A 111,692-nucleotide genomic window follows, 5' to 3' on the forward strand; every position below is an offset into this window, starting at 1 on the left:
CCGCAGCAGGATCTGCATGAGGTCAAAGGTGGTGAAGCTGATGCCCACAGCGATGGGACCCTTGAGCCAGTTCATGCTCAGCCTTTGTAGAGGCCGCGCACCACGCCCTCTCCGCATGATGGTGTGCATCGTGCGCGCGATGGAGGTGCGCTGGTGGCCCGTGACGCCGGCCGTCTGCATGCGCCGCCGCACCACGTACCAGCGGGTAGGAGGCGACTGCCCGGTGAGGCCCGCGCAGGCCCCGAAGATCATGCGCTCAAAGGGGTAGGGCTGCAGGCGGCCACTGTACTCTGCAGGGGAGGGGGGGAGGGGCTGTGAGGGCGATGGGAGGGGGCGCACACCCGTGCCCCCTCGCCCGAGCGCTCACGTGCGCCGGCAGTGTCACAGCTGCATTCAGGACCTGACCGGCTCTCCTGGGCCTCCCACCCAGGCCATAGTTTCCCTACTTCCTCACCTACTGGTCCTCGTTTTCAATCAAATTTGAGAGAAAAAGATTTTTACAAGACAGAAAAGCACAAAGAATCATATAACCAAGTCCTAAGACCAAAAACGAGCTCACACCCAGTCACTCTTGTTCTCATCTAGTAAAGAAAAAAACATCACTCAGTGGGAAGCAGCCACATAGCACAGGGAGATCAGCTCGGTGCTGTGTGTCCACCTAGAGGGGTGGGATAGGGAGGGTGGGAGGGAGACGCGAGAGGGAGGGATATGGGGATGTGTGTATACTTATCGCTGATTCACTTTGTATACAGCAGAAACTAAACACACCATTGTAAAGCAATTATACCCAATAAAGATGTTTAAAAAAAAAAAAAAAAGGTTCCCTGGTGGTGCAGTGGTCGAGCGTCCGCCTGCCGATGCAGGGGACGCGGGTTCGTGCCCCGGTCCAGGAAGATCCCACATGCCTTGGAGCGGCTGGGCCCCTGAGCCATGGCCGCTGAGCCTGTGCGTCAGGAGCCTGTGCTCCGCAACAGGAGAAGCAAACAGTGAGAGGCCCGCGTACTGCAAAAAAAAAAAAAAAAACTGGAAAAAAAGAAAACATCACTCATGTCTGGAACCCTCTCCACAGCCCAGCTGCCTGACAGGCACCCTCCCCTGTGTGCTGTGAGGGCAGGTGGGCTGGAGGGAGGAAGGGGCAGCAAGGGATCACAGGGGTTCTTTAAAAATGTGTTGTAAATTGGAAACTAGGAATTAAAAACAGGGAGATGTTCTACTCACTCAGCAGATGGCAAAACATTAAAGAACCTGCCAGCACACCAGGGGTGAGAAGGGGCAGGGCGCCAGGGCAAGAGCAGTTATGGAAGAGCAGAGGATGGAGAGTAAAACCAAAAAAACGGGGTCTCACACCCACACAAGGAGAGGAGCTCTTGATGTCAGCTGACACAGAAAAACCCAAAATGGCCTCACGGCGCCCCAATGGGGACTTCCCCCCTCCACTGCTAAAAGGATGGGTCAGAGCTGCACTACCCAGAAGTGTACGAGGTGACTGCTCACTTGCTTCCCATAACCAGGAAACAGCACAAGGCTTGTTCCCGCTACACAAAAGCGCAGGTAGAAGGGTTTCCAACAGAGTTGAGGGGTGGAGCCCCACCCTAATAAGGAGGCTCAGGGGAGTGGGGCTGGGGGTTCTGGACAAGGGATCTCAGCTTTACCTGGACCGTTTTCCTTCTTTAACAAAAAACATCCTGGAGCAAATAAGGCAGTTTGTTAATGACGGATCGGACCAGGAGGGGGAAGGATGGGTGGGGTTACAATGTTCTTTGTACTTTTATAGTTTCTCAAATTACCAAAACACACGAGGGCACTTCCCCTCCGTCTAGGTTTCACCCGTAGGCTTGTGTGCGCACCAGGGGCCTCCAGCCCTCTGGGTGACACTCTGGACTTCACAAGGTGCTCTCAAAATGAGGCATTAAAGGTCAGGAGTCCAGCTTCCCGGGGCTGGCCTGATATGTGTCTTCTCATCCAGACCCTGGGCCCCCGGCCTGCCCCTCCCAGGGGACTCTAGTGCCCTCTGCCTCCACCCGCCTCCAGCTCTGGTGTGACCCGCGGAGGTGCTGCCCGGGCTCCACACTGCTGACCTCTGTGCAGGCTCTTGAGTGTCTCGTAGGTGAAGAAGCTCAGCCGGCGTAGGGAATGACCCCCAGCACGGTGGGAATGAATCCGTGGTAGAGGTCTTCAGCCCCTCTTCTCGGGAGATACGGATGAAGACGTGAAAGATGTTGCTATACTGCAGGACAGAGCAGGGGGCGGGGGGAGGCCTCAGTTCGCTAATCTCGCCTCTTCCCACGTCAGCGGGGACAGGCCTGGATGCTGACCGACAGAAACCTCACAGAAGTTCTGGCATTCGAGGGGGCCATGCACGCCCAAGGCCATAGCCACCTTCACCACTGGGATCACGCCGCTGTGCTCAGCGCTTGGCTGGGTCTGCCTCCACATGAACACTGCGGGTTGGATGGGAGCAGAAAATGATCCCCAAGCTAAGAGACCCAATTACGGCCTTTCTGGAACAGCTGTGGAGCCGCACACCTGGCCCGCCCTGCGGTACCGGGGGAGGGGGAGGTAGCAGAGCCTCAGCCCAGCTCTGTCTGCAGCTGGATGTGGAGGCCCAGACCCAAACCCCAGGGGCCCAAGGGAGGGAGCAACCCGGGGACCCACTAGACACAGAGCCCCCGTGCTGGTGAAACGTCGCTGTGCGTGTAGGACTCACATTTCCTTTGGGGTCACGGCCATCCGTGCCCTGACCAGGTCCAGGGGGTAGGTCAGCGAAGCGGCGTCGTTCCAGCCAGTGCACCAGCGAGGAGGGGGGCCAAGGGGGCAGGGCTCTGAAAGAGGGTCGGTGTGAGAAGGTCAGAGGCCAACGCCCCGGGTGCCTACAGGTCTGGGGGCGGGGAGGGATGGAGGAACGGCACTGGCTGCAAGGAAGCCAGACGAGTTGAAGCGGGCGGCGCGGGGGAGAGTCTCTGGTGGATGCCATTTTGAAGTTGCCCTGGCTGCCTCGCCTTTCTCCTCCTCGTACGAATGAATGAACAACGAGCACCTTCCCTACCCGCTCTGGGGCACAGGTAGGATCAGTGGCCGTCTGGGACTTAGGTTCTGAGGGGAGACCGGATAAACAAGAGAAGTTCTGAAACGCTGAGCAGGTGGAAGACAGGATAACAGGGTGATGTAATCGCGCTGAGAGGGTTTTTTTTTTTGGGGGGGGGGGCGGGAGGGAGGGCTCACTCTCACGCGGAAGCCGTAGTAGCTGCCCAGTAGGCGTTTACTCCTCGTGCGCGCTGAACTGGATGGCGGCGTAGGGCACCACGCGCACCATGGTGCCGAGTTTCCGCGCCACAGGCTGAGGAAGCCTTCGTTGAGGTAGGTGAAGTAGAGGACCGGAAGGCCTCCTGGGGGGAGGGCAGGGGAAAGGGGCAATGTCAGTGCCTCCGGCTCTGCCTGAGCAGTGCCTTTGCTGGCAGAGCGCTGGACCTCCCTGCCCACCTTACGTGGCCCAGCCCTGCGCCTGGGGGGGAGCCATCGTCCCCCTCCCCCGCATTCTCTGGGCTCTGCGCTAGGACCCCCGCACGCCAGCCCCAGTCCTCCGGCCTGGGAACTGGAAAGCGAGCCAGAGGGACCCAGGCTTGCAGAGCAGGCTCAGAGCCCCACAGAGGGTGTTTGTTGGCGTCTGGTAGTCTAGCTTTTTAAAATATTCTTCTTTTCCTTTATTAAGAAGGTAGCACCTGCTCCGTGTTTAAAAATAAATCAAATATGACAACTGTGACTTTAGACTGTCAAGTCCTCTCACACTACCCCAAGGATGCAGGGGGGGGGGTCTCCCGTCAATTCCCAGGGTGGGCTGTGTCCAGGCAGAGCTCAGGGTGCAGATGGGTGGCCTTGCCCTGGTGCCTGGCAAGGGAGGCCTGGTCACCCGGCGGCCCTGGAGCTGGCCTGGGGGCGGGGGTGGGGGAGAAACCAATGGGAAAAAGCACCTTGAAAAACGCTTCCCAACTCTACCGCCCTCCTCCTCTGCTGCTGCCAGCCCAGCAGGGTGGAGCTGAAGGCCTAGAGCAGGGGCTCCTTGACCTAGTGGCTCACCTTGGCAGAAAATCTTTTTGAGGACACTGGAAAAAAAACAAAACAAAACACAACAGAGAGTGTGAGATATGAAGGATGGGACCCTCCCCCAGTCTGCATGACCCACTCCGCAGGGGTCTGGTCTGAGCATGGGGAGTGAGAGCCCTCCCCTGGGAATGCCTCCCCCCCACCCCTACAAGGCTGAGGTGGGGGCGCCCACAGCAGAGTCAGCCTCCCCCAGGAGCCTCGTCACCGCCCCGGCCCACGTCCAGGCCCCTCTGCACACCGGCTTCTCCCCAGGAAGGGGAGCCAGCTGCCACCTGACCCCGAGGACAGTGAGGATCTCTGTAGGGGCCTGTGGGAGGACGCACCCCTCCGGGGTTGACACCCAGCAGTCCCTACCCATGTGGACCCATTCTGCCAGACCCCTTTGGGGGAGGCATCCCAGCCACCAGCCATGTGGGGTCAGCAAGGGGCTCTGGCTCCTGCAGGACAAGGCCACGGGGGTGTCTGACATCTGCGGCCTGCCCTCTCTTCTCCACAGCCTGGCCCAGGCAGCCCTAGTGCCACTCTCCCGCTCTCCAGGGCTGCTGGCTCACGCCCCCCCCCCATCCTCCGCTTCCCAAGCGTCGGCTGTGTTCCCAGGATAGCCTTGCGCTCCCGTCTGTGTGGACGTATGCACACCACCTGCCTCGGAGTTAAACCCAAGCTCCCTGTAGGGCGCTACGCTGAGCATCTGTTCCAGGAACAACACAGCTGCCTGGGTATGCGTGTGTGTGTGTGTGTGTGTGCGTGTATGTGTGTGTATGTGTGTGTGTGTGGTGGGGAAGGGACGTGTGCTCAGCTGCATGCCCGTCCTTTCCCACGTCAGCTCACTCCTCCACCCCCTCCTCCTCAGGGAGGAGGTTGATATCAATGCTCCTGTTATATGGATGAGGAAACTGAGGCCAGCAGTCCTCTCTCCAAACAGCTGAGGGGTGGGGGTCCCAGGTTGTGAACCGTCCTCCTTCCCAGCAACCCTCAGGCACTGGCCACCGTTTGCAGGACAGAAAGGCCTCATCTTCAGGGGACCCTGTGCCTGCTCAACCCTAAGAAGGGAGGGAGATGGATTCTTGAACTGTGTCCTCCCAGCGATATAGCCATGTCCTCACCCCCGCACCTGGAACACGACCTTAACTGGAAACAGAGTCTTTGCAGATATAATTAAACTGAGGTCACACTAGAGGAGGGTGGGCCCTAATCCAGTGACATGGGTCCTTATAAGAGGAGAGGACCCAGGCACAGAGGGAAGGCAGAGACTGGGGGGAAGCGGCCACAAGCCAAGGATGCCTGGAGCCACCAGAAGCTGGAAGAGGCAAGAAAGGTCCACCCTCAGGGCCCCAGCAGGAAACCAATCCTAGAGACACCTTGAATTTGGACTTTTGGCCTCCAGAAAGTGGGAGAATAAATTCCTGTTCTTCTAAGCTGCCTGGTTGTGGTACTTTGTGACGTCAGTCCTAACACACTAACAGACTTTCTAAGTGGATTCTACAGAGGCGTTTTAAAAACCGCTTTGCAGAGCGGTCTCTGGGGGGCCGTGGAGGGGGAGGAGGGTTGCTTGGCAGCTTCTCTATCGCAGGGGATAGATGGACAGGCAGCGTTTACCTTGGAAGATTATTTTGGTTCGTCCAGGGGAGCTACCGCCGTTTTGGCAAGAGCGCCAGCCAGGGCCCCTGACAGGAGGGAGCTAAGAACTTGCCTGTGATCACTCTGCAAGAAAACACCACGAACACGCAGCTGTCATCAGAGAGGGAGAGGAGGCGTTGTTCTGCTCGGGAAAGTTCCTGAGCGTCTACCTTCTCCCCCTGGTCCAGGGCTGACAGACACACAGTGGCCAGAGTGACACAGCCCTGCTAGGCCCTAAGCATGCTGGCACGGGCTGAGCCATGGTGGGTCCAGCAGCCACAAAGCCTGGTGGGGACACAGTGAAAACCTCCTGGGCCACAGGGACCAACCACATGAGAGGTCATGCACTGGCTGGGCTGTCCCGTGAGGTTCCAAGTTCTCGGAGATGGCCTACGACGGGACGAACTCCAAACATAAGCGTCACCCCTGACCTGTCCTACCTTCAAGCCTTGGTTCCACCCACCACCTGTGTGTGAGGGATTCTCCCACTGCAGTGTTTCAGGGGAAAGGTTCCTGGTGGTCTGGGGAGTGGGTGGGGCATATTAGGCAAGCAGACCCTGACTGTTCAGGTGTCTCCTTTCCACAACTTTCTATCAGGACTTCAGGGGCTGGCTGGCATCTGTGGCTCTTCATCCAGCCAAGGCAAGGGCGATGGTGACAGATGTGGCTGACCAGCACTGTGCACTCCTGTGGCCAGCTCAGAGCCAGTGCTTTCCCAAGTCTTCCTGTGGCTCCCCGAGCCCCGGCTCCAACAGCCCTCCTTCCCTAGAGGCCCAGGGAGACCTGAGTTGTCACACAGGAAGCCACCTGCTCATCGGGTTGGAGTCTCCAATCCCCGCTGCTGACTCAGCCACAGAACTTTCTGGAAGTGCTCTTCTGGACACGCCCCACATGTCCTCACTCTGCAGCGCGCAAGGCTGGTGAGGAGCAGGTAGCTCAGTGATCCCGGGAATCTGTGAAGTCCGCTCGGACCAGGCGCCCTCAGGGGACTAGAGACACGTGGAGCGGGGCTGGGGCATGTACAAGCCTTCCCACTCCCCTCACGGGGCTGCCAGTCCACGGGGGGAGCCAGACATGAACTAACCCTTCAGACAAATGTGTGAGCAATCACCAATCTGGGAGCGGCTATGAGGAGGGGGCTCGGGGCTCCAGGAGAATGCGGGGTGAGGGGTAAGGAACCGAGGTGGAAGGATGAGTTACACCTAACTGCAGGGCTTGTGTGTATGTGTGTGTGCGCATGTGTGTGTGACACTCTTAGAGGGGGAGGAACGCAACGCTCAGAGGCCAGTGAGAAGGAGTGCGGGGCCCTGGGGGACCACAAGGAGGGTAGGGTGGCTGACACAGGGAAAGGGACGGGCACAGGGAAGAGAGAAGAGACGAAAGGTGGGTGGGGCTGGACCCCACAGAGTGTGGAGGCCTGACAAGGAGGCTGGTCTTTGCCTAAAGAGAAATGGAGAAGTGTGGAAGGTGAACAGGCTATTTTAACTGAAACCAGAGAAGAGGCAGCTCCTGTGAAACCCAGGATGGAGATGGCAGAGGATGGGACCAGGGGAGGCTGCGAGAGGGGCGGGATGAAGGGGCATTGGGGGTACAACTGGTAGCCTGGGTCCGAGTGGGCATGGTGGAGTCCAGGGCTACCCCCAAGTTGCTCAGCTCAGCAGGTGGCTCAGGGGGAAGGGCTGGGTCTGTCCACACTCCTGGCCTGAGTCTGGGCTCGGTGCTCCCTTCACCAGCCCAGCTGACTCTCCCTAAAAGAACAGAGTCCCGCAGCAGTGTTTTCCCCTCTCAGTTTCTGAGGCCAAGCTTCACCAGGGGGTTCCATCTTCTTGCTTCACAGAGGCCTGTCACGGGGGACCCTGCCTTTTGTGGGGTCACACAGCAAGGTTCTCGTCCTTGGTCCTATTGCTTTGAGGGTTGTGGACACTGATGCCAGAAGGCTCAGCGGTGTTCCTGGCACCAGCTCGAGGCCCTGTGCCTCAGTTTCCTCTCTGTGAATCAATGTGGGACAGCTGACTCGAGCCACCGTGAGCAAAGGGAATGCCCTAAGGGGAGTCTACGTGCTTTGTGGGCACCAGAAGTGGAGCCGATGTGTACCTTCCATCTCCTTCACCAGGTTACTTCCTGCGCCAACCTGTGGTGCTTACAATCACCAAAGCGAGCTCTGCACATGGGGAACACACATCTTAAACCCTAGCTCTCAGTGTGGCGCTCCAGGGACATGCTGTGAGCCCACTTCACATGCTTAGTGGAGGAGGCTGCTGCTGCCTTCGGCAGACGCTTCCCACTGACTTCTTTTTTTTTTTAAAGAGGCATCGGGGCAGCACATAGCTTATTTATTTATTTATTTATGGCTGCGTTGGGTCTTCACTGCTGTGCGCGCGGCATTTCTTAGTTGATGACAGTGGGGCTACTTGTCATTGTGGTGTGCGTGCTTCTCACTGTGGTGGCTTCTTTATTGTGGAGCACGGGCCCCAGAGCGCGCAGGCTCAGTAGCTGTGGCACGGGGCTCAGTAGTTGTGGAGCACGGGCTTAGTTGCTCTGCAACATGTGGGATCTTCCCGGATCAGGGCTCGAACCTGTGTCCCCTGCATTGGCAGGTGGATCCTTAACCACTGCGCCACCGGGGAAGTTCCCACTGACCTTTTTTTTTAAAAAAAATTTTAATTTTTTTGGCTATGTTGGTCTTTGTTGCTGCACATGGGCTTTCTCTCATTGCAGCGAGTGGGGGCTACTCTTCATTGCAGTGCGCGGGCTTCTCACTGCGGTGGCTTCTCTTGTTGCAGAGCACGGGCTCTAGGTATGTGGGCTCAGCAGTTGTGGCACACAGGCTTAGTTGATCTGCGCATGTGAGATCTTCCTGGCCCAGGGCTCGAACCCGTGTCACCTGCGCTGGCAGGCGGGATTCTTAACCACTGCGCCACCAGGGAAGCCCCCCCAACTGATTCTTAAATGACCACAGCTGGCTTATTCTTTAAGAGCTTGGCCGGCATAGCATCACTGAATGGTCAAAGTCTCCATACCCGTCATATGGAGAGATCCTGCAAATGAAAAAGGAGGCAGGCAGCCCGACGGAGAGGAAACAGGTGATCCACAGAGTGGATCCACACCAGTGGGAACATCACAAGAAGATGCCTGGCTCCTTAACTAAAGAAATGGGACTTTGCAGAGGGAGCTCCCTGCACTGGGCTGGCCAAGCAGGCCAAGACTGAGTGGGTTGTGCCAGCCAGCGCAGAGGAAAACCGGCGCTGTGCGTGTCCCAGTGCACGTCAGGCACGGGGGCCTTTGCTGGGCGTGTCCGCTTGGCGGGATCCATCGGGCCAGTGGAGGGAAAGCCACAATCTCCCTCACACTCTGACGCGAAGTTCACTCAACTGTGAGGGATGGGGCCTGCTCTGGGGCTTGCCCCCGCCCCCGCCCCCAGCATGGTGACGGTGGCCCCGAGAACCAGTCCTCCTGCCCACCTGGCGTTCCACAGGGAGACCTGGAATTTGGGGAAAGGTCAGGAGGGCCAGAGGATGATGCGCTTCAGGCTTTGAGCCCATGGACTTTGAGAACTGCCTGCGGGTGCCTGAGCCAGCCTGGCAGTGAAGGTGGGTTGGTTAGTCATGTTCTAGGTTCAGCTGGAGAACTTCTACTGGCTTCTATGGTGAACAAGCACAGGGCTGATCCAATTTCTTCTCTTTTTTCTTTTCTTAAATATTACTTATTTATTTATTTGGTCACGCCGGGTCTTAGTTGCAGCGGGTAGGCTCCTGCAGGTGCAGCTTACGGGCTACTTAGTTGCAGCACATGGCTCCTTAGTTGTGGCATGTGAACTCTTAGTTGCAGCATGCATGTGGGACCTAGTCCCCTGAACAGAGATCGAACCTGGGTCCCCTGCATTGGGAGCGCACAGAGTCTTCACCACCATGCCACCAGGGAAGTCCCTGATCCAATTTCTTTATGAGGGAATAAGGCTTTTGTCTTCAGTTGAAGGGGTAATCGGAGATGAATTTCAGAGCTGAGGGTAAACTCCTCCCTGGAGCGAGGAGTTCCCCTGCAGCCAACCCCACCTTTGGCTAATTCTTCTGCGTTGGCAAATCTGAGTGAGAAAGGGGCTCAAGGACACCTTCGACATCCTAGCCAAATTTGAGCGAGGTTTTGGCTTCTTGCCAAGTGGTAGGGCAGCTGGATCCACAGCACAAATGGGGCTATAAAAATGGAATAGGAGGCGGCCTGCATCACCCCGGCCTCGCCCTCAGCGTGTTCAGGGGTGATTTGTAATGGGGTACGAGTACAGGAGAGGGACTGGGTGAGAATGCCCAATGGGGGGGGCCAGGGTACTTGCCTTTGAAGACACATGAGCGGGCAGGATGGGCTCGCATCCTCACGCAAACGCACCACGCCTTCCTTCACACCATTACCCATTCCAGGCCTGCTCAGGACGGCGGGAGACTCAGTCCTGGGGAGCAAGAAGGGACGAGGTGAGAATCTGGCCTCCTCCACCAGCTGGGGCCTCTGATTCATCCTCAAGTGGCCCGATGCCAGCATTGCCCAGTGGCACGCTTCTCCTAACCTGGCTTCTGTCTCTCTGCAGGATAAAGACACCCGAACCTACATCTGGATGTCAGTCCCCTGACCTGACTGCTTAATCATTTACAAAAGCTCTTCTCATCAGCTCTTTTATTTCATCCTCACAAATGGGCCTCTGAGTCCTCTGTTTTTACCCTAGTACCAACTGCCCAGATTGGCTCAGAGAGGTTAAGCTGGCAGCAAGGTCACACAGCAGGAGGCAGGGGCGTGGCAGGGTGTAGGGTGTGGAGGCTGGAGGGCTCCACCTGCCCTGGAGCCCAATGCCCTCTGGGCTTATGCCAGCTTGGACCTGAGACTCCGTCCACAGAAATACTTTTAGAAAATTAATCTTTGTCCTACTGTGTGGCTGCCTGCCCTTTGCGGGCAAGTTATAGTAAAGTGTCCTAATACTTAAGGATTCCTCCCTGGAAACCTGTAAGCAGATAAGTTAGGGGGTCCCCGGAGAAAGAGAACCAGGAATGGCTCTCTTGACATAAGAGAAGCCATTTTGGCCCAAGCCATTTTGTGAGCTAAGCCTGGCAGCAATGCTTGCCTTTGAACAGGTCTCGGTAATTAATGATCTAAAGCGAACAAAGGAATGCAGGAACAGAGAAAAGGCAGTTAGACAGTAGTGCAGAGTCCTAGTTCCTCCTCAAGGGATAGACATAAAATAAACATATCTTTGAGTTCTCTGGGAACTAAGGCCCCCACCCAGGTGGAGGGTGGAATGATGTTGACCCTCTTGACTTCAATCAACTAAAGCTTGGACTCTGTGGACCTTTGCCCCAATTCTATGCTGAATTCTCCTCTGTTCAAGCCCCTTCATGAATATGCATGTACCCTGAGCTTAAAACTTCCCAATTTTGCTGTTTGGGGAGACACTGCTTTGGGAAAGGTCCCCGGTGTTCCCCTTACTTGCTGAAAGTCATAATAAATCCTTCCTTTCCCCTCCCCATCTTTGGCTTGGTTGTCTCTATTGGCTTGACACACCAAGAGATGAACCCAGTTTTCAGGTAACACAGGCTCGTGTCCAAATTTCCTCTTATGAAAGAATGTCTTTTCCTCTTGTAAGGACACCAGTCCTATTGGATCGGGGTCCACCCTAACAACCTCAAGTAATACATCTTCCTTCTCCCCATCTTTGACTTAGTTGTGTCTATTTGCTTGACACCCACCACGACGTGAACCCAGTTTTCGGATAACAAACCTACCTTTAACCTCCTAGTGCAGGCACACTCAAAGCTCAGCCAACCACACGGAGGGACCAGGAGGAAAAAAAGGATGAAGGACTGGTGTCACGGAGATGCCACTGGGCACCGGTATGCTTGGAGGTATCCCTTGCTTTAAAATCACCCAATGAATCAACATGCTTTCCTGTAAAATGATGCAAACGAGGCAGATGCCCCCTGAGCCAGCTCTGGAAGCCCCTCCTGCCCTCCAGGTCCTCCCAGGCACCCGCTGGTACGAAACATCCTAGGAAGCACAAGCAGGATTCTGTTCCAGGTGGCCTCTGCCGCTGTTTCCTACCTAAAATGGTCCCTGGCTCGGGGATGAACAGCTGCTTCTAAGACGGGGCCAGAAACTCAACGATGAGCCTGGACCACCCTGAGGTGTCAGGCAGGAACCAAAGTCAATGGGACTGTGAAAATGGGACACAAAGGCAAACAAAGAGCTCCTCGTGCCAAAGCAGGAATGCTGAGCAACAAAATCAATAAAGCAGTGTTGGGTTTTTTTGTTGGTTTTTTGTTTTTGCTGCACCAAGGCATGAGGGATCTCAGTTCCCCAACCAGGGATCGAACCCGTGCCCCCTGCAGTGGAAGCACGTAGTCTTAACCACTGGACCACCAGGGAAGTCCCAGAAGTGTTGGATTATAACCCGAAGTGTAAGATAAATAGCCGAGAGTCCACATGGATATAAATAAATGATTGAATAAATAAATAAATGAGGGAGAAGAGACAAATCTCCCAGGCAGAAGAATCCCAAATAAATTACGCAGATGCTCAGTGCTGGAGGAAGGGAAGCGTAAGCACGACCCCTTAGGTGTGGGCCACGTGGCAACTTCCTTCCAAAGGGCACAGCACAGAAAGGGGGGAAGGGAGTAACCTTACAGTGAGGATACCTGACAGACGCCACCTCAGCCACGTGATCAAGGTCAACACCACAGTGATAAGTCACACTGATGGCGCGTGCCAGGACACGGTGGGTGTGTGTGTGTGTGTGTGTGTGTGTGTGTGTGTGTGTGACGAGAAAGGCACTTCCCCTCTGTGGTCCTCTGCTCCAAAGCCCAGTCCAACCATGAGAAAAACACCAGACAAATCCCAACCAAGGGCCAAGGGCCATAGAACACCTGACCAGTTCTCATCAAAAACCGTCAAGGTCGTCGAAACCAAGAAAGTCTGAGAAACTATCTTAGCCCAGAGAAGCCTAAAGAGATGTGACGACTAAAGGTAATGTGAGGATCCTGGGACAGAAAAAGCACATTAGGGAAACACTAAGGAAATGTGAATAAACAATGGACTTCAGTTAATAATAATGGATCAGTATTTGTACATCAGTTGTGACAAATGTACCATACCAAAGGAAGATGTATTAATACGGGAAACTGGGTGTGTGCGGTGGAGGGGAACTCTGTATTACTTTTGCAATTTTTCTATAAACCTAAACACTGCTCACAGACAAACAAACAAATAAAGAGAAACTAGGCCTTAGGGATCTTTTCCAGCCAGTGGCTGGGGTGTCAGTCTGTGGAGGACACCGTGACTCTATCACCCTCCATGCGTCTAGCTGCTGCTCAGTGGCACCCCCCAACACTCTGGACCCCAGGGGACTGTCCTCACACCTGGGCACCTGGATGCAGACGGTGCAGTCTTTGTTTCTTCTGGCTGCGCTTCGCAGCATGTGGGATCTTAGTTCCCCGACCAGGGACCGAACCCGTGCCCCCTGCAGTGGAAGTGCGGAGTCCTAACCACTGGACCGCTGGGGAATTCCCAGTGCGGCCTTTCTTAGGGCTGGGTCAGGCGTGGTGAATGTGGACACGTTCTGCAAACTGCCCTCCTGAGAAAGGATCCAGCCCTTTAGTCCCGGCCTCATACAGTCTAGAGTCTGAGCACTTGCCTGCCTCCCTCCCTCCCCTGGCCCGGCCCAGGGCCTGCCCTGGGAGCTCTGCAGAGGGCTCAGACAGAGCCTCGGTGTGGTGGATGCAAACAGAAACAAAGGCACCACACAAACCAGTGCAGACCTACAAAAGCGTGTCACTGCAGGTGACACAGCGCCAAGGCTGAGTCCCGGGAAGGCACCTGCAGGGGGCTGAATGGTGCCCCCCCCCACCCCGCCCCAAGACATGTCTCCCTGGAATCTGTGAATGTGGCATTATTTGAAAAAAGCCTTCACAGATGTAATTAAGGTAAAGATCTAGAGATCCTTACCCTGGATGAGGGTAGGTCATAACAACATGACAAGTGATCTGATAAGAGACAGGAGAACAGATACAGGCAGGGAGGCCGTGTTTAGACAGTGGCAGAAATTGGAATGATACACACAAGCCACAAGCCAAGGAACACACAAAGCATAAAAGCTGGAAGAGACAAGGAGGAATCTTCCCCTAGAGCCTTAGAAGGCTCTACAGGAGGATTAATTTGGGATTTCTGACCTCCACAACTGTGAGAGAATAAACTTCTGTTGTCTCAAGACAGTTGGTGGCGAAAGGAATCTAAGATCCTTTCTGGAGGAGAAGCTGGGGTGCCTCAGGCCCCCCAACCCCAAGCAGAAGGGGCAGCCAGAGTCTGCAAGCTGCTTCCCTCGGGGCCGGTGCCTCCAGGAAGCTCTCCAGGATTGCAGGGCGGAGAGAAGGAGATTCCTGTCCTGGGGCAGTGGTGGGGTTGGGGGTGGGGGAGGTCTCAAGTTTTGCCTCTTAGGCCAAAGGCTATTTTCCTAGGAAGTAAAGAGCTCTTGCCCTTTCATAAACAAAAACAAAAAAACTCAAGACAAAGGCAAAGAAACAGCCGGGTCACTGGGAAGGAAAAAAAAATAACTTAAAAACATGACAGGTACCAGACTGCATCATAATGAGAAAAGTGCGTTTAACCTTTGGTGGGGGGCTGTTGGCATGTGTGGGGACGGTAATGCAACTGGTAGATGAGACTGAGGCAGATTGCGGGGAGCATCTCTCTGCAGGTGATTTAGCAGACGCCTTGGAACGTGTGCTGTGCCCCAGACAGGTGAGCATGAAGCCTCATGGGCAGTAAGGCCACAGCCAGGTGCTGGTCCCAGTGAAGGTATGAAGGCTGGATGGGAAGCTATGGGGGAGCGAGGAGAGGGGGGACAGGGAGAGTGTGTGACCTAAGCCCTCACAGGAGGATGCCACCCAGCTGTCACTAATGAGTGAACCTACCTGAACCCAGGTGGGAGGCTGTCCCGATGCAAAGACTGGAAGCAGACCAGGTGTTTATAGAGTGCTGTCAACAGTGATGGGGGCTTCCCTGGTGGCTCAGTGGTTAAGAATCTGCCTGCCAGTGCAGGGGACACGGGTTCGAGCCCTGGTCGGGAAGATCCCACATGCCGCAGAGCAACTAAGCCCTGCGCCACAACTACTGAGCCTGCACTCTAGAGCCATGAGCCACAACTACTGAGCCCGTGAGCCACAACTAATGAGCCCGTGAGCTGCAACTACTGAAGCCCGTGTGCCTAGAGCCCGTGATCCGCAACAAAGAGAAACCACCGCAATGAGAAGCCCGCGCACCGCAACAAAGAGTAGCCCTCGCTCGCCGCAACTAGAGAAAGCCCGCAAGCAGCAATGAAGACCCAACGCAGCCCAAAAATAAATAAATAAAATAAATTTATTAAAAAAACCCCAAAAAACAGTGATGGGGACTCTCCATACAGGGGAGGAGATAAGGGCACGGAGGGAGCCTGACTGTGGATGTACGTACTTTCCAGCAGTTGGCATTTTGCCTCCCGCCACTCACCTCTTCAAGAATAACAGAGGACACAACCCACGTGTGGCTGACCCAACCCCCGCTGTGCCCTTCCCAGGTCAGAGCCCCTCCCCCTGCACTCAGGCACCCCTGCCATGCCCCCTACTGGCTTCCTTCCCCCAAACTGCCACAAGGTTCTGAATTTACCCCCCAACCTGCCCCGAGGCCTCCCTCACTGAAATGGGGTGTTCCCACTGCCCACACAGCAGTGGACACAAACTGTCCATACTCAGGACAGTTGCCAGGCTCCCTCCTGCCACCAGCGTGGGGTCACTGTGCCTGGGACTTCTCCGCGCCCAGCCCCCAGGTCGGGCCCCTTATCTGTGCCAAGAACATGGCTCTTTTGAGTGTTGTCTGGAGTCCATCATTGGTCAGATGGTGACCAACAGCCCACGTGGCTGAGGGTGAGGCCCAGAGTATATGGAGGGTGGCCTCAGCTGGCGATTGAAACTCTGAGGCCGGAGCCCCCTCCCTCCCGACTTCCTCCAGCCCCTGCGGCCCCTGCTGCCTCCCTCTCTCCAGGGCAAGAGGCCGGCTCTGCACCAAGGCAGGCAACTGGGCCAGATGGTTTTCCACATTCTTTTGTTTCTATTGTACCTTGTCCCTTCTGTGTTGCCAGTAATACCGAAATTTTTTAAATTATATTTATTTATTATTATATTTTTGGCTGCGTTGGGTCTTCGTTGCGGCGTGGGCTTTCTCTAGTTGAGGTGAGCGGGGGCTGCTTTTCGCTGCAGTGTGCAGGCTTCTCATTGCGGTGACTTCTCTTGTTGCAAAGCACAGGCTCTAGGCGTGTGGGCTTCAGTAGTTGTGGCACGAGGGCTCAGTAGTTGTGGCTCGCGGGCTGTAGCGCACAGGCTCAGTAGTTGTGGTGCACGGGCTTGGTTGCTCCGCGGCATGGGGGATCTTCCTGGACCGGAGCTCGAACCTGTGTCCCCTGCATTGGCAGGCGGATTCTTAACCACTGCGCCACTGGGGAAGTCCCTCTTGTTCTGTTTTTGTTTTTTACCCGGCTCTGCCCCGACCCTGCTGGCCTTGTCTTGTCTGAAATAGCAGAGGCTGCTGGATAAGCACCTTCTTCAATAACGCCCTGCCAAGAATTCTGGCTTCACAGCTGTAGGGGTTACGTGAGGTCTTCCGAAGTTCATGTCCACCCAGGACCTCAGGAAGTGACTTTATTTGGAATAGGGTCTTTCAGTATTATTAGTTAAGGATATCAAGATGAGGTCACCTTGGGGACTTCCTAGTGGTCCAGTGGCTAAGACTCCATGCTCCCAATGCAGGAGGCCCGCGTTCAATCCCTGGTCAGGGAATTAGATCCCACAAATAATCCCACAAATAGCCACAACTAAAAGACCCTGCATGCTTCAACAAAGATCCCATGTGCTGCAACTAAGACCCTGTGCAGCCAAAATAAACAAACAAACAAACAAACAAAATTAATTAATTAAAAAGATGAGATCAGGGCTTCCCTAGTGGCGCAGTGGCCGATGCAGGGGACGTGGGTTCATGCCCTGGTCCGGAAGATCCCACATGCCACGGAGCAGCTAGGCCTGTAAGCCATGGCCGCTGAGCCTGCGCGTCCGGAGCCTGTGCTCCGCAACGGGAGAGGCCACAACAGTGAGAGGCCCGTGTACCGCAAAATAAATAAATAAATAAAAAAAGATGAGATCATCTTGGATTTGGTGGACCCTAAATCCAATGATGGGTGTCCTTATAAGAGGTCTCACACACACACACACACAGGGAAGAAGTCCATGTGAAGATGGAGGTGGAGATGAGGGTGATGTGGCCAACAAGCCAAGGAACTCAAGGACTGCCTCTGTCAGCCACCAGAGATGGGGAAAGATTCCCAGTAGGAACCAACCCTGCTGTCTTAGTCAGTTCTGGCTGCTGTGACAAAACACCACAGGCTGGGTGGCTTATAAACAAACAGAAATGTATTTCTCACGGTTCCAGAGGCTGGGAAGTCTAAGGTCAAGGTGCCAGCAGCTTTGGTGTCTGTTCAGAATGCTCTTCCTGATTCACAGATGGTGGCCTCTCTGTGTCCTCACATAGCACAAGGAGCAAGGGGGTTCTCTTGGGCCTCCTTTATAAAGCCATAATCCCATCATGAGGGCTACACCCTCATAACCGAATCATCTCCCAAAACCCCACCTCCTAACACCATCAACCGGGGATTAAGTTTCAAACATATGAATTTTAGGGGAGATGCAAGCATTGAGTCTTATAGCACCGGCCGACACCTTGATTTTGGACTTCTGAACTCCACAACAGGGACAGAATAAACTTCTGCTGTTTAAGCCACCAGCCTGAGGTTATTTGTTGGAAGCCCCAGGAAACTAATACAGCAAGAGTCTGAGACCAAGGCCCCCCAAGTGTGTACTGTCCCTCGGCTAGTGACCTGCCCATGACCCGAGGTCACTGCACCTCTCTCTGGACCTCACAGGTTGCCCAGCTGGCAGAACTTCAACAGAAAACCTGGCTTCTCCTGATCTTTGTTGAGACCCTGGAACCCAAGCACTCAGCTGCAGCAAAAGGTATTCAGTGAAGAAAACAAATGTTGACAAGCATATTTTAAAATAGCACAGGACCAGGGAGGGGCCCCTGGGGGAACATTCTACTTCTTAAATGGGTGGTGGTTTCGTTATTCTTTCTACCGTTTCTTTTCATGCACACATTACATACTTGTATTATTAAGAAGTATTTCACACTTAAAATAAAAAATACAATGCATTTTTAAAAGAGCTGGTTGCAAAACCCAAACAAGCTAATAGCTCTGATCATCTCAATATTCCTCTAATGTCTAACTGTCAAAATAGAAGAACCAAAAACGGGATGACACATGGGAAAAGGCCTGCCTCAGTCGGATGACGCCCTCCACCTGGCACCAATAGTGGGAAATCACTGACAACTCAAGAAAATCTCAAGACAACTTCTCAAATAGATTTAACATCTGACTTGTCTCAATCTCATCTGACACCTTCCTTCTTTTGCCGGATCCCGGTGCTTAAAAAAAAAACAAAAAACAGAGCAACAGCCCAACTTCTCAGACCTCCCCTCCTGGGACTCCAGGTGACACCTGCATCTCCTTCTCTAGAAGGACCGCCTTCCCTCCACCCCAACCCCCAAGGTTCCTCAGAGCTCTGCAGAGGAGGGACTCAAATATTCTTGGACTGAGCTTTAGACTCTGGAAGAGAACCAGAAATCTAATGTTTAATCACCACTCCCATGGGCCAGAACACCTCAGAGACAAGATAAGAAGACTGGAGAGAGCAGAACACTTGATAATAACCGTCTGGCTGCTGGGGGAGGAAACAGGCATTCCAACTTCACAGCTGAGAGAATACTGATGACAGCACAGCTCCACAGAGGAACATTAACCATTTAAATGGACATGCGCTTTGGTCTGGCCACTCCTAGGAAGTTGCTGCAGTTGGATGTCAAACTCCATGAAGACAGAGAGGTTCACGCGTCTGGCCACTGCTGGAGCCCCACACACGTTTACTACATATTTGATCATGCAAAATTCTATCTATCCATTGCAGCTCGGTTTGTAAAAGCGAAACACCAGCAACAACTTAAACAGCCATCAGTAAGGGACTTGTTTTAAAATCACTTACCATTTTGGTAAAATTGATAGAAATTTACCAGTGGTTTAAAAGGGGTGGTGAGGGGGGAATATGCACATCTTCCCACAAACATAGACTATCTCTGGAGGGAACATTATCATACAGGAAAACTATTAACAATGAGGGCCTCCAGAGGGGGATGGGGAACCAGCATGGGGAGACTGCCTGTTTTTTACTGTTATGCCCTTTTGTACTGTTTGATTTATTTATTTTTTTACCATGTACATCAATGACCTTGTCAAGGTTTATTCATATATCCGCAGTGTGTGTAATATATAAATATATGCACGTACATACGTATATATAAAATGTGTGCATGTGTATATATGTACATCTATATATGCATATAACTACACATACACACACATTTTAAACGACTCCTTTTGAATTTGGACAGAAAACCCAATGGCTTCAGTTTCCACTGAAGCCGAAGGTGACAAGGACCCTCCAGAACATTCCAGCACCATCTTTGCCAGGGAGAGACAGGAGAGGGATAAGAAGTACTATGCAAGCGTTACAGGAAACAGCATGTTATTGCTTTTTAACAGTAAAGCCACCAGCCTCTTTCCATACTGCACACTTGCAAATCACCTCCAGGGAACTTGAAAAGTTCCAGAAAAATCTTTATCCCCAGCACCATGCCAGGCTCCAGTTTGCAGTTTGGGTCTAAGCAGCTGAAACATTAGCTCTCTCACTCTGAAGAGTGTTGCCTTACTCTTCTCGGTTATCAGCTTTAAGTCCCCAGGAGCTCTCCCGGGTCAGTGAGGGGCCTCAGTCTGTAAGAGCTGGGCCAGAGGGTGGAAGCCCAGCAAACCCCACCACCCCAGGCGACCCTACCAGCTGGGCCTGCGGCACCCTAGGTGTTGAAGCCCAGCGCCACAGGGCCCCCGTCTCCACCAGCCCCAGGGCTCTGAGGACACGTGTTCAGAAAGCGACCAGGGGCCGCCCCTTCCAGCTCAGCCTTTCCCGACCCAGTCAAAGACAGGACTCCCGAGGAACAGCTGCAGGGAGGGGTCCCTCCCCTCCCTCCTCTCCCCTGCCAACCCCTCAGAGATAAACACAACAGATGGGCAAAAAGTGGAGGAGGTCCGACAGAGAAGGGTCAGCAGCAATGCTCAGGAAGGGGTGGGCAATGCCACCCAATTCAAATCGCTTTAGGTTTATTGCTGGTAAAATGGAGATAATTCCGGTTTGTCTGGCCCATGGGATTATTCTAAGCCGGAAATCACTTTAGAGACTGTGATAAGTGAAAAAGATAACACTCTGTGCGCTTTTCCTTGGGGGTGGGGGTGGAGGTTGTAATGATTCTGAGATAGCAAGGCTTGGGTGAATGTTGGAAAACCTGGATTCGGAGGGGGCACAAACACAGGTGAATGTGGAAAAAAGTACGGGTGGTTGCACAGACTGGGGATGTTCGAGTCAGAGGGGTTTCCAAGGGGTACGGGCAGGCATGTGCATGTGTGGAGGGAGTACCTGAGGGCACGACCAGGACTTAAGGTGGGGGCAGTGAGAGGGGCCCAGACTTGCTGTGAGAAAAGCCAGCGAGGGGATAGGAACAAAGCACAGATGTGAGTGGGGGACGGGGAGTCTGGGTCACAGGCTCAGGGCGTTGAGTGTGGAGGTGCAGGCCCAGGTGTGTGGGCGGGGACCGGGTGTGTGTGTGTGAGGATGCCCTGTGGTTGGGGCTGTCATCGTGGGAGTCTCAAGCGACGTGTCGGTGGTGTTCATGAGCGGGGGCGCGGTGCGCCAGGTGTGTGAAGGGGAATGTAAGTGCGGGGCACAGAGTCAGATGCGTGTAGGGGTGCCAGAGTTAACGTGCGAGGCGCCTGGGGGCGCGGCCCCAGGGGGGTGGGGGATGTCAGCGAGGCGGACAGTCTCCGGTGTATGAGGGGGAGGGATGTCAAAGAGAAAGGATGTGGTGTCAGGTATGTGTGGGCTGACGGAGAGAGGCTCCGACCGGGCTGTTGGAGCCCAAGGGGGCACACACACGACTAGCGGGTGGGGGCGGGGGGGTGGTTGGTGGTTAGATCTGGGGGGGGGGTGGAGGCTGACGGGATCGGTTCGTGGCGGGGTGATGAAAGTTATGAAAAGTATTAAACACCACGCGGGAAATCAATCCCGGCCTCCCCCGCCCTTTCCCCTCCCTCGGAGGGTGCCCTCCTGCCCCCGCGCCCTGGAGGCGGCCTCCCTGGGCGGCGGAGGCGGCACGTCCCCTTCGGTCTCTCGCTCCCCTCGCGTTCCGGCGCGGGCTCGCGGGGCCATTTATCCTCGAGCCCGCGCCCCTCGGGCACACCCCCGAGGCCCATTGCTGTCATGGGCCCGGGGCGGGGGCGGACGAGGCGGGGCGTGACAGCAGCATCGCGGGGACTGGGAGAGGTTAAAGCCTCCCCCCCCCCCGCCCCCAACACCGCTAGTCTGGTGCCCCCTTGGGGCTCCCACAGCCGGATCGGAGCCTCTCTCCGTCAGCCCACACATACCTGACACCACATCCTTTCTCTTTGACATCTCCCCTCATACACCTGAGACTGTCCGCCTCGCTGACATCCCCCACACCCCTGGGGCCGCGCCCCCAGGCGCCTCGCACAGTTAACTCTGCACCCCTACACGCATCTGACTCTGTGCCCGCACTTACATTCCCCTTCACACACCTGACACCGCGCCCCCGCTCATGAACACCCACCGACACGTCGCTTGAGACTTCCCCACGATGACAGCCCCACACCACAGGGCATCCTCACACACACACACCCGGTCCCCGCGCCACCACACCTGGGCCTGCACCTCCACACTCAACCCCTGAGCCTGTGACCCCAGACTCACCGTCCCCCACTCACATCTGTGCTTGTTCCTATCCCCTCGCTGGCTTTTCTCACAGCCAAGTCTGGGCCCCTCTCACTGCCCCCCACCTTAAGTAATCTGGGTCAGTGCCCTCAGGTACTCCCTCCACACATGCACATGCCTGCCCAGTACCCCTGGCAACCCCCTCTGACTCGAACATCCCCAGTCTGTGCACCCACCCGTACTTTTTTCCACATTCACCTGTGTTTGTGCCCCCTCCGTAATCCAGGTTTTCCAACATTCACCCAAGCCTTGCTATCTCAGAATCATTACAACCTCCACCCCCACCCCCAAGGAAAAGCGCACCCAGATGTTATCTTTTCACTTATCACAGTCTCTAAAGTGATTTCCGGGCTTAGAATAATCCCATGGGCCAGACAAAACCGGAATTATCTCCATTTTACCAGCAATAAACCTAAAGCGATTTGAATTGGGGTGGCATTGCCCACCCCTTCCTGAGCATTGCTGCTGACCCTTCTCTGCGGACCTCCTCCACTTTTGCCCATCTGTTGTGTTTATCTCTGAGGGGTTGGCAGGGGAGAGGAGGGGAGGGGAGGGGACCCCTCCCTGCAGCTGTTCCTCGGGAGTCCTGTCTTTGACTGGGTCGGGAAAGGCTGAGCTGGAAGGGGCGGCCCCTGGTCGCTTTCTGAACACGTGTCTCAGAGCCCTGGGGCTGGTGGAGACGGGGGCCCTGTGGCAGCTGGGCTTCAACACCTAGGGTGCCGCAGGCCCAGCTGGTAGGGTCGCCTGGGGTGGTGGGGTTTGCTGGGCTTCCACCCTCTGGCCCAGCTCTTACAGACTGAGGCCCCTCACTGACCCGGGAGAGCTCCTGGGGACTTAAAGCTGATAAACCGAGAGAGTAAGGCAACACTCTTCAGAGTGAGAGAGCTAATGTTTCAGCTGCTTAGACACAAACTGCAAAACTGGAGCCTGGCATGGTGCTGGGGATAAAGATTTTTCTGGAACTTTTCAAGTTCCCTGGAGGGTGATTTGCAAGTGTGCAGTATGGAAAGAGGCTGGTGGCTTTACTGTTAAAAAAGCAATAACATGCTGTTTCCTGTAACGCTTGCATAGTACTTCTTATCCCTCTCCTGTCTCTCCCTGCAAAGATGGTGCTGGAATGTTCTGGAGGGTCTTGTCACCTTCGGCTTCAGTGGAAACTGAAGCCATTGGGGTTTTCTGTCCAAATTCAAAAGGAGTCGTTTAAAATGTGTGTGTATGTGTAGGTATATGCATATATATATGTACATATATACACATGCACACATTTTATATATACGTATGTACGTGCATATATTATATATATACACACACACGTGCGGATATATGAATAAACCTTGACAAGGTCATTGATGTACATGGTAAAAAAATAAATAAAATCAAACAGTACAAAAGGGCATAACAGTAAAAAACAGGCAGGTCTCCCCATGCTGGTTCCCCATCCCCCTCTGGAGGCCCTCATTGTTAATAGTTTCTCCTGTATGATAATGTTCCCTTCCAGAGATAGTCTATGGTTGTGGGGAAGATGTGCATATTCCCCCTCACCACCCCTTTTAAACCACTGGTAAATTTCTATCAAATTTTACCAAAAGGGTAAGTGATTTTAAAACAAGTCCCTTACTGATGGCTGTTTAAGTTGTTGCTGGTGTTTCGCTTTTACAAACCGAGCTGCAATGGATAGATAGAATTTTGCATGAGCAAATATGTAGTAAACGTGTGTGGGGCTCCAGCAGTGCACAGACGCGTGGAAACCTCTCTGTCTTCATGGAGTTTGACATCCAACTGCAGCAACTTCCTAGGAGTGGCCAGACCAAAGCGCATGTCCATTTAAATGGTTAATGTTCCTCTGTGGAGGCTGTGCTGTCATCAGTATTCTCTCAGCTGTGAAGTTGGAATGCCTGTTTCCTCCCCCAGCAGCCAGGACGGTTATTATCAAGTGTTCTGCTCTCTCCAGTCTTCTTATCTTGTCTCTGAGGTGTTCTGGCCCATGGGAGTGGTGATTAAACATTAGATTTCTGTTTCTCTTCCAGAGTCTAAAGCTCAGTCCAAGAAATATTTGAGTCCCTCCTCTGCAGAGCTCTGAAGGAAACCTTGGGGGTTGGGGTGGAGGGAAGGCGGTCCTTCTAGAGAAGGAGATGCAGGTGTCACCTGGAGTCCCAGGAGGGGAGGTCTGAGAAGTTGGCTGTTGCTCTGTTTTTTGTTTTTTTTTTAAGCACCGGGATCCGGCAAAAGAAGGAAGGTGTCAGATGAGATTGAGACAAGTCAGATGTTAAATCTATTTGAGAAGTTGTCTTGAGATTTTCTTGAGTTGTCAGTGATTTCCCACTATTGGTGCCAGGTGGAGGGCGTCATCCGACTGAGGGCAGGCCTTTTCCCATGTGTCATCCCGTTTTTTGGTTCTTCTATTTTGACAGTTAGACATTAGAGGAATATTGAGATGATCAGAGCTATTAGCTTGTTTGGGTTTTGCAAGCCAGCTCTTTTAAAAATGCATTGTATTTTTTATTTTAAGTGTGAAATACTTCTTAATAATACAAGTATGTAATGTGTGCATGAAAAGAAAGACGGTAGAAAGAATAACGAAACCACCACCCAGTTTAAGAAGTAGAATGTTCCCCCAGGGGCCCCTCCCTGGTCCCTGTGCTATTTTTAAAATATGCTTGTCAACATTTGTTTTCTTCACTGAATACCTTTTGCTGCAGCTGAGTGCTTGGGTTCCAGGGTCTCAACAAAGATCAGGAGAAGCCAGGTTTTCTGTTGAAGTTCTGCCAGCTGGGCAACCTGTGAGGTCCAGAGAGAGGTGCAGTGACCTCGGGGTCATGGGCAGGTCACTAGCCGAGGGACAGTACACACTTGGGGGGCCTTGGTCTCAGACTCTTGCTGTATTAGTTTCCTGGGGCTTCCATAACAAATAACCTCAGGCTGGTGGCTTAAAACAGCAGAAGTTTATTCTGTCCCTGTTGTGGAGTTCAGAAGTCCAAAATCAAGGTGTCGGCCGGTGCTATAGACTCAATGCTTGCATCTCCCCTAAAATTCATATGTTGAAACTTAATCCCCAGTGTGATGGTGTTAGGAGGTGGGGTTTTGGGAGATGATTCGGTTATGAGGGTGTAGCCCTCATGAATGGGATTAATGGCTTTATAAAGGAGGCCCAAGAGAACCCCCTTGCTCCTTGTGCTATGTGAGGACACAGAGAGGCCACCATCTGTGAATCAGGAAGAGCATTCTGAACAGACACCAAAGCTGCTGGCACCTTGACCTTAGACTTCCCAGCCTCTGGAACCGTGAGAAATACATTTCTGTTGTTTATAAGCCACCCAGCCTGTGGTGTTTTGTCACAGCAGCCAGAACTGACTAAGACAGCAGGGTTGGTTCCTACTGGGAATCTTTCCCCATCTCTGGTGGCTGACAGAGGCAGTCCTTGAGTTCCTTGGCTTGTTGGCCACATCACCCTCATCTCCACCTCCATCTTCACATGGACTTCTTCCCTGTGTGTGTGTGTGTGTGAGACCTCTTATAAGGACACCCATCATTGGATTTAGGGTCCACCAAATCCAAGATGATCTCATCTTTTTTTATTTATTTATTTATTTTGCGGTACACGGGCCTCTCACTGTTGTGGCCTCTCCCGTTGCGGAGCACAGGCTCCGGACGCGCAGGCTCAGCGGCCATGGCTTACAGGCCTAGCTGCTCCGTGGCATGTGGGATCTTCCCGGACCAGGGCATGAACCCACGTCCCCTGCATCGGCCACTGCGCCACTAGGGAAGCCCTGATCTCATCTTTTTAATTAATTAATTTGTTTGTTTGTTTGTTTGTTTATTTTGGCTGCACAGGGTCTTAGTTGCAGCACATGGGATCTTTGTTGAAGCATGCAGGGTCTTTTAGTTGTGGCTATTTGTGGGATTAGTTGTGGGATCTAATTCCCTGACCAGGGATTGAACGCGGGCCTCCTGCATTGGGAGCATGGAGTCTTAGCCACTGGACCACTAGGGAAGTCCCCAAGGTGACCTCATCTTGATATCCTTAACTAATAATACCTGAAAGACCCTATTCCAAATAAAGTCACTTCCTGAGGTCCTGGGTGGACATGAACTTCGGAAGACCTCACGTAACCCCTACAGCTGTGAAGCCAGAATTCTTGGCAGGGCGTTATTGAAGAAGGTGCTTATCCAGCAGCCTCTGCTATTTCAGACAAGACAAGGCCAGCAGGGTCGGGGCAGAGCCGGGTAAAAAAACAAAAACAGAACAAGAGGGACTTCCCCAGTGGCGCAGTGGTTAAGAATCCGCCTGCCAATGCAGGGGACACAGGTTCGAGCTCCGGTCCAGGAAGATCCCACATGCCGCGGAGCAACCAAGCCCGTGCACCACAACTACTGAGCCTGTGCGCTACAGCCCGCGAGCCACAACTACTGAGCCCTCGTGCCACAACTACTGAAGCCCACACGCCTAGAGCCTGTGCTTTGCAACAAGAGAAGTCACCGCAATGAGAAGCCTGCACACTGCAGCGAAAAGCAGCCCCCGCTCACCTCAACTAGAGAAAGCCCACGCCGCAACGAAGACCCAACGCAGCCAAAAAATAATAATAATAAATAAATATAATTTAAAAAAAATTTCGGTATTACTGGCAACAACAGAAGGGACAAGGTACAATAGAAACAAAAGAATGTGGAGAAACCATCTGGCCCAGTTGCCTGCCTTGGTGCAGAGCCCAGGCCTCTTGCCCTGGAGAGAGGGAGGCAGCAGGGGCCGCAGGGGCTGGAGGAAGTCGGGAGGGAGGGGGCTCCGGCCTCAGAGTTTCAATCGCCAGCTGAGGCCACCCTCCATATACTCTGGGCCTCACCCTCAGCCACGTGGGCTGTTGGTCACCATCTGACCAATGATGGACTCCAGACAACACTCAAAAGAGCCCATGTTCTTGGGCACAGATAAGGGGGCCCGACCTGGGGGGCTGGGCGCGGAGAAGTCCCAGGCACAGTGACCCCACGCTGGTGGCAGAGGGAGCCTGGCAACTGTCCTGAGTATGGACAGTTGTGTCCACTGCTGTGTGGGCAGTGGGAACCCCATTTCAGTGAGGGAGGCCTCGGGGCAGGTTGGGGGGTAAATTCAGAACCTTGTGGCAGTTTGGGGGAAGGAAGCCAGTAGGGGGCATGGCAGGGGTGCCTGAGTGCAGGGGGAGGGGCTCTGACCTGGGAAGGGCACAGCGGGGGTTGGGTCAGCCACACGTGGGTTGTGTCCTCTGTTATTCTTGAAGAGGTGAGTGGCGGGAGGCAAAATGCCAACTGCTGGAAAGTACGTACATCCACAGTCAGGCTCCCTCCGTGCCCTTATCTCCTCCCCTGTATGGAGAGTCCCCATCACTGTTTTTTGGGGGTTTTTTTAATAAATTTATTTATTTATTTATTTTTGGGCTGCGTTGGGTCTTCATTGCTGCTTGCGGGCTTTCTCTAGTTGCGGCGAGCGAGGGCTACTCTTTGTTGCGGTGCGCGGGCTTCTCATTGCGGTGGTTTCTCTTTGTTGCGGATCACGGGCTCTAGGCACACGGGCTTCAGTAGTTGCAGCTCACGGGCTCATTAGTTGTGGCTCACGGGCTCAGTAGTTGTGGCTCATGGGCTCTAGAGTGCAGGCTCAGTAGTTGTGGCGCACGGGCTTAGTTGCTCTGCGGCATGTGGGATCTTCCCGGACCAGGGCTCGAACCCGTGTCCCCTGCACTGGCAGGCAGATTCTTAACCACTGAGCCACCAGGGAAGCCCCCCATCACTGTTGACAGCACTCTATAAACACCTGGTCTGCTTCCAGTCTTTGCATCGGGACAGCCTCCCACCTGGGTTCAGGTAGGTTCACTCATTAGTGACAGGCTGGGTGGCATCCTCCTGTGAGGGCTTAGGTCACACACTCTCCCTGTCCCCCTCTCCTCGCTCCCCCATAGCTTCCCATCCAGACCTTCATACCTTCACTGGGACCAGCACCTGGCTGTGGCCTTACTGGCCCATGAGGCTTCATGCTCACCTGTCTGGGGGCACAGCACACGTTCCAAGGCGTCTGCTAAATCACCTGCAGAGAGATGCTCCCCGCAATCTGCCTCAGTCTCATCTACCAGTTGCATTACCGTCCCCACACATGCCAACAGCCCCCCACCAAAGGTTAAACGCACTTTTCTCATTATGAGTGCAGTCTGGTACCTGTCATGTTTTTAAGTTATTTTTTTTCCTTCCCAGTGACCCGGCTGTTTCTTTGCCTTTGTCTTGAGTTTTTTTGTTTTTGTTTATGAAAGGGCAAAGAGCTCTTTACTTCCTAGGAAAATAGCCTTTGGCCTAAGAGGCAAAAACTTGAGACCTCCCCCACCCCCAACCCCACCACTGCCCCAGGACAGGAATCTCCTTCTCTCCGCCCTGCAATCCTGGAGAGCTTCCTGGAGGCACCGGGCCCCGAGGGAAGCAGCTTGCAGACTCTGGCTGCCCCTTCTGCTTGGGGTTGGGGGGCCTGAGGCACCCCAGCTTCTCCTCCAGAAAGGATCTTAGATTCCTTTCGCCACCAACTGTCTTGAGACAACAGAAGTTTATTCTCTCACAGTTGTGGAGGTCAGAAATCCCAAATTAATCCTCCTGTAGAGCCACTTCTAAGGCTCTAGGGGAAGATTCCTCCTTGTCTCTTCCAGCTTTTATGCTTTGTGTGTTCCTTGGCTTGTGGCTTGTGTGTATCATTCCAATTTCTGCCACTGTCTAAACACGGCCTCCCTGCCTGTATCTGTTCTCCTGTCTCTTATCAGATCACTTGTCATGTTGTTAGGACCTACCCTCATCCAGGGTAAGGATCTCTAGATCTTTACCTTAATTACATCTGTGAAGGCTTTTTTCAAATAATGCCACATTCACAGATTCCAGGGAGACATGTCTTGGGGCGGGGGTGGGGGGGGGCCACCATTCAGCCCCCTGCAGGTGCCTTCCCGGGACTCAGCCTTGGCGCTGTGTCACCTGCAGTGACACGCTTTTGTAGGTCTGCACTGGTTTGTGTGGTGCCTTTGTTTCTGTTTGCATCCACCACACCGAGGCTCTGTCTGAGCCCTCTGCAGAGCTCCCAGGGCAGGCCCTGGGCCGGGGCCAGGGGAGGGAGGGAGGCAGGCAAGTGCTCAGACTCTAGACTGTATGAGGCCGGGACTAAAGGGCTGGATCCTTTCTCAGGAGGGCAGTTTTGCAGAACGTGTCCACATTCACCACGCCTGACCCAGCCCTAAGAAAGGCCGCACTGGGAATTCCCCAGCGGTCCAGTGGTTAGGACTCCGCACTTCCACTGCAGGGGGCACGGGTTCGGTCCCTGGTCGGGGAACTAAGATCCCACATGCTGCGAAGCGCAGCCAGAAGAAACAAAGACTGCACCGTCTGCATCCAGGTGCCCAGGTGTGAGGACAGTCCCCTGGGGTCCAGAGTGTTGGGGGGTGCCACTGAGCAGCAGCTAGACGCATGGAGGGTGATAGAGTCACGGTGTCCTCCACAGACTGACACCCCAGCCACTGGCTGGAAAAGATCCCTAAGGCCTAGTTTCTCTTTATTTGTTTGTTTGTCTGTGAGCAGTTTTAGGTTTATAGAAAAATTGCAAAAGTAATACAGAGTTCCCCTCCACCGCACACACCCAGTTTCCCGTATTAATAACATCTTCCTTTGGTATGGTACATTTGTCACAACTGATGTACAAATACTGATCCATTATTATTAACTGAAGTCCATTGTTTATTCACATTTCCTTAGTGTTTCCCTAATGTGCTTTTTCTGTCCCAGGATCCTCACATTACCTTTAGTCGTCACATCTCTTTAGGCTTCTCTGGGCTAAGATAGTTTCTCAGACTTTCTTGGTTTCGACGACCTTGACGGTTTTGATGAGAACTGGTCAGGTGTTCTATGGCCCTTGGCCCTTGGTTGGGATTTGTCTGGTGTTTTTCTCATGGTTGGACTGGGCTTTGGAGCAGAGGACCACAGAGGGGAAGTGCCTTTCTCGTCACACACACACACACACACACACACACACACACACACACACACACGTGTCCTGGGCACGCGCCATCAGTGTGACTTATCACTGTGGTGTTGACCTTGATCACGTGGCTGAGGTGGCGTCTGTCAGGTATCCTCACTGTAAGGTTACTCCCTTCCCCCCTTTCTGTGCTGTGCCCTTTGGAAGGAAGTTGCCACGTGGCCCACACCTAAGGGGTCGTGCTTACGCTTCCCTTCCTCCAGCACTGAGCATCTGCGTAATTTATTTGGGATTCTTCTGCCTGGGAGATTTGTCTCTTCTCCCTCATTTATTTATTTATTCAATCATTTATTTATATCCATGTGGACTCTCGGCTATTTATCTTACACTTCGGGTTATAATCCAACACTTCTGGGACTTCCCTGGTGGTCCAGTGGTTAAGACTACGTGCTTCCACTGCAGGGGGCACGGGTTCGATCCCTGGTTGGGGAACTGAGATCCCTCATGCCTTGGTGCAGCCAAAAACAAAAAAACAAACAAAAAAAACCCAACACTGCTTTATTGATTTTGTTGCTCAGCATTCCTGCTTTGGCCACGAGGAGCTCTTTGATTTGCCTTTGTGTCCCATTTTCACAGTCCCATTGACTTTGGTTCCTGCCTGACACCTCAGGGTGGTCCAGGCTCATCGTTGAGTTTCTGGCCCCGTCTTAGAAGCAGCTGTTCATCCCCGAGCCAGGGACCATTTTAGGTAGGAAACAGCGGCAGAGGCCACCTGGAACAGAATCCTGCTTGTGCTTCCTAGGATGTTTCGTACCAGCGGGTGCCTGGGAGGACCTGGAGGGCAGGAGGGGCTTCCAGAGCTGGCTCAGGGGGGCATCTGCCTCGTTTGCATCATTTTACAGGAAAGCATGTTGATTCATTGGGTGATTTTAAAGCAAGGGATACCTCCAAGCATACCGGTGCCCAGTGGCATCTCCGTGACACCAGTCCTTCATCCTTTTTTCCTCCTGGTCCCCTCCGTGTGGTTGGCTGAGCTTTGAGTGTGCCTGCACTAGGAGGTTAAAGGTAGGTTTGTTATCCGAAAACTGGGTTCACGTCGTGGTGGGTGTCAAGCAAATAGACACAACTAAGTCAAAGATGGGGAGAAGGAAGGATGTATTACTTGAGGTTGTTAGGGTGGACCCCGATCCAATAGGACTGGTGTCCTTACAAGAGGAAAAGACATTCTTTCATAAGAGGAAATTTGGACACGAGCCTGTGTTACCTGAAAACTGGGTTCATCTCTTGGTGGTGTCAAGCCAATAGAGACAACCAAGCCAAAGATGGGGAGGGGAAAAGGAAGGATTTATTATGACTTTCAGCAAGTAAGGGGAACACCGGGGACCTTTCCCAAAGCAGTGTCTCCCCAAACAGCAAAATTGGGGAAGTTTTAAGCTCAGGGTACATGCATATTCATGAAGGGGCTTGAACAGAGGAGAATTCAGCATAGAATTGGGGCAAAGGTCCACAGAGTCCAAGCTTTAGTTGATTGAAGTCAAGAGGGTCAACATCATTCCACCCTCCACCTGGGTGGGGGCCTTAGTTCCCAGAGAACTCAAAGATATGTTTATTATTATGTCTATCCCTTGAGGAGGAACTAGGACTCTGCACTACTGTCTAACTGCCTTTTCTCTGTTCCTGCATTCCTTTGTTCGCTTTAGATCATTAATTACCGAGACCTGTTCAAAGGCAAGCATTGCTGCCAGGCTTAGCTCACAAAATGGCTTGGGCCAAAATGGCTTCTCTTATGTCAAGAGAGCCATTCCTGGTTCTCTTTCTCCGGGGACCCCCTAACTTATCTGCTTACAGGTTTCCAGGGAGGAATCCTTAAGTATTAGGACACTTTACTATAACTTGCCCGCAAAGGGCAGGCAGCCACACAGTAGGACAAAGATTAATTTTCTAAAAGTATTTCTGTGGACGGAGTCTCAGGTCCAAGCTGGCATAAGCCCAGAGGGCATTGGGCTCCAGGGCAGGTGGAGCCCTCCAGCCTCCACACCCTACACCCTGCCACGCCCCTGCCTCCTGCTGTGTGACCTTGCTGCCAGCTTAACCTCTCTGAGCCAATCTGGGCAGTTGGTACTAGGGTAAAAAAACAGAGGACTCAGAGGCCCATTTGTGAGGATGAAATAAAAGAGCTGATGAGAAGAGCTTTTGTAAATGATTAAGCAGTCAGGTCAGGGGACTGACATCCAGATGTAGGTTCGGGTGTCTTTATCCTGCAGAGAGACAGAAGCCAGGTTAGGAGAAGCGTGCCACTGGGGCAATGCTGGCATCGGGCCACTTGAGGATGAATCAGAGGCCCCAGGCTGGTGGAGGAGGCCAGATTCTCACCTCGTCCCTTCTTGCTCCCCAGGACTGAGTCTCCCGCCGTCCTGAGCAGGCCTGGAATGGGTAATGGTGTGAAGGAAGGCGTGGTGCGTTTGCGTGAGGATGCTGAGCCCATCCTGCCCGCTCATGTGTCTTCAAAGGCAAGTACCCTGGCCCCCCCCATTGGGCATTCTCACCCAGTCCCTCTCCTGTACTCGTACCCCATTACAAATCACCCCTGAACACGCTGAGGGCGAGGCCGGGGAGTGATGCAGGCCGCCTCCTATTCCATTTTTATAGCCCCATTTGTGCTGTGGATCCAGCTGCCCTACCACTTGGCAAGAAGCCAAAACCTCGCTCAAATTTGGCTAGGATGTCGAAGGTGTCCTTGAGCCCCTTTTCTCACTCAGATTTGCCAACGCAGAAGAATTAGCCAAAGGTGGGGTTGGCTGCAGGGGAACTCCTCGCTCCAGGGAGGAGTTTACCCTCAGCTCTGAAATTCATCTCCGATTACGCCCTTCAACTGAAGACAAAAGCCTTATTCCCTCATAAAGAAATTGGATCAGGGACTTCCCTGGTGGCATGGTGGTGAAGACTCTGTGCGCTCCCAATGCAGGGGACCCAGGTTCGATCTCTGTTCAGGGGACTAGGTCCCACATGCATGCTGCAACTAAGAGTTCACATGCCACAACTAAGGAGCCCATGTGCTGCAACTAAGTAGCCCGTAAGCTGCACCTGCAGGAGCCTACCCGCTGCAACTAAGACCCGGCGTGACCAAATAAATAAATAAGTAAATATTTAAGAAAAAGAAAAAAGAGAAGAAATTGGATCAGCCCTGTGCTTGTTCACCATAGAAGCCAGTAGAAGTTCTCCCAGCTGAACCTAGAACATGGACTAACCAACCCACCTTCACTGCCAGGCTGGCTCAGGCACCCGCAGGCAGTTCTCAAAGTCCATGGGCTCAAAGCCTGAAGCAGCATCATCCTCTGGCCCTCCTGACCTTTCCCCAAATTCCAGGTCTCCCTGTGGAACGCCAGGTGGGCAGGAGGACTGGTTCTCGGGGCCACCGTCACCATGCTGGGGGCGGGGGCGGGGGCAAGCCCCAGAGCAGGCACCCATCCCTCACAGTTGAGTGAACTTCGCGTCAGAGTGTGAGGGAGATGTGGCTTTCCCTCCACTGGCCCGATGGATCCCGCCAAGCGGACACGCCCAGCAAAGGCCCCCGTGCCTGACGTGCACTGGGACACGCACAGCGCCGGTTTTCCTCTGCGCTGGCTGGCACAACCCACGTCAGTCTTGGCCTGCTTGGCCAGCCCAGTGCAGGGAGCTCCCTCTGCAAAGTCCCATTTCTTTAGTTAAGGAGCCAGGCATCTTCTTGTGATGTTCACCACTGGTGTGGATCCCATCTGTGGATCACCTGTTTCCTCTCCGTCGGGCTGCCTGCCTCCTTTTTCATTTGCAGGATCTCTCCATATGACGGGTATGGAGACTTTGACCATTCAGTGATGCCTATGCCGGCCAAGCTCTTTAAAGAATAAGCCAGCTGTGGTCATTTAAGAATCAGTTGGGGGGGCTTCCCTGGTGGCGCAGTGGTTAAGAATCCGCCTGCCAGCGCAGGTGACACGGGTTCGAGCCCTGGGCCAGGAAGATCTCACATGCCGCAGATCAACTAAGCCTGTGTGCCACAACTGCTGAGCCCACATACCTAGAGCCCGTGCTCTGCAACAAGAGAAGCCACCGCAGTGAGAAGCCCGCGCACTGCAATGAAGAGTAGCCCCCACTCGCTGCAATGAGAGAAAGCCCATGTGCAGCAACAAAGACCCAACATAGCCAAAAAAATAAAATTTTTTTTTAAAAAAAAAAGGTCAGTGGGAACTTCCCCGGTGGCGCAGTGGTTAAGGATCCACCTGCCAATGCAGGGGACACAGGTTCGAGCCCTGATCCGGGAAGATCCCACATGTTGCAGAGCAACTAAGCCCGTGCTCCACAACTACTGAGCCCACGTGCCACAGCTACTGAAGCCTGCGCGCTCTGGGGCCCGTGCTCCACAATAAGAGAAGCCACCACAGTGAGAAGCACGCACACCACAATGACAAGTAGCCCCCACTGTCATCAACTAGAGAATGCCCGCGCACAGCAGTGAAGACCCAACGCAGCCATAAATAAATAAATAAATAAGCTATGTGCTGCCCCGATGCCTCTTTAAAAAAAAAAAGAAGTCAGTGGGAGCGTCTGCCGAAGGCAGCAGCAGCCTCCTCCACTAAGCATGTGAAGTGGGCTCACAGCATGTCCCTGGAGCGCCACACTGAGAGCTAGGGTTTAAGGATGTGTGTTCCCCATGTGCAGAGCTCGCTTTGTGATTGTAAGCACCACAGGTTGCGCAGGAAGTAACCTGGTGAAGGAGATGGAAGGTACACATCGGCTCCACTTCTGGTGCCCACAAAGCACGTAGACTCCCCTTAGGGCATTCCCTTTGCTCACGGTGGCTCGAGGTCAGCTGTCACCACATTGATTCACAGAGAGGAAACTGAGGCACAGGGCCTCGGAGCTGGTGCCAGGAACACCGCTGAGCCTTCTGGCATCAGATGTCCACAACCCTCAAAGCCAATAGGACCAAAGGACGAGAACCTTGCTGTGTGACCCAGAAAAGGCAGGGGTCCCCCGTGACAGGCCTCTGTGAAGCAAGAAGATGGAACCCCCTGGTGAAGCTTGGCCTCAGAAACTGAGAGGGGAAAACACTGCTGCGGGACTCTGTTCTTTTAGGGAGAGGTCAGCTGGGCTGGTGAAGGGAGCACCGAGCCCAGACTCAGGCCAGGAGTGTGGACAGACCCAGCCCTTCCCCCTGAGCCACCTGCTGAGCTGAGCAAACTTGGGGCGTAGCCCTGGACTCCACCATGCCCACTCGGACCCAGGCTACCAGTTGTACCCCCAAATGCCCCTTCATCCCGCCCCTCTCGCAGCCTCCCCTGGTCCCATCCTCTGCCATCTCCATCCTGGGTTTCACAGGAGCTGCCTCTTCTCTGGTTCCAGTTAAAATAGCCTGTTCACCTTCCACACTTCTCCATTTCTCTTTAGGCAAAGACCAGCCTCCTTGTCAGGCCTCCACACTCTGTGGGGTCCAGCCCCACCCACCTTTCGTCTCTTCTCTCTTCCCTGTGCCCGTCCCTTTCCCTGTGTCAGCCACCCTACCCTCCTTGTGGTCCCCCAGGGCCCCGCACTCCTTCTCACTGGGGCCTCTGAGCGTTGCGTTCCTCCCCCTCTAAGAGTGTCACACACACATGCGCACACACACATACACACAAGCCCTGCAGTTAGGTGTACCTCATCCTTCCACCTCGGTTCCTTACCCCTCACCCCGCATTCTCCTGGAGCCCCGAGCCCCCTCCTCATAGCCGCTCCCAGATTGGTGATTGCTCACACATTTGTCTGAAGGGTTAGTTCATGTCTGGCTCCCCCCGTGGACTGGCAGCCCCGTGAGGGGAGTGGGGAAGGCTTGTACATGCCCCAGCCCCGCTCCACGTGTCTCTAGTCCCCTGAGGGCGCCTGGTCCGAGCGGACTTCACAGATTCCCGGGATCACTGAGCTACCTGCTCCTCACCAGCCTTGCGCGCTGCAGAGTGAGGACATGTGGGGCGTGTCCAGAAGAGCACTTCCAGAAAGTTCTGTGGCTGAGTCAGCAGCGGGGATGGAGACTCCAACCCGATGAGCAGGTGGCTTCCTGTGTGACAACTCAGGTCTCCCTGGGCCTCTAGGGAAGGAGGGCTGTTGGAGCCGGGGCTCGGGGAGCCACAGGAAGACTTGGGAAAGCACTGGCTCTGAGGCTGGCCACAGGAGTGCACAGTGCTGGTCAGCCACATCTGTCACCATCGCCCTTGCCTTGGCTGGATGAAGAGCCACAGATGCCAGCCAGCCCCTGAAGTCCTGATAGAAAGTTGTGGAAAGGAGACACGCTGAACAGTCAGGGTCTGCTTGCCTAATATGCCCCACCCACTCCCCAGACCACCAGGAACCTTTCCCCTGAAACACTGCAGTGGGAGAATCCCTCACACACAGGTGGTGGGTGGAACCAAGGCTTGAAGGTAGGACAGGTCAGGGGTGACGCTTATGTTTGGAGTTCGTCCCGTCGTAGGCCATCTCCGAGAACTTGGAACCTCACGGGACAGCCCAGCCAGTGCATGACCTCTCATGTGGTTGGTCCCTGTGGCCCAGGAGGTTTTCACTGTGTCCCACCAGGCTTTGTGGCTGCTGGACCCACCATGGCTCAGCCCGTGCCCAGCATGCTTAGGGCCTAGCAGGGCTGTGTCACTCTGGCCACTGTGTGTCTGTCAGCCCTGGACCAGGGGGAGAAGGTAGACGCTCAGGAAACTTTCCCGAGCAGAACAGACGCCTCCTCTCCCTCTCTGATGACAGACTGCGTGTTCGTGTGTTTTCTTGCAGAGTGATCACAGGCAAGTTCTTAGCTCCCTCCTGTCAGGGGCCCTGGCTGGCGCTCTTGCCAAAACGGCGGTAGCTCCCCTGGACCGAACCAAAATAATCTTCCAAGGTAAACGCTGCCTGTCCATCTATCCCCTGCGATAGAGAAGCTGCCAAGCAACCCTCCTCCCCCTCCACGGCCCCCCAGACCGCTCTGCAAAGCGGTTTTTAAAACGCCTCTGTAGAATCCACTTAGAAAGTCTGTTAGTGTTTAGGACTGACGTCACAAAGTACCACAAACCAGGCAGCTTAGAAGAACAGGAATTTATTCTCCCACTTTCTGGAGGCCAAAAGTCCAAATTCAAGGTGTCTCTAGGATTGGTTCCTGCTGGGGCCCTGAGGGTGGACCTTTCCTTGCCTCTTCCAGCTTCTGGTGGCTCCAGGCATCCTTGGCTTGTGGCCGCTTCCCCCCAGTCTCTGCCTTCCCCTCTGTGCCTGGGTCCTCTCCTCTTATAAGGACCCATGTCACTGGATTAGGGCCCACCCTCCTCTAGTGTGACCTCAGTTTAATTATATCTGCAAAGACTCTGTTTCCAGTTAAGGTCGTGTTCACAGGTGCGGGGGGTGAGGACATGGCTATATCGCTGGGGAGGACACAGTTCAAGAATCCATCTCCCTCCCTTCTTAGGGTTGAGCAGGCACAGGGTCCCCTGAAGATGAGGCCTTTCTGTCCTGCAAACGGTGGCCAGTGCCTGAGGGTTGCTGGGAAGGAGGACGGTCACAACCTGGGACCCCCACCCCTCAGCTGTTTGGGAGGAGAGGACTGCTGGGCCTCAGTTTCCTCATCCATATAACAGGAGCATTGATATCAACCTCCTCCCTGAGGAGGAGGGGGTGGAGGAGTGAGCTGACGTGGGAAAGGACGGGCATGCAGCTGAGCACACGTCCCTTCCCCACCACACACACACACATACACACACATACACGCACACACACACACACACACACGCATACCCAGGCAGCTGTGTTGTTCCTGGAACAGATGCTCAGCGTAGCGCCCTACAGGGAGCTTGGGTGTAACTCCGAAGGCAGGTGGTGTGCATACGTCCACACAGACGGGAGCGCAAGGCTATCCTGGGAACACAGCCGACGCTTGGGAAGCGGAGGATGGGGGGGGGGCGTGAGCCAGGCAGCCCTGGAGAGCGGGAGAGTGGGCACTAGGGCTGCCTGGGCCAGGCTGTGGAGAAGAGAGGGCAGGCCGCAGATGTCAGACACCCCCGTGGCCTTGTCCTGCAGGAGCCAGAGCCCCTTGGCTGACCCCCACATGGCTGGTGGCTGGGATGCCTCCCCCAAAGGGGTCTGGCAGAAGTGGGGTCCAGCAGGGGTAGGGACTGCTGGGTGTCAACCCCGGAGGGGTGCGTCCTCCCACAGGCCCCTACAGAGATCCTCACTGTCCTCGGGGTCAGGTGGCAGCTGGGCTCCCCTTCCTGGGGAGAAGCCGGTGTGCAGAGGGGCCTGGACGTGGGCCAGGGGCGGTGACGAGGCTCCTGGGAGGAGGCTGACTCTGCTGTGGAGGCCCCCACCTCAGCCCTTGTAGGGGTTGGGGGGGAGGCATTCCCAGGGGAGGCTCTCACTCCCCATGCTCAGACCAGACCCCTGCGGAGGGGGTCATGCAGACTGGGGGGAGGGTCCCATCCTTCATATCTCACACTCTCTGTTGTGTTTTGTTTTGTTTTTTTCCAGTGTCCTCAAAAAGATTTTCTGCCAAGGTGAGCCACTAGGTCAAGGAGCCCCTGCTCTAGGCCCTTCAGCTCCACCCTGCTGGGCTGGCAGCAGCAGAGGAGGAGGGCGGTAGAGGTTGGGGAAGCGTTTTTCAAGGTGCTTTTTCCCATTGGTTCTCCCCCACCCCCGCCCCAGGCCAGCTCCAGGGCCGCCGGGTGACCAAGGCCTCCCTTGCCAGGCACCAGGGCCAAGGCCACCCATCTGCACCCTGAGCTCTGCCTGGACACAGCCCACCCTGGGAATTGACGGGAGACCCCCCCCCCTGCATCCTTGGGGTAGTGGTGAGAGGACTTGACAGTCTAAAGTCACAGTTGTCATATTTGATTTATTTTTAAACACGGAGCAGGTGCTACCTTCTTAATAAAGGAAAAGAAGAATATTTTAAAAAGCTAGACTACCAGACGCCAACAAACACCCTCTGTGGGGCTCTGAGCCTGCTCTGCAAGCCTGGGTCCCTCTGGCTCGCTTTCCAGTTCCCAGGGCCGGAGGACTGGGGCTGGGCGTGCGGGGGTCCTAGCGCAGAGCCCAGAGAATGCGGGGGAGGGGGACGATGGCTCCCCCCAGGCGCAGGGCTGGGCCACGTAAGGTGGGCAGGGAGGTCCAGCGCTCTGCCAGCAAAGGCACTGCTCAGGCAGAGCCGGAGGGCACTGACATTGCCCCTTTCCCCTGCCCTCCCCCCAGGAGGCCTTCCGGGTCCTCTACTTCACCTACCTCAACGAAGGCTTCCTCAGCCTGTGGCGCGGAAACTCGGCCACCATGGTGCGCGTGGTGCCCTACGCCGCCATCCAGTTCAGCGCGCACGAGGAGTACAAGCGCCTACTGGGCAGCTACTACGGCTTCCGCGGAGAGTGAGCCCTCCCTCCCGCCCCCCCCCCCAAAAAAAAAAACCCTCTCAGCGCGATTACATCACCCTGTTATCCTGTCTTCCACCTGCTCAGCGTTTCAGAACTTCTCTTGTTTATCCGGTCTCCCCTCAGAACCTAAGTCCCAGGACGGCCACTGATCCTACCTGTGCCCCAGAGCGGGTAGGGAAGGTGCTCGTTGTTCATTCATTCGTACGAGGAGGAGGAAAGGCGAGGCAGCCAGGGCAACTTCAAAATGGCATCCACCCAGAGACTCTCCCCCGCGCCGCCCGCTTCAACTCGGCTGGCTTCCTTGCAGCCAGTGCCGTTCCTCCATCCCTCCCCGCCCCCAGACCTGTAGGCACCCGGGGCGTTGGCCTCTGACCTTCTCCCCGACCCTCTTTCAGAGCCCTGCCCCCTTGGCCCCGCCTCCTCGCTGGTGCACTGGCTGGAACGACGGCCGCTTCGCTGACCTACCCCCTGGACCTGGTCAGGGCACGGATGGCCGTGACCCCAAAGGAAATGTGAGTCCTACACGCACAGCGACGTTTTCACCAGCAGCGGGGGCTCTGTGTCTAGTGGGGTCCCCGGGTGGGCTCCCTCCCTTGGGCCCCTGGGGTTTGGGTCTGGGCCTCCACATCCAGCTGCAGACAGAGCTGGGCTGAGGCTCTGCTACCTCCCCCTCCCCCGGTACCGCAGGGCGGGCCAGGTGTGCGGCTCCACAGCTGTTCCAGAAAGGCCGTAATTGGGTCTCTTAGCTTGGGGATCAGTTTCTGCTCCCATCCAACCCGCAGTGTTCATGTGGAGGCAGACCCAGCCAAGCGCTGAGCACAGCGGCGTGATCCCAGTGGTGAAGGTGGCTATGGCCTTGGGCGTGCATGGCCCCCTCGAATGCCAGAACTTCTGTGAGGTTCTGTCGGTCAGCATCCAGGCCTGTCCCCGCTGACGTGGGAAGAGGCGAGAATTAGCGAACTGAGGCCTCCCCCCGCCCCCTGCTCTGTCCTGCAGGTATAGCAACATCTTTCACGTCTTCATCCGTATCTCCCGAGAAGAGGGGCTGAAGACCCTCTACCACGGATTCATTCCCACCGTGCTGGGGGTCATTCCCTACGCCGGCCTGAGCTTCTTCACCTACGAGACACTCAAGAGCCTGCACAGAGGTCAGCAGTGTGGAGCCCGGGCAGCACCTCCGCGGGTCACACAGAGCTGGAGGCGGGTGGAGGCAGAGGGGCACTAAGAGTCCCCTGGGAGGGGCAGGCCGGGGGCCCAGGGTCTGGATGAGAAGACACATATCAGGCCAGCCCCGGGGAAGCTGGACTCCTGACCTTTAATGCCTCATTTTGAGAGCAACCTTGTGAAGTCCAGAGTGTCACCCAGAGGGCTGGAGGCCCCTGGTGCGCACACAAGCCTACGGGTGAAACCTAGACGGAGGGGAAGTGCCCTCGTGTGTTTTGGTAATTTTGAGAAACTAGAAAAGTACAAAGAACATTGTAACCCCACCCATAACTTCCCCCCTCCTGGTCCGATCCGTCATTAACAAACTGCCTTATTTGCTCCAGGATGTTTTTTGTTAAAGAAGGAAAACGGTCCAGGTAAAGCTGAGATCCCTTGTCCAGAACCCCCAGCCCCACTCCCCTGAGCCTCCTTATTAGGGGTGGGGCTCCACCCCTCAACTCTGTTGGAAACCCTTCTACCTGCGCTTTTGTGTAGCGGGAACAAGCCTTGTGCTGTTTCCTGGTTATGGGAAGCAAGTGAGCAGTCACCTCGTACACTTCTGGGTAGTGCAGCTCTGACCCATCCTTTTAGCAGTGGAGGGGGGAAGTCCCCCATTGGGGCGCCGTGAGGCCATTTGTGGGTTTTCTGTGATCAGCTGACATCAAGAGCTCCTCTCCTTGTGTGGGTGTGAGACCCCGTTTTTTTGGTTTTACTCTCCATCCTCTGCTCTTCCAGTAACTGCTCTTGCCCTGGCGCCCTGCCCCCTTCTCACCCCTGGTGGTGCTGGCAGGTTCTTTAATGTTTTGCCAATCTGCTGAGTGAGTAGGACATCTCCCTGTTTTTAATTCCTAGTTTCCAATTTACAACACATTTTTAAAGAACCCCTGTGATCCCTTGCTGCCCCTTCCTCCCTCCAGCCCACCTGCCCTCACAGCACCCAGGGGAGGGTGCCTGTCAGGCAGGCTGGGCTGTGGAGAGGGTTCCAGACATGAGTGATGTTTTCTTTTTTTCCAGTTTTTTTTTTTTTTTTTGCAGTACGCGGGCCTCTCACTGTTGTGCTTCTCCTGTTGCGGAGCACAGGCTCCTGACGCACAGGCTCAGCGGCCATGGCTCAGGGGCCCAGCCGCTCCAAGGCATGTGGGATCTTCCTGGACCGGGGCACGAACCCGCGTCCCCTGCATCGGCAGGCGGACGCTCGACCACTGCACCACCAGGGAAGCCTTTTTTTTTTTTTTTTAAACATCTTTATTGGAGTATAATTGCTTTACAATGGTGTGTTAGTTTCTGCTGTATAACAAAGTGAATCAGCGATAAGTATACACACATCCCCATATCCCCTCCCTCTCGCGTCTCCCTCCCACCCTCCCTATCCCACCCCTCTAGGTGGACACACAGCACCGAGCTGATCTCCCTGTGCTATGTGGCTGCTTCCCACTGAGTGATGTTTTTTCTTTACTAGATGAGAAACAAGAGTGACTGGGTGTGAGCTCGTTCTTGGTCTTAGGACTTGGTTATATGATTCTTTGTGCTTTTCTGTCTTGTAAAAATCTTTTATCTCTCAAATTTGATTGAAAACGAGGGACCAGTAGGTGAGGAAGTAGGGAAACTATGGCCTGGGTGGGAAGGCCCAGGAGAGCCGGTCAGGTCCTGAAATGCAGCTGTGACACTGCCGGCGCACGTGAGCGCGGGGCGCAGGGGGGCACGGGTGTGCGCCCCCTCCCATCGCCCTCACAGCCCCTCCCCCCCTCCCCTGCAGAGTACAGTGGCCGCCTGCAGCCCTACCCCTTTGAGCGCATGATCTTCGGGGCCTGCGCGGGCCTCATCGGGCAGTCGGCCTCCTACCCGCTGGACGTGGTGCGGCGGCGCATGCAGACGGCCGGCGTCACGGGCCACCAGCGCACCTCCATCGCGCGCACGATGCACACCATCATGCGGGAGGAGGGCGTGGTGCGCGGCCTCTACAAAGGCCTGAGCATGAACTGGCTCAAGGGTCCCATCGCTGTGGGCATCAGCTTCACCACCTTTGACCTCATGCAGATCCTGCTGCGGCACCTGCAGAGCTAGGGGCCAGTGGGGTCGGCTGCTCTCGAGCTTCAGTTCGCGGTGGACCGCTGACCCCTTCTGTTTCTGAGCCCAGCGAGCAAGGGTGCGCTGGGTTCCACCCAGGAGGTGCGCGGATGCGCCTTGTGGAACAAGCTGGGGGGCCTGGGCTCAGTGCGCACAGGTCTGAGGGGAAAGCCAGTGGCCCTCGAAGTGCATTGTTGGGACCGGGGGGCCGGAGCTCCCGTGCTCTCCTCTTCCCGCCTCAGCAGGGCCGGGGCTGCCCCGGGAGGTATTACCGTGAACGCCCTGAGTGATGAGGGGCCAGCACTGCTTCCTGGTGCGCTCTGTGTCCTTGGACAGGCCCCTGGTTCTAGTGACCTGGTCCCCCCTGGGCTCAGAGCCAGACCCCGCCTGCCCCTTGTTGTTCCGAGTCTATGTCCGTAGTGGGGGCAGCCCCAGAGAGTGTGGGGCTGAGGCCTGGCCTCCTGCCCTGTCCCCATGAGACCAGCCTCCTGCTCAGCTGTGGCTACAAATGCAGCCTCTCGCCCCGCCCTGCCTGACCCGCCTTTCCTGCCTTCACCACTTCCCCCGTAACACAACTCCTTGTCTGTCCCAGTCTACAGCTTGGGCACAGCCTTCTCCTAAGAGTGTTACCCCGATCCCAGACTCTATCCCGGGCCCCTGGGATTGGGTCTTCCCCTCTGTTGCGCCCCCCCACGCCCCAGTTTGTAATGTTCTCCGGAGGGTCACGCCTCCTCCGGGCAACAGGGTTTGAGGAATTGCCATGGATTTTGGGTCTGAGCCCCAGCCTGAAGCATCTGCCTGGGTTGCCAGGAAGCTCTCATCCCCGCCCCACTGGCTGCACTAATGGAGGCTGGGCCTCAGGCCCTGATCCTCTGCCCATAGGCATGGGGGCTCGTGGGGGGGACCCATGGCATCTGGCACATCCCTGGCTCCCCACCTGGGCAGTTATTTGGCTGGGACATGGGGCAATTTAAGGCCCGTGGGGTTGTCTGATTTCCCGTGAACGGAGCACATGGAGGCAGCTGGCCGCCTTGATTCTCCCAAAGTGAGAGCCCGAGACAGCATCTGGCCTGGGGGCAGGAAGCTTGGAAGAGTCAGGGTACCCCAGAGATCTGGTCTCACAGAGGAGGCCCCCCAGGGCCCACCGGGAATCACAGGGACTTGGAAACACCTGTTTCCTAATGACATTTGGAGTTTGGTTTTTTTTGGTTTGGTTTTGCAATTTGGCTGGCCCTGGGTCTAGACACAGTAAACCCTGACCAGTCCAATCTGGTTCCAGGACCAGGACCACCAGAGGGTCGGTTTTCACAGTGGGCTCAGTAGCCATGATGTGTGAAAGGGTCTGAGAGGGTATCTTTGTTGCCACACATGCATTTCCAGTTGTGATTTTCATTTCCTCCCTTTGTTCTGTCCTGTTTCTGTTTTTCTTGCCTTAGTCCCGTGGGTGTGAAGACCCCTCTTTCTGTCCTTCCTGCATGTTTCCACCAGCCAGCCCCAGTCTTGTCCCCAGACTCTCATTCCCGGGGGCCCAAGCAGCCTGTGATGGCTGTCCTGTTGGGTAAGCATCCGACCCACCTTCTCCCCCAGCCTTGCCCAGTGCTCAGGAGAGGCAGGGGCGTCCCTCACAGGGAGACAGGATGGGAACGTGAGGGCCCCCAGGCGAGAACAGCAGGGACTGGCGGTCCACCCCAGGTGGGTGAGACCAAATAGATGGTTAGGCAGCACCCTCCTCTGAGCTGCAGGCTGGGCAGGAGAGGGGAGGGTGCCCCAGGGTTGCTGGCCCCAGTTTGCCTCCCCAAGGTGGCTCCCAGCCAAGCGAGCCTCGGCAGCATCGCCCCCGACCCCCCCAGCCCTGCACACAGTCGGACCTGCACCCTCGGCAGTCACCCCTCTCACTGATTGCCTGGCCTGATTTGGAGTTACATTTTGATGCCATGAAGACACTTTGTTTATATATAATGTTTATATATTTTAAAGATTTGTGACAAGAGAGTATATTTAATAAAAATTAAAATGACTTTTTCTCCTGCCCATGTCTCTTCTTCGGCTCTGGCCCTCACCCCCCATGAACCAAAAACAGGGTTGAAGTTATTTCGACAGATTTTTTTTTAAATTAATTTATTTAATTTATTTATTTTTGGCTGTGTTGGGTCTTCGTTGCTTCGCGTGGGCTTTCCCTAGTTGCAGCAAGTGGGGGCTACTCTTCGTTGCGGTGCGCGGGCTCTAGGCACGTGGGCTTCAGTAGTTGCGGCACGTGGGCTTCAGTAGTTGCAGCACACAGGCTTAGTTGCTCCGCGGCATGTGGGATCTTCCCGGACCAGGGCTCAAACCCGTGTCCCCTGTGTTGGCAGGCGGATTCTTAACCACTGCACTACCAGGGAAGCCCCATCGACAGATTTTTGAATAAACTTTTTTTTTAATGTAATTGCTGTTTGGACTGTTAAATGATTGGCTAGAAAGTGCAAACTGCACAGAGTTTACCATGAAAAGTAGGTCTACCTCCCAGTTCCCTTTGCGGGATGTCTCCCATTACCAGCTTCTTGTGTCTCCTTCCAGAGAGATCCTGTGCACAAAGGGACACACTTGTCCCTTTGGGGACGTCAGTCGGGATGGACCATGTGGTACTCAGGAAGCACTGGGTGGGGGGACACAGCTCAACTGGCGGCTGATGAGAACTCCATGTGCCAGTGTCTTTAGCTCTTTCTTCTTTGGCCATTTGGATTCCCCAGGAGTCTTCAGTCTCATGCCTGGAAGATTCTGTAATCTGCACACAGGGTAAGGATAGTGGCTCTCTCCATTTAGCTTTATGTGTACTCACTTAACCCCATTTGCCACCACACCCCCTACCAAGCCTGGCTTCCCTCCTTCTGGCTGCCCAGTGGTACTGTGGGAGGGACACAGGTACCTGAACTTCCCAAACAGCTTCCACACCAGAGGCCTCCATAGTCCACTGCCATCTTCAGCCCAGCCCAGTGGGACCTGGTGCACTCAGTGCCTATGGAAGGTTCTACAGGTAAATCTGGCTGGGCTTTGTGTTTGCCTTCCATGGACCAGGCAGTCAATTGTGGCTCCTCTCTTAATTCCCACCTTCGGAATGTTCTGTAGCCTCTATACTTTTACTAGCGTTTTGAGAAGGATCAACATGAGAGGATGCATTTAGTTCGCTTTAAGCCTTGTGTTTAACACACTTTTCATTTTTATCCATGCAACAGAAGCACAGAGTTTCAAAAGTCAAACACCCGTCTAGGGGCCAGGACAACAGCATTCCCAGCTCCCCCCGCCCCACATGTCAGCACTTTCTTTGGGTGTCTGGTTATAACCTCACTTCCCTAAGTGAAATCATGCTCCCTGTTGCTTGTTCTTGTACGAGATGTGTAGCAAATCAGTGGGGCAGCTGGGCTTGGGAGGAGAGGTTGGTGAGGGCGCTTCTCCCCTCAGGTGACACACACAGGTGAGGGAGCCTGCAGCAAAGTGCAAGGCCCCGAGGTGGGTCACGCTCGCCGCGTTGGCTGGGCAGCTATGCTGGGTCCCACACCGTCACTTAGGCCCTTGGCTTCCACCATGGCTTTGCTTTGTCTTCTTTAGTCTTTTTTTTTTTAATATTTATTTATTAATTTATTTGTTTGGCTGCATCGGGTCCTAGTTGCAGCACTCTGTATCTTGTTGAGGCATGCAGGATCTTTCACTGCAGCACGCGGGCTCTTCGTTGCGGTGCGTGGGCTTCTCTCTAGTTGTGGCCTGCAGGCTCCAGGGCACGTGGGCTCTGTTGTTTGCAGCACGCCGGCTCTCTAGTTGAGGCGCGTGAGCTCAGTAGTTGTGGCGTGCAGATTTAGTTGCCCCGCAGCATGCGGGATCTTAGTTCCCCCGACCAGGGATTGAACTCACGTCCCCTGCATTGGTAGGCATATTCTTTACCACTGGACCACCAGGTTAGTCCCACCTTGTCATTTTTATTCTTAATGTACATTTTACATGTGCTAAAAGATTACATAGCTTACATTGTGAAAAAAACAAGACGGGCTCAAAATGGAGTCACTTACGCTAAGGCTTATGTCACCAAACCGAGACTTACAGTTTCAGCTTGTCCAGAAATGGACTCTGAAACCAGTCAATCAGAAATTGCCTGATCAGCACGAGTGAGGTGATCTACCTGATAGACAGCTGCCATCCCCTAAAGGAAAGGGACCTTGCCACAAGTCCACTTTTCGCTAATATAACTTCCTTGTTCCCACTCCCTTCTGCCTTACAAAAGTCTTTTATACAGCTCCTCGGAACTCCTTTCTATCTGCTGGATTGGATGCAGCCCGATTCATGAATTGTTATATAAAGCCAATTAAATCTTTAAAATGTACTGTTGGATTTTAACAACACGTACATTAGAATACACACGTGCACGCACATGGGTTTCCCACTGCATGGCCACAGCTACAGGAAAATGCCAGTTGGTGATGGACCCTCGTCCTCCTTCTCCTGGGTCACCACGGCCTCAACAATGTGCCCATTTGCTGTGTGTGACCTTGATAAGAAGGCAGTCCCCCTGTACTTGTGGAAGAGGGCGGTATCCCCCATGGCCCCCTGCCCAGTACCATGGGCTCACCCACCTCCCTCTCCCCCCATTTCTCACACTTGGTCCATTTCTTCTCACCCCCTTTCATTCTCTCTTTGTTTCTTCCTCCCAGGCCTTTGCTATGCTGTCCCTCCATCATTCCCTTCTTTCAGCACTGAAGCCCCAGACTCCCCACCCAGCCTGCACCACTTAACCTGACAGCATGCAGAAAGCCCCTTCCCAAACCGTCTGGATCCTTTTTGTAAAAAGCAGCTTGCTCGGGCTTTCCTGGTGGCGCAGTGATGAAGAATCCGCCTGCCAATACAGGGGACACCGGTTCGAGCCCTGGTCCCAGAAGATCCCACATGCCGCAGAGCAACTAAGTCCGTGTGACACAACTATTGAGCCTGCACCCTAGAGCCCGTGAGCCACAACTACTGAAGCCCGCGTGCCTAGAGCCCATGCTCTGCAACAAGAGAAACCACCACAATGAGAAGCCCACACACCACAACCAAGAGTAGCCCCCTCTCGCCACAACTGGAGAAAGCCCGTGCGCAGTAACAAAGAACGAAAGCAGCCCAAAATAAATAAATTAATTTTTTAAAAAATTGGCTTGCTCCTTTATTTGTTCAGAAGAGTGCCCCCTCCCACCCCCACGCCCACCTCCACTGCAGTCAAACTGGGCACATGCAATCTGGGAACAATGGCTGGCCGTGGGACCCTCTGCCGCTGGGCCTGGGGAATCAGTTTCTAGGCAGAAGCTGAGGGTCCAAGGCGTGGCCACGGCTCAGGCATGCAGTGAAGGGGACTGGCACAGCGGACGCATCTGGGACTCCCAGGACCACATTGCACCTGGGGACACTGAGGGGGTGGCCCGCGCCCCGCTGGCCCAGGACCAGACCTTGGGGCTGCAGGAGTGTCTGCAGGCGGGCTAGGAGCCCGCCAGATGCTGGTGGAAGTACAGGCCGAAGAGGCTGGAGAGCAGTTGGCAGGTGGCGATCCACCAGATGAGGAAGGCGAGGACGCCGCGGAGGAAGAGTGGCGTGAGCAGGCTGCCCAGGACCCCGGCGATCAGGGCCACGGTCTGCCGGGCCTCGTCCTCCTCGGGGCCGACCGGGCCATCGAGGGCTGAGGACGGGGTGGGGGACAGCGGGGGGACGGGACCCAGGCCCCAGGAGTAGCCGCCTGCGAGAGAAACAGGGTGGAGGGAGGGATGGGTGGAGGCGCAGGCGGAGTTGGCCTCCAGGACCCCCACCCATGCTGACACTCACCCGCCCCGCCCCAGGCTCTGCCTCCTTCCACCACCTCGGCTACCCGAGGCTCTGCCCGCACCTCATCTTCCGGCCCCACCCCAGGCTCCGCCTCTGACCTCGCCCCATCTCAGGGCCCTCCAGCCTCCGCCCCGCCCCCTCTATAGCCAGGCCCCGCCCCCGCCTCGCTCAATCGCCGGCCCTCCCCTCCCCTCCCCCACCCAACTACAACTCCAGCCCCTCGCTCCAGGCTCAGCCCCGCCCCGCTCCAACTCCAGACCCCGCCCCCGCCGTCGCCCAGGCGGGTTCTCACCCAGCGTCTTGAGCAGCAGCGTGCAGTTGAGTGTGAGGATGAGAGGAGTCAGGTACTGCAGGCTCACAACTGTCACGTAGCAGTACACCCGCACCACCTAGTGGACAGGTAGCAGTGGCTGCAGCAGGGGACCTTCGGGCTCCGGGTAACCCCACGCCTGAGGGACAGGGAACCCCGCCCTGAGGCCCAGGTTCCCTCCCCGCCCGCGCCGGTACCCGCCGTTGGATCTCTCGGGCCTCGATGCGGCCGGCCTCCCGCCGCAGCTGCTCCACTCGAGCCTTGGCCAGGCACAGGTAGGCCTGCAGGTGGGGCCGGGTCACCGCCAGCCGCAGCAGGCACAGTGCCACCAGCATCCAGAGACGCAGCGAGTCGAAGGCCGAGTCGGACAGCCTGCGCCGAGAGGGGCGAGGGGGCTAGTGAGGCTGCCCTCTGCCCCAGGATCCTCCCCCAGGACGCACTCCTCCCTTAGTCTCAGAGTCTGGAGTAGCCAGAGGGGGCCCCAGCTGCCCTGCCTCCCACTTCCATACGCACAGAGAAGAGGACGTGCTCCCAAAGGGAGCCTGGTGCAGGAAGTCCCGCGCCATGGGCTTGGTCCAGAGCCACAGGACAAACAGGGGGGACAGGAAGCTGGTGTGCAGAAGGAACCTGGGGGCAAGGGCGCAGAGCGGGTAGGCTTGGGCACCCACCATCCCCACCGGCCCCTTCCCTAGGCGCCCTAACGCTCCATCCACCCGGTCCCCCACGTAACTGCAGCATGGGCCGGTCTTCCGACATGGTCAGTGCATCATGGTGGGTCTGGGCCAGCCGCAGGCCTGGGAAGGTGAGGAAGGCACCCAGCATGGAGCCCACTGCTGCCAGCCCCACGCGGATGGCCAGCTTGACCAAAGGAAGACTGGGAAAAAGAGAAGGGTCAGGGCCCCGCGGCAGGTCAGCACCCTGCCTGCAGGTCGCAGCATGCCGCTGTTCCCCCTCCCTTCCCAGGACTCACGCCCAGTCCCAGCCCTGTGTCTTCAGAAGTGGCTCCAAGTTCTGGGTCATACTGGCCAGGCCTGGGGAAGACAAAGAGAGGGTGGTGTCCAAAATAGACCCCTGGGGCCTCAGAGCCTACTCTGCCCCCCTCCCAGACATCCTTTTGTTTTCCAGGTAGGAACACACTAGTGGCAGCCAGGCCCTGTGACAAGCATGAGGACAATTTTGTTCTCCAGTTATGTGAAGCTCAGGAGAATGTGCTAGACAGACACCCTTGACTGGACCGAGGGACATGGGGGCGGAGGGCACTGAGTCTGAGCTTCCCCGAGGCTGGAGGGTCATGAAGGGCTCCACAGGAGGAAATCAAAGTCCTGGAAAGATTTCTCAGTTCAGGCCCCCACATTTTCCATGGAGTAAAAGCAAATAATGTGAGCTCACAACCAAAATCACCAAACACACAAGACAATAAATTACCATAAAGGTGAGTCAGGAGAAAAAAAACAAAGGACAAATTTAGACCCCAAGGCTTCTGTGTGAAATGCCTGAGGAAAATAAAAGTTGGAATTGCAGAACAGGTGACATGAGACTACCTCAGAGGACCAGGTGGATTTGCAAAGGAATCAGTTAAGCTCTTCCAAAAGGAAAATATAATTATTGAAGTGATAAGTTGTTAAACAGCATCTTAGAAGGAGCCAAAGGAGGAAATGATGAATTGGATCTGAAGAAATCACTCAGATTCCGACTAAGAAAGACAGGAAGGTGGGAAATGTGATGGAAGATTAAGAGATGAGGACAGAATAGGAAGTTCAATATAAGTCAAGTCTGAACCCCAAAGGGAGAGAAGAGAGAGAATGAAGGAGAAGAGATATTGAAAGGTAATTATTGAGAAGTCTGCAGAATGGATGATACATACAAAGTATATAAAACCAGATAAATACAAAGAAATCCATACCTAGACACACTGTGGCAAAACTGCAGAACACCAAAAACAAAGAGCTCACAAAGCAGTCAGAAGTTATGACAGATCACCTAAAAGGAAGGACAATTAAGCTGGCAGCCACTGTCAACAGCACAAAAGAAAAGGAACAAATAGAAAGTGAAAATGTAAGATGGTAGAGACAAGGCCAAATATGTCAGAAAACACAATAAATGTAAGTGGATTAAATTTTGAAGTTAAATGATACAGACTATCAGACTTGATGGAAAATATCCAGATAAGGGAATTCCCTGGCAGTCCAGTGGTTAGGACTCTGAGCTTTCACTGCTGAGGGCACAGGTTCAATCCCTGGTCACGGAGCCAAGATCCCACAAGCCATGCAGCACGGCCAAATTAAAAAATAAAGAAAGAAAATAAAGAAAGAAAATATCTATATCTATATATTTATTATTATTATTTTTTAAAGTAGACATACCTCAACATGAGGTCACTGGAAGGTTGAAAGTAAAGGGATGTCAAAAAGATATAACAAATACTAATCAAAAGAAAGGTAGTATTGTATATTTGAAAGTTGCTAAGCAAGTAGATCTTAAAAGTTCTCATCACAAGAAAAGAAAATTGTAACTGTGCAGTGATGGATGTTAACTAGACTTATTGTGGTGCTCATTTTGCAGTATACACAAATATTGAATCATTATGTTGTACACCTGAAACTAATATAATATGTCAAGTATATATCAATTTAAAAAGAAAAGAAGGGCTTCCCTGGTGGCGCAGTGGTTGAGAGTCCGCCTGCTGATGCAGGGGACACGGGTTCATGCCGCGGTCCGGGAAGATCCCACATGCCGCGGAGCGGCTGGGCCCGTGAGCCATGGCCGCTGAGCCTGCGCGTCCAGAGCCTGTGCTCCACAACGGGAGAGGCCACAACAGTGAGAGGACCAAGTACCGCAAAAAAAAAAAAAAAAGAAAAGAAAAGAAGGAAGAAGGAAATAAGGAAGGGAGGGAGGAAGAAAGGAAGGAAGAAAGCTGGAAAGGCTGTATTAATACCAGACAAACTAGACTAAGATGGAAGTATTATTAGAATCAAAATGGGTCCATACATCATGAAAAAAATGGCTGATTTGCCAGGAAGACGTAGCAATTTTAAACTTGTAAACACCTCGTCAATTAGCCTCAAAATACGTAAAGAAAACACTAACAGCAATAACCCAGAGGCTTAAACCCCAGGCCCCAGACTGCAGCAAAAACCCCAGGCCCCAGACTGCACATACCTGGCTCCAGGCCCAGCTCAAGGGTCTCCTCCGGCACCACCTGCACCAACATGGCCAGGAGGAGGAAGAGGAAGGCGAAGGTGAGGCAGACTGAGCGCTCGCCCCCCTCCTCTGCACTGAAGTACAGCCGGGTCACGGTCAGGAACACCTTGCTGGGGGCAGGGCTAAGGAGGCCTCCAGTGCCTGTAGTGACCCCTCCCCCATCCACCACCCCCAACCAGTGACCCCCCAACTCCAGAGCACTAACATGGAAGTTCAGGCTTAGAGTCCTGGGGAGCAGAGGAGTGAGCTGCCGGGCAAGCCCAGGACACAAGGCTTACTGCTGTTCAGGCCTGTGTCATCAGCGAGCAGGAGGTCCTGAGCCAGGCCTCCAGCTTGGCCTCATCACACTGCCTGTGGTCAGTTAGAAATGGCCAACTCTGTCTCTGTCTGTCTGTCTGTCTGTCAGGAGGTCAAGTCTCCCTGACTCACTCAGCCGCCTGGCTGAATTCACAGCTCCTCAGTTTCCCGTTCCTCTGACAGGCTAATAGAGACACCAGTCTCTATCTCCAATCTGCCCTGCTTTGCAAGCCTATTCCACAAGGACATTGTCTCCGACTTGGGTCCTCAAAGTCACAGTTTTGCCTCTGCTCTCTATGCAGCTTCCTAAAAAAACGACGGAAGGGACGTCTCTTTGCCAGCCCCTGCATCTGTTCTGGACTACTGAGTTGCTTTGACCCAGAGAATGGACAGGGGTTGGGTGGACCGACTTCAGGCAAAGCCTCAGGAGGCCTGCAGGGCCCCCTTTTCCTTCCTGGCCGCTGTGGTGAGGAAGCTTGCTCTAGACCGCTGAAAGGCAAGCCCACTTGGAGCGGATATGAGGCAACCCAGCTGAGCCCCGGCCCAGGCAAACATAAAATAGTGACTGCTTTACACCACTGAGTTTCTGGGGCGACAAGGAGCCTGGGGTCCAGCTTCCACAGGCCTCCACCTTCCCCACCTGGGGAGCTAAGAGGAAGGATACATAGAGAAGGCGATGGTGAGCAGGCACCAGAACACAGCGATGTTGGTCTCCTTGGCTGGGCCCAGCACATAGTAGTAGGCCTCTGTGAAGAGGTACACGCCACCCGAGTACACCGCGAAGTCCACAAACCACTGGTACTCCAGGAAGAAGCGCAGGACTGCGGGGAGGATGCAACTGAGTCCCCAGCTTAGCCCGCCCAAGATGCTCCCCCCACCAACCCCACCAGGGTGTGAGCCAAGGGCCAGGGGAGCTGGGGACCCAGCTGTTACCGAGGGCATCAACGGCTGTGAGGGGACAGGTCTCTAGCTGGAAAGGGGTGTCACGGGGCACGGATAACGGCTTCTCCTCACTATAGCCATTGGCCCACCTGGGAGGAGGGGGGAATGTGTCAGAACAGCATCCTCCATCCTCCCCTCCCCTGGCAGTCCACCCCACCCCAGCCTGGGAGGCTCTACCATGTCACCCTCAGAGCACAGGAGGCCTAGGAGGTACCTTCTCCCCCAGCCTGGATGTCCTCTGAATGCCAGGGTGGTGGCCACCACCCACCCAGAGGGCTGGCCCAGAGCAAACTTCCAATAAGCATTAGACGCCAACTGGAGGCAACCAGTGAATGACAGTGACCATCTCCTCAGCCTGGGGTGTCCCCAATTCTCCTGTGCCCAGAGCAGTGCCTGGAAGTGGGCAGGTAAGGCCCTGTGCCCTCATGGCCTCCCCTGGAAGGGAGCCACTTACCTAAGACTGGGGGTTCACTCACCGCTCCTTCCTGCCTCTGGGCCTCTGCTTCCCCGCCAGGGCCCGAAGCTCTTCCTCGGAAGGGTGCTTGTATCGGAAGAGACTAAGGGCAGAGACAGGCAGTCAGGAAAGGAACTGCCATGTGAATTGCCCTAGAGAGTTCACAATTTCCACCAGATTCTCAGAAAGGGTCCGAAACCCAAACCGGGACAAAAAGAGTTTCAGGAAACAGATCTACAGCTAGAGTAGGGATGAAGGAGAGCAGGAGTGGGGGAAGCAGCTGCTTGTCTGAGTATTTAGATGGTCTCAGCGATGTGTACAATCTGTCAAAATTGATCCAACTGTGTACTTCAAATATTTGCAGATTATCGTACGTCAATTACATCTCAACAAAGTTGTTTGTTTGTTTTAAACAAAACAAAACAAAACAAAAAAAACCTCACCTTTCAGGGCTTGAGGCGGGGCTAGGAGAAAAACCAGGGAGGGCGGGGCCTTAGGGGCTCCGCCCACCGCCCGGGGAGGGGGTGTGGCTCACCTGCCATTGCAGAGCAGCCAGCGCGCGAAGGAGCAGTGAGGCGCAAGCCTATGCATGAGGGTGGCGGTGAGCAACGTCACCACCAGCTGCACTCCAAGGACAGCCTGCGGGGAGGAAACATGAAGGGCAGTGCCAGCCAGAGGATCACAAGCTCACGCTTCGGAAGCCCGGCTATTTATAGAGACTCTGGGGCCAGGTTGTGGAGGCAGGGCCACCCTGGCTCAAGCTGCTTCTTGGGGAAAGGTCCTGGGGTGGGCTCAGACCCAACCCTGGGAGCCCCAGCAAAACGCACGTCCCTCCCCACCACCTGGCTGGGGTGTGGGGCGGCGGAGAGCACGTGCTGGAGCAGACACTGGGGCCCGCTTTCCTCCTTGTGCTAAGGATTTAAGGATTTAAATCTCCCCAAGCCTCAGTTTTCCTCATCTGGAAATGGGGTGCTTCCTATTTTGTTTCGTGTACTCTCACGACCACCTTCTGGACCTACAACGAGCCGGGCACACCCAGTGGAAGCGCTCTTCTCCCACGGTCCCACGGATGCAGTTTTTGTAACTGTGTCTCAGGTGAGCTTGTAGTTTCAACGTTCACCCAGGTGGCTCTGTCCCCCAAGTCTTTCCCATCTTAAATTATCCCTGATAATTGAAGTCACCCTCTCTCCCTCTCCCTCCCTTTGTAATCAGCCAAGGAGGAAAGCGATCTATTTCTGGCCCACTACCTGTTTCAGGATAAAGACTTACACGTTTGAGTGGGATGACTTTTTTTAATTAGGAATTTTCTTACCAAGTTCTACTAACAAACTTTTAAACAACAATTCATAACACATTTTCATATACTTATTTTAAAACATTTTAGAAAAAATGTTTTTGGTAATCAGTCTGAAGCTGGGTTTTCCTGCTTCAATGCAGTAAATACCAATTTGCTTTCGTAATTATGTAAAATTAAGTGCTCAGGAGGGCTGTCTGCTAGTATTATGGTATTAACAACTAAAATGAAATAAAGATTACATTAATATTAAAACTAATTGTTAAAATTATCCTTTAATCAGGCAAAAATAAGCTAAATTTAATAGGGAAAGCTCTAATGTGATGGCTAGCACTGTAATTCAGAATGACTGCTGAGAAATCCATCATTAAAATAAAAGACTAATAGGATATTTTCTTTATGCTGTGACTTGTAAACTGAGGCCAGGAACGTTTTTTCAGTAATGAGGTGGGGCGTCATCTTTCTGGTCTCACTGCTCACCCTCCCCCCACCCAAGTGCAGACTGGCTAGCAGGCATTAATGACCCAGAGCACAGTTGGGCCCCTCAAAGCGGCCCCGCCCTTCCTCCCAGGACCCCTCCTCCACTCCTCCCCGGAAACCCAGCACCTCCCAGCAGCTGCTCCCCAGTCTCCCTGGCTCTCCAGACACCTCTCCCTTGTGACCCATCATCCCCTGGCAGAACCTCTCTGCCGAGCTCCAGACCATGCCTCCTCCAGGCCCTTCCCTGGAGGCCCCAGCACCCACCCATCACTCCCATGGACACTGCTCTCGGCTCCTCCAGGCAGCCCAGGCCCTTCCCAGTCTCATAGTAAACGTCCAACTCTGCTCCTCAGCCCACAAGGCCAGGCAGACCCAGCTCAGGACCAACCCGCCTCACTGCCTGGCTCTCTCCCCCGGCGTCCTCTGCGCCCAACCATTCGGGTCTCAGAGACCCTCCCAGACCCCCGGGCTCTCCATCGCTGACCCCATTACCCTTGGACACCTCCCAGGGAGGAGACCCATAGTTCAAACTGCGATCCCAGCACTTGGAGAGGAAGGACGTTAGAAAGGAAGGAGAGGGAGAGAGAGGAAGGGAGAAGAAGAGGGAGGAAGGATGAAGAAGGAAGAGAAGGGAAGGAGGGAAGACATGCATCCCTCCACCTAAGGCTCCCGAGGTCTGTCCAGGGATGTTTCTCACCGCCCACCCCCAGCAGCCTCCAGTCTTAGGGTCCACGCTCTGCAGATCTCCAAAGATCTCTGAAGCATCCCATCAGCCCATGTCCCTCCTCTGCTCAAAGCTCTTCCCTGGATCTGTGATCCCAGAATCCTGCTAAGTAACATCAATGCGACTTTCCTCCATCCCGTTTCCGAGAGCCCCTCCCCTCACCTCCCACAACATCCCGCACCCTGGAACGACATCCACTTTATCAGCCCCTTCCATCAATGCTCTTACTTCAGACCCACCTCCAGCGCCCCTCCTCGGGGTCACCCCCCACCCCAGGCAAGTTCAGGCCGCCTTCCTGGCCCCTCCATCCTGTCTCTCCCTCTGTCCAGTCCTAGGGGCTGGGGGATCTCCGCCCTCGCCCAGCACCAGCCTGACCCACAGGGGCCAGGCTAAGCTTGAAGAATAAACTCAATGGGTTGGACCCAGAACTACGTGAGACCTGAGGGTTCCAACTGTGCTGTCTCCAATTCTGGGACCCTCCCCCGCCCTGAGCCCACCCAGATCCCCTCCGCATGGCCCCCTCCTCTCAGGATTCTCCCTGGTCCTTCGGCACACCCCACACCCGTAGGGAGCCCCGATGGACCCTGTCGGCGTGGCCCCCACGCTCCCGCAGGACACCATCCCCAGAGTGGGCCCCGGGGGACCCCAGATCTCCCTCACGGGGCTCCGAAGGTGTTCAGATCCCCAGTACCCTCCACGGGACGACACCCTCAGCAGGACCCCAGGCCCCTAGAGGGCCCCCCAGAGACTTGTCAGAAGCCCAGAACACTCAAGGCCTTCCAGTTCCCTTGCACAGCCTCCGACCCCCTCATAGGTCCCGCAGTGAGACCCTGACCCCAAACAGGGAAACACGGCCCTCAGCGCGATCCCAAATCCCTCAGAGACCTCAGTGCCCACAAAGGGATCCCGGTCCCCTCGGTGTCTCCCTGGACCCCCCTCGGCGGAACCCCTAGCCCCTCAGGGCCCCCCATGCTAAGAGTCGCCGGCTTACCATGTTGCCTGCTGGAGCGCTGTGCCGGGACCCATGGGCCTGGAGCTCGGAGCCCCGCTCGGAACTCGACCAATCAAAACCAGACTTTGGTCTGACAAGCAGCCCACCTAACCAATCGTCAGGCTTGGAGCCGGGGGGCAAATCAGGAGGACAAGGAGTCTCTCGCATTGCATGCCGGAAGTTGTAGTTCAAAGTTGCTCAACGAGCTCCTACCGGGGTCTCTGGGACCCCAGGGTGACCGGGGTCTCTGAGACTCAGTCTCCTCACCTGCACGTATTTCGCACGTTTGAGTGGAATACACTTATTCAACCAATCACTGTCTCCCGCTGGGGATTTCTGAGCGTGGAACTCCCTTGATCAAGAATATTTGGTGGTGGCTTCCCTGGTGGTGCAGTGGTTGAGAGTCCGCCTGCCGATGCGGGGAACACAGGTTCGTGCCCCGGTCCGGGAGGATCCCACATGCCGCGGAGCGGCTGGGCCCGTGGGCCATGGCCGCTGAGCCTGTGCGTCCGGAGCCTGTGCTCCACAACGGGAGAGGCCACAACAGTGAGAGGCCCGTGTACCACAAAAAAAAAAAAAAAAGAAGAATATTTTGTGGGGGCTTCCCTCGTGACGCACTGGTTAAGAATCTGCCTGCATACATGGGTTCGAGGCCTGGTCCAGGAAGATCCCGCAAGCGGCAGAGCAACTGAGCCCGAGTGCCACAGCTATTGAGCCTACGCTCTAGAGTCCCCGAGCCACAGCTACTGAAGCCCGCGGGCCTAGAGCCCGTGGTCCACGAGAGAAGACACCACAATGAGAAGCCCGCGCACTGCAACAAAGAGTGGTTCCCGCTCGCCACAACTAGAGAAAGCCCATGCGCAGCAAGGAAGACCCAAGGCAGCCAAAAATAAATAAATAAAAAATAAATTAAAAAAGAACATTCGGTGGCCCTCAATGACTAGATTCCAGTTGCTCAGACTGAATTCAGACCCCTCTGCCTGACTTCAATCTGCCACCAACACTATTGTACGCGCTATAATACAGCTAGCCACAGGCCACGCTTTCTTATATCTCCAGGCCTCTGTAAATGCCATCTTCCATCTTGGGGTGCCTCCTTCCTCCCCCGCTCCCCCCTTTTTTTTCACCTGGCAAAAGCCTTATTTATCTCTATCAGCCAGAACCCTGGTTGCAAGCCAAAAAAAAAAAAAAAAAGTCCAACTTAAATGGGCTCCAGCAAAAAAGGGAAAAATTTAGCTAACGTAACAGAAAACTCCAAAAGCATTGTCAGCTGCAGGCGTGGCTAGATCAAGGACTAAATGTCAACCTCAGGAATCTGATGTTTTCTGTTTCAAGGCTTAGAGGAAAGGGCTTCGAGCCCAAGTTTTTCAGCTCTGTTTCTGTGGATAAGTGTGTTTGCCTGAGTGTGGACGTATTACGTGGGTGTGACTGTCTGAGGGTCTTTATGAGGCCTGTGAGTGGATCATGTTTAGTTGTTTTTTGTTTTGTTTTGTTTTATTTTTCGGTACGCGGGCCTCTCACTGTTGTGGCCTCTCCCGTTGCAGAGCACAGGCTCCGGACGTGCAGGCTCAGCGGCCATGGCTCACAGGCCCAGCCGCTCTGCGGCATGTGGGGTCTTCCCGGACCGGGGCACGAACCCGTGTCCCCTGCATCGGCAGGCGGACGCTTAACCACTGCGCCACCGGGGAAGCCCAGTTGTGTTTTTTTTTAAGGAATAACAATTTTTAATATTGGTTCATTAATTGTCACAAGTGTACCATATTAATGCAAGGTGTTAATAATATGGGAAACTGGGTGTGGGGTATATGGGAACTCTCTGTACTATGTTCACAGTTTTTCTGTAAATCTAAAATTGTTCTAAATTAAACAGTTTATTTAAACAAAAGCCTAGATTGTGTATATTTTTCTCCAGCGTTATTGAGATACAGTTGGCATATAGCATTGTGTAAGTTTAAAAGTGATGATGTGCTACACACATATTACAAAATGATTACCACCATAGGATTGGTTACCACCTCCATCACCTAATTATCTTTTCTTTGTGTGTGGTGAGAACATTTAATACTACTGTCTTAGCAACTTTCAAGTACAACAAGGAAAATGAAAGCAGGGGACTTCACAGTGAATAAATTGTATTTTGGGGACTATGTCTCATTACTGCTGTCATCTTTGATCATTTATCTGACAGACATCCCCATGGTAAATTTACTAGTTTTCCCTTTGTAATGAATAGGTATCTTGTGGACAGGTACTTCTTGACCAAATATCTTGTTTCTCATCATACCATAAACCTCTAATTTTAGCATCTATTGATGATTTTTTTAAAATTTTTATTTATTTTTGGCTGTGTTGGGTCTTCGTTACTGCACGCAGATTTTCTCTAGTTGTGGCTTGCGGGGTCTAGAGCGCAGGCTCAGTAGTTGTGGCACACAGGCTTAGTTGCTTCGCGGCATGTGGGATCTTCCCGGACCAGGGCTCGAACCCATGTCCTCTGCAATGGTAGGCGGATTCTTAACCACTGCACCACCAGGGAAGCCCATTGATTATTCTTTTTTTTTTTTTTTTTTTCAGTACGCAGGCCTCTCACTGTTGTGGCCTCTCCCGTTGCGGAGCGCAGGCTCCGGACGTGCAGGCTCAGCGGCCATGGCTCACGGGCCTAGCCGCTCCGCGGCATGTGGGATCTTCCCAGACCCGGGCATGAACCCGTGTCCCCTGCATTGGAAGGCGGACTCTCAACCACTGCGCCACCAGGGATGCCCCCATTGATGATTCTTGATTGCAAAAATTATTCCTGTGTGTTTGCTTAATGATAATTTTCCACTTTTAAAAAAATTTTATTTTAATATTTTTTATACAGCAGATTCTTTTTTTTTTTTTTTTGCGGTACGCGGGCATCTCACTGTTGTGGCCTCTCCCGTTGCGGAGCACAGGCTCCGGACGCGCAGGCTCAGCGGCCATGGCTCACGGGCCCAGCCGCTCCGCGGCATGTGGGATCTTCCCGGACTGGGGCATGAACCCGCGTGCCCTACATCGGCAGGCGGACTCTCAACCACTGCGCCACCAGGGAAGCCCAGCAGATTCTTATTAGTTATCTATCTTATACATATTAGTGTATATATGTCAATCCCAATCTCCCAATTCATCCCACCACCACCACCGTCCCACCCCCCCGCTTTCCCCCCTTGGTGTCCATACGTTTGCTCTCTACATCTGTGTCTCTATTTCTGCCTTGCAAACTGGTTCATCTGTACCATTTTTCTAGATTCCACATATATGCGTTAATATACGATATTTGTTTTTCTCTTTCTGACTTACTTCACTCTGTATGACAGTCTCTAGGTCCATCCATATCTCTACAAGTGACCCAATTTCGTTCCTTTTTATGGCTGAGTAATATTCCACTGTATATATGTACCACATCTTCTTTATCCATTCATCTGTTGATGGGCATTTAGGTTGCTTCCATAACCTAGCTATTGGAAATAGTGCTGCAATGAACCATTGGGGTGCATGTGTCCTTTTGCATTATGGTTTTATCTGGGTATATGCCCAGTAGTGGGATTGCTGGGTCATATGGTAATTCTATTTTTAGTTTTTTAAGGAACCTCCATGCTGTTCTCCACAGTGGCTGTAACAATTTACATTTCCACCAACAGTGCAAGAGGGTTCCCTTTTCTCCACACCCTCTCCAGCATTTGTTGTTTGTAGATTTTCTGATGATGCCCATTCTAACTGGTGTGAGGTGATACCTCACTGTAGTTTTTTTTTTTTCTCATTGTAGTTTTGATTTTCATTTCTCTAATAATCTGTGATGCTGAGCAGCTTTCATGTGCCTCTTGGCCATCTGTATGTCTTCTTTGGAGAAATGTCTATTTAGGTCTTTTGCCCATTTTTTGGGTTGTTTGTTTTTTTAATATTGAGCTGCATGAACTGTTTATATATTTTGGAGATTAATCCTTTGTCTGTTGATTCATTTGCAAATATTTTCTCCTATTCTGAGGGTTGTCTTTTCATCTTGTTTATAGTTTCCTTTGCTGTGCAAAAGTTTTTAAGTTTCATTAGGTCCCATTTATTTTTGTTTTTATTTCCATTACTCTAAGAGGTGGGTCAAAAAAGATCTTGCTGTGATTTATGTCAAAGAGTGTTCTTCCGGGGGCTTCCCTGGTGGCGCAGTGGTTGAGAGTCTGCCTGCTAATGCAGGGGACGCGGGTTCGAGCCCTGGCCTGGGAGGATCCCATATGCCGCGGAGCGACTGGGCCCGTGAGCCACAACTACTGAGCCTGCGTGTCTGGAGCCTGTGCTCCTCAACAAGAGAGGCCGCTGTAGTGAGAGGCCCGCGCACCGCGATGAGGAGTGGCCCCCGCCTGCCACAACTGGAGAAAGCCTTCGCGCAGAAATTAAGACCCAACACAGCAAAAATAAATTAATTAATTAATAAACTCCTACCCCCAACATCTAAAAAAAAAAACTATTAAAAAAAACAACTGTATTTATAAAAAAAAAAAAAAGTGTTCTTCCGGGTTTCCCTGGTGACGCAGTGGTTGAGAGTCCGCCTGCCGATGCAGGGGACACGGGTTCGTGCCCCAGTCCGGGAAGATCCCACATGCCGCGGAGCGGCTGGGCCCATGAGCCATGGCCGCTGAGCCTGCGTGTCTGGAGCCTGTGCTCTGCAACGGGAGTGGCCACAACAGTGAGAGGCCCGCGTACCGCAAAAAAAAAAAAAAAAAAAAAGAGTGTTCTTCCTATGTTTTCCTCTAAGAGTTTTATGGTGTCTGGTCTTACATTCAGGTCTTTAATCCATTTTGAGTTTTTTTTTGTGTATGGTGTTAGGGAGTGTTCTAATTTCATTCTTTTACATGTAGCTGTCCAGTTTTCCCAGCACCACTTATTGAAGGGACTGTCTTTTCTCCATTGTATATCCTTGCCTTCTTTGTCATAGATTAGTTGACCACAGGTGCGTGGGTTTGTCTCTGGGCTTTCTATCCTGTTCCATTGACCTATATTTCTGTTTTTGTGCCAGTACCATATTGTCTTGATTACTGTAGCTTTGTAGTATAGTCTGAAGTCAGGGAGTCTGATTCCTCCAGCTCCATTTTTTTCCCTCAAGATTGTTTTGGCTGGATTGTGTATAGTTGATTGCCTTGTCTCTGTGGGTGTTTTTGTCTTTGTATATGAGCCCATGTGGATGTCTGTTTGCAGGGGATTAACTATTTGTGACTTTGGTCCTCTGGACTCAGACCATTGGCTTGAGAGAGTGTGGGTGGCAGTGGCAGTGAGGGTCACTGGGATTTCCCAGGACCTACATGGGTGTCATGAGACACCCCTCAGAGCTACAGCATCCAGGTGGGATCCAGCGAAGCTGGGGAGGGTGTCAGAGAAGGTGGACCAAGAAAAAAAGGGGGACATTTGTTGCAGACCTATTGCTCATCAAGCTGGGGGGCTGACTCGAGTGCTTTCTCCAGCAGGTCAGGGTGCTGGGACAATTGTCCCCATTAAACTGATAAAGATACTGAGACTCTGAGAGGCCCGAATCTAATTCACACCCTGACTTCGTCTATGGGCATAAGGTTTATGAGTCCAGGCATCACAGCACCCCCATGTGGTGAGCCACAGCCAGCTCACACACATCCTGGCCCCAGGAGCTCTGCATCTTCCCTCTGCAGCCTCCCCATTGCAGAAGAGGCAGCGCCATCTTCCAGGTGCTTATCCCCAAACTCTGAAGTTGGCGTTGAACTCTCTCTCTTGCTCCATACCTGACCTGTTAGCCCCTCCTGATGGCTTCACCTTCCATGTGTAACCATTGTCCCAACCAGCCTCCTTCCCTTCACAGTCTCCGCCCAATCCAGCCTCCATCATCTCCCACCTGCAGTCCCCTCCTCCCTGGTCTCCTGTGGCTTCCATTCCCCGCTTCCCATCCACCCCCCGCTGTCTGTTTTCCCCTGAGCAGCCTGAGGGCACCTGTTGCTACTTAAGCCAGACCGTGTCCCTCCTCCGCTCACAATCATCCATGGCTCCCACCTCACGCAGAACAAATGCCAAAGTCTTCTCTTGGCCCATGTACTCCATCACTCGTTGTTTGCTCAGCATCTCGGTTCTACATTGACTGTTCTTCACTTCCTATTCTACATTTCATGTGCTATGTTGTCTGTTCTCCATTGGACATTCTTCCTCGTCTATTCTCCATTGGGTGAACCCACACTCTGTCCTACACTGGGTATTCCATTTTCCCTGATCCTCACTGGACACTCCCTATGTTTGTTTATGCTAATGTCCCACAATCTCTGTCTACACTGAGGTCCACACTCTCATTCTACACTGTTTCATTCTATGGTGCTCTCTAAAATGCATCTCTATGGTGCTCTCAAAAATGCATCTCTCAGATCTCTGACTTCCATCATCATGTTCGTACCCAGGCCATACTTCCCATGGTGCTTCCAACCGGTGACCGAGCCCCTGAGAGACTTGGAACCCATCTGATAGTGACATTGGCCCTGGCCAACATCACCATGGTGTCCTTAGAAAGACTAGCAGTAGGACACTTCCACACAACCCTCCTTGCTTCCTCCTCCACACAGCCAGCAGGGGCAGAGCTAGGGTCTGGACCCAGAGGCCTTTCCAGAACCTAGTAGCATGTCCACTGTCCCCTTATGGCCCAGAGCACCTCAAGCTGTACATGTATAGTCACACACACATGACATGTGACACAGCCCTTTTTGGTTCCCCAGTCTCATAGACTAAAAACATGGGGCAGACTCCCTGGAAGCCAAGATATATTTTATTTACTTATTCTTATTTCCACTTTATTTTAAAATTTTGAGCTGGGAGTTCAGAATCCAAAGGGCACTACTGGGCGCCACCTAACGGCAGATGGTGAAAGTGCAGCCTCCCAGGGATGAGGACACAGAGCCACACCAAACGGCCCTGGGGCTCCCCAGTGTTTGAATGCAACATTTTTTTTTTTTTTTTTTTTTTTTTTTTTTTTTTTTTTTGGTACGCGGGCCTCTCACTGTTGTGGCCTCTCCCGCTGCGGAGCACAGGCTCCGGACGCGCAGGCTCAGCGGCCATGGCTCACAGGCCTAGCCACTCCGTGACATGTGGGATCTTCCCGGACTGGGGCACGAACCCGTGTCCCCTGCATCGGCAGGCGGACTCTCAACCACTGCGCCACTGGGGAAGGCCCTCTCCCCAGCGTTTGAAAGCAGCCCACATTTTTATGAACTCCACACTCGGCACTTACCCTGTGGGCACTGACTTCAGAGACTGGCCCACCTTATCCACAATGTGGGTAAGATCCAGAGGCTGAAAAAGGGGCCCTTTCTGGATATGCCTCAGTTTCCCCCAGAGGACCTGCTGCCTTGGCCTCTCTCCTCCTTCCAAGTCCCTGGTCCTGCGTCTGGTTGTATGGGGAGCTGTGACTGCGACACTGCGGGGCGCCACCAGCTTGGCGGTTCATCCACCCCATGTGTATGGCCAGGGTCCTTGTGACCTGAGGAAGGGGATCCCCAGAAGGGTAACCCAGTTGGGAGAAAGTTGCACCTGCGTGGTGACCATGGTGCATGTGGCAATGGTGCTGCTGGGGTGGCAGGGGCTGTGTGTTCAGCTGGATCCCCAGAGGCTACTGTCATAGGCTGGGGTGGAGACAATGCCTCACCCCTCCTCTGAGGGTGGGAAGGGACAGAAGGGAGCAGGTGGGGAGGATTTAGAACCTGAATCTGAGTTGGGTGAGAGAGCTCTCCAGCCTAACTTAAACACTCCACAGAGGCCTTGAGTTCATCCTACAGACTCTGCATTCTCCGCAAGTTTCCCTGTGTTGTAAGAGGGGGCTGCGAGTTGCCCATGAAACCCTTTACCCCACATCCGAGCCATCTGCAGGTCCTGGTAGCTCTACCTCCAAATACACCCTGGAGTGTCCCTCCACCGTCCCTCGGTCTCTTGCCTCTTTTGTTCCTGGACCCCACCTCCACCTCACGCCACAGAAGCCCCAGGGAGGAAGGCTTTCACCAACCTTGATCGTGCCATGTTTCTCCCCTGGAAACTAGGGCTCCAAAGCCCCAACTTCACAGGGGATGAAGGTGTCAAGGACCAGGAAGATTGGAGAACAAAGTCCAGGCTGGATCTTGCATAGGAATGGTGCTATATATATGGCTGCTCAAGCAAGTGCGCTCACGTCACAAAAAATGGTCAGGCACTGTATACATTTTCCCCTCTCTCCCTACCCGTCAAAGGAGTCCACCGAAAGTCTTGGCTGGGAAGGGGGACTATAGGAGAAAGGGAGGTGACTTTTTTCGAAGGCTGCACACATTTTTGCCTCTGTATCCACATCCAGGTCTGTGTGCGCTAATGGTGGAATGCAAGGCATTGAATTTTACTGAAAAAGTCCTCTGTGGAGGGCTGGGGTGACAGGGGACAAGGGTCTTGAAATTACAGCCAAGCTGGACCAATCAGCTTTGGATCTTCATAGAATGATGGTGGGGTAGGGGCATACAAATCTTATAAACACTGATACCAACACCGTGTGTTTTTCACATTCTCATCCAGATCGGTGATCTCCACTAAGCAGACCCTTTGAGAATTGTCAGAGCCATTTCTCAGCTTGGGGCAGTGAGAGGGCTTCCTGCAGGAGCGGTCAGGGAGCTAGGCCTTGGAGGGTAGGAAGCAGTCTAAAAAGGAGGCCAGTTGAGGGTTGCAGGAGGTGGCCCAGGAGGAAGGACCAGCATGGCCCTAGCTTGGAACAGCAAGTATTTCTAAGGGCCTCAGGGCAGGAGACAGAGTGGGTGAGAGCAGCTGAGGAGCTCAGGAAGGTCAAGGGACAGATCTGAGTGTTATAAAGATCCCACTGAGACCACCTGGGGGGTGGTTGGAGGGGAGGAACAAATGGAGCTCCCTCTGGCTCCCTCCTGGACCCCCAAGTCTGCCCTCACACAGGACAGGACGAAATGGAGGGAGTTTGCACCACCCCAAAGTGGGTGGGTAAACGCCTGGCTCCCTCCTCCCTCCGGTGGAAATCGTTGGGTCAAGAGATCAAGGCATATGCCCATTTAAAAGATGAAGAGTGTAGCGGCCGCTCCAGCGCTCCCATAGCCCAACATTCACGGTTCCCCACTGCCTCTTGCTGCAAGCGATTGCAACCCAGCCTGAGCCCTCGACCCAACACCCTCAGGAGCTGGAGCGCAAATAGCCCAGCCCATCACCACTGGGGCGGAACCACTCTAGGTGCCCACTCTGTGTGGTGCCCTAGGGCCCCCAGCGGGCTGAGCACGGCGTCACCTGCTCGTTGGCGCCCCCTCCAGGGCTCCTCCCCTTACGTCCCCGTCCCCCCCAACTCCGATCCCGCTTCTCCCCCCCACCCCCCTTCCCAAGCAGCACTGGAGTCCTCCTCTCAGGATCAGGTTCTGGAGTGGGTACCCAAGACACGACAAGGCAAGACTGAGGCCGCTGGGGAAGAGATGGGAGGACCCGGGCGGGGGTGTGGCTCTGAGCAGCGACGGTTTTGTTCACGGATGCCCCGTGTGTTTTATTGATGGATACACACACACGGGAAGGGGGAAACGAGCACCCCAACCTTGGATCCGAACCAGGCTTTCCCCCCTCCAGGCCCCTGCCGTGGAGAGGGTCGTAACTGCTGGGTCTTCTCCAAGGACACAGGGAGGGAAGTTGGGACCCCGCGTGCCCTCACCTCGCCTGGTGTGAGGGGCAGAATCGGTGCCACCCCCGGGCCTACTACCGAGGCCAGCCGTCGGTAGTGGGCAGCCGGCGCAGGGGGGGCCCAGGCCGTAGGGGCTCTGCCAGGGGCCGGGCCAGGAGCAAGGGGTAGGGGAAGGCCTTTGGAAAGTCGCCGGGGCCTCCAGGGGCCGGCGAGAGGCGCTCGGACTTGATGCTGACTGGTGGGGTGGGCGAGGAGGCACTGCGGGCTGGAGGGCCTTCCTCGCCCAGGCTGCGGCCCCCACTGCAGAGAGAGAGAGAGGAGCGGGGCCGTGAGCTCAGCGAGGAAAGCCATGTAAGTGGCATGGCTTGGGCAAAGATTGGGCAGGAGGACCTTGGGAAAGGAGGGGGTGGCCATCCCTCTTGGGGCCTCCAAAATAGCCGCCCATCCCCACCAGGACCAGTCGGGAGGGGCTAAGTGCAGAACCGGGAGTGGCCACCAGGGGTCAGCAGTGGCTGGGGCTTGGAAGACTTGGAGGAGCCCCACCCGTGAACCCGGGGTGGGAGGGAGCGTGCAAGGAGGCAGTCGGGGCACTTACCTGGGCTGGGCGGGGGTGACTGGAGGCCCATCACCCCTGGAGGGCTGCCAGGGGGCCAGGGTGGGGGGCTGCAGCAAGCCTGGGGGCGGAGGGGGGTCTCCCAGGCCATATTCTGGGTGGGGGCAGGAAGAGTAAACTGAGGCCCTGACCTCAGGGAGCCCCTTGCCCAAGCCTGACCCACCCCACAGGCCAGTTTTCAGTTCTGGAGGGCGGGGGAGTGTGGACCCCCGGCAGGCAGGTGTGTGGACGCCTCCCACAGCGGGTGCATACCTGGGGGACCTGCAGGGAGGAAGGGGAAGCTCCCTAGTGGGGGTCCTGGGGTGGCAGTGGAGCACGGACTCTGCAGGCTACCATAGAGGCCTCTCTGTGGAGAGACAGGGGAAAGGGGAAACTGAGGCCCACACCCAGGCCACCCTGCCCCCACAGCCCTTCCACACCTTCCCCTCACTCACCGAGGTGCTCAGTCCCCCTCGGGCCCCAGCCAGGCCACCAGGCAGGTCTGGCCTCCTCCCATCCACTGCCAGGTACAGGGGCGGTGGTGTCTTGCTGCCAAGGTGGCTTGCTGAGAAGAGAGGGTGCGCAAGGCCTGGGGAGCAGGAGACCCCCAGAGAGAGGGCAGGTGGCCATGTCATCTAATGGAGTCTGAGGTCCAGAGTGATGCCCACAGCCAAGCAGGGCCAGAGCCAATATTCCCGCCTTGCACAGCCCCCCTGGGACCGCCACCCCTCCTCCCCCAGGGCCTATGCCCCATGCTCACCTGGGGGGCCAGCTTTAGGGGCTCCTGGACGGAAGGGGGATGGGCGGCTCTGGGCAGGCAGGGCCTCCCCAAGCCCACTGGGGTCGCAGCCTGGTGGGGGCAGGGCCCCATATGCCATGTCAGGGCTGGGCATGGTGGGAGCTGCTGGCTGAGGGCAGAGAGGACAGGATTGGCTGAGGAATGTGGAAATGAGGGCATCAAGTCCAAGACAGAAAATCCCAATGAGTTCAGTCGCCAGCCTCCACCTTCTGTAAGTCCTCACTACTCCTCCCTCTGGCCTAACGCCACATGGCTGGGGGAGCCTGTGTCTGCCTCTGTCGCTCCTTGACAGCTAGGCCCAGAGCTGAGGCTTCTTAATCAGCATAGGGTTGACCCTGAGGGGGCTTCCCAGGGTGTTTGATGAATCAAAGAAAGGAAGGAACTGGGACTCCCCTGGTGGTGCAGTGGTTAAGAATCCGCCTACTAATGCAGGGGACACGGGTTCAAGCCCTGGTCCGGGAAGATCCCACATGCCACGGAGCAACTAAGCCCGTGTGCCGCAACTAATGAGGCTGCATGCTGCAACTACTGAAGCCCACGTGCCTAGAGCCTGAGCTCCGCCTCAAGAGAAGCCACCGCAGTGAGAAGCCCACGCACCACAACAAAGAGTAGCTGCCGCTCACAACTAGAGAAAGCCCGCGCACAGCAATGAAGACCCAACGCAGCCAAAAATTAAAATTAAAATTAAAAAAAAAAAAAGAAAGGAACTGTCTGCCTGTTGAACTCTTTTCCATCCTTCAAAGCCCCTGCTATAATGCCCACTTCTCCAGGAAGCCTTCTCTGCCCACCCAGGCAGAAACCTGCCCCCAAATTCTAGGATTCCTGGTCTTAAGTCTCTCTCTCAATCTTGGCCTCAGCCATTTGGACCTCAGAAGTGGGGGAAGGGCCCCATTCATGGCGGGGCAGGGAGTCACTTACATAGAGCCGGGGTCGGGGCAAGGCTGGGTCACCCCCATCACCTGCCAGCCTCCGCAGCTTCTCTCCTGGCCCCTCAATCACCTCCTCTGGCTCCAGCTCTTGTCCATCAAGGCCCACGCCCCTCCGCTTCAGTGTCTGTGGAAGGGGGAGACAACAGGGTGACACTCCCCCCATCCTGGCCAAGGAACCTGGTTCTAGGGAGAGGGGAGGACCTATCCCATCCAGCTCTGTGGGCAGGCAGGGTGCAAGCACAGCCTGCTCCAGCCAAATCCTATTAACCAAAAACCCCGGTGAGTTATCACCTAGTAAGTTCCAACTGTGTGTGAGAGAGGGACTGTCCTGCCCTGGGACCAGAGAGGCCCGGGTCACACGGTAGAGGCCGAGATGCACCCAGGCCTGCTGGCATTATCCCAACACTGCTTCTGAGTGTGATTCAGTTCCTCCATTCTGCACCCATGTGCAGCCTCGGAGCCTGGCGTGCAGTAGGTGCTTAATAAATGTCAGCTGACTGAGCACCTGAGGACAACTTTATAGGTTCTCCTAAGCTGCCACCCACATAGGAGCAGTGACCAGCGCACTCCTGGACCCCTGCCTCTCCTGTGTCAGCTTCTCCCCACCCTCTGCCAGATCGGGGCTTCCTGGGTGCAGTCCTAGCCCGCTGCTCTCTCCAGCCCAGTGGCTTTAGCTTCCCGCCCTGGGTAAAGATGCCCACATCCAAAGTGACAGTGATCTTGCCCATCCTGGGTTGTGGGTGTGAGGGCTGCCCAGCTAATGCAGGGGCTGCTCCTGCCTCTTTCTCCTGAGGATACAGCAGCTCAAGCAAAAACATTCCCGGGGCTTCCCTGGTGGCGCAGTGGTTGAGAGTCCACCTGCCGATGCACGGGACATGGGTTCGTGCCCCGGTCTGGGAAGATCCCACATGCCGCGGAGCGGCTGGGCCCGTGAGCCATGGCCGCTGAGCCTGCGCGTCCGGAGCCTGTGCTCCGCAACCGGAGAGGTCACAGCAGTGAGAGGCCACAGCAGTGAGAGGCCCGCGTACCGCAAAAAAAAAACATTCCTGGACCTCAGTGAGGTCTGTTTGCTTTGTGGTACCTTTTCTTCTCTGTGTCTGTACTCACCAAATGGGTAACAGGAGCAAATGAGATGATGTGTGTGAGGGGCACATAGTGGGGCCCTCAATGTTTTTTATTTCCACTATCCAGGAAGTTGCCCCTAAAAGGGACACTCTATTACCCCAAACCTGCTTTGACTAGCAGCAAAGCCAAATTGCAACGCTCATCTTTTGTGCAAACCAAGAGTCCCTAGGCTCTGAGTGAGCAGAGTGTGCTGGGCTTCATGAGGCGAGGGAGGTGGGTCCCAGGGGTACCTCAAGGATGTCGGTGTTGGTGCGGCTCTCGTGAGGCTCACTGTACTCTGTGTACTTCAGTAGCACACGGTCCATGTCCGTGCTGGCGTACTGGAAGAGGCGGTTGGCGCTATTGAAGATGATGAGGGCGATCTCACAGTCGCAGAGTACACTTAGCTCATAGGCCTTCTTCATCAGCCCAAACTTCCGCTTGGTAAATGTCACCTGGACCCAGGACCCACAGGCGGGGCAGGAGAAGACAAAGATTTGGGATGGTGAGAGGGGAGGTGGAGGGGCCTAATTGTTGCCTGAACATGCCTTGTGATTCCATGCCTTTGCATGTGCTGTTCTTTCTGGCTATACTACTCCTTCTCACTTCTTAACATGGCAAACTCCTATCGATGCTTCAAAACCCAGCCCAAATGTCCTCTCCTTTGGTAAGTTTACCTTGGCCTCCAGACAGAGCCCACACTCCCTCTCTGAGCTTCCCCAGTTCTGTGTCTCTCTCTGGTCCAGCGCTTTGAGTTGGGTGTATTTGTATTGAGTTCCACCTCCCCTGTGACTGGGGCTCCAGTCATCAAGGGGAATCAGTGAATTAATCATCATGAGAATGAGTAAAGGCTACATCTCAAACTCCTGACTACATCTCAAACTCCTGCATCAAGTCTCCTTATTCCCTTGCAGTTCTCCCAGATGGCCAGACCTTTGCCCAGGCCATGTCCCCTGCCAGGAATGCCTTTCCCCGAACCACTGGCCCACCCACTGAACTCACCTGCCGATTCCTTTGGTCCAGAATGCGTGAGATCTGAATTTTCTTCCTCCCCATTGTCCCAGGCTGGGTGGAGTGTCCTTGGTCTGGGGGTTGAGGGGGGGAGGAGAAGAGGACAGAGTAGGTGGGTGGAGAGTGGGGACAGGCACCCCAGTCTACCCCCTATCTTCCTCCTGCCCCTGCCAGGTGCTGAAAGGGAGATGATGGGGGAGATCAAGGCAGGCTGGGTCATCCCCACAGCCCACACCCTCGACCAGCCCAGGATGCAGCAAATGCTCATTGAACACCTTCAGACCAATGTTTTATAAGGAGAAGGCTGACTAAGGGGGAAAGATTGAGAGGTATGGGTGCCCCCACCTGAAGCTTTAAAGCAAAACAAGCTGGTAACTGTGGGACCTAGAGGGAGCCTGACCCCGTGTCTGTGCAGCGGGGATAACAGTGTGGTGCATTGCCCAGTGCTGCTGGAGCATAAAATGAGCTAACCCACAAAGGGCATTCAGATCTGCCTTGCAGACGGCAGGTGCTGTGTATGCACTGCTGTTATGAATACTGGCGACAGCTTAAAAGTTCTCAATAGGCCAGGTTGGAGGGCCATCCAGTGCTGGTACCCAGTGGTGCTCAGTGATCCTGAGCCTCTGAAAGTAAGCCTGGTCCACACAGCAGACACTTTTGAACTCATTCAATCCCACAATAGCCCTTTGATGAGCAAGGTTGAGGGCTGTGGTTACCAGAAAACATATATTAAAAATATATAAAACGTATATTTAAAAACTGTACTGAGGGGCTTCCCTGGTGGCGCAGTGGTTGAGAGTCCGCCTGCCGATGCAGGGGACACAGGTTCGTGCCCCGGTCCGGGAAGATCCCACATGCTGCGGAGCGGCTGGGCCCGTGAGCCATGGTCACTGAGCCTGCGCGTCTGGAGCCTGTGCTCCGCAATGGGAGAGGCCACAACAGTGAGAGGCCCGCGTACCGCAAAAACAACAACAACAACAACAAAAGAAAAACGGTACTGAGAGTGGAAAAAAGACTAGAAGGAAATGCTCAATCTGGGAGTCAACGCTGGGTGGAAATTTATGGGTGAGTTTTTTCCCGTTTTTAAAAATTGAGATGCAATTCACATAACATAAAACTTGCCATTTTAACGTATGCAATTCAGTGGCATTTAGAGCATCCACGACGTTGTACAACCATCACATCTATCTAGTTCCAGAAAATTTTCATCCTCCCAAAAAAAGACCCCAGCCCCATTAGCAGCCACTCCCCATTCCCCTCCCCTCAGCCCCTGGCAACCACTAATCTATGTTCTCTATGGCTTTGCCTGTTCTGGACACTTCGTATAAATGGAATCATACAATGTGTAGGCTTTTTGTCTTTTTTTTTTTTTTTTCCTTTTTGATCTTTTGAATTTTCTAACATTTCTCCCTCAGTGATTATAGATTTCTATTTTAAAAATTGTGTGTGTGTGGGGACTTCCCTGGTGGTCCAGTGGTTCAGATTCCACGCTTCCAGTGCAGCGGGCACGGATTCGATCCCTGGTCGGGGAACTAAGATCCCACATGCTGCGTGGCATGGCCAAAAAATAAAAATAAAATAAAAAGTTGGGGGGAAGCATAAGAGAAACCCTATCCCTGCCCCACCATCCAGCGGGAGGAGGGGGGAATGCCCTGGAAAGACTTAAGCTTGGAACCCTCAGACTGGGGGATGGGGTGGGCCCAGGCAAACTGGAGAGAAACTCTGGACCTTCCTCGTGGGGATCTTGGATTTCCCTGGTGGGGGCCCCAAGGGTGAGAATGGGCAGCTCAGTGAGGGCAGCGTGTACCCAAGACACGGTCCAGGACTTTCCCAGCAGCCCTCATGCAGGACTCCTTGGAATCAAGGAATCATGTTGCCTGTTCAGCGGCACCCACCCCACTATACAGACAGCCGCTCCCTGGCCCCCGAGATCCCCTCTGCCAACTCTATGACCACACTCCACTCCCCTATCCCTCCCATGTCATAGGTGGCTGAGGCTTGCCCAGGGTGAAGTGGGTCTGCTCTCAGGTCTCAGCCAGCCTCTGAACAGAAGAGCGGTCTTTAGCAAGGGAGGCCTCTCCCTCGGCCTCAGTTTGCTGTTTTGTGAATGAGGTGGGTATGAAATACAGAGTACCTGGCACAAGGCCTGGGAATGAGCTCTTGGGAAGTATAGGGAAATGTAGGTCTGTCTCTGGGAGTAGCCATACCTGCTTCCCACACCCCAGCCCGAGGGGTCTGAGCAGGGTGCCTCATCTTCCCACAGACCCAGGGCTGGAAGTATGAGACGCCCCAGTCTGTCATATGCGGCCCGCTGTGTGACCCCAGACACACCCTCCACCTTCTCTGGGTTGGGTCTCTGAGCGGTCACAGCCATGCAAATCCCAGTCCAACGAAAGCCCCCATCTCAGCCCCCCAGCTCCAGCTTGACTTGCTAAATTTAACCTCTGGGGCTAATTTTAATCCCCGGCTGGAATCAGGCTAGTTCCCACGGCTGGGGTGCGTTATCCCCGCCCTGACAGGTCCCTGGGGACAGAAGCAGGGCACTGGCCGGGAGGTCTCGGTGCCAAGATGACTCAGGAAATGCCCCCCACGCCTGGGGTCCCATGGGAACATGGGACTTGGACATGAGTCTCTGGGCCTGGAGGATCAACTCTGGCCCCTTCTCAATCTGTCCCCATTTTAGACAAGGACATCCTGGCTAGGGCAGGGTTCACATAATGGGGGAGCCCCAAGAGTCAGAAGGTCAGGGGGGGTTTCTCTGAACTGAGACCCAAGAGCCAGACAGGAAGTAAGTTCCAGGCAGAAGGAGTGGCAGGTGCAAAGGCCCTCAGGAGGGAGGAGATGCATCAATAAGACTGGAGTGAGGAGGCCAGCAGGAGAGGCTGCAGAGGCAGGGCCACTCTGGGTCCTCTGAGCTGCAGGGAGGCCTGTGGGTTTTGGTCTAAGAGCGGTATACAGCCGTGGGAGGGCTTTGAGCAAGAAGGCACACGACTTTTGGGGCTTCCCTGGTGGCGCAGTGGTTGAGAGTCCGCCTGCCGATGCGGGGGACACGGGTTCGTGCCCCGGTCCGGGAAGATCCCACATGCCGCGAGCGGCCGGGCCCGTGAGCCATGGCCGCTGAGCCTGCGCGTCCGGAGCCTGTGCTCCGCAACGGGAGAGGCCACAACAGTGAGAGGCCCGCGTACCACAAAAAAAAAAAAAAAAAAAAGAAGGCACAGGGCTTTAAAAACTTGGCCATGGCTGCCATGGGAAGCAGGACAGTTGGGGGCAGGGGTAGAGATGACAGGAAACTACCGGGAGGCCAGGGCTGTGTCCATCTGGGCAGAGACTGGGGGTGAGGCCCCCTCTGTGCTATGCCTGAATCTTGCACTTTAAGTCACTGTACTCTAGGGCTCTTTGGGTCCTCTGGAAGCCACTAGGTCCTCTGCCATCTCTGGAGCCAGGCCTGACAGGTAAAGATGGGCTCACACAGGGGTTTGAGTCTTCTGAACTTTGATGACCTTGGAGCCCCCAATCCTCACCCAGGAACCAAAGTCATCCCCTGCCCTGGTTCTTGAGGGATCTACCCAGCACAGAGCTGACCATGTCCCTTCACTGTTCAAGCACTCCTCATGGCCCCTCAATGCCCTCAGGAGGAAGGGAGCTCCAGTCCTCAGCCTGCCATTCAAGGCCCTGCCCCAGGGACTCCCCTGGTGGTCCAGCGCTTAAGACTTTGTGCTCCCCAGTGGTTAAGAATCCGCCTGCCAATGCAGGGGACAAGGGTTTGAGCCCTGGTCTGGAAGATCCCATGTGCCGTGGAGCAACTAAGCCTGTGCGCCACAACTACTGAGCCTGCGCTCTAGAGCCCGTGAGCCACAGCAACTGAGCCCGAGTGCCACACCTACTGAAGCCCACATACCTAGAGCCTGTGCTCCGCAACAAGAGGAGCCACTGCAATGAGAAGGCCGTGCACCGCAACGAAGAGTAGCCCCCGCTCGCCGCAACTAGAGAAAGCCCACGCGCGGCAATGAAGACCCCACACGGCCAAAAATAAATAAATAAATACATAAAAAGAAAGAAAAATTAAAAAAAAAAAAAAAAAGACTCTGCGCTCCCAATGCAGGGGGCCTGGGTTCAATCCCTGGTCACGGAATTAGATCCTGCACACTGAAATGAAGACCCCGCGTGCTGCAACTAAGACCCCGCGCAGCCAAACAAATAAAATAAATTTTTTAAAAAGTAAGAAAGGCCCTGCCCCAATCAGCTCCTGCCCACCGTTCTCTACCTTCAACAAAATATCTCTGCCTGAAAAGCCCTTGTTACCCCTTCTGCACCTGGCCAACTCTGATACACATTTCAGAAACCTAGCTCAAAAAAATCCATTCCTCCGTGAAGCCCTCCCTGCCCTCACTCTGGTCTCCCAGAGCCTCCATCCATCCCCTCCAGTTCTGACTCTGTGGGGCTAAGGGGGTCGTATATCCAGCTCTCTCCCTCTCCCCAAGACTGGAAGACCCTCAGGACAAGTCAGAGGGGTGACTGGGAAGATTTGGTGAAGGGAGCAGGTCAACAGGGACACATCTGAACTCCCCCCAGCTTCCCTCAACAACTTCCTCTCAGACTCCCCCAGCTGACTCCCTACCCAGAAATACACAGGCATGCAAATCCAGCCACTCAGCGTTGACCTGCCTCAGGCCCAGGTGTGAAGGGCCAGCCAAGGAATGCGGAGGCAGGCGGAAGGCCCAGGGTGTGCATATATATTTGTACTCACATGCAAATCCCCACCCCAGGCAGCAGACAGACCTGGCGGCCCCTTCTCCAGATGTTGGCGTGACCGGAACTGCTGGGGGGAGGTGGTGGTGCGTGCTGAATCTGCAGGGCACGAGGGGGAGGCTGAGGTTAGGGGAGTACTCTTCTGTGCGCATGTCCCCTCCACCCCCACCAATGTCCAGCTAGAAAGCAGAGAGCTTGTGGCATCTGCCCAGCAGAGAGGCACAGGTGGACTCATCGACCCAGGAAAGGGAAGAAGAGTCAGGAGAAATCCAAGAGGGCGTCTCAAAGGAGGAAGCATGTAGTTGGGCCTCAGTGGAAGGGCTGGATGGGGCCCTGAGCAGATGGACAGGGGAGTGGGCATTTGAAGTCAAGAGTCCAATACCTCCCACCCCTTTCTTTGCCCCCCATACTTGGCATTTATCAAGTGCCAACCATTGTGATAAACTGACCTCAAAAGAAGTAGAAAGCTTAAGTAGACCAATGACCACAGAAGATTAGAAAAGTGACTTGAGACCTACCATTAAAAGGACAACAGGCCCCGACAGTTTTATGGTTATTTTATCAAATCTTAAAGGACAGGAAAGTGAAATGTTCTTTAAACTACCTCAGACCTTTGAAAACAATGGGAACTGCCCAAGTCATTTTATAAAGCTCTTGTAGGTCAGAACCTAAGTCTAAAAAGAGAGAAGTATTGACCACGAAAGGGGCAATGTTAGAAGCCAGGGATTTCAAGGAAGATCTCTCTGAAGAGGTGACATCTGAACTGAGACCCAAAGACCAAGAAAGACACAGCCAAGCAAAGGAAGAGTCAGTTGTGGGGAGATCTGGTGCAAGGGTGTTCCTGGCAGGGGGAACTGCAAGGGCAAAGGCTCAGAGTGATCATGAGTTTGGCATTTTGAAAAAAAGCAAAGAAATCTCTATGGCTGGACAGTGCGAGCAAGGGAGAGAGGGGAGGGGACTGGTGGTGGGGAGAGTTGTGGCACTTGGATCACATAGGTCCTTGTGAGCCACAGTGACGAGTGTGGGTTTTACTCTGAGGGCATTAGGGAGCCACAGAGAGTTTGGAGGCAGGGGAGGGTCAGGATATGATTTTACAGTTTAAATAATCCCCTTGTACTTCCATGCATTGCTGGTGGAAAAAGAAAGAAGTAGAACCACTCTGGAAAACTGTCTGGCACCTACTAAAGCTGAACATACATCTACCCTTTGACCCAGCAATGCTTCCCTTCAACATTCACCTAAGAGAAAAGTGTCCGTGTTTTACCAAAGGACACAGACAAGAATGTTCTCAGCAGCCTCATTTGTCAGAGCCCCAAATTGGAAACAACTCAAATGCCCTCAATGGGAGAACTGGTAAATGATTTTTGGTAGATTCTATGCAAGACTACTATACAGCACAGAAAAAGGATGCATTCCACCTCCATGCCACCACACAGGTGAATCTCCCAGACCATGTGCCGGTTCAGCAATACTGGGCTCCCTAGAGAGGACACACCATGTGATTCCATTTATATGAAGTTCCAGAACAGGCAAAACTCACCTACAGTGATGGATATGAGCACAGTGGCCACCTGGAGCAGGTACTGTGACAGGACAGCGGGAGTCCAGGGACTGGGGTGTCCTGTTCCCCGGGCCAGGACCTGGATACATAGATGTGTTCAGTTTGTGCAAATTTTTTAGCCCTACTCCAACGATTTTTGCATTTTTCTCTATGTGATTTATCTCAACCAAAAGATTTTTTTAAAAACCTCATCCCTGGGGACTTCCCTGAACGTCCAGTGGTTAAGACTCTATGTTTCCATTATAGGGGGCATGGGTTCGATCCCTGGTCTGGGAACTAAGATCTCACATGCTGTGCGGCGCGGCCAAAAAAACAAAAACCAAAACAAAACCCAGAACAAACCTTGTCCCTAGTCATGGCTGCCATGAGAAACAGCATCTGTCTGCGCAGGAGCAAGGTGGCCGGGAGAGGCTGGGGCAGGTGTCTAGGTGGGAGATGTGGGGCCTGAACTGGGACGGGGGCTGCAGGTAGGCAGAAGAGGATGGATTGTTTGGTGACCAAGGGGACAGGACGTGCTGGTGGCATATGCCTGGGGTTGGGAGGGGGCCTGGGGCCTCAGGCCTGAGCGTTGTTCTGGAGGGGGGAACTAGGGGTACAAAGGAAGATTTCATGAGTGCCTGGAGCATCATAAACCCTCTAAGGTGATACCTGTGGTCACTAAGTCCATCAACAAACACCGCTGCAGTCCTTCAGGCCATGACTGTCATCTCTCTCTACGAGGTCTCTTAGCTCCCTGGTGATGGAGATGGGGGTCTGGAAGGAATCCCACCCTCCCACTGACCCTTCACTGCTGGCCTCTCCCTGTGGAAGGACTCAGTTTTCTCACCTGTAAATGGGAGGGAGAATTCTTCTCCCACCAGCTGGGGAGGAGGGGGCAGTGGAGGGATCTATCAACCTTGGCTTCTGGCCTCCCAGAAGCCAGAAGGAAGAGGGGCCTTGGAACTGGGGATGCTGAGTCAGCGTGCCATCTTGCAAGACCACAGTGACACTTACTGTGACACGCTGGGAGACATCAGACCCCTACTTCCTCCCCCACAAAATGGGTCACAGAATCCTGATATCAAAGGCTTTGCAGTGAGGTTTGAGAGAAAAGATCAAGAAGAGGCAAGTTCCCCTTCTTGCCTCCCAGTGGGTCTTTAATGGAGGGACAAGTGGCAAAGTCACGCTGCCAGACCCTTGAGCTCAGAGGCCTCAGTTTGGTGGGGGACCCAGGCCGGCGAGGAAAGGAGAGGAGGAAAGGAGAAGTGAGAGGCAGGTGGGTGGCCTGGGGGAGATGAGGGCCCGCGGGACGCGGCGAAGCGGGGAGGGGGCGCTGCTCCTGGGCCCTGCAGCAAATCAGGCCGGTGGCCCCGCCTCACGCAACCCAGGCGGTGGTTTCATCACCTGCTCCCCAAGTACCTCATTACAGGCGACAGGAAGAGCCCCTTGGAAAGTCGGGACCCCCCCTCCCCTCTCTTGAGGGCTCCAGTGGCTCCCACCCCAGCTGCTGGAGACACCCCTCCTCCCCGAGCCGGGGCCCTGGGCCGCCTCCTCCCCTGGGAGCCTGGGGAGATGGTGGCCCAGGTAGTGGGGGGGGGGCACTGTGGGTGACCTAGGGGCTGGCTCAGCCCACAACAGCCCCTGGAGTCCCTCACCTGCCCTGGGGAGAAGGCGGGCTCTAGCAGTGACTACTGTGCAACCAAACTTCTCTGGGCCTCAGCTTCCTACCCCAGAAGATGGGGAGAGTCGGCGACACCTCCCTGAGTTGGGGGGCTCTCTGGAGATAATATCGCCCTCTTTCTCTATGCAGGCAGCTTTTGCCATCACTGGGCCTGACCCCTCCCAGAAGGCCTTGGGGTCACCTCTCCTCAGCCCTGGGGTGCCCAGCTCAGAGTGAGGGCCCCGGGCAGACCCAGGAAGGGTGCTGGGGACAGGGGGTCAGGGAGAAAGCTCTTTCCTCCTACGTACAGATTGGGGGGTTGGGAGATTCCCCTCGCAGGGAGACCCCCCAAACACATGCATCACCCCCAACACCCACATACATAAGTCCCCAAAACACATGCAGTCCACAATACATGCAGACCCCTCCCAAACCCACACGGCTTGCCAAACACACACATCCCCCAAACACACACAGAGGCCTCTGCACACGCAGATGCCCAACTACATGCAGACCCCTCAGACACACACAGCGTCCCCCAACACCTGCCGATCCCTCGAATGTACACAAACCCCCCAATATATGCAGACGCCCCCAAACACACGACCCCCAACAACATGCAACCCTCCTAGACACACACAGAGCTCCCCAAACACATGTAGACTCCCCAAATCCATGCTAGTCCCCCATTATAAGCAGGCCCCCAGACACAGATAGGGCCTCTATCCCCTGCAGGGGTATCGCCCACCCTCTGGCTTCCTGAGGCAGGGTGGGAGCACCCCCCCGGGGAAGAGATGTGGGTTCGGGGCTGGGGGTTCTGAGGGTGGGGTGTGAAGATCTCAGGGATCGCACGTACGGACACTGCATGGGGAACACAAGCTATGCTGGTGCAAGGTGGCAGGGGGTTGAGGGGATCTTCGGGGTATTTCTGGGGACTGTGGGGGTCTGAGGGTGGGGTGTGTTACCCACGTGTGGCTCTGAATCCCAGAATGTTCCAGCTGGAGGAGGCCCTTTGCGGGGGTCCCTTTGTTTATAGACCTCTCTGGCACTCATGGGGAAACGGAGGCCCCGTGGGGGACCCTCAGACCCACCTCCACAGACCCCTCCCCAGGCCTGCTCCATGAGCTAAGAGGTATGATGGCCTGGCTGTGGCTATGGGCACAGCCAGATGGGGGTATCGACTCCACTGTACACTCATTGCCTGACATGCTCCAAGCCTCAGTTTCCCCATTTGTACAATGGGCCCTGGGGGCGCCTCAGGCACTCACCCACGTGTCCCTCTACTTTAGACAGGCCTCATCTACCAGCAGATTCCCAGCTCGCCTTCCGCCCCTTTCCAGGCACCTGAAACACCAGCCCCAGACAGACCTGCCACTTTCCCATTGCCAGGCTTTTGCCCCCGCTGTGCCCTCTGCCCGGAACGCCCTTCTCAGACTTACCCAGGTCTGAGAGGCTGCTACACGTCCTTCAAGCCTGGGCAGAAATCTCTCTTTCTAGAGGTGCTAATTTCCCCGGACCAGATTTCTCTTTCCCTGTGTCACTTAGTCCTACCAGATATTTTTGGTGCTTCTTTGTTACTTTCTTTGATGATCCTGTTGCCCCACTAAGATGTCCGTTCCACGAGGGCAAGGATGGAGCCTTCCCAATGCCCGGCACACAGTAGGTCCACAATCACCCTTCCTTGAATGAATGAGCAAACAACTGCTTAACAAACGGAAGAAACATCAGCAACGGGTTCCGTTTTCTTTTAAATACCTCATGGTTCACAAAACAAATTTGAGGTCCCATCTGGCCCACAGGCCGCCAGTTTGAGGGGGCCCCTGCTCCCCCACTCCTCTCTAAACAGCCCACAGCACGACAGCCCACTGGATGGTGCTCATGCTTCTCTCAGGCCAAGGGGCTGATCCTCTGAAGGTTCCAGTGCCCGCGTGGAAGGAAACTATGTCCCGGGGTCATGCAGAACCTGGCTGCCCTCACTGTCCACTGAAGGTCCTGCCAGGAAGGCCATTTTCTCTGTCATGGCCACTGCAAATGGAGATGTGCCCCATCCCACCTCCTGTGGGGCTTGGGACTCCTACCCCTGGCGCTGAGAGAGACCATACATTCAGAACCCAACTCTGCTATCTCACACAGGTCAGAGCCCTCGGCCACTGAAGGCCCCCAAAGATGTCCCCTAAGCTGCGGTGGCAGCTGCAGGAACAACCCAAGGCTTCTCTCTCTTTGTTCCAAAGAAAGATCTCCCCGTAGGGCCCCAGAAATTCATCCCCAGAGGCCCAGACCTCCCAGCTTGGGAAATTAGCACATCTGTCAGAGCTGAGAGGAAGACACTCAGCCCATAGCCCAGCAGACCCAAGACGCAGCCAGTGGGGAACCCAAGATGGGGCCTTTGAGGCATCCCTAGTCCCCACTTTCTTCGCCAAGAAATGTCTGGGAGCTGACCAACGTGCCAGGGACGCAAGGGCAGGGAGTGGACAGACCCGTCTGACCTTTCCCATTGCCCAGTCTGGTGGGGGAGACGACAGACACGTAAACTGTCAGGGACAGAGCCCTCACCAATGAAATTCTATACGGCAGGGGTCCCCAACTCCCGGGCTGTGGACCGCTACCGTCTGCAGCCTCTTAGGAACCTTGCTGCACAGCAGGAGGGGAGTGGAGGGCGAACAAGCGAAGCTTCATCTGCGGCTCCCCGTCTCTCACGTTACCACCTGAACCATGCCCCCTGCCCCCAGTCTGTGGAAAAATTGTCTTCCATGAAACCGGTCCCTGATGCCAAAAAGGTTGGGGACCACAGCTATAGGGGGAGGCAGTGGGGGAGGTGGCAGGGGAGGGAGCTGCTTTGGAAAGATGGGCCAGAAGGGACTTTTTGAAAAGGGGATCTCAAGGACTAGAGGACACCAGCCATGAAGGGGTGTGGGTGAGAGACTGCCTGGTGGAAGGAATGGCAGGTGCAAAGGTCCTGAGGTGGGAATGTGCTGGGTGGGTTCCAGGTGCAGGCGTGGATGGTATTGCCAGGTATGGGTGAGCGAGGGGCATCTGGAGACAGAAGAGGGCAGGGAGGCTGCAAGGGGCCTTGGGGATCAGGGTGAAAGAGTGGGCTGTAGAGCAATGGAGAGTCATGGAGGGTGTATGAACGGGGGTGGGGGGGGGCTGTTGTGCAATTCAGGATTTTCAGCAGACTCCGTGGCTGCTGTGGTGAGAAGTCCTTTGGGAGCAGGAGGCCAGGACAGCGTCCAGTGGGAGAGGGTCGGGGCTCTGATTGTGGAAACTGGACAGAGGCAGGCCTGTGCCCACAGCAGTGACTCATTATCACAACTTGCCTGGATTGTTCCCTTCTGAGGACCCCACCTCAACCTCTGGTGAACCTGAACCTGGAGGAGATCAGGACAGGAAAGCTGACAGGCCTGAGGCTTGCTTGGCCCCTGGTGGAGGGTGGGGTGCGGGTGGACCTGGATGGGGCTCACAGGCACGTCCACTCGGTCATAGTTCGCATGGCCCCTCCTGTTACTGAGTGCCTGCTGTCTGCCCGGGCCCATGCTCCACCTCACTTACACACAGGACCAGCTTGACTCAGATAGCCCAGTGAAGCGGAGACGGCTGCCCTGTTTTATACAGGAGGAAGCAGGCTCCTTCCCAGGGCCACACGGTGGGACCCCAGATCCTCGCTCAAGCGTGGGCTTATACCACAGGGTTCTCCGGCCGTGCCCCAAATTCACCCTCGCCGACCCAGTCTGGGAAGTGGGCCTGGGCACCAGTGGGATCTGAGACACTCATTCCTGAGTTCCCTGGGGCCAGTGAGCAGCCTCACAAGCCCCCCCCCCCCACAAGATGCAGGCTCAGCGAGGACCTTTGGGAGGCTGAGAAATGGGACCCAACCACTGTGTACACCCCACTCGGATTCATGGGCCTGGGCTGGGGTGACCTCTCCAACCCCACATGGGATCCCAGGAGTGTGATAAATACTCTCTGACAAATGACATCTGTCTCCAGGTGCATATGTGCCTCTAATATTCCAGAAGGTCAGACCCCCAACATGTCTATACTCATTGCATCTGAGTTGGGGTGACAAATGATTTTAATTCCCTTTCTCCTCTAATTTGCATTTTCTAGATGGCTGCCTGGTTGGGTAATGATTTAATGAAATCAATCATTAGTTGGAGATGGGAAGTAAGATCGGGCTCAAATTGCTCAGGTCACAGGGTCAGAAAGGGGTAGCGATTTGTCTGAGGTCACACAGAGAGGAGAGAGGAAGCTGGGGCCCCTCACTCCTGGCTTTAGTTCTAGGGGCTGAGGGGCAGCCTTGAGCCCGTCCTTTCTCTGAGGGGCCTGCGTGTTTCCACCTGGCCTCAGTCTTCCCTCCTGCAAAGTGGCAGCTTCAGACCAGATAGCGAGTTCCCAGCTCTCGCAGGTGAGACCCCAGGACTCTAAATGTCCCAAAATTCCATTCCCTGGAGGCCAAGATTCACTCCTGGACTCAGACAGGTAGTGGAAGGCAGGTATGGGGACAGGAGGGAGCAAGGCTGACTTCTCCCAAAGCTCCTTTGACCTTTGAAATCAAACCCCATACACTTGTCCTTCCGAGTCTAAATACTTTTTTGAACCCCGTTTCCTTCACCCCAAGAGCCTGAAAGTTCTCATCCCCGACGCCAAAGATCCAGAGGTCCTGACCTTCCCCAGTGAGGATTCTCAGCTGGTCAGGCAGAAGGCCTCAGCTATTTCTGACTTCTTGGGTCTGCAGCTTGGGGACTGGGAATAGCCGGGGACCCCAGTTGGCAACGTCTGCTGCCCTGGACCCTGAGAGAGGCAGAGGGTGGGGACCATGAAAGTAATGCAGCCACAGGCTTGTCATGTGCTGACAACCTCGGAGGGCTGTGACTATCCTTCCTATACCCATGGCCCAGATGGGACACTGAGGCACGGGGAGGAAGTGGCCCAGGCAGCTGTGGCGCCCCACTCAGGGGTCTGGGCCCACCATCCTGCCCTCAGCCACAAAGGCATCCTGTGGGCCCAGCTGAGGCCCCACGTTCACTGCATGAGGTGCAAACCCCATGGGGTGGATGAGGGTCATGGCGGTCACAGGCACACGTGGATGTCATGCCACTTGCAGGTCTGGGGCCGCGACACACAAGGGCACACCGACAGCAGGAAGGCATGGGGTCGTGGTTGTGCACAGGGGGCTCCAGGATGCACAAAGCGATGTGACCCAGGAAAGGGGACCACTGTAACTCACAGTCGCATACCAGGGGCTCATGGCACCACAACTTTGGACTCACAATTCCCCAACTGACACAACCCTCAGACACATGCCTTTTGGACACACAACCCCTCAGACATGACACACACTCCTTCAGACATAACTCCTAGACATGCAACCCCTGGGACACTCACCCTTTCAGACACACAACCTCTCAGAACCACAACCCTTGACCGCCCCACCCCCCGAACACAACCCTCAGACTCACACCCCTTGGACACATACCCCTTGGACACACAAATCCAGGACACATAACCTCTCAAACTCGCAATCTTAGGACTGCACACCTCTTAGACACAACTCTCCCTCGTACAGCAGGACATTCGGACTTTCAAACTCAACCCAGCCCACAGATGCCATTCAAAGGACACCGCAAAAACCTCGGCCCAACGCAACACGCACCTGCTACACCTGGACCCTTGGACGCTCGCGCACCGACCTGGAGGAAGCAGCTCAGAACCCCGAGCGCCCGGCAGCCGCAGGGGCCTTCGGAGTGGGCGGCCCCGCCCCCGGGAGCTGATTGGGCGGGGCTTAAATTTGCATAGAGGGCGTGCCACGGGCTGCGACGGACGGGCACTCGGGCGTGGCCGGGCCCCGGGAGTTCTGGGGCCCGGGACTCAGACGCGGGAAGACTCTGAGGTGGGGAATAGTATAATGAGGGAGGGGGGCCCGGGAGGGAGCTGGTTCAGACCTGCCAGGCTTCCCCCGATGTCAGTGGGCGACCCTGACCTGCTGAGCCTGACCCTAATTCGGACCCTGTCTGTAACCCCCTGCTATCTCCTACTCTGGACTAACTTCAAACTGAGTGAAATGTAACTCCGACCCGGGACCTGAGGCCCCAGGCACCGAGACTTTCTCGAAGCCAACCCTGACCCTTGCTCTCACCCAAATGGAGGGACTGCAGAGAGGGGCTCTAGGGTCGCTGAGGGACCTCGCCCAGCTGTGTGCCTCCTGCAGCTGAATGTGTGACCCACGTACTTCGACAGGAGGGTAACAGACCCCTCGGTGGCTGGGCGCCCTCCTCCACTTCAAAGGTCAGCTTCCAGGACTGGACCCCCTCCCTGGGATCCCAGCACCACCCAGCACAGGTCCAGGCCCAGAGGGGGATCAGAGCAGGATTAATGAGTGAATCAAGGTGGAAAGAATTACAGGATGAAGATGACTTTTGACTGGGCAATCCTGGAGAAGCCCCCAGTCTGAAGGAGGCAGAGCTACCACATACTCCCTATCCCTGTGGGATCAGAACTGGGCCAGAGGGGTCAGGGAGGGCTTCCCCCAAAGAGGGGTGGAGCATTTATACTGGGCCTTGAAGCACGAGTAGGAGTTTGCCACTGGTAGAAGAAGAGGGAACAGGACTTGCAAAGGTTCAGAGAAAGAGTGCAGAACATTCTTTGGTGGGGGAAGATGAAGCCAGAGCAGTGAGTGGAAGTAGATTGAGCTGGGCACCCAAAGAGAGGCTTGGAGATGGGGGAGGGGGTCCACTGGGGCAGATGAAAGGGGAGAGTAGGTGGGTTGCAATGGCTGCCTGGTGTCCACCTTCTAAGAAGACAACAGGAGGTGATTGGACCACTCAGGGGAGAATATGTGGAGATATTAGTATGTGGGGGACACTGAAGAAGGGAACAGAGACCCTGCCTCTCCCCACACCTCAGTTTCCCCATCTGTGACATGGGCAGTTTGGACCCCCAGCCTGGGCATAGATTTCTCTTTGGACCAAAAAAACTAGGGTTCACACTGTGTCATAAAGGTGGGGATCAGGGTTCCTGCCTCTCCCACCCCGTCTTTGCTGCCCTTCAGTGTCCAACACCAGACACTCAGGTGTCCCAAGAACACACCAGGGCCTAGGCCAGGTTGGGGGCTTCTGCCTGGGCTCAAAGGCACAGAACAAGGCTTGGGGAGTGTGGAGGTGGCTGGGGAGGCCTGGGGCCCTCGAGAGCTGCTCTGTTTACCCAAGACCGCCTGCCTGCCTCTGATGCAACAAGCAGGCTCTGGTTACGTGAGGGCGGCAGCTGGAGCAGCTCTAGGAGCAGCCCGGGCTGGGCCAGCTGGGGTTGCCCACTATGGGCCACACCTCTTGCCCCCTCACCACTGGGGCTTGCTCCTGTGTTCCTGCCCCTGCCACATTGTCTCCTTCCACCACTCATGGTGGAAACACCCTTCCCATTCCGGTCCATACCATCTTCTATCATTCACACCGTTTCCTATAATGGCTCCTTCTTTCTGCCTTTACCCCTGTTCCTGTCCTATACCCTCCCCCATCGCTGGCTGTGTTACCCCATGTGGACCCACACCCCCCACTGGGCCAATCAAGAGTCTCGACCTCAGTCTTCTCAGATGAGGGGACACTCTTAGGTGCTGGAGTAAGAGGTTGGGGGGTTGAAAGGGAGATTTCGGGGGAGAAGGGAATGGAAAAGGCCAGAGAGGAAGATCTGGGAAAGGGGCCTGGAAGACGGGGAAGGTAGAGACAGGGATGGGAAGGTGAGGAGGTGTAGAAGCTGCTCCCCCCAAGTCCCCCTCTCCAGATCCTCTCCCAGAATGTCAACAGGGGAAGCCTTTGAAGGATCCTCCATGGCAAGGACAGTGTGGTCCAATGGGTAGGGCTTCAGGGTTCGAGGACCCTGGGTTCCCATCCCAGCTCTGACTCCCACTCGCTGTGTGACCTCAGGCCAGTCACTTCACCCCTCTGAGCCTGTTTGCTCATGTGAAAAGTGGGGACAATAGTAGTCTCTCCTCTGGGGGGGGAGAAGCATTTCAAGGTCGGCCTCCAATGCCCCCTCCTCCTCCAAAAGCCTTACCTATCCCCCCTCCCATCTGTTGTTCTGACACCCCCATCCCTCCTTCTACCTGAGCGCTGACCCCGTGGTTTAGAAATGTCTCTGTCCAGCTCTGTCTCCCGGAGCCTGGGCCGTGTGTTGTGGTAGCACAATAGGGGTGTTTCCATGGGTTTCTTGAAGAACTGGAGTCCTGGAGAGGGTCTGAGTAGCGTAGGGGCATGCGGACCAATCTTGGGGCATCCAGAGGCCTTGCTGGGGGATGAGGCAGGGGCCAGGAAGGGGCTTCCCAGGGGCAGGACCCTCAGAGTACAGAGCAGGCCTGAAATAAAAACTAGGACTTGGGGCTTCCCTGGTGGCACAGTGTTTGAGAGTCCGCCTGCCGATGCAGGGGACACGGGTTCGTGCCCCGGTCCGGGAAGATCCCACATGCCGCGGAGCGGCTGGGCCCGTGAGCCATGGCCGCTGAGCCTGCGCGTCCGGAGCCTGTAATCCGCAACGGGAGAGGCCACAACAGTGAGAGACCCGCGTACCGCAAAAAAAAAAAAAAAAAAAAAAAAAAAAAAAAAAAACCAGGGGCTAAGAACAAAAAGCCAAAACTCAAGTCTGATTCCCATCCTGACCACTGTGGACCAACTGGAGACAAGTCACCGCCCTCCCGGGCCTCCTTTTACTCCATCCACAAATTTGAAGGAGACTGGTGGAGGGTGGGGGGGACAGTTCCAACACTTAACCCAGGGAGCCCTTCCAGGTTACCCCCACCCGTGGGTGCTAGGCTCCCTACTTGAATGCCCCGTAGCACGGAGAGTTCCCTGTCGCTCTCCTCGCTGCCCACCTATTTCTGGGAGCAAGTCTTAGCGAGCTAGGTCTGGGCATGCCCACACCCTTCACTCCGGGCGGGGCGGGGGGGAGGGGGTAAGTCGGCCAGAGCTTCGAGGCAGATGCGAGGTGTTGCTGCGTAATCTGGCCTTGCAGAGCCTTAGTTCGCTTTCTAGAAAATGGAAGCAAGAACGTATGAAGTGAAAAAGGACGGAGGGTCACGATGCACCCTTCAGGATCGGCCAAGACTGGGGACGGGGGCTTGAATCAGGGGCTAAGAACAGCTTGGAGGCGGAGTGCCCGGCCAAGGCTTTGCCTCTTGCGCCCCCTTGCGGCCGGCAGGGGACGGACGTTCGCCCGGCATGAAAGGCGAGCCGGCCACGCAGAGCAAATAACCAGCATCTCCGTGAGCCCCAGGATTTGGGGTGGTGGGGCATCTAACAACCCACAGTCCTGCACAAACCTCTTTGAGAGTACTGGCTAAGGTCATGTTCAGGGGCCGTGGGTGACAGGGAGCCCTCGGAAGGTCTAGGGCACCTCATGACTGCCCCCCACTAACTCACAGCGCCTGAGCCATCCAAGGCTGCCTCTGGGATACATGCAGTTACCTCACTTAGCTGCCTGTCTGTCCAGCGGGTCTGAGCCCTGGAGCCAGGGTTGGTCTGTCTGGCTCACCAGGGCATCCCCTGGGCAGGCAGGGCCTAGCTCAGAGAGAACCGTCAATGATGGATACATGGCTGCATGGCAGGAGGAGAGATGGACGAGAGGTGCCTTCAGAGTGGGTGGAGAGGGAGGGTGACTCTGTGGGGGTTACACACCAGGCAGGGCCTAAAACAGTGTGAACCTGAGGCTCTTCCCTCCCCCTCAACTGAGCTGGGGCAGGGGGAAGGCATGATGGTAGCACACAGGCCCCCAGTACACCCTAGGAGAGGTGAGAGAGGGCTGACCCTGTTTCCTGGTGGTGGGAGGCAATTATTAATACCTCCTGTGTTCCTGAACCTCCTCCCAAGCCCTCAGGCCCCTCCACAGCCCTGATACCCCACCAGGACCCTCTCTGTCTACCCTAGGGTGCCCTTGGCCTTTGCCACCCCTCTCGCCCAACCACTTCTCTGGGCCAAACTGGGGGATCCTCCCAGAGCAGTGAGCCTGGGACCCACCCTGGCTCTACCCTCGACAACTCAATTCTGCCCTTCTTTATACATTTTGCTGGGCACTTTGTTGGCACACAGCTGGCCTCGGAGGTGTACAAACCATGGGCCATGATCTCCCAGGCTTGGAATTCGCAGGGATCAGATCAGCGTGGGCTCTTCTCAAGTCAGCAGAAACAGACTCAAAGCAATTTTGGCAAATACAGTAATTTTAGGGACTCATGAAACTGAAGAATTGAGATTTTCTAGTGTCAGGTACAGCTGGATCCAGGGCCCCAGGCAATGTTCTCAGGTCCCCTGGTCCATCTGCCGAGCTCACCAACCCCAGAAGGAAGATGGTACTTTTCCAGCAAAATCCTCAGGGAAGATCTCTCATTGGATCGCATGCCCATCTCAAACCAATCACTGTGACCTGGGAGATGGGGGGCTCTGACTAGCCAGGCCAGGGTCCCACATCCACCCCTGGAGTTAGGGTGGCTTCTCCTTATGGTCTGAGCCTGAGGTGGGCATTTCTGCTCGAGGCAGAATGCAGTCCAGGCAGGCAGGTACACGAATGCCTGCCTCAGCCTGTAGAGAAGGTCCAGTCCAGCCTTCCTTGTTGAGATGGAGAAAGGTAGCACCAGGGAGGGTCGGTGACAGACCCATGTCACACAGCATGTCAGAGGCAGGGCTGGGACCAAACTAGGCCGGGGTCTACTCTTCTCTGTGTGATCTCGCACAAACAATGCCACCTCTTGGAGCTTCTCTTTTCCCTTCTGCATTTGGGTGACACCTGCCTGATAGGGCTGTCTGAGGATGAAAGATGACCCTTGTGAAGCCTCCAGCACAGATCTGGGCACACAGCAGGTGCATGTTCAGGACTGTCATGGTGGCAGTTACTGGTCCGAGGGGCCATGGCCGTGTCCATGGCCAGTGGGGGCGGGTAAGAATCCAGAGGCAGCAAAGCCTCGTCTCAGGACATTCATGGCTGGCCCAGAAGCTCCAGGCAAGAGCAAGAGGAATGCGCTGGCCACACTTACTTGGTCTTCTGTCCCTGCCAAGTCCCACAAGGCTGTGTCCAAGGGTCCAAGCTTTGGTTGGGCTGGGGGGCAAGAGGTGAGTCAAGGCGAGGTCTGAGAGACCCCTAGGGCTGCAGGGTAGCCCTGATGAGGTGGCGTCTGAGGAAAATCCTGGGCAAGGCTGAGGGAAGAGGTGAAGCACTGGGAGTTAGAGGGTCTGGGTGTGAATCCTGGCATTTCCAGTCACTCGCCTCTCTGAGCCTCAGTTTCCTCTTCTGTAAAATGAGGCTGTGTGTAGAGCCCGGGGCCTGGAGAAGCAGGGGAGGCCAGGACTTGATCCTGTGAAGGTCACCTACAACCCTTGGGGGGGGCAGTCTGGGGAGAAGTGGGAGTGGAGGCTCCGAGGTAGGGAGTGGGGCGGCAATTCTGGGGAGCAGAGCAGGGTCTGTAGGTACACAGGTGGGATCGGGCGGAGCCACAAAGCAGTTTGTTCTGAGGGGGCGCGGCAGTAGCAGTAAAGGGACGGCAGATGACCCAGGATGTTCACGCCTTGCCTGGAGGCTCCAGGCAGGAGCAGGAGAAACACACTGACTGTGGACGGGTGGAGAGGGCAGCATCTTTGAGGCTTGAGGGTGGGAGGCACCAGGGCACAGGGGATAGGATGGGGGAGATTTTGGGGTGTGGGTCCAGACTGGTGGGCAACAATGGGTGGGGAAATGGGGTGGGTTGCTGACCCCCTTGGCAGCCCCTCTTGCTCCAGGCCCTCCCAGATGTCCCCCAAGTGACCCCACAGTCTGTGGGATTCCTCATCACCCCGATGCCCAGAGCTAAGCCTGTCACATAGCAAGTGCCCGATAAGAACTCTGACTGCACACCCATGAACTCTGCTGCCTCTTGGCTCTCGGGGCGGCTGCTCTAGGAGTTGTGGGGGCCCTGTCCCCTGCCACGCCTCCCTTGACCCTCTGAGACCTCCGCAGCACAGAGCACAATCACAGCAAATGAGCAGGGGGCTGTGAGAGCTACACAAGCTGCGGGCACACTCAGTCCCTTGGGTACCTCCAATCTGCCTGTGTCTGCCCTGCATGAGCACAGAATAACAAGACGCTAGGCCTTTCTTGGTGCCACGCTCTCCTCAGATGGTCAACCACACCTCCCAGTACTGAAGCCCTCCTGCAGTCCTCGCCCATCTGGTCCTGGTCACGTGACTGGCCTTGACCAATGGGACAGCCATAACTGAAGCAAGGGAAGGCTGGATGAACACGTGCACACCGGGCGCCCAACCACCAGGAGAAGCTTGGGCTGTCCTGCTGGAGAGGCCACGTGGAGGACCAGACACCCCCCTCCCCACCAGCAGCAGACAGCACTGGTCAAGGGCCAGATGTGAGGCTACTTCTGACTCTCTGGCCCCATCAAGCTCCCACAAGAGCCACAGGTAGCAGCCAGGTGGGCCCAGCAAAACTGCCCGGCTGAGTCCAACCCAAACTGCACGACCGTAAGCAGGCGAATGATTGGTGTCATAAGCCACTAAGTTTTGGGATAGTTTGTCATGCAGCAGTAGCTGACTGCTACAATACACATCACTCTATGCAGATGCGCCTAATGAGCACTCTGACAGAAGGGAAAAGCAGAGACCAGAGTGAGGAGGGACTTGCTCAGGGTCACACAGCAGGTCAGCAGTAGAATGAAGATTCCAGAGCTGGGTGGATAACAGTCCTGCTGGGCTCTGCCTGAGACAATGTGTTTGGGTAAAGCAAGCAGCTGGCATGTGGAAGGGTATGGAAAATGGGGCTCCCCTCTGTCTTGGGGGGCAGGGGTCCTTGGGATCAGGACAGGGCCTGTGGCCTGGATAAGGGGCAGGAAGATGACAGAGAAAGCACAAGGGAGATGGGCTGACAACAGCCCTGAGCAGCAGAGGGCACAGGTGCCCCTACCCTCTATCCTCCCACGGATGAAACCACCCTACAAGCCTAGGGAGAAAACTTGAGTGGTTAGTCAAGTAGGTCCGTTCTTGGATGCCGAGAACGTGGGTTAGTTCAGAGCAAGGAGCACAGAGAGGCTTCTGGCCCCACTTGGCACTGACCTGAGTCAGAGGGGCCAAAGCACCTCCAAGTCTCTTCCGGGATCAGGCTGAAGAGGGCGGGGGAGGTTCCTCGGGGCTGGAACAAAACATGTGCAGCGTCCATGAGGCTGAGGTCAGAGGCCATGAGGCCTGCTCGGCTAGGCTGGATTGTGCATTGGGGTCATACTCCAGTCCCCCAAGACCCCTGGCCTGAGCCTTCAGGGCATCCTCTGTAAAAATGGGACCAGCGACCCACTTCAGAGGTCGTGCCTGGGCCTCACGTAGGACTGGGAGCTTCAAACCCCCAGGGCTTGCAAAGAGACGCAATAGCAGGTGAGTAGCTACTACGCAAGCTGCTACTGGTGCCTTTCAGAAGCACGGTGCATTTTCGCAACAGCAGGCAGAAGCAGGGCTTCTGGAAGCAGCTGGGAAACTGAGTTAAAAGTAAAAGCGATGGTTTTTGAGGCCCTACTGTGTGTATGGCACTGTGCAAGGCTTGACGCAGTGAACTCCAGTCCCAATGGCTGTCACCCACCCGGGCCAGAGCAGCCAGAGCCAGATGGTTATTTGGTGCAGGGGAACCATCATGAACCCCTCTCACGCTACCCTCAGAGGGCAGGTTGCTGCACATCCCTTCTTACACATTTGCAAGGCCTTTTTGGTTTTTGTTGTTGCTTGTTTTTTGTTTTTAAGGCTTTTTTGGTTTTGACAGTTCTTTTGTCTCAATTATCACAGGCAGCAACACAGTTTTTTTTCTTTCTAAGTGCCTGGTCGGGGACAGGCATACCAGAACCCCACACTGAAGGAGCCAGACACATCTCAAGCTCGAGTGATGGCTTATAGCACGTGTGCATGTGTTTACATGTGTGTTTATTAAGTTATAATGAAAACCAAAACAAAAAGAGCTACTTCTCCAAAAACTCTCTCCCCGGTATGTAAGAACTGTAAGTAGTTTTCATTTTTAGACCGTCTGGTCATTGGCTCAAAGCCTCTTTCAGCTCCGGGCGCCCTCCCAGCTGCCCTCGAGGCCCCTGCCCACCCCCTGAACCCGTCTCCCTTTCGCTCACCCACTGCAGCCACACCCGCCTCAGATGTTCCTCCAACACACCCAGCTCACCAGGCCCCAGGCCTTTGCCCTGCCACTGACGTGCCTGGAGCACCAACCCCGGGTCATCTCTGTCTGCAGGTTGTTCAAGCCTCTGCTCACACCTCTGCCGTCTCCCCAGAGAGGCCCCCCACAGCCCTTTCCTCCTTCACATGTGTCTGAAATGTTCTTGTGTGTTCCGTGTTTACCTGGTTGCTGTGTGTCTCCCCGTGAGGCCACGAGCACACCTTTCTTGGTCACTACCGTGTCCCCAGCACCCAGCCCAGGGCCAGGCACACAGCAGAGCTCAGGAGCTGGGTGCCGAGTGACTGAACTCTCCCACTACAGACGCCAAAGGATGAAAGGAAGTCACTGGCCACCATGAGATGAAGAGAGGGAGTTGTCTAAGGAGCGAGAAGTGGCAGTTCCTGGCTGAGCAGCGAAGGTCCTTACAGCAAGGAGGCTGAGAGCAGCAGGGGCGGGCGGTCCCGGGAACTACCTGTGGCCCTGGGCTGTGGCGTTCATGTGGTCTCGGATGCTGATGGCCTGTTTGAGGAGGCCCTCCACGCTGCGGAAGTAGACGCTGCTGTCGACAAGGTTCTTCACGGCGCTGAAATGGGAGGATGGATCCAGTCAGCGGCACCACGCTCTCTTCGCCCCCCAACCAGAGCTCAGCGGATGCCTGTGCCGGCCAGCACTCATCAGGCACCTGGAGGATTCCATGGGCCTCCCTGAGGGCTCACTGTGGGCTTAAAGATTAGACTTCCCTATGCAACAGAGCACTGGATGGCAACATGCAACTTTCGCTTAACGGCTGCTAGACTATCTAATGCTTTGAAGGAGCTATAAGCACGCAAAAGTGACCTCAAAAATATCTTGCTTTCCTCTTAGGTAACCTATTCCTGCCTCTGAAGGAAGCTTGTCAACTGGACTGTGAAAAGCTCTAGAGGTGAGTTTAGACTCATCGCCATTAGAGGGGCACTACTGCAAAGCTGTGCTAAGCTCTGGTGGTGAAGCTACACTGATGGATGTCTAATGAAAATGTCCCTTCCAACAGCACTACAGGAACATATTCACCAAGCCGCGTGGGGCCTTGCTAACGCCAGAAAGTTGCCTGTGCAACAACACCTGCAGTAAAAATAAGAGGGTCGTTTTAAAGTCCTGTTAAAGACAAAGAAATCACTCCCATTTATTATCAGTCAGGGACCTGCTTATGGCTATGAGATCAAAAGGCGGGAGCGTCGGCTGTTGCCGCTCCGTTAACTTGCTCATCTGACACCACCAAATGTAGTCAGCTTTCCTAGTGCCCGTCCACCTTGATAAAAAGCTATCTAGGGCTTCCCCGGTGGTGCAGTGGTTGAGCGTCCACCTGCCGATGCAGGGGACATGGGTTCGTGCCCTGGTCTGGGAAGATCCCACATGCCGTCAAGCGGTTGGGCCCGTGAGCCATGGCCGCTGGGCCTGCGCGTCCGGACCGCAATGGGAGAGGCCACAACAGTGAGAGGCCCGCATACCGCAAAAAAAAAAGCTATCTAACGTAAGCTCACTACTGAATAGTTCACCCCAACCAATATACCATTTTAACATCTTTCAGTTTTACACCATTAATGCTGCATAAAGCATTTAGACAACTAAAAGGGCACTTTCATGTCCGTAAAGGAAACAGTCTTTCAGCATTAGAGAAATTCACATCTCACTAAAGAGAAGTGCTCAGAGCTCGGAGCAGACTGGCCCCCTGCCTAGCCTAGGGCTGCTAAGCACTTGAAATATGGTTCATGAGACTGAGGAGCTGAATCTTCCATTGTATTTCATTAAAAGTTAAGTGTAAACAGCCACCTGGGATCCGGGCTCCTGCACTGGATAGCACGGCTAGAGGAACTGGGAGAAAGTACAGACTGATTTGTTATTCCTTGAACCTGGACCTTTCTGATGAACTCTGGGCTGTCTGGGAACTATTCAGCAGCTGCGAGAAAAACTCCCATTTCTTTTCTACTCTTCCTGGAGCTAAGGAGGGTGTCTGTGACCACCATCCTCAGGAAGATGCCATCTGTCTGGGTCACCCTCCCGTCCCAGCGGAAGGGCCAAGGCTGGTGAAGGCAGAACTCCCAGCGGCACGACTTCCTGTCAAGGAACCTTTGCCCACACAACAGAAACAGGCAGGCAAACCGCACAGTGCCACGGACGAGAGCTGCTGGGGAGTATCCAGCCTCCACCAAAACAACCCACAGCCCAAGCCAGGAGCAAACAGCACTCCTAATTAAAGTCGCCAACTCCTAAAGCAAACGGAACAAGCCAGGTCATGAAATACAGTCATGGGGAACAGAACCAACAGGAGCACAGGAGGCAAGGCTGGCAAAGCTGCAGCAATGGGAAGAAACACCAACTACTGCTTTTTATTCTCAGGCACGTCTCTCACTTGGGGTTAAAAAATCTGGATATTTAGAGAAAGTTAAACAAACAAAAATAATAAATGGTATATCCACGGTCACAGAAGCTTTATTCATAGTAGCCAAAACATGGAAGCAACCCAGATGTCCATCAACAGATGAATGGATAAACAAAATGTGGTCCATCCATATGATAGAATATTACTCAGCCCTAAAAAAGGAAATTCTGACACATGCTACAACATGGATGAACCTTGAAGACATTAGAGTAAGTGAAAGAAGTTGGTCTCTGAAAGACAAATACTGTATGATTCCACCTATGTGAGGTTCCTAGAATAGTCAGATTCTTCGACAGAAAGCAGAATGGTGGGTGCCAGGAATGGGGGGCGGGAAACAGGGAGTTAGTGTTTAATGGGGACAGAGTTGCAGTTTTGCAAGATGAAAAGAATTCTGGAGACGGATGGTGGGGATAGTTGCACAGCATTATGAGTGTATTTAATACCACTGAACTGTACACTTAAAAATGGTTAAGATGATGAATTTGCATCTTAACCACAAGATAAAAAATTGGAAAGAAATAAACATTAAAAAATAAACAGTCATGTTCATGTTTTGGCCCTCCCCCCAGCTGCCATCCACCCCACCAGCCAGTCTGTGGTCCCCAACTGTGGGTGGGAAACATTGGCCCCTTGAGGCACCTCCTGGAGTCCTTATCAGCCCCTCCTGTGACAGATGGGGAGGGGCTGAGGGCCAGAAGAAGCCAGCAAATAGCGAGAAGCACAGGTCTGGGCTGGAATTTTGCCCTGTGGCCAGGTGAGTCCAGATCCGCATGCCTCTACTCAGGCAGGGCAAGGCTCACGGGCAGCCGGCTGAGATGCCCCTGAACACCCGGGGCATAACAGGGCGACCGCGGCAGCGCGGAGGCTGTGGCGCTCACCTGCAGGCGTACTCCACCGTGTAGATGGCTCCCTGGCTTTGCTCCTCCCACCGCTGCATGTCAGCCTGCAGGGGGTTGGGGGCTGTTAGCAGGGGTGGCTGCGACCTCCATCCTCCCAGCTCTCTGGGATGGAGCACCCGAACACCAATCCCCATGGCTGTAGAGAGCAGCCCCCTCCAGCCCCTGATCTTTCTTCCTGCCACTCCCACCCCTCATCAGTCTGGGCCTTCTGTGAACACATGGCGACTATGGCTCAGGGCCTTTGAGCAGGCTGTTCTCTCTGCCTGGCATATCCTTCCCTCACACGGCTGCCTCCTTCTCACCACACACATCACAACTAATGCAGACCCTGCTGTCCCCTTCTTCCAAATCTGCCCCAGATCTGTCCACCCAGCCCCTATCTCGGCTGGTGACCATATGCCTCCTTGCTGGTGTCCCAGCCTTGACCCCTGCACCAACAGAGTAGGCCCCAGCTCACAAGGTGCAGACCCTGGGAGAGGTCGGTGGCTGGGGCAGGGACGGCTCACCTTATGCTGGGCCAGCTCAGGCAGAGAGCGGCGCACGTGCTCCTGCAGCCGGTACAGGGCCACGGATGGCTCGTTGGCCAGGACGTAGACACTCTCAGTGAACTTGTCTGTTACTGGGTCCAGGGTCGACAGTCGGCAAAGTGGGACAGGAGGGTAGGGGGGACGGGGTCAAGGAGACAAAGCATCAGACTCCTGGTTGCTCAACCCGTGAGTCCAGCCAAAGTAAAGAGGAGTATCCAGTGTCCCTCCCAGTGGCTGGGTCACCTGTGGCCCCGGTGATGGGTTGCAGGAGATGGTCACAGCAGGGCCGAACAACTCCATCTGGGAGTCACAAAAGGGCCTTAATCTTTTTTTTTTAAATAAATGTATGTATGTATGTATGTATGTATGTATGTATGTATGTATGGCTGTGTTGGGTCTTCGTTGCTGCGTGCGGGCTTTCTCTAGTTGTGGCGAGCAGGGGGGCTACTCTTCGTTGTGGTGCGCGGGCTTCTCATTGAGGTGGCTTCTCTTGTTGTGGAGCACGGGCTCTAGGCGCACGGGCTTCAGTAGTTGTGGCACGTGGGCTCAGTAGTTGTGGCTCGCGGGCTCTAGAGCACAGGGCTTCAATCTTGATGACATTAATGTGTCCAGTGAATTCATGATCTTTCCCTTCCCAAACCCACTTACAGTGGACACTGCTACCACCTGCTCGGATCTACTCACATTCCTTTCACCCCAGTGACAAAATCCAAGATTCTTCTTCAGATGCCCACTGGCTACCAGACCCAAAAGTGCCTGGAAGTTTACATGGGTGGATGGCTCTCAGCCATGACTGACCACCGAGGGGTAGGAAAGCCCATGTCCTGTGCTGTGTGTCGAAACAACTCAGGGGTGTGACCCATCCCTGTGAGCTCCCCTGTGGGAACAGACTGTGGCTTCTTTCTGCAGGATTTTACCTGAGGTCACTCCTTGCTCAGCTTCCTCCGCGGCCCTGTCCTATTTGCCCCCTCTCCTCTGTGGGGTTCTCTTGGTAAGTTGACTACACACAAACCCTCATCCCAGGGTCTGCTTCAACAAACAGCAGCCAGCTGGTTGTCCCTGCCCTTCCTACCCCATCAATGAGCAGACCCTGCTTGTTCTGTCACAAAACAGAGCCCAGAACTCACCCATTCTTTTTTTTTTTTTTTTTGCTGTACGTGGGCCTCTCACCGTTGTGGCCTCTCCCATTGCGGAGCACAGGCTCTGGACGCGCAGGCTCAGCGGCCATGGCTCACGGGCCCAGCCGCTCCACGGCATGTGGGATCTTCCCAGACCGGGGCACAAACTCGTGTCCCCTGCATCGGCAGGTGGACTCTCAACCACTGAGCCACCAGGGAAGCCCCAGAACTCACCCATTCTTAACACTGTACTGCCCTCACTGGTCCAGACATAGCCGCCTCCCACCTGGATGTCAAACTCAGCTGCTCTCTGGTCTCCCCGCGCCCACTCCTGCCAACAATCCAATCCCCACAAAACAGATGGCATGAGCTCCTAAAGAATATATCAGATATGTCTTTCCCTTGGTTGAAACACTCCCATCAGCCAGAAATTAAATCTGCCTTCCTTAACATGGCCCTTAAGGCCCTCTATGTTCTACCTGCTGTTACCCGCCTCTGCCCTCCTCAGCCACTGCCCCAGGCACAATGGCCTCCTAGCTGGTCCTTGGACACTCTCGGCACTGTCGAAAAGAACTTTCTGCGATGATGGAAAGTTTCTGTAATCTATACTGCCCAATATGGTAGCCACTAGTCACATATGGCTACTGAACACTTGAAATGTGACTGATGTGACTCAGAAACTGAATTTTAAAGTTTATCTAACTTTAATTAATTTAAATATGCATAAGTACTGTGACCAGTAGCTACTGTATTGCAGCACAGCTCTGAATACTTTGCCACCTCAGGGCCCTCATACCTGTTGATCCACCACTGACACTGCCTCCCTCCCCCCCCAACCATCATTTCTCTTAATCCCTCATGTCTCAGCTCAAATGTCACCTCCTGGGCAAGGCCTTCCCTAATCACCAAGCTTAATCAGATGTCCCTTCACCTTCACTCTCAGCCTCAGCACTTTGTTCATTTCCCTTATGCTTAAAATCTCACTCTATTTTTTTCTTAAATTTTATATTGGAGTACAGTTGATTTACAATGTTGTGTTAGTTTCAGGTGTAAAAATTCTCATTCTTTATTAGGTTACATGTTTACCTAAAATTTGATTTGTGAGGGCATGGGCTTCTCTGAGCCTGTTTCCTCATATGCAAAAATGGAATGATAAAGGTACCCACCTCAAGGTTTGTTACAGAGATGGACCCTATGCTATTGTGCAGGGCAGTGTAGTTTGTGAGGGAGAGAACCCACGTGTGTCTGGGAGTCAAGGGAGGATGTCTATGAGTCTGTCCAGTTTGGGTTTGTCCAGCTCACCACGGTGTCCTGACTCAGGCAGAGCCCAGCCTGCCACCTCCAAACTATGTGTCCTCTTACCTTCTTAGGCCTCCTTGTTTTGAAAATGAGCACAGTAGCTTACACCTCACAGTGCTAATATGAAGGATATGGAATTACATGTACTTGTGACTTCTAAATAATTAACTAGTGGGAGTTGCCTGGTAGCCTAGTGGTTAGGATTCCGGGCTTTCACTGCTGTGGCCCGGGGTTCAATCCCTGGTGGGGGAACTGAGATTTCACAAACTGGGTAGCACAGCCAAAAACAAACAAACTATAAACAAATAAATTTGTTAAAAAAAAAAAAAGAAAAAATTAACTAGTAATAACATATATAATAAAGTATCAAAGACATTTATACTTTAAAAATAACTTGTGGCATTTTGTAATTTGTAACTATGTGATTTACATATATTTGATAAGTTGATGTAAACGTATGCAAATGCATAAATACAAAGGAAACAATACGCACAGCAACTGCCATGCCCCAAGCGTTCTTCCAATGCTTTACAGATATCAGATTACTGGGGGCTTCCCTGGGGGGCTTCCCTGGTGGTGCAGTGGTTAAGAATCCCCCTGCCAATGCCGGAGACACGGGTCCCAGCCCTGGTCGGAGGAGATCCCACACGCCGCGGAGCAACTAAGCACGGGTTTTACAACGACTGAGCCTGCGCTCTACAGCCCGTGAGCCACAACTACTGAGCCTGTGTGCCACAACTACTGAGCCTGTGTGCCACAACTACTGAAGCCCGCGCGCCTAGAGCCCGTGCTCCGCAACAAGAGAAGCCACCGCAGTGAGAAGCCTCCGCACCGCAAGAGTAGCCCCCGCTCACCGCAACTAGAGAAAGCCCGCACAGCAACCAAGACACAACACAGCCAAAAATAAATAAATAAAATTTAAAAATATTTATCAAGTTACTGAATTATCACAATTTTATGGGGGGAGGGAGGGAGGGAGTCTATTATACTCTCCATTCTACAGATGACAAAATCGAGGCACAGAGACTTTCTAAATGTTTCAAAACTAGTCAGCGGCCGAACCGCGATTTCGTGGCAACACCTCCTAAACGCTCCCTCCGCGCCTTGGCCCCCTCCCGCCCCCAGTCGGGTCGCCCTTTTGCGAGTTCCTGACCCCTCCGCCCGCCCGGGGCCCCACACCACCTTTCTTTCCCTTGAGCTGCATCTCCGGTTCTTCCATGGTGGCTGCGGCCCTATTTCGAGGACAGGAACCGGAAGTCTGGGGTGGACACAGCTGCCTAAACCATCCCTGGGAAACTGGGGCACCGCATTTCTCCAGTTCCGCTACTCATTGGCCTGCCCTCCTCGATCTTTAGTCTACCCAGACAGGAGAAGGGCTGTGAGTTAGAGACTGGGGAAAGAGGCAATCGGCAGGTGGGTGAAGAGGGGCCGGGAACCCCTTGAAGCTCCAGGAGGGACACTCAGGCAGGGGAAGGGCGCCCTCCTTTACCGAACCCCTTTTCCGGGGGCATATTGTGGGAATACTCCACACAGTGCCCACTTCGGGCCGTATAAACTCCCTTCTTGTACCCCTCTGCTGCCACCAAATCCCTGCACATACTCCTGAGCCCCCAGGACCGCACAGGAGACATTGTTATGGACGGGGACGCCGTCTGTCCGAAGGTGGAGCCACTTGGCTCCCTCTGGGAAAACCTGTGGGTGGTATTGGGAGAGAGGGAGGAGAAGGTCAGGGAACTCTTGCGAGCCCTCTGAGGCCCCGCCCACCCCTCCCGTTCCTACTAGGCTCCCTCCCGAGCGGCGGGGACGAGGAAGCGCAGGCGCAATTCCATAGCTCTTGCCCCAGCGGAAGCCACGCCCCCCAAGCCTTAAAGGGCCAGAAACAGCTCATACAGCTCCAGCCCTTCCGCACTTTCGGGGGGGCGGGGGCGCGCAGGCGCAGTGGAGGCACTCTGCGGTGTGGGTAGCGGTCGCGTATCAAGTTGCTCTCTGTCCCGGCAGAAGAAGCCAGGGCGCAGAGGGTCCAGGCTCCATTTTGCTACCCATTACATCAATTGGAAGAGAAAAGTTTGTGAGTTGGGCCCCCAAGTTTGGGGGGACCCGGGCTTGCGGCGTGGAGTGACAGAGGAGGCTCGTTGGAGGTGAGTGGACCTCCTGGATTGACTTGGGAGGGGCGGGTGGGATGCAACCAATCACATCTTTGTTGAGCCCTCACTCATTCTAGGGATTCCCCCCCTCAAAAAAAAAAAAAAAACAAAAACACAGCGGACGTTTAAGATCTGCCCGTGTATCAGGCCTCCTGCTTAGATATTTACAGACATGATTTTTTTAGTCCTCCTTTCCCCCATTTTACTAATGAAGACACTGAGGCTTAGAGAAATTAAGTAATGTGCCCAAGTTTTCACAGCCTATAAGTGGAGGGATTCAAACCCAGATGGCTGACCCCAGAGCCAGGGCTTTTAAGCAATGCATATTGTATGTGCTCTGGTGTTGGGGAGGAGTGGGCCTGAGAAGCAGTTGGACTCTGGTTTTAATTTCCCGGCTGAGTCTTAGTTTACCCACCCTCACTGTGTGAGGCCAGGTATGCAGTCAGTGCCTATTTAATGAGTTGTCAATAATTATTGCCATCTCTCCCTGTTTGGCCTTTCCACCAGCTTCCCCATGGAGCCCACCCAGCCTGCAGAGGATCTCAGCCTGACCCAGCAGCCTTCTACCCCAGAATTTGGGGACCCCGAAGACCCCAGGGGTGAGGCCCCTGACGGCTCAGACACTGTGGTCCTCAGTCTCTTTCCCTGCACCCCGGAGCCTGGGAATCCTGAACCAGATTCTGGTACCTCCTCACCTCAAGGTAGGATACTTACCCTGGACTCCTGCTTCTGGGATACAAGAACGGTGGAATGTCAGGCCCAAGATGGGACTTCTGTCTTTGTGTCCTTGGATGTGTCTTCCATCTCCACCCTGTGGGGGGTTGCTTATTATTTTTTTAAATTGTGGTAAAATTCACGTAACATAAAAGTTACCATTTTAACCAAAATTGCTTACAATTCAGTGGCAGTAAGTACATTCACAATGGTGTATAACTTCCACCTCTATGTAGTCCTAGAACATTTCCATCACCCCCAGAGGAAAACCCCAGGCCCATTAGCAGTCACTCCCCATTCCCCTCCTCCAGCCCTTGGGAAGCAAAAATCTGCTTTCTGTTTCTATGGATTTGCCTGTTCCGGACATTTCATATAAATGGGTTCATACAACATGTGGCCCTTCCCGTTCTGGCTCCTTTCACTCAGCAAGATGTTTTCAAGGTCCATCCACATTGTATGGTGTGTCAGTGCTTCATCCCTTTTATAGCTGAATGACATTCCACAGTATGGCTGGACCACATTTAGTTTATTCATTTATGCATTGATGGACATTTGGGTTCTCCTTTTAGTGACTGAATAGTGCTGTTGTGAACATGCGTATACCAGTTTTTGTCTGAACACATGATTTCAACTCTTTGGGGTAGATACCTAGGAGTGGAATTGCTGGGTCAGATGATAATTCTGTTTGACTTATCAAGGACCCAGGGGTTTCTTTTGACTGGAATCCTTGAACATGTCTAACTCAGCTGCCCTGGGGCCTTCGTCCCTACCATTCCCTGTGTGAAATGCTCTTCCCACACCTCTCCCCAGGTTTCTTCAACTGGCCAAGCTCTCGTTTGGTGTTACCTCCTTGGAGTGACCCTCCCCGACCATTTTCTTTAAAAGGGACTCACCCTCTGCCCTCCCTTCTTTCCACCCCCTTCCACCTGCTTTTCATTTCTCCTGAACATGTATTTTAACTTAAGCTCTCATTCTATTTCTCCATTTCTGTCTGACTCCCCAACTTGTCCATGGGCCCCTTGAGGGCAGGGACTGTCTCGTTTGTGCAGAATCTTGCCAGGGGCGGAGGAGAAATCCACACCCTGGGTATCTGGGAGGATGGAGTGAGTGAACAGTGGAGCCACGCACTGTCTCTGGTAGTTCCAAGCCCCCAGGGTCTGGTCTGAAGCCCAAGACATACTGGAGAATGAGGGGAAACCGAGGCCCTTTCTCTCTCTCCCAGCAGGCAGCTCCCTAAAGCACTCCACGACCCTCACCAACCGGCAGCGGGGGAATGAGGTATCAGCCCTGCCGGCCACCTTGGACTGTGAGTGGGACCCCGGTCCCCACGGGGGAGAGAAGTAGTGGGCTGGCAGGGGCTAAGAGGAGCAACTTTGGACAAGGAATAAACTGGGGCATGGAGCTCAGATGGGACAGGTGAGGACTCTACCTCTCTCTGCCCCCCAGCCTTGTCCATCCACCAGCTCGCGGCCCAGGGGGAGCTGAGCCAACTGAAGGAGCATCTGAGGAAAGGTGTGTGCCCACACTCGTGTGCCGGTGTGTCCGTGCCTGTGTGACCTCACATGCTGGTGGGTGCATGTGGCTATTGACATGACCTGAGTCTCCACATGTGTACCTATGTCTGTACGTGTGTCTGAGCATGTCCGTGTGTGCATCCACATGTATGCTTCCCCGCCCCACATCTGACCCCAGCTGCCTGCCCTGCCCCCAATTCTGCAGCATTGGGGAGAGTGGGCAGGGGTGCATCCCAGTGGTACCACCCCCCTCCTGCCAGGAGACAACCTCATCAACAAGCCGGACGAGCGAGGCTTCACCCCCCTCATCTGGGCCTCCGCCTTTGGAGAGATCGAGACCGTCCGCTTCTTGCTTGAATGGGTGCGTCCCAGCCCAGCTGGGGGCTTCCTGGGGACTCGAGGGCGGGCCAGGGTCTCAGCTGAGTCTGCTGGTGCTGTGTCTGTAAGATGGAGCTAACATGGAGACCCCAAGATTGCAGGGGATGCACCCACTCCTCCTTTTGCCCCCCCTTCTGTCACTGTCCCCCTCTCTTCCCCCCAGGGTGCCGACCCCCACATCCTGGCCAAAGAGCGGGAGAGCGCCCTGTCACTGGCCAGCACAGGTGGCTACACAGACATTGTAGGGCTGCTGCTGGAGCGTGACGTGGACATCAACATCTATGACTGGGTAAGGTGCCACCCACTGGCCCTGGGCACCTCACAGGGTACCAGGCTGGCCCTGGGCGCTAAGAATGCAAGACAGACCCATCCCCAAGCCTCACAGAGCTCCCAGTTTTTTTTGGGGGGGTGGGGATAGCCGACACATAAACAGCTCAGGTATAGTGAATAACACTATGTTGGCAGATACACAGACAGCTAGCTGCAAGAGCCCAGAGGCTGCCTGTAGAGCCAAGGGAACTCAGGATGGGCTTCCTGGAAGAAGGGGCATCTAAGCTGAGGCCCAAAGGAGAAGCTAGATGGGCCTAGTGACAAGCAGGAGGAACCATATTAAATTGGTGGGTGTGGGGTGTCGTGAGAATCTGGAAAAGATAGTGTTGCTTGCCCCCTACCCCTGTCCCTGACAGAATGGAGGGACACCACTTCTGTATGCCGTGCGTGGGAACCATGTGAAGTGCGTGGAGGCCTTGCTGGGTGAGTAGGAGTAGAGGCTAGCCTGAGGGGCCCTAGAGCCCCACGTGGCTCTGCAGGAATCCTGAGGGCCAGGGAAGGGTCTGAGCTCTGCTTGAACAGCTCTTGGGATGGGCGGCTGCTGCCTGCTTTGCCCAGAGGATTGATGTGGGGACAGGAGGTAGCAGGAATAGCACAGGGATCTGGCCGACTGGGTTGAGAACCCACACCCTGCGTGCCTCAGAGACCCCGGAGGTGGAGATTCTATTGGCCACATTCATCAGAGAGGTCAGGCTCTTGTCCAAGACCACACAGCAACCAGCAGACCTGTGGCTGCACAGTGGGTAGTCACTGGACCTCCCGAGTCCCCGTGCCCCACCCGGGCTCCCGGTCCCCAGGCCCAGCCCTCTCTGCAGTGTCTGCTCTGCTTTGCAGCCCGAGGAGCTGATCTCACCACTGAGGCAGACTCTGGCTACACCCCAATGGACCTCGCCGTGGCCCTGGGATATAGGAAAGGTCAGCCCGAGGCACATGGGGCTAGTGACAGGGGCCATAATGGGGGGACATGTAGGCACTGAGAGGCCCAAAGGAGGCCCCCTGGCAGGGTGAGGATACCAGGAGGGCCACAGCTCACATGGCCATGGAGCCCAGCCCCCTCCACGGCGAGAGGTGGGTATGAGTAGGGGCTGTAGGCAGACCCCAGTTTGACTCCCCACTTCAGAAAATGGGGGGATCCTAACAGAACTGACCCCCTGGGGTCATGTGGGGGTGTGTGGGAAATATCCCACTCCTTCCTTGAAGGAGTTTTATTCCATTTGAGACAAGTAATTCCTCGCAGTCCCTCTCATCTTTTCATAAAAGTTCCAATTGGACAATTTTATTTGGTAAGGAATATTTTTATAATTCTGAAAAGCCTCCAAAAATGCATCTTTACAAACTCAGGGGAAATAGAGGCTCCTAAGAGGGGGGCCTCTGTCTTCCCAGCTGTGCTCTGGCAAGGGCTTGGATTTCCCTGTGTATGAAATGGGTCCTCCATCCAGGTCCCAGGGCTGAGGCCCCTGTTCTTACCCTGAGGGGAAGGTACAGGTTGGCCTGTGCCTCTGCAGCTGCTGTTAAGTTCATGGCCCACCTTTTCCCTGTTCTGTTTCCAGTGCAACAGGTGATCGAGAACCACATCCTTAAACTCTTCCAGAGCAACCTGGTGCCCGCCACCCCTGAGTGAACGCCGTCTGCCAGGGACTCAGACACTCAGGGAACAAAATGGTCGACCCAGAGCTGGGGGAACCCAGAACTGGCTTCAAAGGCAGCTCCTGGACAGACGGTGGGAGGGGGCCCTTTCCAAGAGGAACCAATAAACCTTCTGTGCAGAACTTGAAGGACTTCACTGTGCTTCCCAGAGAACTTCCTGGAGGAGGCAGCCACCCAGTGGCCTCACACCTTCTTCTCCCCTAGCACCCGCAGGTGGTAGATGACCACTCGGCCAAAGAAATCAGTGGTGTCCTCAAATGTCACTTTCAGCCGGTCCACCTCAGCAGATGGCACAGGGAAAGTGTAAGCAGGGCAGTCAAGGGAAACAGATGCCTTATCTTTTCCCACCCACCAGCCCCAGCTCAAGTACTACAAATGTGCTGGGTGACCCAGCACACTGTGGGTCCCTCTGAAACTCTAACACAGAACAGATTATCATCAGCCCATTTCACAGGTGAAGCAATGGAGACCCAGAGGCCAGTTGCTCGAGGTCACATGCCAGGGCCCACAGCTTTCAGAGGCACAGACCACCCCACCCAGAGGCTGAGGCAGGATATCTGAAGCGAGTTGTTGTCCTCAGGATAAAAGTCCACAATCTTGCTAAGAGCCTCACTCCCCTGAGAACCTGCAGCAGAGAAAGGAGCAGTGAGGCCAGCATACCCCCTCTAATCCCCCATCTTCCAGGGCCTTCCAGTACCTTCGAGGCGGCCCTGGCGACTGGAAAAGCCCCCCTGGAACTGGATCTGCAGCTGGGAGACACAGATGCGCTGGGGAAACTCCAGTATTACCCACTGGGAGGGGCCCTGGAAGCAGAGAAATAGAGGTCCATGATCACTCCAGACTCAGAGCCCAGCTGTGCCTCTCTCAGTCACAGAGTCCATGGTGGGTGGGGAGCACAGTGAACACGGGTTCCCTCCCTGGCCAACCTAACTGTCCAGCTGGGGTGCACCCAAATTCTCAGGGTGCCCCAGACCCCTGATTCTGATTCACACTAGGGGTGGAGGATCCAGGGAGAGGGTGCCTCACCTGGTCCGAGTTCCAGCAGGTCTCCTCGTCCTGGTCGAACAGGTGCTTCTTTCCAAACTGCCGAGTGTTACGATTCAGCACCGAACTCACCCTAGAGGCAACCAGAATCGGCGTGTGGAGAGGTGCTGAGCCCTGCGGCGAGGGCCCGCCCACTACTGGGCCCACCCCTCCCTCGCCACCGGTTCCCCCATATCTGTCCACTAGGGAGGGACTATCCCAGGCCAACGGCCCCGTCCGCTACTGCCCGCCGCCATTCACACCCCACCCCCGCCCGGGGCTCTCACCTGCTCACTGTCTCTGGACAAACCAAAGAGTGGGTCATCTCGGTTCCACAAAGCCTCGCAGGACTAAGAGCTGGGCTCAGTCCGGGTTCAAATCCGGCCGCCAAAGCGCGACCTTGTTCACGCTCAGAGTCTCAGAGTCTTCACGTCCTCACCTGTAGCACGGCACAAGAACAGTCACTGCCCCGTCACTCCAGTCCTCAATGTCGCCTTGACCACCCCCTTGCCAGAAAAATTTGGAGTTTCGGGGACACTGCCGATGACCTGAGGCCAAGCCTTTCACAGTGGGTCCAAGGAAGGGAAACGGGTTTCCTGTGGGTTTCGGGAGCAGTCGCTCCCTCTCGGTGCCTCAGTTTCTCTGCAAACAGCTTGGGAAACGAACATCAGTACCCGGAACCGCGTGAACACCGCGCAGGCGCAGAGTGCCTCAGGCGCGCCCAGCCCCCGCTCCCGGGGCGCGGTTTAGTTTGAGCCCCGCCCCCTCAGCGCCCGCCTCTTAAAAGGTCCTCGTCCAGTGATTGCCTATCCCTCGGAGCTGGAGGAAAAAGGCCGGCATCTAAAGCAATTGTATGTCCACTGTGTGCGCAGAGCTGTCCTTTGGTGCCCGCGGGTATAGAGCCCTAGTTTTGGTGTCCGAGAGCCTTCTTATAATGATGTCATCCTACCGGCAGAATGAACTCGGCCGAATTCATTCTCTGATTGCAGTTGCCGCCTGGGAACCCCTGCGTTTCACTGCCTCCCAGAGGCCAAAGGAAGAGTTGAGGAAGAGGCTACGATGGTGCGAGTACTGTACTGGAAGTCTTTATCAGCCTCGCGTGTCCCCACTGGGACACAGGAGGCCCGGTTTCCAAATCTGTCTTCTTAGTAAATGCTGCCTGGGACAGGCTTCTTGGAGGAGGGGTAATGTGAGGTGGGTTTTGAAGAATGAAGAGGAGTTTGCCAAACTGGATTATACAAAACCTCAGATACACGGCTAAAAGTTTGGTTCTCTGATTCACTAAACAACTACCACTCCCCACTGCCCAACCCTGTGCTGAGTGATTCTGAGGACGGTGAGAGGCCTCAGTTCCAGCCCCATATCTGAAGATCTCCCAATCTGGGGAAGACAGAACTAGACACATACACTCAGAGACCATGGGGCCAGGGCTGAGCCAGGGGGAGAGATAGGGCTAGGGAAGCAGGGGGTCTACCTGGAGGGAGGGCTTCCTGGGAGAGGGGATATTGTCCTGCACTTTAATGGGTGGGCAGGAATTCACCAGGGTGAGAAAAATTGGGGGGCGGGGGGGGGGGCAGACAGGGTGAACAACATAAGCAAAGGCCTAGTTGGATGAAAGACCGTGAATTTGAATAAAATATGTGGAGCCAGATCCTGCTGGGCCTAAAGCAGTCACGGAAGGTGTTTGAGAAAGGGCAGCACACCCATCCAATCTGCATGAATGGAGGGTTCTGAGACAGAGCAGCCACTGGCAGGAGGCTGCAGTTCCTGGCTTTAACTGAATGGTCTGGGATCCAGTCCCTTTCTTCAAGGGCTAGGGGAATGGTTCTCCTGGCATCCTACTAGTGTCTGCCCAAGTCCACACCAGGAGTGGAGGCTGGCTGGGAAACTGGGACACCAGCGGAAGGGCCGCCCCATCAGCCCCTGCCTGCCAGGACTTCCTGCATTCAGTCATGGCCTGGTGCCATCCAGACCTGGCTCTATTGGTCTCAGGGCCGGGGCTGGGGTGTCAAAAAACACCTCCCTAGCCCTAGAGGAATTTAGGAAGAGCATGGACCCTGGAGGGCCCAGATCCTGTTCTAATCCTGGTTGGGCCACTCACTCATTGGCTGTGTGATCCTGGACAAATATGTTGACCTCTCTGAGCCTCAGTTTCCTCATCTGTGAAATGGAGGGAAATCTATAGGACTGCTGGAGAATTCAGGGGGCTCTTCAGGCTGACACATAACAACAGTGGCTGACATTTGTTGAGAGCCTACCCTGTGTTTAACTTGAAGCCACGTTTGTCTCCATCCACAGGATCATTAAATCTGCTGTTCTGGTCTCTGTCACTCCCATTTTACAGCTGAGGATACGGCCACTCAGCCACTTGGCTGCCAAGGTTCCCCAGGGAGGATACGCATGGCCCCAGGGCCCCCCTTGCCACTCCTGGTCTTGGCATGGAGCCACCTTGCCCACTGGGATAAAGCCAGCTTGTACCCCCTTCCCGCCTCCTCACCCCACCGGTGCCTGGTCATGAAAGAGCCTCCTGTTTCTCCAGGGAATTAGCAACTCTAAGCTCCCAGCAGGGCAGCCAAAAGTGGTCCATTCATTTGCCTTAGTGAGAAGAGACTAGGCACTCCCTCCTCCCTCACCCCAGGGGATGGGGCAGAGGGAGGTCTAGAAGAGCCAGGAGCTGTAACTCTGGTTGGCTGAGGGAAACTGAAGCAAAGAAGTCATTTGGCTAAGGTCACCGAGGGGAACCGGGATACGAACCCCAGTCTGACTCTGGAGCTCTCTCCAGAGCTCACTCTCTCCACTGAGCTGAGCTCTGCATTTTTCAGGAGAGGACTTGGACGCTCAGAGAGGGTCAGGGATTTGCTGAAGTCACACAGCAAGTATGGGTCAGCAGGGACTCTCTCTGGGGAGGCAGCCACACTCATGGCAGAAAACAGGTCCCACTTCCCATGAGTTTGTCATCCCGGAGTAGGGCAGGGAAAAGCCCTCAGATTGCTTCAGGCCTCAGTTCCCCCTGGGGAATAAGTGTAATGGTTGCCCCAAGACTCCAGCCTGGAGGGTCTGTGGGGTGGGGGTGATGGAGTCCCCTGGGCTGGCAGCCCCTCTATGGGGCAGGTCCGGGTCTGATTTATCCACCGAGGCCTGCATGAGTACCACAGGGCCCAGCTCAGAGTAAACGGATGCTCACTTGTTTCCAACTGGACTTGTTGGTCCTGGCAGGGGGCAAGCCTGGGAGCCTGGGGAAGTGGAGATGACAATAGGCATGAGAGAGGTCGGCCAAGCATGAAGGGATTAAGCTGAGTTTACGTGAGAACACCTAGGGCCACGACTGGCCGACTGGCCGTGCTGAGCATTGAGTATGAGTGGCTGTGCTGTGAGCATGGCCCCGGGGGGACTGTCTCCCTGTTGGTAACTTGGTATCAAGTGATCATGGTTGGGTGCTGGCTGTCTGTAGGTAATGCCACGGCTGTAAACATAGTAGGGTGTAAACGACATGGGGCAAATGTGGGCTGTTTGTGGCTGCCAGGAAGGCTAAGTTCCGATGGGTGTGCACAGCAATGGGTGTGTTTGAGTGTGAAGGGACTAGGTGCAGCTGGGCTCACAGCTGTGAGTTTGGTTGTGCAGCAGACATGACTTATGTATGGCCAGTGTGACTTATATGTGGCCTGGCTGGGTATGGTTGTATATGAGCTGCCTGTACTGTCACTGTGTCTCTGGCATCTGGCTTTGTATCAGTGGTTATTGGTAACATTGTATGTGACAGGAGTGAATATGGTTGCATGTGCCCTGTCAGTACGTCACCTTGGGTGTGTGAAAAGCACTTCGGGGGACACTGTCCACCCCTGATGCCCAGATGTCCTGGAGGGTCTTGCCTCCTTGCTCCGGTTCTGGCTCACAAGTCCCCTCCCCTGCTCCCTCCCCGCACTCGCAGCAGCCCCTGGCCCAGGCCCCAGTGTAGAGAAGACAGAGAGAGCACTCAAGGCTGGAGGAGGGGGGTGGTTGGCCCATTCCCAGTGCCGGCCTATAAATAGCTCTTTGAGCCCGGCAGATTCCCAGGCAAGGTTGCCTCATTCAAGCCCCCAGCAACAGCCTGCTCCCGGGCTCCAGGCCAGCCCCTCTAAGCTCAGCCCTGGCACCAGCCAGGGGAGCCAGGGGGTGGGGGAGTGAAAGGGTGGGGGGAGTCAGGATGGGGATCAACTTGGTTCTGAAGCCACAAACCTGGACTCCCACTTGGCCCCTACCCATACTCTGCAACCTCAAGTGCATGTCCTACCTCCCCGAGCCTCAGTTTTCCCATCTGGAAAATGGGCAGCAGTACAATAGCAGCCCCCAGCTTGTGTGTTTACTTCCCATTTCATTCTCCCAGCAACCCTGTAAGGTGGTTACTCTTAATTGTCCCTGTTTTCAACAGGGAAACTGAGGCACAGAAAGACGAAATGACTGGCCCAGAGTTACACCACTGTTAGGAGTTGCAGAGAGGGTTTTGGTTTTTTGGGGTTATTTGTTTGTTTGTTTTTGCCATGCCGCACGGCTTGCAGGATCTCAGTTCCCCAACCAGGGATTGAATCCTGGCCACAGCAGTGAAAGTGCCGAATCCTCATCACTAGACCCCCAGGGAACTCCCCAGAGAGGGGTTTTG

General features: G+C 54.7%; 5 protein-coding genes and 1 pseudogene across 18 annotated transcripts; 2 read left to right on the top strand and 4 right to left on the bottom strand.

Moving 5' to 3' along the window:
• The window catches only part of LOC117311892 (mitochondrial coenzyme A transporter SLC25A42-like), a 14,627-nt pseudogene extending 2,958 nt beyond the window's left edge, over nt 1-11,669 (bottom strand).
• A 16,974-nt stretch (nt 11,670-28,643) lies between these two features.
• Nucleotides 28,644-44,376, top strand: LOC101330617 (mitochondrial coenzyme A transporter SLC25A42). 2 transcript variants are annotated; one of them, XM_033854027.2, is made up of 8 exons: nt 28,644-30,744; nt 32,075-32,189; nt 36,466-36,571; nt 38,185-38,210; nt 38,905-39,071; nt 39,473-39,589; nt 40,074-40,225; nt 42,037-44,376. In XM_033854027.2, the coding sequence occupies exons 2-8, from the start codon at nt 32,109-32,111 to the stop codon at nt 42,342-42,344; spliced, it is 957 nt and encodes a 318-aa protein (XP_033709918.1). In that variant the 5' UTR covers nt 28,644-30,744; nt 32,075-32,108; the 3' UTR covers nt 42,345-44,376. The 2 variants fall into 2 exon arrangements, with proteins under 2 accessions (XP_033709918.1, XP_073659232.1); XM_073803131.1 differs by lacking the exon at nt 28,644-30,744 and having other exon boundaries at nt 30,766-32,189.
• Nucleotides 44,377-47,486: 3,110 nt separating this feature from the next.
• Nucleotides 47,487-57,040, bottom strand: TMEM161A (transmembrane protein 161A). Of its 4 annotated transcripts, XM_033854031.2 has the most exons (12): nt 56,858-57,040; nt 53,904-54,007; nt 53,391-53,471; nt 52,906-53,003; nt 52,637-52,793; nt 51,634-51,785; nt 49,445-49,505; nt 49,205-49,348; nt 48,988-49,101; nt 48,672-48,846; nt 48,457-48,553; nt 47,691-48,078 (listed from the first exon to the last, which is right to left on the bottom strand). In XM_033854031.2, the coding sequence occupies exons 1-12, from the start codon at nt 57,023-57,025 to the stop codon at nt 47,825-47,827; spliced, it is 1,605 nt and encodes a 534-aa protein (XP_033709922.1). In that variant the 5' UTR covers nt 57,026-57,040; the 3' UTR covers nt 47,691-47,824. The 4 variants fall into 4 exon arrangements, with proteins under 4 accessions (XP_033709921.1, XP_073659231.1, XP_033709922.1 ...); XM_033854030.2 differs by having other exon boundaries at nt 47,487-48,078; nt 48,988-49,348; XM_033854033.2 differs by lacking the exon at nt 48,988-49,101.
• A 9,300-nt stretch (nt 57,041-66,340) lies between these two features.
• Nucleotides 66,341-103,966, bottom strand: BORCS8 (BLOC-1 related complex subunit 8). 8 transcript variants are annotated; one of them, XM_073803133.1, is made up of 17 exons: nt 103,947-103,966; nt 102,165-102,261; nt 100,489-100,998; nt 96,869-96,981; nt 93,517-93,627; nt 91,955-92,030; nt 86,983-87,231; nt 77,228-77,327; nt 75,686-75,786; nt 70,930-71,012; nt 70,179-70,382; nt 68,813-68,947; nt 67,856-68,003; nt 67,551-67,660; nt 67,369-67,462; nt 67,099-67,210; nt 66,341-66,803 (listed from the first exon to the last, which is right to left on the bottom strand). In XM_073803133.1, exons 3-17 carry the CDS (start codon nt 100,523-100,525, stop codon nt 66,578-66,580), a joined length of 1,899 nt encoding a protein of 632 aa, XP_073659234.1. In that variant the 5' UTR covers nt 100,526-100,998; nt 102,165-102,261; nt 103,947-103,966; the 3' UTR covers nt 66,341-66,577. The 8 variants fall into 8 exon arrangements, 6 of the variants coding, with proteins under 6 accessions (XP_073659234.1, XP_073659233.1, XP_073659236.1 ...); XM_073803132.1 differs by having other exon boundaries at nt 67,551-67,684; nt 103,947-103,965; XR_012331056.1 differs by lacking the exons at nt 66,341-66,803; nt 67,099-67,210; nt 67,369-67,462; ... (5 more) ...; nt 86,983-87,231; nt 103,947-103,966 and adding exons at nt 72,290-72,485; nt 96,342-96,406.
• On the top strand, nt 101,085-106,155 carry RFXANK (regulatory factor X associated ankyrin containing protein). 3 transcript variants are annotated; one of them, XM_033854038.2, is made up of 9 exons: nt 101,085-101,444; nt 101,958-102,151; nt 103,390-103,470; nt 103,611-103,676; nt 103,939-104,039; nt 104,220-104,345; nt 104,743-104,809; nt 105,221-105,301; nt 105,937-106,155. In XM_033854038.2, the coding sequence occupies exons 2-9, from the start codon at nt 101,965-101,967 to the stop codon at nt 106,005-106,007; spliced, it is 780 nt and encodes a 259-aa protein (XP_033709929.1). In that variant the 5' UTR covers nt 101,085-101,444; nt 101,958-101,964; the 3' UTR covers nt 106,008-106,155. The 3 variants fall into 3 exon arrangements, with proteins under 3 accessions (XP_033709929.1, XP_033709928.1, XP_033709930.1); XM_033854037.2 differs by having other exon boundaries at nt 101,086-101,444; nt 103,387-103,470; XM_033854039.2 differs by lacking the exon at nt 105,221-105,301 and having other exon boundaries at nt 101,087-101,444; nt 103,387-103,470.
• NR2C2AP (nuclear receptor 2C2 associated protein) lies at nt 105,630-107,760 on the bottom strand. The gene is made up of 5 exons (XM_073803136.1): nt 107,344-107,760; nt 107,060-107,150; nt 106,731-106,836; nt 106,590-106,658; nt 105,630-106,335 (listed from the first exon to the last, which is right to left on the bottom strand). The coding sequence occupies exons 1-5, from the start codon at nt 107,379-107,381 to the stop codon at nt 106,217-106,219; spliced, it is 423 nt and encodes a 140-aa protein (XP_073659237.1). The 5' UTR covers nt 107,382-107,760; the 3' UTR covers nt 105,630-106,216.
• Nucleotides 107,761-111,692: the final 3,932 nt, after the last annotated feature.

Source organism: Tursiops truncatus, chromosome 3 (assembly GCF_011762595.2).
Source record: "Tursiops truncatus isolate mTurTru1 chromosome 3, mTurTru1.mat.Y, whole genome shotgun sequence".
NCBI lineage: Eukaryota > Metazoa > Chordata > Mammalia > Artiodactyla > Delphinidae > Tursiops > Tursiops truncatus.

Bases quoted from the DNA above. Each gene is read 5' to 3' on its own strand.
- RFXANK (XM_033854037.2), top strand. From the start codon at position 101,965: ATGGAGCCCACCCAGCCTGCAGAGGATCTCAGCCTGACCCAGCAGCCT. The intron at 104,346-104,742 runs GTAAGGTGCCAC...TGTCCCTGACAG, and splicing joins ACATCAACATCTATGACTGG to AATGGAGGGACACCACTTCT. The intron at 104,810-105,220 runs GTGAGTAGGAGT...TCTGCTTTGCAG, and splicing joins GTGCGTGGAGGCCTTGCTGG to CCCGAGGAGCTGATCTCACC.
- NR2C2AP (XM_073803136.1), bottom strand. From the start codon at position 107,381: ATGACCCACTCTTTGGTTTGTCCAGAGACAGTGAGCAG. The intron at 107,151-107,343 runs GTGAGAGCCCCG...GGTTGCCTCTAG, and splicing joins TGTCCAGAGACAGTGAGCAG to GGTGAGTTCGGTGCTGAATC. The intron at 106,837-107,059 runs GTGAGGCACCCT...CTCTGCTTCCAG, and splicing joins CCTGCTGGAACTCGGACCAG to GGCCCCTCCCAGTGGGTAAT.
- TMEM161A (XM_033854030.2), bottom strand. From the start codon at position 57,025: ATGCGAGAGACTCCTTGTCCTCCTGATTTGCCCCCCGGCTCCAAGCCT. The intron at 51,786-52,636 runs GTATCCTTCCTC...CCCTGCCCCCAG, and splicing joins CTCACCATCGCCTTCTCTAT to CAAGGTGTTCCTGACCGTGA. The intron at 48,079-48,456 runs GTGAGAACCCGC...TTTCTCTCGCAG, and splicing joins GCTGCTGCTCAAGACGCTGG to GCGGCTACTCCTGGGGCCTG.
- LOC101330617 (XM_033854027.2), top strand. From the start codon at position 32,109: ATGGGTAATGGTGTGAAGGAAGGCGTGGTGCGTTTGCGTGAGGATGCT. The intron at 32,190-36,465 runs GCAAGTACCCTG...GTTTTCTTGCAG, and splicing joins CCGCTCATGTGTCTTCAAAG to AGTGATCACAGGCAAGTTCT. The intron at 36,572-38,184 runs GTAAACGCTGCC...GTTTTTTTCCAG, and splicing joins AACCAAAATAATCTTCCAAG to TGTCCTCAAAAAGATTTTCT.
- BORCS8 (XM_073803132.1), bottom strand. From the start codon at position 100,525: ATGGAAGAACCGGAGATGCAGCTCAAGGGAAAGAAAG. The intron at 92,031-93,516 runs GTAGTTCCCGGG...GTTTTGTTCCAG, and splicing joins GCCACAGCCCAGGGCCACAG to CCCCGAGGAACCTCCCCCGC. The intron at 87,232-91,954 runs GTCAGTGCCAAG...TTTTTATTTCAG, and splicing joins CTTTGGCCCCTCTGACTCAG to GCCTGCTCTGTACTCTGAGG.